Genomic DNA, 141,754 nt, shown 5'->3' on the forward strand with positions numbered 1-141,754 from the left:
TTCCGACCACGGCAATGTTTTGCCCCTTGCATAGCCACAACTACTATATATATATATATATATATATATATCTAGCTACCCATTCACTGGGCAAAATGACTATAATCCAGACCCCACGGTGGCTGTAAAGAAAACAATGTACAGGAGTCCTGAACCCACTTTGCAAAAATGTCCTCATATCCTTTTGTGGTTGAAATACAAGCCACTCAGATCCATCCGTCATCCTCTTGTAATAGGAATCTGAACAGTATATTTAAATATCATTTGGAAATGTATATATAAGGCATTCTCAAAATAAAGTTCAGTGTCGTGACGTCCATTCGTTCGTTCATGTAGACAAATATATCACAGGTAAGAGTTCATAGCATTGTGACCTTCAGTGCAACGTCCAATTAATATTATTGCCAATTAAGTCTGAACAAATCATGAAGTTGGTGTGGAAGGCAAAGCAACTCTACAGCCCGTGTTCTTAACTAAAACACCTTCAGCCGGGAACCCAGATGAACAATGTACTCTTGCAGGGGTCCAGGATGCGTCTATTTTTTTACCAAACGGTTCGTGCGTTTTGCTAATCTGATTGGCCACGCACGTTTCTGGTCATGCGACATGTGCGCCCAATCGCGTGACGAGCTGTGTCTTAGCCCATTTCCGCGTCGAACAGCCTGCAAACAACCTAACGCCTAGTTTATCACTGGTTAAGCTTAGGCGACTCTTTCGCAGTTGGTTAAGGTTAGAGTTTGGAATCAGGGCTGGTGTTCTATCGCCCTGTTCTAAGACTAACTCTAACCGTAACCAACTTCGAAAGAGCGCCTAAGCTTAACAATCGAAAAACTTGCCGTCACACGATTGGGCGCACATGTCACATGACCAGAAACGTGCGTGGCCAATCAGATTAGCAAAACGCACGAACCGTTTGGTAAAAATAAACAGGCGTCCAGGACTATTAACACTTTGAGTGCCAGCAGGGGGCGCACGATTTATGCTTGAATGGCAGCCGTTTTAAGACAGATTTTCGGATATTTCATGATTTTCGCGAAGCTATTTCTATATTCTATATTATGGCTATGTGTCTAATACGCCCGTCACTTATCAATGACTTGCTTGCAGTCAACAAGTACGAAAACGGATTGTTTTTTTCATCTGTACATTTCCGTTTTATACCGTTTTGAGAAACTGAAGTTTTTGGACATTTCTAGAAAAAAAATAAAGATTCCATGATAATAGCTCTTTAGTGGAATACACAAAACACATTTTCCGGCTGATTTATGAATCGTTTTCAAATAAATGCTAGATCGACAGTATATGTGTACTTATGCACGCTAGAGAAGCGGGCTGAAAAACCGATTATCTATTTCCTGGTCAGCGCTAGCATCATACACGCACAGACACGTTGAGATATGTGAAAAATACATCTAATTACCCCAAGACTGGTAAAATAGATTCCTTACCTCACATGTTCTGCAAAAAGATTATTCCAATTCCTGATCGCCATTCCAAATATCGATCGCGTTTATTGATCCAACGTTAGGTACTCAAAACACATATTCCACACTGTTCTGAGGCTCCACAATGAATCCGATCGTCTCCGGAATGCCTGAGAAGTAAAATGTGGAATCCGGAGTTTTTTTTTTCTCATCAATTTCCATTGAGTCCAATCCAATGGGTGCATTACCATCCGGGAGATGATAGGGGGCCGTATTTTCCCTGTTCGAGCTCATAGACAGTCCCAATGATAACGTGAGGCTAGATTGATGAAAAATGAATGGATATCGCTAATAAAAGCAATAACGATTAAATAACGAGATTTCTCGTGCCTGGCACTCAATGTGTTAAATAAAAACACATGACTTTCGAAGTGTGGGTGATCATCACTAGTTCTGGAGGGGCCCATTATGGGTCCTGATCCATTACCTCTTTCAATGGAATTGCGTTGCTAAGGGAACAGCTTTGGTTCTAGTTTATTTCCCGTCTGCCTTGAAGCGCCGCTCAGCTTAAAGCACCCTTCTGCACCGTCAGCTGTTGTATTAGCAAACACAGAAACGGGAAATAAACTCGGGACCAATTTAGAATGTTTGTTTGAAACGGAATAAGAAAAAAAGCTCTAGAAGCAGCAACTCTACAGAACTACTGGTTTTTGTGTGCACCGTGCAAAATGAGGGTACATTTAAGGTAAGCTTCAACTAGGAGCATTAAGTTCCAAATGATAATATAATTATTTTTAGTCCGAGGGGTAGCAAAAAAAGAAAAGACAAGAAAAACCAAAAAGAAAAGATTTGTCAGAGCAGTTTGCCTTTGTAGTCGTGTACTTTCGTATCTCTATTTGGGATTCAAAAGGACGTCTCCGAAAATCATGGGTTATAGGATTTGAAGAAAGAAAATCGGTTTCTCAGGCCGGCAAAGCAGGGGTTCCACCTGAAAAGAGCCACAGCGACCTCCGAGTCGACGGCTCGGCCCACAGGAGTACAGGAGGCCGTGTCCGTCTGGAGAGGGACAGGTGATGCTCTTCCTCTATATGCCTCGAGACGAGAACAACAGCAGGCATGCCGGACTAAAGGAGGAAGCAGCTGCTTTCCCATCAATATACACGCAGGGAGAAAAGCAACCACACACGGGTGGACTGAACGGAATGAGACGAACATCGACTAGTCTGATCCAAACGCGTGGTACGACGGGTGCGTTACCCTCGGTGCGTTTCCAGTCTCCACACACACACACACAGACCGCAGAGGCTTTACTATTTTGACTACATAATAGCCAAACTGAAATCGAGCACTTAATGAAGCAACTCGGTCTTCGCCCCCTTCTTCCCTGTTCACTGCAAATGACCAAACCATTAAAGCACTCTCGTCAAACAAGATACTCAGGCCGTCCAGAACCCTGTGGAATGAATGTGAGCGTTGAGAATGTGGGTCTGTGTTGTAACAGGGGGCACGGCGAGAGCGATACCAGCTGTTACCGGTCATTACCAGTCGATACCGGTCAATACCAACCTTAAGAATCTGCCAATATCGAGCACGGACCCCATTTATAACTTTTACTGAACAAGTATTGCTTGTTTGGGGTCATTGACCATATTTTCAATGCAGCCATTTTGCCCCGAGGTCCATGCTCAGGTTGGGTTCCCGGAACACGACATAAGAGCAAAATGGCCATCGTGACAGAGATCTGTTTTCTCCATTAGAGGAATCCAACTGTTTCTTATATATCAAAAAAAAATTAAATACAGAAAATCACGTCACATTGCTTTGGTTTCTGACCCGTGACACACGTGGCACTCTGTCTGTATCACATTTCAGTATTGGGGGAAACTCCCCGATACTTGTAGCGCTGGTACCCGTCCCCATGATCCACACAGCGCAGCCCTGGTTACTTGAAACCCTGCCCTAGCGTTTCCGTGGAAACACCAACCACCAGGTACCATTGGTCATTCTCCTCTTCATCAATGAAATCATAGCTCATCATTACCTCATCGCTTTCATGGAATAGTGATTACCTCTGCTCCATTCTTTCAAATCATTGATCAATTGATCACATGTTATAGAAAACAAATAAAAACTAAATCACAAGGCAACAAAAGTCATTTCAGAATGATCACAAAACCCTTTACTTGCCGAGTGGAACATTCTGATAAGAATTTGAGAGAGAGAGAGAGAGAGGAACCTGCGATGGATGGAAATGTCACGGCCCCGACCTGGGGACAAAATAAAAATAAAGCAAAAACTTAAACAACTAAAAGCAAAAAAAAAAAAAAAGAAAAAAAAAAAAATCCATAGTTTTGAGATCCTGTCAGGAGAAAGTGAGGGCGTTTCTCTTTTCTCTTCCGCTCTCCATCGCTCTCTCTCTACTTCTCTTGTTCTTCCCCTCCAGTGTCTTACGAATGAGATTACAGTAAGGAGCCGGTGGGCCCTCTGGTGGTGCCGAGCGAGGGGCCGAGAGAGGCCCAGTGTGTGATCACTTGTATGGGTGTGTGTGTGAGGCCGAGGCCGGGGAGGCGAGTCAGGAGGGGTTGGGATGATGATGGGAGTCTGGGCCGGGGGGGCTGCGGTCGTCCTCTGTCTCGGGGGCCCGCTCTGTACTGGGGCTCTGCGTGGGGGGGCTCTCCGGCACCGAGGGGCCGGCCCTGCAGTCTGTGTGTGGAGGGGAGGGGCGTGCGCTCGAAGGGACCTCCTGGGCTCCCCGGGGCCCTCCGGTGAGAGGAGCGGCCGTGGCCCAACCCTGTGAGCTACTGCCGCCACTACTGGAGGAGCCGGCTATGGTTTTGATTTCCACCGCGACTACGCTTGGACTGATATCTACGCTCCTATTCTCCCCCCCACCATCTCCACCATCTCCTCCTCCCGCTGCCCCCATCCTGATCTCAGCCACCACGCTGATAGCAGCCTGTACCCTCGCTGCCTCCGCGGCAGCCCCCCCTCTGGAGCTCTCCGCTAGTGAGCCAGAGGACGACAGCGCCTCGGTGATGATGGCAGCCGTCTCCGCTATCCAGTCCAGCTCGGAGCGCACCTCCCCGCCCCCCCCGGACAGGCTGTTGGGCTGCGAGGTCACCGGCGTCTGGTTCTGGGGTTCGCCCGGCGGCTGCCCGCTGGCCGGGGGGGCGGCGGCTCCTTGGCCCGGAGGCGGCGGGGCTGGTCCCTGGGCGGCGCTGCTGGTGGTGTTGTTGTTGAGGTTGTCCTGCAGAGCCGTCTGGTTGCCCTGGCCCGCCTGCTGGTTCTGGAGCAGCATCTCCTGGATGCGGATCTGCTGCAGGATGGCAGGGAGTTCGTAGTGGTGGAAGAAGTAGATCATGGAGTGCTGCGTGGCGGGAAGAAGGGAGAGCCATCATCATCATCATCATCATCATCATCATCACGCACTGCGCATTTAGAAACGCTTTCCCCCCCAACCTCGATGTTAACACGTTGCATGATGATCATTTGCTCGACAGACGACAGCTCATTTGGGGATTAATGTGTTTTCCCATAACTTTTCAGATCTGGAGAGACACACTGATGTCCAACTGAAGGTTGTCTAGACCTGCATAGAAACCCTGTAGTGAAGAGACACTGAAGTCCAACTGAAGGTTGTCTAGACCTGCATAGAAACCCTGTAGTGAAGAGACACTGAAGTCCAACTGAAGGTTGTCTAGACCTGCATAGAAACCCTGTAGTGAAGAGACACTGATGTCCAACTCAAGGTTGTCTAGACCTGCATAGAAACCCTGTAGTGAAGAGACACTGAAGTCCAACTGAAGGTTGTCTAGACCTGCATAGAAACCCTGTAGTGAAGAGACACTGATGTCCAACTGAAGGTTGTCTAGACCTGCATAGAAACCCTGTAGTGAAGAGACACTGATGTCCAACTGAAGGTTGTCTAGACCTGCATAGAAACCCTGTAGTGAAGAGACACTGATGTCCAACTGAAGGTTGTCTAGACCTGCATAGAAACCCTGTAGTGAAGAGACACTGATGTCAAGCTTGCGCTAATGGACTTTTGAAAGCATTTTTAGAATTTAGACATCGGCCCCAATCACATGTGAAAATATCCTCATATCCCTCTCTGCCCTGAATGGATTAAAGGCTAACGGCTGGGAAATTGTAGAGCAGAAAAATATTCAAATGCAGATTATTCAATTACTTTTGAACATCCTGCTTGGAGTACCAGGTGGGCGGGGTTGGAGTAGACATTATTTCACAGGCTTAGTTTCAATTAAGCTTTCCAGCTGGTCTCATCCTCTACTTTTAACCCTATACAATACGTTCTGCTCTATGGTGCTGGAAAGTCACACATGGTTAGTCTTTTAAAATGCTGCCACTTGGCAGTTGGAGCCGGTTTCAACTAGTCCGACACTAGGAATGGAAGATGTATTGCAGACCAGTGGTTCTCAAACCGTTTCATCTCAAGGATCCCGAAACTGATATAAATTAAGCTTTGGACCCCCATGTGGTAAGATTTAGTCTCTCAGGGCCCCCCGTCTGAGAAGATAACAGTGGAGAGAGTGACCATTATCATAATAGTCACTTTTATATTATTCTCTCACTGGGCTATTTTCCTGGGGACCCCCTGGAACTCCATTAAGGACCCCGGAGCATCCTACACCAGAGGGATGGGTACCTTTCACATTTGAACCGATACCGGTACCTGTGAATCGATACCGGTACCCAACGGTACCTTTTTTCTGTACTTTAGTCTCAAGAAATTTAATTTACCTACCTCAGTCGTAAAAAAAAAATCCAAACTTCAAATAACTACAATTTCGACAGTTTTCGGCTTGTCATTGCTCCGACTGCTTTGTTGTTGAATCAAGTAAAATCCTAGGTAAGCATATATTGTGCGTGTGAACGTTGACATGAAAAGAAAAAAGTTAAAAAAAAAAAAAAAAAAAAAGGTTTCTCACTTGATTCGATACTTGGTAGTACCGACGTGTTTCGGTTCGGTGCCTCAAAAGTACCGAATTCGGTACCCATCCCCCACTGGTTGAGAACCACCATTGTAGACTATCTAGGGCACAGGCTACCTGATGAGATTTGATTTTGATACAATTAGGTTTCAGGTGGGCGGCCAGCACCTGCTATTGTTTTATACATTTACACCTTCAGTTCAGTTTAGTTCAGAGTTTTTGACCAGCTCACCTGTATGAAGAGCCAGGAGGTAACCAGCGCCAGGCTGCTGTACTGGCCATTGAAGCGGTAGTGGTAGGCATAGAAGGCAAAGTGATACAGGTAGAAGAATCTGGAGCAAAGCAAGAGAAACATTTTGTTATCATCCTGCACACATGTCCTTCCTGTATGACACGTTGGCTAGTGTCGACGTTGACGGACTGCGATAAAAAAACAAAAACAGCCCTCGCATTTACGACGTACATCGGCTCAATTTCCAAACCCAACAGTAATGCCCATTTCTGACAAACCACACACAGCGATGACATGGGATATTCCGTGACCCACAGTGTTTTCCAGCTTATAAACAATATTTTTTGGTTATAATTTTTTTTGGATATTGCAACTAGGTACTACAGAAAAACGTGAGTACACAATTACAAGTACAACTCAAGTTCAGCCCTTATGTTACTCTATTTCACTTAGCACTAAAAATGATTTTTCTTTATTGTGTAAGAAACTTAAAAATGTTATCTTTCAAAAGAGACCAGGCTTATGCATGTGCTATAAGTATAAAGTATAAAGATACGCTTTTCAAAATAAGTATGCAGTCATCAAGTTCAAGTTTAAAAATGGCCACTTTTCTGGGTGACTGTTAAGAGGTTAAATGCTGGGGAAAGGATTGTGTGGCTCTTGAGTTCACCGTTGATGAACGCACACCGAGTTGACAAGAGCTAATCAGATGAAATGTAATGCGGGTGATATAGAAGATTACTATTTAAGATTTGGGCGTGAGGTGTGAAAAAAAACCACACAGGCACCATCTCAGCAGAGCTTACCAGTCTCTCGCTCCCCGTCTACCATGTATTTCAATAACACCGTATTTGATCTATTTGTACACATTTGCACTCACTTCGACGTTATATCTATCATATTTGAATTACTTTATTGTGAATTAATTTGATTACATTTCAAACCTTTATTTAAACCCGAAAGACAACAGGTTTCCCTCATTTACAGTCACGTTGAGTGTACATACAGAATTAAGCAAAAACAAAAGGCATATAAAATCACAGCATATAAAATCATAACAATAAGACAAATAAGGATAACAATATATATATAAATTGACTGCATTTATATAGTGCTTTTAACCAAAGCGCTTTACAATTTCTGCCTCACATTCACTCATTGACGGCGGAGGGGACCACGCAACCTGCTCATCGGGTTAAGTGTCTTGCTCAAGGAAGAGTGGGAATCAAACAGATAACCTTCCGATTACCAGACAACTGCTCTACCTCCTGAGCCCCAGTATATATATATATACAGTATATATTAGATATATCACACATCCATGGGGATCAAAGATGTACAACTGTGTGCCAAGAACTTTGAAATGCGTCGTGTAAGATATAACCATTCCAAGAGCTAAATTCAACACGACCAAAAAACATATTTTACTAGGTCAGAGCAGATATAGCATAGATGGGTTTCTTGTTTAACAACTCACTGTACGCACAGCCAGGGGGGCAATAAACAGAAATGATATGCCAAATAGAATGCAGGAACAAAATGGTGCTTCTAAATGTGACGAATTACAGAGGGTGTAAGTAAGCACAGCTCAACGTGTGCACAATGCACATACTAAATATGCATACATGTACCCATACTCACAAGCTATGTCACGCTAGGAAAATACCCATTATATGAAACGGAAGCATGCAATCAGATTAGTATTTATAGAAAACAGCCCGACAACAATTCTTCATTTAAACCTTTAGGGGCATTCAGTTAGTAAGCTATGTATCCAAACAGCGTCTCACTGTAGAAGTGCTCCGTCTCTGTCACCACCTCTCTTTAACCCTTTCACTGCCACACGACAGAAGGTTAGCCCTTTACTATCACACAACCGACGGTGATGATGCTCCATCATTAGCTCTGGGATGCTAATGATGGAGCATCGCCGTCGGTTGTGTGATAGTAAAGGGCTAACCTTCTGTCGTGTGGCAGTGAAAGGGTTAACCGGCTGTGGTGTGGCAGCGAAAGGGTTAAAGGCTGTACTGTTTCTACCTCAAGGAGCACACGTCACTACAGTACGGTGTCTGGCCACCGGGGGCTTCTCATCGTGGCTTCTGCGTTCTAACATGACCTGTATGATAAGGTGGGTTGGTCTTCTCCATCAGAGAGATGAAATAGACATCGCCGTTGGTTTATCTACCATTGATGGAAAATTGCACCATATATCACGATTCGTCACAATGATGCTAGATTGGAATTATGGACCTTATCTGACCCGCTCAAATGATTAGCTTTACACTTAAGGTCCACGAGTTCAGTCTGGACTTTTTCAGTCCGCCTTTTGTTCTGATGCACCAGCTGCCTGGAACGATCTTCAACTCACACTAAATACCAACACCCCACTATCCTCTGGAGGATTTAAAACATGATCCCAAACCTCTCTACCTCAGTGTGTAACTGTTTTTAATATAAAACATGATCACTAACCTCCCTACCTCAGTGTGTAACTGTTTTTAATTTAAAACATGATCCCAAACCTCCCTACCTCAGTGTGTAACTGTTTTTAATTTAAAACATGATCCCAAACCTCCCTACCTCAGTGTGTAACTGTTTTTAATTTAAAACATGATCCCAAACCTCCCTACCTCAGTGTGTAACTGTTTTTAATTTAAAACATGATCCCAAACCTCTCTACCTCAGTGTGTAACTGTTTTTAATTTAAAACATGATCCCAAACCTCCCTACCTCAGTGTGTAACTGATTTTAATTTAAAACATGATCACAAACCTCCCTACCTCAGTGTGTAACTGATTCTAATTTAAAACATGATCACTGTTACGAAGGATCAGATTAAACCGAATATATATATTTACTACTTGATATATATTGCATAATATTTGTATATCGTCTGATATCCCTTGTGTATTCTTTGTACATATACACGGAATATCCCTTTTACCTAGTACAGACCATAATATTTCGTTCTCCTATTGGATAGCGATCCACTAGGCGCCACAGCCATACCCCCAATGTCTAGTTCAAAGTCACCGCCAAGGCTTGCCTGGACATGCCCGGTTCTGCGCAAGAATACGAGACAGGAATAAGGCTGGTACTAGATTATTCACCGTACGTATAAATACGTCGCAGGTGGATACAGAAGCACTTAAAGTCAAGTTAACCTAGAAACGTGTTACCCTCAACCGTAAAAGCCTTCATCACGAGTCAACGACCAAGTGAAGTGAGCAACCGTGCATCTAAATAGAGCACTTATAACCGCGTGCGAATAGGATAGTAAAAGTGTCAGAGCTTAGTGGAATAACGTCAAGTTCGACCTAGTTAATGTGAAGTACCGCGCACCGGAGAATCTACACCGGTGAATGCAGAGCCCTTTTCCGGCTGAATCGTCTACACCCCACTACTGTGTGGGATTTACCCGTGAGGAACATCACTCAAGCCCGTCTCAAGGAGAGGCTGGCTGGCTTTCACCTACGCTGCACGCATACTTGGATTACAGCTGCTGATTTCGTCTGCCGATCAAGGGAGTAATGTACCGACTCCCGTAGCTGGAGCTTATTGATTCCCCGTTGATCCAGAGTTTGCATTCGAACATTTCCTCCCCCTGCTGGCCTACAACCGGAGGGGACCCTACTAGTATCTCCCGCTGCCCTACTAGTGTACCATAGATATAATTCCTATTGATACAGGTGGTATTTATTATCTCCTGCGTACTATTCTAATGGACTTACGCTCTTGACTTACTCACGCACATTCTTCGCCTTACAAGCGCAATTCATAGTTATCATTCTGTAACCTACCGTTGCTGTTAAAGGGGAACTATCTTATAAATGGCCTTTTTGAGTGTTTAGCATTGTTTCCTAGCTATGTGGACTTATATTAATATGATCTATGTCTCAAAATTCTCATATTGGCGCATTCTTCCAATTCTCCTCTCACAATATTCACCCTCACTGAACTGAGTCGTTTGAAAATGTGCCTATATGTGATGTCATATAGTCACTGCTGCATGTTAATGTTGAGATAGACGACGACGCTCCGCAGTGGTTTAGGTGGCACCTGCAGCCCAGGCTCAAAACAGCTCGAAATCTTGAGGTAGAAAAATGCTGTTTTTGAGGACTTGATTAGAAATACAAAACAATGAATAAAAAAATATATATATTACAGAGGTGTTCCATAGACTCACAGGAATTGTGTAAAAGTGCCCAAATAGTGAAAGAAATAGTAAAATAGTTCCCCTTTAATAAATATTATTCTAACCAATATTGTTGTGGAACCGTGTCATTGTGGAGGTGTTCATATCATATACCTGTGTACTGTATGGCCAGTAGTAATGTACATAAGACAGTAGTGGTTTAATGATACCATACTTATTAATACAGTCAGGGAATTGTACCCCTCAGTTACAATCACTAACCTCCCTACCTCAGTGTGTAACTGATTCTAATTTAAAACATGATCCCAAACCTCCCTACTTCAGTGTGTAACTGTTTTTAATTTAAAACATGATCACTAACCTCCCTACCTCAGTGTGTAACTGTTTTTAATTTAAAACATGATCCCAAACCTCCCTACCTCAGTGTGTAACTGTTTTTATTTTAAAACATGATCACAAACCTCCCTACCTCAGTGTGTAACTGATTTTATTTTAAAACATGATCCCAAACCTTATCCCCCGGGAGCGGGAGTCGAACCCGGGACGGCCGCGTAGGTATGCGCCCCTCCTCAGTATGTTATTAATTCGATCTTTCTTTGTTTTTGTTTTTCACCTGTGTTTTTGTCCTATTTATGCAAATGTCTTGCATCTCTTTTATATGTATTCTGAACCTCAATGTCCTGTTTCAAGAATAAATAAAGCCACTCTCTCTTTCTCTCTCTGATCTAAAGATAAACAAAGGGTTTTAAGTGTTATATTTATCTTCTCTTATAGGACCAGAGAGAAGCTGAGGAGAATCAACCAGCAACAAAAGCTAAATTTGTTTTTAAAACAAAAATATATATATATATTTTTATTTATTTTTTTGGTATCGAAATGGTATCGAAATATCGATACTTTTCAAGGTATCGTATCGAAGTCGAAATTCCAGTATCGTGACAACACTAGTTCAGATATCCTGATTTTATCTCTTTTAGTTTTACAGACATAACAAAACCCACATGGACATTTTAATAGATATGACTATGTATTCCTTTTCCATTGTAAGGTTAAGTGGTTAACAATGTGCCAATTGCTTAAATAATTTGTACTTTATGAGCAATTACTAGACCCCTCTGCAGTTCCAGACCACAAATGGAGTGGTACAATTTACTACACAACAAATCTTTTACCCCTTTGTCCTGTGTCCACCTTAGCTTCCTGGGCCCAGAGTGTGCAGATGTCTGTCTTTTGCTGGCAATTGGTGTAAGTGCGCTCAGGTCTTTATCCAAGCGATAGCCTTTTCCGACAATGGGTGTTTTGAAGCGGGATCTGGACTTACCGCAGCCAATGCCGTTTGCTGGTGTTGGTGTGGCAACAGATGGCGTCATACTGATCGGCCAACCAGACGATGAGGATGATGTAGAAGGCCGTGGTCGTGTCGTTGAAGAACTCAGACATAATGGCCTCCATGCCTGACAACACAGGGACAAATTATTTACTTCCACTTTTCTCTCTCCAAATGTCGCAGCCCCTTTCCCATTACACACCCGTGAACTCTGAGACAAGTTCAAGTTCTTTATTCATCAAATACACAACAATACAGGGGCATTGCAGGTAATTACATTTGTGTTTCGAGCCCAGACTCAACAGTGCACAATTAAGACACTTTTCAGAGTGTGTATTTCATAACCTTTAGTTCAGCTGCCACGTCACCAAGTTGCCATACTCAACCCCTCTCAAGTACCAAGAAAGCGGACTTTCCAAAGATCCTTGAACACTCACAGCGGCATTAGCCGTAAGTTAAATAAATAGGGGTTCCGATGGGGCACTTGTGTGATGGTTGGGTACCGACTGAATTACATCGGTACTACTGAGTACCAATGTGTGTGTGTTCCTGTGTGTCGCCCATCTCACATGTGTTCATCTGCATGACAATTAAAGAGTTCTTCTTCTACGCTAATAATGCTGGTAACGCTATGCTAATTACTCTATGCTGGTAACTCTATGCTTATGCTAATAACTCTATGCTGGTAACTCTATGCTAGTAACTATGCTAATAACTCTATGCTGGTAACTCTATGCTAGTAACTATGCTAATAACGCTATGCTGGTAACTCTATGCTAATAACTCTATGCTGGTAACTCTATGCTAGTAACTATGCTAATAACGCTATGCTGGTAACTATGCTGGTAACTCTATGCTAGTAACTATGCTAATAACGCTATGCTGGTAACTATGCTAGTAACTATGCTAATAACGCTATGCTGGTAACTCTATGCTAGTAACTATGCTAATAACGCTATGCTGGTAACGCTATGCTGGTAACGCTATGCTGGTAACGCTATGCTGGTAACTCTATGCTGGTAACTCTATGCTGGTAACGCTATGCTGGTAACTCTATGCTGGTAACTCTATGCTGGTAACTCTATGCTGGTAACTCTATGCTGGTAACGCTATGCTGGTAACTCTATGCTGGTAACTCTATGCTGGTAACTCTATGCTAGTAACTCTATGCTAATAACCAGGGGAGGAAATTAGGCCACTTTACTCGCCAAATGAGAGTATTTTTTACGCTTGGCGAGTGATTCATGAAGACCACTCGCCAGTCTGGCGAGTATACAAGACAAAAAAACATTCTGCAATCACTGCACTGGCAAACGGTGCGCGTCTTCTGAGTGCTCGCTTTAGTTGACAGTGCCACGAGAGCACTGCACAAGACCCGCGGACATATAATGTTTAATAAAAGTTCCCGCAGTACTGGCCAACCCGCGGACATATATAATGTTTAATAAAAGTTCGCGCCGTACTGGCCAACCCGCAGACATATAGAATGTTAAATAAAAGTCCTGCGGTACTAGCCATCAGTCATATCAAGGGAGCACTCGCAAACAGATAACGTTAAACACAGCAGAAGGAAAACAGACAGACTGACCAACGGGGAACTGCATCCAACCCTAGTACAACCCTTGAGTATAAGTTACTAAGGACACATTTAAATCAGAGGTGTAATGTCACTCTATTGGAACTGTATACAGTGATTAGCTTCTAGTTAGCGTTTTAGCTATAGCTGCTTGCTAGCTAACGTTAGCCCTGTGTGCGCGTGTGCTCAAAGCAGCCAGCCCCATGTTAGCTAGGTGTATCTGTTATGACTATAATGTTTCCAAAAAAGCACCGGACTACGACGTAAGGTTAGACATTTTATTTCATGCTCAAAAGCCCCTGGCTTGCACATCGCAGTCACGAACCAGTGCACAACAGCACACCAACCCAACTGATGTTACCACAACACTTGACGGTACTTCACAGCACTGTCGTAAGACCACCGTGCTGTCTTAAAGGCACAGTGAACACCGACCCAGATGGAGGCGCATACACAACATTGACGCGGCTTGACAACCGAGGTTCAAAGTTAACTTGATTGATTGATTGAAAACTTTATTAATTAACAGATTGCAGAATGGGTACAATACAGTACGGCTCAATACACACAATTGTTAAGGGGATGCAGACCAGAGAAAGACTTTCGTCTTGTTTACATCAGGGTGCCCCATTTTCAATTCATCATAACATATGACATACACGACATACAGATAGACAGTACTGCTACATCTATACACTTCACAACATACTTCGGTTTTTTCTTTCACTGCCCAACCCAGTCAAACCCAGCATCTTTCACTTCCCAGTTCAGCCCAACCCAGTCCAGAATAGATCCCTCTTTCATGTTAATATGTTTTATGCTAATATTGTGAAGAGTAGATACACTGATACAAGTTTCAAGTTTCAAGTTTCTTTAATAGTTGTCATACAGAAGTACAGAATACTTTTGTACAAAATGCTTCTTACTGTTGCGCTCCAGAGACTGTGCATGACAAGATAAGTATGAAATAAAAACATAGTAAAAATTAGAAGAAAAAAAAAAAAGAGGTCACAGTGTTCAGTTTAGACATATGTACAATGTTCGTAGACGTAGTTACCATACAATATACAATACTGTGCAGTGTACTAATATACAATACTATATAGTGCAAGGCATAAATGGACAAGGTGCAGTTTAGGTACAATTCACAGTAGGTGTACGAGTTGTAGTGCAAATCCTTTATCAATAAATATAAAGTGTAAGTGTGTTTGTGTGATCTAAAGTGTGGAGAGTGGGTGCTGCAGTGTGTTGTTTGTTTGAGTGAGTGTGTGTGTGCGTGTGGGTGTGTGTGCTGTGTGCATTTGATGGTTGTTGCATAGTGATTATTGTTCGTTTAGCGATTATTGTTCGTTTAGCAGCCTGATGGCCTGGGGATAGAAGCTCCTTCTGAGTCTTTCTGTGCTCGCCATAAGACTCCGGTATCGCTTGCCTGACGGCAGCAGTTCAAAGAGGCAGTTGTTCGGGTGGCTCGAGTCCTTAATAATTCTCTTAGCCTTCCCCTTGCACCGCTTGTTGTAAATGTTCTGGAGGGTGGGAAGCCCCCCTCTAATTGTGCGTTCGGCTGAACGTGTCACTCTTTGTAGTCTGCTACGGTCTTGTGCAGTGCTATTCCCAAACCAGGAGGTGATGTTGCCGGTCAGGATGCTCTCTATTGTACATGAGTAGAAGTTCCTAAGGATCTTCTGACTGACTTGGAACTTCCTTAGGCGCCTGAGGAAGTAGAGGCGTTGTCGTGCCTTCTTCACAACACTGTCAATGTGTGTGGTCCATGTCAAGTCCTCGGATATGTGGGCTCCGAGGTACTTGAAACTGTTCACTCTCTCAACTGGTGCCCCGTCGATGCTGAGGGGGCTGTAGTCCTTGACCCCCGACCTCCTGAAGTCCACAATCATCTCTTTTGTTTTGCTGACGTTCAGGGAGAGGCAGTTCTCCTGACACCACTGTGACAGGTTCTCTACCTCTTCCAGGTAGGCCCTTTCGTCGTTGGCAGAGATCAGGCCCACCACTACTGTGTCATCAGCAAATTTGATGATGGTGTTGTTGTTCCGCTGTGCTACGCAGTCATGTGTGTACAGGGAGTAGAGGAGGGGGCTCAGAACACAGCCCTGGGGGGCCCCTATGTTGAGCGTGATGGATGAGGAGGTGCAGTTGCCGGCTCTTACCACCTGGGGTCTGCCCGTCAGGAAGTCCAGGACCCACTGGCACAGGTCATAGTTCAAGCCCAGGTCCCTGAGCTTGGCTATGAGTTTGGAGGGGACTATGGTATTGAATGCTGAGCTGTAGTCGATGAACAGCATTCTCACATAGTTCCCCTTCCTCTTGTCCAGATGTGATGCTGCTGTGTGCAGCACATGGGCTATGGCGTCCTCCGTGGACCTGTTGGGGCGATATGCAAATTGCAGAGGGTCCAGGTTGATGGGGAGGGAGGAACAGATGTAGCCCTTCACTAGCTTCTCAAAGCACTTCATGGCTATGGAGGTGAGGGCTACAGGGCGGTAGTCGTTGAGGCAAGCGGGCGTAGATTTTTTGGGTACAGGGATGATGGTGGACTTCTTCAGACAGGTGGGGATGACGGCCTGTTCCAAGGACAGGTTGAAGATGTCAGTGAATACCGGGGCCAGTTGGTCGGCACAGACTTTTAGGACGCGGCCGGGGATGCCGTCCGGTCCTGCTGCCTTCCTGATATCCACTTTTTTAAAGATCCGTCTCACCTCATGCTCTGTTACCCTGAACACTGAGTCTCCATCAGCAGACCCCCCCCCCCCCATTGCCGTGGTTTGTAGGCTGGTGTTGTTATTCACAGCCTCAAACCTCGCATAGAAGGAGTTGAGATCATTTGCTAAGGAGATGTCACTGTTCAGTTTGAGGGGGGTTCCTTTGTAGTCTGTCATTGTTCTGAGGCCCTGCCACATGCCTCTAGAGTCAGCCTGTTCAAACTGAAGTTCAACTTTATCCCTGTAACGCCGTTTTGCCTCTATTACTGCTCTCCTGACGTTGTATCTTGCCATCTTGTGTTCTTCCATGTTGCCTGTCACCAGCCCGGTGTTGTATGCTGATGTGCGCACTTTCAGAGCCTCACGGACGGATTTGTCTACCCAGGGCTTTTGGTTTGGGTAGATATTAATTTTGGTGGTGGGGATTATTACTTCTACCTGAGTACAGACATAGTCAATCACCGTTTCGGTGTATTCGTTAATATTGGCTGTGTTATCACGGAGTACACTCCATTCTGTGCTTCCCAGCACTGCTTGGAGTGACTCTACTGACGTCACGGTCCAACGTTTAACCTCTCGCGAGACCACCGGCGTTCGCTTGAGACACTGTTTGTACTTAGGCAAAAGAAAAATTGCAACGTGATCGCTTTTACCGAATGGACTAAGAGCCTGTGACTTGTACCCATTCTTAAATTGCGAGTATACATGGTCTAATATGTTCTCGCCTCTGGTGGGACAGGTCACATGCTGATAGAAATTCGGCAGCACCTTTTTAAGACGCGCGCTGTTGAAATCCCCCAAGACCAAAATGGCCGCGTCAACGTTAGCTGCCTGGAGTTTGTTTACCTCGTCGTGAAGTTTTGAAAGTGCGACCTCAGTGTTCGCGTGTGGTGGAATGTACACTCCGATGAGGATGATGGACACAATGTTTTATGCTAATAAATATTTTAAAGAGTAGAGACACGGTGTGATTATTACTATGATTGAAAATCAATTTAGACGAAGACATACAAAGAAGTAATTATCACAATTAGCGATTTTTTTTTGGCTAGTAAAAAATCTGTTTGGCTGGTAAAAAAAATCAGATACTCGCCAGTTGGCTGGTAAGCCAAAAAGTTTGTTTCCTCCCCTGCTAATAACTCTATGCTGGTAACTCTATGCTGGTAACTCTATGCTAATAACTCTATGCTGGTAACTCTATGCTAGTAACTCTATGCTAATAACGCTATGCTAGTAACTCTATGCTGGTAACACTATGCTAATAACGCTATGCTAATAACTCTATGCTAGTAACTCTATGCTAATAACTCTATGCTAATAACTCTATGCTGGTAACACTATGCTAATAACGCTATGCTGGTAACTATACTGGTAACGCCATGCTGGTAACTCTATGCTAATAACTATGAAATTCAGCTCTCCCTCATTTGAATTCCCATTGACGACTGATCTCCTTGTTTTAAAAACGCGTCTCTTACCCACGAGGGCCAGGATGACGGTGAGCAGAGGGGCTGCTGGGAAGGCGATGGTCATGTTCATCTCCAGCATCTGCAGCAGGTCCACTGAGAGACGCATGGAGAAGGTTAGAGGTCAGAGGTCACGGTTCCTTCACATTTTGAAACATCATAGTCCCAAAGTCTTTTCCACGACTATTCCTGGACAAAGTGGCCACACGATTTCCATGACCGATATTTGTCAGTGTACATGTTCAAATGTTCAGTTATTGAATGTCCCTTGTTTTCGCTGGGTACAACTATCATTTGGGAATAATCTAAGTTAAGATGAATGAAATTCTCCTGAGGGTCCAGTTGACTAAAACGTTCAGTTTCATTCCCCGATTGTTATATATCACAGAAATAAAAATCAATGATCTTGTTAACACATCCACCGCCGTTCACGTTGTACAGCGTTATTGCCCGCCATGCGCTGTCTGTTTAATATTTAATTTTTTCGCCATGGCATTCATAATTCAGCCACCCAGCCTCTGGTGATACAGTGGGACTCTGCACAATATTGCAACGCCTCAATACCGCCGCCTGGTGGATGATCGGGCGAGTTACAACCGGAAGTGGCAATCGGTGCATCTGGGAAATACGTCCGGCAGTCACATATTGTTGCGGGACTCCAGACAAACACTGGCGTGCATATGGATCGCTGCCATAACTCAATAATCGATATGATTTGGGCGTTTATTGCGCCATACAAACCGGAAATGGATCTAGGAGATCGACGTCAAATAAGTGGGATCTTTTTCCTCCAGTCTCGTCTGCGAACGGTAAGAGGACGCCGACGTCATTTTCAGCCCAATTGTCTATTCATTTCACCGCAAACCGATCTGATCAATATATCACCCATACTACATAAAGCATTTACTGACGATCACAGAATTATAAACGACCCCCCCCCCTTTCATCCGCGCATGATGACGCATAAGATCATGTACAGTTGAATTTTTTAATATAGCGTGTCTAGGGAATAGACGGCAATCGATAATCTATATATATATCTATCTATATACGTCCCGCGATGATGTCTGGGAGTTCGCGACCCTCTCTGCGCCGCCCCCTATCTCCCCGTCTCCGGCTGTCCCTGAGCAATGACCGGAGTGTTGAATGTCCTGTGATTAAAACGGGGAGGACGCGACCCTCTTTGCGCCGCCCCTGTGCCTCAAATAGATTCGCTATCAGCTCTATCTTCAATCTTTCAAAATGTTCAGTTGCTATTGCATGCACTCATCTGTGTTTCACTACACACTTGAGTGCATGCTTACCAACTGTTAGTCTGCAACACTACTATCACCGACATCTAAGAAGGGAGATCCCCCCTTGAATGGCCCTTCTAAGGTTTCTCTCCTCCACACTGCCTGTGGAGCATTTTTCCCTATTGTTAGGTTTTAGTGAGTTTTTCCTTACCTTCGCGTGGGGTATGTCCTGGGAGTGCTTGCATTTTCATTTATTTGCATTTATTTTAAATTTGTTGGACCTTATGGTGTTCTTGTTCTGTTCTTGACTTATTGTTATGTTTTCTTCTTGACTTGTTTAAAGAAGACTTGTACGGCCCATGGGGACATTAACGTGTGTTGTCAGGCCTTATAAATAAATGTGATGATATGAGTTTAGGCCTATAGCTCACGTTCTAGGAATTACTGCAGAAAACGATAAAAACACTTATATTCTAGAAGGTATTTTTGTATGAATATATGAATGAAAAAGTATAACGTTCCTACATCCTGAACGATAGATAATCAATGTTGAATGGGTCATAGTAATGTCAATTTAGCAATACAATTTAAAAAGTTATAGCCCTGCAAAGAAGGTGAACATCTCCATAGGCTTAGAGTGGTGGCAGACTGGCTATATTGATGGATATAAGTCATGGCAGGGAATGTGTTAATAACGGGTAATAATAACAACCTATTTGGAACAAAGTGAACAGAGGGAGAAGCTCACCTATGAAGACGAATATCTGGTGGTGAGAATATCTCAACAGCATGGACACCGACAGAGTCTGCATGGTTAAAAACATATACATTTAGTCATTTAGCCGACACTTTTATCCAAAGCAACTTACAAGTTCTGTTCGACAGCAGGAAGGGTACAACTCTTTCAGCTAAATAACAATGTTCGTGTTGAACTTGAGCGCTACAGTCTTGAGTGCATAGTAGGGCTGGGCGATATAACGATAACGATAAATATCGCGATATATTTTAATAATCGATATCGAATATAGAAATTTAAAAAAAATCGAAAAATCAGAGACAGTGGACAGACTTGTCTTTCTTGCCTGCAACTTAAAGTAATGGCTTTGCTTGTCCAAATGACAATACTGACCAAATTCAGATTTCTTTTTCTCTTGTCCATTTATTTTGTTAGCTTTCTAATTTAAAATACAAGTAGGCTATGTGTGCTAGCAGAACTAGACTCCAGTCACGAGTCACAGTGCACATGTGCAGTGGTTTGTCCACCAAAAAAGCGCCAAAAGATCGAAAATAAACTAGCAGAGCCAGAACTGTTCAACTCCTCTGGAGCCACAGCCAGCAGAGAAGCCGGTTTACTTTAGCTTTTAAACCAGCTGCAGCCTGAGAACTGGAGTGTGAGGGGATGTAACACTAAAGATGGCTGCAATGACAAAGAATTGCTGCAAAATAAACATACATATGTTGTTAAAAAAAAAAAAATATGTATTTTTTTTTATACTTATAACAATTCGATAATTATCGATATCGAGAAATAAAATAAAATGATCATATCGTTATCGCGATATGATTTTTTTCCATATCGCCCAGCCCTAGTGCATAGTAGTATAGACATATTAGTATAGTAGGTAGTAATATAGTAGGGTTGGGCATTTAAAATGATGTACTCGAGTAGTGATCGATTACTCGCCGTCTTCTCTCCTCCTACAGCAAGTTGTTGACGCACACACACACGCTGCTCGCAGTGCTCTCATTGCCCCTCCCCCTCAGACCCGTCTTGTCAACATCCTCTCATTCGCTCCGAAGATAGCAAGAGTGCAGCTCCTCTTTCAACATCACTGAAGCATTAAACTAAATGGCCCAGTAAACTATTCACTTTAGTTTAATACACAAGGCTTTGTCTAACGTTATCTAGCTGGCTAGCTACTGATAGCTCATAATATCAACGGCTGATAACATCATTGGCGTTTGTTTTTGCAGCTGTTGGCTAGCTAGCTATCGTTCTTCCGTTGGCTAATGTTAGCTACCTAGCAACTGTAGCTAGCTAATACGGGCTGTGCTGGCTGGCTACCTTTTAATTCTCAATGGAGTGTAGCTAACTAACTGTACAAATCGATGTGATTGGCTGAGACTGTATTTTGTACGGTTGGCTGGCTGGCTGTTGTGGATTCGGGTAGCCAGCTAGCTGGCTGGCAGTTCGTAGTGCAGTAGCTGGCTAGCTGGCTGTTGTTGGCTGAAAGATCGAGTTTTCTCATAGCCGTGAGTAAATACTCACCCCCACCCCTATAATATAGGCAAGGAAGATTATTTAGTAGCAAAGTGCATGATAGTAAAAGACAGTACAATTATTATATTTTTTTCATTTCAGATATTGATTGAAGAATTGTGTTTTTATTCGACGGCGGAAAATTTGTCAGGTTTCGGCTGTCCCGACTGTGGTGGGAATGTATTTCATTGTTTATTTATTCATTATTATTATCATTTATTTATCCATGATGATAAAGACTCCATTGCGTAATAAAAGGCTACATTTACCCCTTTAAAGAAAATCACACATCAAAATGTCAGAGGTTGTTATAGGGGGAATGCCGGTTCATTTTTATGATTCAGAAGTTAAATGATATGCTATATCTTCCGCTCCGTACATTCAGACTCTGGGTCTGAGACATCGCCAGGAAGATGCACGTGGCATGCAGATCTATGTAAATAAGAGGGTGCCTTTTCCACAAATATATATATATATTACTGTCCCGTCTCTTGGGTCTTTGGAAAGACCAGACGAGGTCAGAGGAGTTTGATTATATTTACTGATGGATGGCCAGATAATGTTGATATGTAAACATTTACAAACCATAATACATGATCACATGATTTATTTTGTGTGGTGTGTTACAATAAATAATGTCATGTCTCAAATGCTCTTTTTCATCATATTTAGTCACCTTTATCTATTTTTCGTTTAGTCAAGTTTTAGTCAACTACAGGTGTGAGCATTTTCGTTTGAGTCTTTTTTGTTTAGTTTCTATTTAGTCTTTTTTGTCTAGTCTCGCCACTCAGTTACAGCCGCATAAGTTGGCGTGAGCTTTTTCTAAACAAAAAAAGCTAACGTTCGTGCTAGCTGGTTAGAATTATGTAAGCTATTTAACTGTGTTCTATTGTGGTGGATCAACATAATGTAGCGATCCGTCATGCAGTAATGTAGGGAAGAAAGAGGAGTTTCCTTTTCTGTATGGTGCTTTATTTCCAGCTCAATATGGGGCTTTACATGTTGATACTTCCCTTCTCATACACAACACAGCTACCTGCTAATACGCTAGCTTCACAACAACGTAACCGGTCCATCCTCCCATATCTCCCGGGGGGAAACAACACCCCCAGCATAACAGTGGTGCCCCTAAGACCATACAACTAGAGCGACACACAAAACCCCAGAACATTACAATAATTCACCCACGGAACGATGTGTTGGGGATAAGGGTTCAGCACGGACAATTATGTTTGTTACTTTCCTGTCGGCAAACGAGTTCTTGTTAGCTAGCAAGTAGCAAGTAAACAGTGTTGACGTTGAATAAACGTTTAGCAAGATTTTATTTTGTGTCATCGTTTTTAGTCAACGACATTGCATGAATAATTTCGTCACGTTAGTGTCACATGATCTCCATTAATGTGACATCTCGCCTCGTTTTCGTCAGGGGAAAAATCTTCGTTGACAACCATATTTAGTCATAATTTTCGTTGACTAAATTAACACTGGTCTATCAACACGTCGCTGGGTTCAAATCCAGCCTAAAGAACTGGGATTTAGAGTCTTGGCTAATTTACAAAATAAATAAATGAAATTGAGAAGTTTGGACTTTTGTTTTTATAAAAAAGATTTACAACTGAAATGTGTTACTACAGAGAGTACTAAAAAAATTACAAAGGTTCGTTTTTATTTTAAATGTTTTTCATTTTCAGATGATTGAAGAAGTATTTTTAGTCGACAGTCAGCTTTGGTTGAATTTATTTTATTATTTATTTATTATTATTGTTTATTTATCCATGACAATAAATAAATAAAATACTCCATTGTGTAATAAAAGGCTACATTTACCCCTTTTTAAGGGTAATCACAGCAAAATGTCAGAGGCTGCTACTAGGGGAGTGCCACTTAATTTGTATTCTTTATTCTTATGGCATATTCTTATGGCCACTACAATTTTAGCTACATAGTTAAAGACAGTACAAAGGTTTTCTTTAAGACCCTTTAAGATAGATAGTGTAAACTCCTCAATAAAAAAAATAAAAATAAAAGTATTTCTATCTATACCAAGGTTACATAGGCTATACTGTAAACACCTTACTCAAACTATGACCTTGATCAGAATATTAGTACATTTCCAGAGTATGAACGTGGATGTAAACGCACTCTGTGACTTTCGATCAGTATGCTGGTGAAGATGCTTACAAATATGACCATGATGACGAATGCCGCCAGGTAGGAGGTGCGGGCCATCCACATGCTGACAAATCTGTAGTGCTCTCCGGAGACCACGTTCCTCAGGAACCCTGCAAACACACGCAGCAGCCGTGTCAATATTAGCTCATATTCCATATGGGCACAGTAGGTTAACAACCCAAAGGCAAAATACTGTCCCCAAATGGCCCTGCACAACGTAAAGAACCAAGTCAAAATAGTGACACCTTTCCTCTCTCTCATACACTACTTGTATTACTATTAGGGCTGTCAATATTGGTGGTGTAGTGGTTAACACTGTCGCCTCACAGCAAAGAAGGTCCTGGGTTTGATTCCCGCTTGGGGACCAGGTTGCCGGGTTGCCAGGTACCCAGGTGGGGTATCTCCCGGGCCTTTCTGAGTGGAGTTTGCATGTTCTCTCCCCCCGTGATCGCAAGGGTTTCCCCTCCAGAGAAGAGAGATAAACCCAATGGAAAAATAATGCAGAACAGATGGCTAATGCTGCCGTGTCCCTGACGAAGACGGACAGGAGCACTTGGATTGGCGCGGCCCCCACACTGCAACCCACATGGATTAAAGCAAAAAAAAAAATCTCCTGACAGAACTTTTTTTCAGGCCAAGTCATATTCTTATTTTAACGTCCATTGTATTTTTTTTTTTTTATAGCATTCGCGTTTTAAGGGAGCCTACTTGTAGAGCCTACTGTCCTGACTGTGACTATAGACCCTACTGTTGTGGTTGTTGTGCCAGGCAGGGAGGCTGTGTGCTGGAGAGCGTGAATGGAAGTCTTGTGGCTAGCTTCTGATTGATGGCGAGCTAGCACCCTTTTCCCATTATTTTGAACCATGAACTAAAAGGCTTATAATCATACAAATAAGGGACTAAACACGTTTCGCAATTATGCCACAACAATGTGGAACGCCCTACCCACAGCTGTAAAAAAAAATGTAATCCTATTCCCTACCCACATTCAAAACCACTCTCAAAGAGCACCTACGGGAGGCTGCAATTCGAAACTGGCCACCGTAAATGTCCAACCCCCCCCCCCCCCCCCCCAATGGACAGTCTCCTCCCCACCGTATGTATATATTTTTACCACCCACCCAGCCCTTCCTAATGTACAGTTTCCTCCTCATCATATGTATATATTTACCGTTAGGATCTCTGGGTAACAGTACTGTATATTTGCATATCGTATATGTGACAAATGTAACAGTACTATATACCTGTATCTGTATGTCCCTATGTCATAAATGTCATAATGTCATGTATGTTGTGTAGGGGTGGGAATCACCAGTTTCATACGATACAATATAGATTCTTTGGACAACAATACGATATTTGCCGATATCACAAAGTCTGCCACGATACGATACGATTCGATTCAGGTGCCTGCGATCGATATGAGACGATATTATGTGCCCATTTAACACAATGAGTCACATTTAGATCAACTAAAAGAAGGCTACGGAAATATCAATTTACGTTTTTATTTTTGAGCTCTTCCAGACATTTAAATGAAAAACAATATATTGTTATTAATACTAATAATACTAATCTAATTAAATTCTCTGCGTATTATTTATTAATGCTTCAATTCATTCAGAAACGTTGCAGCAAACAATCCATATGTGCATTTGTTTACATAATGATAACGAAAATAACATAATATCATTGACGGAGGGACAAATGGAAACTTAGCCTAATGCTTCACCCTGTTAGTAAGTTGAACTCGCTCTGACTGGGGACGCCGAGGGCAGCTGAATTGACCAAAGCAGTATACACACAGACACAGACAGTGGAGCCGTTTGCAGATAGCGAGCATTTTGACTTGTTGCGTGGTGGCGATGTCTCGCAGATAATACAACTACAAGTATAATTATATAATATATATATTTTATAAAAAAATATATATATATTTATATAATTTTTTTTAATCAATCAAAAATTATCGGTATCGGATCGGTATTGGCCGATATGGCTCAAGACGATCGGTGATCGGTATCGGTGGCAAAAAACGTGATCGGGGCATCCCTAATTTGTGCACATGTGTTTTCTGACATAGCCTAATGATGTGAATGCGTTTCTGCTACTGGATATACCAGATCCAGAGAGATACACCTGTGTGATGTTGCTACGGAGTTAAGCTAATAAAGGATACTCACAACCACAGCAGAGGACTCACGTATTTGTACTGTGAAGTAACACGACAATGACTAATGTGTTGTTTCTGTTTTTCTTTTTGACATAGATGTGGCACACGGAACAAGTTAACAACTCACCACTACAGCCCCCAGTAGCCTAGCCAGTCTCTTGAAAAACCGCTATCTTCAAACTTCCATTCCTCTCGAAACTTTCTTTTGTTAGGTGGTCCCGCTCATCCTTTTCGTCTGAGAAAACCGCGGTGGGTTTTCTTTTTAGTGGCCGGCTTACTCCTTCCATTTAACGCTATTAAGCTAACGTTAGCTAATCGGTATAGCAGGCGTGCGTAACGTTACAGTGCAAGCAGGTACATAAGCAGGTGGTGGATGTCAAGTCGGTAAACAAGGAGAGATTGACGCGCGAGGCTGCAAAAAAGGCAACTGTCGTAAGACCAAAACACACGCAGTTTTAATTATTTTACATGACTATTTTGTTACCCGCCATATGGCGGACAGACCTCTCAGACCTCACAAATGTCACTCGCCAAACCTAAAACCTGCCCGCCATTGGCGCTTGGCGGGTGCCTATGTTGTTCCGTCTACAAATCATATTATACCAGGTAGCCAATTGACGGAAAATCCATCACGACTCTGAATCAAATTGACGGAAATCAGTCTCAAGACGGAGCGCTTTAATCCCTGCAGGTGGAACTACGCTGCTCACTGATCATGCTTGGTAGCAGTACTGTTAACAGAGATTGTCTGAAGGAGCCGTCTGCCAACAAAGATAGTTACATCAGATAACAAAACTATTCACAAAATGGGTCACCATTCATACAGTTGTGACCAATAAGTACTTGTGATTACTTTACCAATAAGTACTTTACCGAACCATTTGCATGAATTTCTTTGTGACTGCACTGCAGTCCATACACACACATTTAGCCATGTATTAATTAATATGCATTAACGCAAATAACACAAGAAAATTAAGCGATTAATGACCATACAATGACTAAAATTATTTCCTATCCCTCACCACATCATGTATATAACCTTAACCCAACTTAACATCCATTCTCACCATAAACTTAACCACTAACCCAAATATGTCCCCATTTTCACCTTGAAGACAAGGCTGACATGTCCCCCAAAACTCAAGTCCAGAGCTCCAAATGGTCCTCGTAAGCACAGTAATATGTGTGTGTACACACACGCACACGCACGCACACACACACACACCTTTGTTCTCCTCGTTCTCTGCCAGGGCCTTGACACTGGACATCAGGATGTCATCGTACCCCAGGAACTCGTCCAACAGGAAGCGGCTGAAGCCGTCCCCAAAGCACTGGTCCTTCATGGGGTCTGTGAACACATGAGTCAACCGTGTCACTTCTAAGGCTGATACCACTTATCGAACCAAACCTGCTGGCACTGAAAGTGTTAATATATGTATTATTGTTATATTGTAGAAATGTGTGCATTGAAATGTATGTAAAGTCTCGACGACATTGAAAATGAGGGTGACCTCAATTGTCTTTTCGAGTATAAATAAAGGTCGATGATGATTTGCTCTGAGCTCAACCTAAAACCCTAGGGTGCCGCAGAGCTGCCAGGGGTGCCTTGAGATTAAAAAATTAAAAATTTAAATTTTATTATTTTTAGATTACAGAAAAAAGGGCTATATGTTGCAGCTTCACTGTTTTCCATGAAAATACCATATTTGGATAAGTTTGACCATTTCTCAAAATCTGAAAATCATTATTTAATAAAACACAGAAAAGGATCACCAAGTTACTCTGGATAAAAAAAAACTTTACAGACAACATTGAGACAAAGCTTCCTGACACATCTCCATCCAAACTCTTGGAAGAACTCATTGAAATCTCATCTGATACCACCTGGAGAGCTCGTTTCAGTGTGTGGTGCTGAGTACCAAGTATCTCATGATGCAGCAGTTAAGGTGTTGATACCATTCAGCACCACATATCTGTGTGAAGCTGGCGTTTCATCCATGACAGCTCTGAAAACAAAATATAGGGCCAAGTTGAGCCTTGAGGATGACATGCGTGTTGCCTTGTCAAAGATCCCACGTATTGACCGTATTATTAGCCAGCAGCAGCAGACCTCGCATTGAGCTAGAAATGTCCACTGAACGAGTGCTTATTTTCTGTATTCATTTATATTTTTTGAGAAATGGTAACTTGGTGATCCTTTTCTGTATTTAAAAAAAAATACATGATTTTCTGTTTTTGAGAAATTGTCAAACTTATCCAAATATGCAATTTTTATGGAGAACAGTGCAGCTGCAACAGATAGCACTTTAGTGATCCTTTTCTGTATTTAAAAGAAAATACATGATTTTCAGTTTGAGAAATGGTCACACTTATCCAAATATGCTATTTTTATGGAAAAGTGTGCAGCTGCAACAGATAGCACTTTAGTGATAATTTTCTGTAATTTTATTTAAAGAAATACGGTATGCTATTTGATTTACTACTACAAGCAGTGTAATGTCAACAGTACTAAGCCATTTAGACCTGAAACACCTGTTAATAATGCATTATATAGGCATATACACACAAATGTGTTTCCCGGTTTCTTAAATAAACATTATTTTGAAAGCAAGCACTTTTGTCATCATTGTAGCAAAAAAGACAGGACCGGAAAAGTCTTTATCGTATGTAGGGGTGCCCTGGAATATTTTATTGAACACAGGGGTGCCTTGGGAGCAGAAAGGTTGAGAACATCTACACATCATCTCATCCCGCTGAAAATCCCCCAAAACACACTCTGTAATTGGTCAAACCTCATGTCAGTCATCTCCAAATCAGCTTTCAAGGATATAAACTAGGACCTGCATCTGCCTGCCTGCTGTGGCTGTTTGGTTTTGCTCAGTTTGTCTTAACATGTTTTAATCTTGTTCTGTTTGAACTCTGTATTTGTTTTACCTCCTGGCCCCCTATCCCTCAACAGGATGTGCCTTTTGCCAGGTCGCCATTGTAAATATGGATTTGTTCTTAATGATTTACCTGGTTAAATAAAGGTTAAATAAAATAAAATAATAAAGTACAAGCTATGTAAGCTGCAGCTGGACTACCATTATTTTGTATGCTAACACTAGCATTTTGGGAGTTCTAGCGTCAAGAATAGCAGTAGTATTAGTAGCCTACTTTTCCGTTTTTTGAATAGCATTTGTAAATCATCCATCAGGGTAAAACCTTTAGATAATGGTTTCATTACTATTTCCAAGGAAATAAGATATTGTTCCATGTTTATCACACCTTGTGTGAGAGACAGACCCTTCTCAATCTAGCACCAATTTCTCCTCACGCACTGAGTATGTTAACACTTTGAGTGCCAGCCACGAGAAATCTCATTAGTTCATGCCATGCGTTGAGTGCCAACCGACGAGAAATCTAGTTTTTAATCGTAATTTTTTTTATTATCGATTTCCATTCATTTTTCATCAATCTAGCCTCACGTTACCAGTGGGGATCTGTCTGAGCTCGAACAGGGAAAATACCGCCCTCTATCGTCTCTCCGGATGGTATTGCACCCCATTGGATTGGACTAAAGGAAATGGATGGGAAAAAAAGAGTCCGGATTCCACATTTTACTTGTCAGGCATGTAATCCGAGCCGATCCCATTCATTGCCCACCATCAGAACAGCGTGGAATATGTCTTTCGAGCACCCAGCGTTGGATCAATAAACGCAATCGATATTTGAAATGGCGATCAGGAATTGGAATAATCTTTTTGGAGAACATCCGATCTGAGGTAAGGAATCTATTTTACCAGTCTTGGGATAATCTATTTTCACATATATATCAACGTGTCCCATATGTGTGTGTGTGGCTGTGAGTGTGTGTGTGCTGATCAGGAAATAAGATAATAGATTTTTCAGCCCGCTTCTATAGCGTGCATAAGTACACATATACTATCGATAATCTAGCGTTTATAAGAAAACGATACATAAATAGGCCGAAAAATGACAACGTGTTTTGTGTATTCCAGTAAAGCGTGATTCCTGCAGAATCTCTTTTTTTTTCTGAAAGTTTAAAAAAAAAAAAAAAGTGTTTTTCAAAATGGTATAAAATGGAAATGAACAGATTAAAAAACAATCCGTTTTGACAATGTTGACTGCAAACAAGTCATTGATAAGCGACGGGCGTATTAGACACAGCCATAATTTAAGATATAGTTCATGCGTTCGCAAATATGATCGCCCGCCATTGACTACAGCGTTGGCACTCAAGCGCCTATTTCTGGCACCCCCTGCTGGCACGGAAAGTGTTAAGTTAATTTATTTTGTTTAAATAAATATAACCTATACTAGTTATGTCTCCCGTTGTATTGGTTTGCCCTCTTGTGGACATAATGGGCAATAATAGATGGTGCAAATGAATGGTTCAAGCCTATGTGTTTCTCTTTTTTTAGAAGGAATAGTCAAAAATCGTAAAAGAAATGCATATGTACCCCAGTTGCTATTGCATGTACAATTTGTACATATGTGTTTTATTACACGTATATGTTCATACATACCAACTATTTCGCCTGTTTTATTCTCCACCCATCGATTATCCATAGCAACACTACCATCACTGACATCCAAGAAGGGGGATCCCCCCCTTGAACGGCCCTTCTAAGGTTTCTCTCCTCCACATTTTTCCTATTGCTAGGTTTTTAGTGAGTTTTTCCTTACCTTCACTGGGGTATGTCTGGGAGTGTTGTTTTGGATTTCATGATGTTTTTTTTTGTTCTTGATTTATTGTGATGTTTCTTCTTGGTCTGTTTAAAGAAGACTTGTCCAGCCCATGGGGTGATTGCGTGCTTTACAAATACATTTGATTTGATTTTGAATGTTGAATGTTGTGCAATAGTTGAATGCAATAATAGAGAGTAATTTTCGGGTAAAAATTACTAGACCATCGTGGGTTCGAGTCCCTGATCATAAAACACAAAGGCTAAAGTGGGTTCAAGTCCCTGTGATCATAAATCACAAAAGCGAATGTGACGTACCATGATGATAACCCTTTTTCTGTTTTCCCTTCTCAGGTGCCACCCGCCCCTTCCTGTGGAGTGTGCTGATTACCCGATGATGATGGCAACTGAGGGCAATCACTCATTAAGGGGCGGGTGGATAAAGCCAGAGAGTCTGCACACACTTCTGCCATTGCCACTATTGAGTGGATTGACTATTGTGTTGCACCTTTTGCCATTGCCACTGACCTGTGTGGATTGTTGTGTTGGCCTTGTTGTGTGTTCATTGTGTTCACACTGCTACTGGTGTTTGGGCCAGGTAAGTTTGATTGTGTTTCGTGGCACTCTGTTAATTTGGAATAGCCTTATTGTGTTGTGTTTGTTATTGCGGGGAGTGGGGTGTTGCCAACCATGTGGCTTTTGGCTTGTGTCCTGTGACACGTTGATAACTTGTGTTTGTTTAGTGTTTACCTTTGCGTAGTGTTGTTTGTCTTCTTGTATATCCCTGTTTGTTCTCCCCTTCCCTTGTGTCATAAATATAATAATAAATATCCTTTACTTTTGAAAACGCTTTATTTCCTCCTACCGGGACCTGTGCTAAATGCACTTAGTGGACGGGTTGGCTTCACAACAACCCGGTTCAGGTACATTTATATTATTATTAACCCTTTGTACGAGACACTAAAGTTGAAAGGATACGGTGGGTTCGAGTCCCTGTGATCATAAATCACAAAAGCTAAAGTTAAAAGGATGTGTATCAGTGATAATCAAACCGTAAACGAAGAGGCCTATTAACTCATTCAGGGCCGAGGATATTCCTCATCCTGTTCTAGCTAGGCCACGCTGTTAAAGATAGTAGTGTGTCACATTGTTTGTAGAGCTATATCTATATTCTATATTATAGCTATGGATACAATACTATGGTCATTTGACAGTAACCATCGTCTGTCCAAGATGCTAAAAATTATTTACTTTTTCATGAATACGTTCGAGCGTTATGCCGTGGTGAATATAAGTATAATTTCGGAATGATCCGGGCTAATTCCTGGGAGGCTGGTTATAGGGCGCAACGTGAATTCTACTAAAAGCATTGGCGTTTAGTCCCTGGACACGCTACTATTTCCAAATCAAATGTATATAATAGGTATTATGCGGGCGCAACGTGAATTCTACTAAAAGCATTGGCGTTTCGTCCCTGGACACGCTACTATTTCGAAATCAAATGTATATAATAGGTATTATGTTTGATCATGAACGGCATTCGTTATTACCACAACACACGCCGATCAGCTGGATCTGTATGAAAACATTGTTGGATCAAGCTGAAATTGACATCAGATAGTCCTTACCTGTGGTCGGGGCTATTCCAAAAAGAATATTCCAATTGTTTGATCGCCATCTGGTCCATCTGATGTCCATCAGGTCCACGACATAATACGGCACAACACATGCATCGATTGTCCCGAAAACTATTCAATGCGATCGAGTGAAGCCCTAGGCTTCCCTGTACTAAAAAACTGTCCCCGGAGCGGTTTAAACGTAACACCCGGTCTGGAACAGGGTTTACTGCACTCTCGATACTGCCACCTGGGAGGATCTGGCCGGAACTGCACCCTCTGGGTCCCAGTATGCCTTTTAACAGCAACGTACAGGTCCGAGACATTGAATAGAATATTAAAATCGAAAAAAAGTAAAAACAATCCAAAAACGTATATATATATATATATGATGTGAAGCACTTTGAGCTGCAATTCTTGTATGAAAGGTGCTATACAAACAAAGTGTATTACTATATTATTATGATTATTTTTTGGCAAGCTTCTGACGAGCTTCTGACAAGCGTAGCAGCATCCATTATCCATGCCCGTCTGGGCCAGTCTTACCCAGTGTGACCACCATGACGGGGATGTTGAGGCGCTGCCGGGTGGTCTGGGACAGACGCAGGAAGCCGTACTCCAGAGAGTACTCCACGATGTACTCCTCCTGGGGCCACACTGTGGACAGACACACGCGTCAACATCATGTCTTTCTGATTATTATTTATTATTATTATTATGATTACATTATTGATTGGACAGCTACACCGGACTACACATGTATTATGTTTAGTTTTATAGTTTAAAATTCATAAATTAAATAAATAAATAAGTTTATTTATAGCTTATCTACTTTATAGTTATAGTGTATATGTATAGTTACAGCTTATAGTTTGTATAGATAGAATATATGTTGTGTACTATGTTTACACATCTACCGAGGTTGAGGTGCCGGGAAAAACAAGTCTCACGTTTTCCTGAATGTATGTACAATTTTTAAAACTGTGACAATAAAATAATGTGAATCGGAAGCAGACGCATCCAAACTGAAGGAGGTCCGAGGACAGAGACATGGCGAGAGTGAAGAGGTTCAGAGGGAAACATGGAACAGAGTGGAAAGCCTGGAAAAGCCGATTGAAAAGGCGTGTAACTCACTGAGGTGTAGATGCAGGAGATAGGGAGGTGAATCGAGGAGGACAATGGGGAGGAGGAAGAGGAGGAGGAGGAGGGGAGTGGGGTGTGTTGGGTTTACCTGCTCGTGTTAGCATCTCAATCTCGGAGACAGTCTCCCCCAGCGGCTGCATACCTTTAGTGGGCGCCTGGCTGAAGGAGAGGTCCTGGCTCTCGTTGAGGCCTCCTCCTCCCCCATGGCCTCTGTTGATGCCGCTCAGCGAGGGCTTCAGGCGCGGCTCGATGTCCAGCTCGAACTGGGGGGGGGGGGGGTGAAAGAGAGAGATGAGAGAGTGGAACCAAAGGGGGGAAAAAAGAAAAGTGAAAGAAAGATGACAAGCATTTTCAGAGAGAAGCAACAGCTGGGGCAGCAGAGAACCGCTGGAAGGTAAGAGACGGGCACGTCTCCAGGGATGGGCAAAACACACAAGATTGCTATTCGATAGATAGTCACTGGGAACCATTCGAATACTAATCGAAAATCGTCCCAGCCCCCCTGTGTTCCCACGGCCCCCAGAGATCTGATGAGCTTTTAAATGTTTAGCCCGTTAATCATGAATCACTTCTACATTTTGGCTTCATCAGCTCACAAGACACAGCTGATTCAGCTCCTCGTGCCTCTATATAGACCACTAGGGCCTGACAAAAATAATGGTTTGGTTCCGGTTGCCGACCGACCCTGCCGATTTAGGTGCGACCCAATTTATTTTATGAGTTTTAAAAATAAATAAAATAAAATTTGTTGTTTGTTTTTTATTTTTACAATAAAGTTTCATACAAATCTTAGTCAAACCTTTAGTATTATGGATATTAAACATGCTGTACATCCATGTTGTTGTGAACATTTTAATTAAATAAAGAAATTCTCTATCCATAGTCGCCGTGGGAAAGAATAAAATAAAAATTAAATAAATTCCCTACCTACCCATGGCCTTAACTGACAACCAACAGGAACCAAACAATATTTTTAGCTGAGAAAAATGAGAAAAATTCATCTTAAATTATTAATAATTTGTATTTCCTTAAACATATACGTAAATTAACAAAATTAAGTAAAATAATAAAAGAATATAAAAAAAAATCTTCCCCCCCCCCTTTACGAGTAATACACGATCAATCGAGTATAGCATGTGATCAATCGATCTGGATTTTTCTTAAAGATTCCCATCCCTAATATAGACTGCCCCTCGTGCCTCAACTGGTCTAGCCTCGGGACCCAACATTTCTTAGTTAAGTCGCGACCCACATTTTTTAACCACTATGATTTATTTCAATTATTTTTTTTGTGCAGTAATACACAATCTTTCATGCACTGTTAACACTATGATCGCCGATGACGAGTTAAGACGTCATTCCTAGCCATGCTCATTCTGCCGAAGACGCCGTAACTCGTCTTTGATATCAATATTTCAAAAATCTGTGATCGAAATCATATTTCCCCTCCGGAGCCCTGAGACACACTGCAAAGCTCCACTCAACTCTCTAGCGGTTCAAGAGCGCCATCTGGTGGCCGATCGGCAGATCGCAAACCGGAAATGACCCTTTGAACCGGAAGTGCTCATCCATATGTGGTCCGGGCACTAGCTATCGTTAGAGAGACTCAGTCTTGACACAGTGAACATCGATCGGTGCAAATAACTCGAAAAAACAACATGATTTGGACGTATATACTATTCTGTTCCACGCTCATCTGCCACGGTAAGATTCAGCGTTATATTCTAACGTGTTCCATATAAACTGCTATGATGAACATATGACCCACTCTGGATGAATCATCTAACGCTGCCCACGGAATTATAAACGATCCCCCGCCCATCCGGTCATCATCAGATGATACGTAGTAACTCCTAGAAGCACATCCAGTTGAAATTTTTTTATCTCGCACAGATTCCTACCAAACTGTATTTGATCATCAATATAATGCATTTAGGGCTATAAATCTGAAGAAAGCTGCAGAAAACGATAAAAACATTTATACTTTAGACCGTATTTTAGTATGAATATGTGAATGAGTATAACATTGATACACCCTGAACAATACATATAGGACCTTGAATGGGCCATGATAATGTCAATTTAGCAATACAATTTAAAAAGTTATAGCCCTGCAAAGAAGGGGAACTTCTCCATAGACAAATAGAGATGGCGAGGGATGGTAAATTATGAATTTTAACCATGGCGATCAAAGTGTTAAAAACATGAAATAAACACAAAAAAGAACAAAAGTGCAACTAGGGCTAAAAACCCAATGAAATAAAATAATAATAATAAATATTATATGCTTCTTAGCAGACTTCTTAGCTTAACACATTGGGCGCCGGGGGTTGTGCCCATCATTGTACCCAATCTGCCACCGTTGAAAGCCTATGGAGATGTTTACCTTCTTTGCAGGGCTATAACTTTTTAAATTTTATTGCTATATTGACATTACTATGGCCCATTCAACATCGCTTATCTATCGTTCAGGATGTGGGAACGTTATATTTTTTCATTCATACATTGTTGTGTTAATACCGTCTAGAACAGGGGTGGGCAATTATTTTTCCCGGGGGGGCGAATGAGCAACTGAAAATATGTTGGAGAGCCGGGCCAAAATTCCAAACTCAATTATGCATAATATAAATTTTATTTCTATATAAAAAGCAGTAAATGGCATTGTTTTGACCCCTGGTAAGAGTGTATGTTATTATTTGGCAATTAAAAGGTGAGGTTAGCTTTCAAAAATAAAATTTTATTTATTTCCAAAATGATAAACAGAATGTGAAACATTAATAACAAAGGGCATGTATGAAAAAGTGCTATACAAATAGTTATTATTTTGAGTTTCATATACTATTGAAACAAGGATTTTCTTAGCTTTCTAAAGACATCACATCATCTTATAGCCAAAATAAACAAGACATGTCACTGAACTGTGTAAAGAAAAGTGTCCCAGTTTTGTAGCCTTTTTGACTTTACATGCCTATATTAAACATTTAATGTTTTCAGAACTGTGCAAAAAAAAGAAAAAAAAATATCAAGTGTCCCATTTCACTTGTTATATTTCCACATTTTAGTGTTCTTCAGCTATTTTTGTTTTCATTCAGTGTGATAAATCCAGTCTCTGTTGAGCTTTAACAAGTCCATCAAAGTCAGGTTGCATGTCTGAGGTGGAGATGCAAAGCACAGCTGCCAGATGTTCATCAGTGAGAGGATCTGTACCTGGACTTGGTAAACGTCATGACTGAGAATGTCTGTTCACATATAGGTGGATCCAAAGAGAACCAACATCTTCTGAGCATGTCTCCTCATGTTTGGAAAGTTCTCCCCCTTGAGAGCAGAGTAGAACTCTAGCAGTGATGCTGACTTAAAGTGCTCTTTCAGTAGTGAATCAGACTGCAGGTCAATGAGTTCAAGCTGAACATCAGTGGGTGCACCATCAACACTGCAGGTAAAAGGAGAGGAAACCAGCTGCATTTCATCCTCAACCTTTTTGAAATCTTGAAAACGCCTTGAAAATTCATGGATGAGTACCTGTGCCGGTGATCAGCTGATGGTTTGACTTCTTTCAGGGTTTATGTGTTCGAGATTGTTGCTGCCTAGTTGCCTTGAAATTAATTGCAAATAAAAAAAATGTAATCTACCTACCTCAGTTGTGAAAAAAAAAAAAACACTTTCGACAGTTTTCGGCTTGCCATTGCCCCGACTGCTTTGTTGTTGAATCAAGTCAAATCCTAGGTAAGTGTATATTGTGCGTGTGAACGTTGACATGAAAAGAAAAAATGTAAAAAATAAAAATAAATAAATAAATATATATATAATAATTTTTTATTTATTTTTTAATCATCGTGTAATCTTTCGCGGGCCGTACAATGCCCAGGTCTGGTCTAGAATATAAGTATGTTTTTAAGGTTTTCTGCTGTAATTCCAAAAACTAGAGTTATAGGCCCTGATAGATCTATGATAGATTATCGATTGGCGTTTCTTTCCTATACACCATAGGTGTCAAACTCAAGGCCTACGGGCCAAATGTGGCCCGCCACGTCATTTGATGTGGCCCACAAGAGCTCTAAAAAAATAAAAACATTAATCTTGCGTTAAAAATAGTGGCGTTAAAAGAATTGTGGGTTAATGAGTTAATAAAGCTTTAACTTTGACAGCCTTAGTTATTACACATTCTTACACATACATGTATGTTGAACATCTGAGGTATTGATAAAGTAACAAAGGAAAAAAGCCAAAAGCACTTACTCCTCAGACAATTTTACAGCCCAAAATACAAAAAAGATCCAGGCGGAATAGGTAACAAAAGGTTGAAGAAATATTGTCTGAACTGTCGGATGCAAACTGGCTGTGTGACATAACCGAGCATCTCGCTCAATTGAATAAGAAGCTGTAGGGACGCAAACAAGTCCCACCCAAAACTTGACCAATATAGTTGTGAACTGACACAACCCTTATTTTGTTATTTTTGAGTACAGTTACAGTTGTGTGTTCATGCAGACACATAATAGCAATTTCATTACGAATTGAAAATGGGGGACCCTGATGTAAACAAGACGAAAGTCTTTCTCTGGTCTGCATCCCCTTAACAATTGTGTGTATTGAGCTGTACTGTACTGTACCCATTCTGCAATCTGTTAATTAAAGTTAATTAAACGATCTTCCATTAGTTGGATGTATGGCCTCTGCAAGGTTGTGTGCAGCCATTTGTTTTTGTAACATCTGCTACATCTGTCCCACGTGTTCTTTGCAGCTCAGTTGTTAGTTCTGCTCCTCTTGACTGTGACAAAAAGGTTTTGAACAAACTTAATGTCATAGCTTGTATTTGATGATATTCTTCTTTGTTATTTACTTGAATGGATTGATCATTGATTGATGGAGTAATATGGGGTTCTGATAAACAAAAAATATTTGTTAAAATAACATAAGCTAACATATTTTTACATCTATGCAAATGCATATGCAATATGTGTAACTTGAATAAGTAATAAATACAGAAACATGTTTAACAATATGTAAATGTATAGTTATGTCCCCCAGGGCTCGGTTTTAGGACCCCTTCTCTTCTCCCTCTACACTAAATCACTGGGTAACATTATCACGTCTCATGGCTTCTCCTACCATTGTTATGCCGACGATACTCAACTCTTCCTCTCCTTCCCTCCCTCAGATATCCACGTCTCTGAGCGGATCTCGGCCTGTCTGTCCGACATCTCAGCCTGGATGACGTCCAACCACCTCAAACTGAACCTAAGCAAAACAGAATTGCTCCACCTGCCGGCCAAATCCTCCCCCCTAACCGACATTTCAATCACAGTCGAGAATGCAGCTGTGACTGCGTCCCCGACCGCCAAGAACCTTGGTGTTGTCCTCGACGACCAGTTGAACTTCTCTGCTCACATCGCAGCGACGACCAGAACCTGCCGATTCCTCCTGAGCAACGTCAGAAGGATCCGCCCCTTCCTGACAAAAGAAGCCACCCAACTCCTCGTCCAATCAACAGTCATCTCCCGCCTCGACTACTGCAATGCACTGCTCGCTGGCCTCCCGGCCACTGCCACTAAGCCTCTTCAACTCATTCAGAACGCAGCGGCCCGCCTGATCTCAAACCTACCGAAGTCGGCCCATGTCACCCCACTTCTTAGGGACCTGCACTGGCTCCCCATTGCTGCACGAATCCGCTTCAAGGCCCTCGACCTAGCATACCGTGCGGCAAAGGGAACCGCTCCCGCCTACCTCTGGTCAATGGTCTCTAACTACACACCCTCAAGACCCCTACGCTCTGCATCTTCTGGCCGCCTCAGACCTACTCCTATCCAAGCTCCGGGAGGGTCATCAAAGAGAAGTCGCCTATTCTCAGTCCTTGCCCCACAATGGTGGAATGAACTACCCACCCCAGTTAGGACAGCCGAATCACGTCCAATCTTTCGCCGTCGACTAAAGACGCACTTCTTCAACCATTATCTGAATTTAAAAAAATATATATAAAAAAAAAAAAAAAATCTAACCCTAACTAACCGTACTGTCATGCACTTGTCCTAATAAACTAACCTACACTGTAGCACTCAACACTTTGATGAACATTGTTGCTCAGCTGATAGAGTTGTGCCCTTCCTGATGGCTTGTCGTACAGAACTTGTAAGTCGCTTTGGATAAAAGCGTCAGCTAAATGACTAAATGTAAATGTAAATGTAGCTACATTTATTTTACATTACATTAACATTTATACGGTCTTTGGCCCTTTGAGGGCAACCATAATGCTGATGTGGCCCTCTGTGAAAATGAGTTCGACACCCCTGCTCTATATAGACTGCTCCTCGTGGCAGTATCCACGGTGACATCCTCACCTGCACCGAGCTGTTGTCAAACATCTCCAAGGTCATCTCCTCCTCCTCCTCGTCCTCCTCCTGCAGGCTCAGCCCCGGCGCGCCCCCTCCCTCCATGTCCCCCTCCGCCTCCTTGACCAGGCCCTGGAAGCCGTCCGTCTCGTAGAACTGCAGGAAGATGGGCGCGCGGCTGGAGTTGCGCTGGATCTCCACCCGCAGGATGCCGTCTCGCGGCCACTTCTCCCGCACGTGCTCCAGACAGTTGATGGGCGAGCGGGAGAAGGCGATGTGGATGTAGGCCAGGATGAAGAGCACGAAGAGAGCCTAGAGGGGGGGGGGGGGGGAGAGAGGGAGGGGGGGGGAGAGAGACAGGGGGAGAGGGAGAGAATGAGAGAGATTACATTAACATGGTATCAACACATTTTCCACTTTTCATTACATTAACCCATTACCCGCCAATATCGCTGTTCAGCGTTATTGCCCGCCATGCGTTGTCTGCCAATATCGCTGTACAGCGTGTTTCAAGTTCATATTTCATATTTTCGTCATGGAATTCATATTTCACCCACGGAGCCTTGTCATATGCTGCGGGAGCCATCACAACTCTGCAACGCTTCAATACCGCCACCTGGTGGCCGATCGGCGAGTTGCCAAACCGGAAATGCTCGTTGGAGCTCGGTCCGTCCCCTAATTCCGTCCGGCCACTCGTTTATCGTCCCGGGACTCAATCCACACACCGTGGACATGGATCGTTGCCATAACTCAATAAACAACATGATTTGGGCGTATATTAGTATTATACAAACCGGAACTGGATCGCCGCGATCCCCACCACATAACTGGGATCCGTTTGTTCCACTCTCATCGCCCAACGGCACGAGGAGACTGACGTGAGTTTCAGCGTTTTTCTTTATCATTTTCGATACAAACTGCTCTGATCAATATATCACCCATACTACATAAATCATTTAACGTCGGTCACGGAATTATAAACAACCCCCCGCCCCCCCCCCCCCCCCCCCCACCTCCGTTCACCCGCAGATGATCAGTCATACCGTTTAGGACCATGTACAGTTGACATTTTTAATATAGCATGGATCGGTATCAAACTGCATTTGATAATCTAATATATGCATTTATGCCTATATCTCACGTTCTATGAAATACTGCAGAAAACGATAAAAACATTTATACTCTAGACGGTATTTTCGTATGAATGTGTGAATGAAAAAGTAAAACGTTCCTACATCCTGAACGATAGATAATTGATGTTGAATGGGCCATAGTAATGTCAATTTAGCAATACAATTTAAAAAGTTATAGCCATGCAAAGAAGGTGAACATCTCCATAGACAAATAGCGCTGGCAGAGGATGGTTTAGGATGATCAAAGTGGTGGCAGAGAATGGGTTAACTAGATTTTGGTCATGTGGTTCAATGTGATGATTGCCAATACTAGGGATGGGCGATTAATCAAGTTTCAATTATGATCTTGGCTTTCCACGATCTTGGAAACAAGATAATTGTGCCGCATGTCCTGTGCAAATTACAATGTGATATGAAATTTTTTTATGGCTTTATCTTTTTTTTATTTTTTTAATCTTTTCCCCCCTTCTTTTTTCTCCCATCCCACTGCTAGTCGTTATGCCAATTCCCAACCCCCTTCCTGGTTGTTGCGCACTTTCCCCTACTGTTGGTCCGAGAGGCCGGAGGCTATCACATGCTTCCTCCGACACATGTGCAGCCAGCCGGCAGCCAGCCTGGCCTCGCAGATTCTCACCGGGAGAGTGTAACGTGTGGAAGGTCGCACTACCTCTCTCCAGATCCTACGCTTGCAGAGCAGGCGCCCCGACCGAACTGTAGGGGTCGCTGTCCACAACGCCCAGGACCCACCCATGGCTCCCCTCCCCCTAACTCAGCCAAACGAGTTAGTATAGCGATCAGCCCGAGCCAAGGCAATGCTGACTCTCCGGGAGTCGAGACCGCAGCCTCTTGCATTGGTTGCCAGCATGTTTAATATCCATAATACTAAAGGTTTGACTAAGATTTCTATGAAACTGTATTGTATACAAATTTTTTATTTTATTTTTTTTTTAACTCATCAAATAAATTGGGTTGCACCTAAATCAGCAGGGTCGGTCAGCAACCGGAAACAAACCATTTTTTAGATCCTTTCCTCGCTGTGCAGGCGCCCCGACCGAACTGTAGGAGTCGCTGTTTACAACGACCAGGACCCACCCACCGGCTTTCCCACCCTCTAACACTGCCAATTGTGTTAGTACGACGGCCGGCCAAGCCGGAAGCAACGCCGAGAGCTGGGCTCGATACCAGTATCTCCTGCGTTGGGGGCGAGCGCCTTGCCCACTGCGCCACCCGGACGCCCTATGGCTTTATCTTGTAATACAATTGTTGTGCTGCTATTTCTTTCAGAATAGTCGGTTTTCTTTTACTTTATTATGCTACTGAAGGAATTTTCTTTTATTAACTTCAAGAATAGGCCTAACGGAACGTAAACCAATCCCGGTCACCCTCTTTATCTGGGAACGCCCAAACTAGGGATGGGTACCTTTCACATTTGAACCGATACCGGTACCGGTACCTGTGAATCGATACCGGTACCCAACGGTACCTTTTTTCGGTACTTTAAAAAAGAAAAAAAAAAAAAAATTGTTACTTTTTTTTTTTTTTTTTTAACTTTACTTTTTTCTTTTCATGTCAACGTTCACACGCACAATATATGCTTACCTAGGATTTGACTTGATTCAACAACAAAGCAGTCGGAGCAATGACAAGCCGAAAACTGTCGAAATTTTATTTACCTACCTCAGTCGTAAAAAAAAAATCCAAACTTCAAATAACTATAATTTCGACAGTTTTCGGCTTGTCATTGCTCCGACTGCTTTGTTGTTGAATCAAGTCAAATCCTAGGTAAGCATATATTGTGCGTGTGAACGTTGACATGAAAAAAAAAATAAAAAAAAAAGTAAAAAAAAAAATTAATAAATTTTTTTTTTTAATTTTTTTTGGTTTCTCACTTGATTCGATACTCGGTAGTACCGACGTGTTTCGGTTCGGTACCTCAAAAGTACCGAATTCGGTACCCATCCCTAGCCCAAACCCAACTTCGGTCACGCCCCATCTTGCGCGGCATTCTGGATCTTTCCTCACAGCCCCACCAGATTTTGACGTCGAAAGGTAGGTGATATGAAATCACTTATTTTAGAGTATATATATCAAATTTCATGAGTATTCATCTATATTTAGTCATCTAAAGACTACTAGATGTGAACGTTTGTACCACTGCAACGTTATAATTGTTCGAATGTGTTCGGGGCGACGCTGATTTCCAAGTAAAAGTAGCATCCTGTTCCTTAAACATGAACTCCCACTCGCCCCAAGATGAAGTCAGATTGTTTGGTTATGTTGCTAGCATATATAGCCAGTGTTTTGTCCGACGAAATGTGTTGTACATTTGTAATCTTAAGAGATCTAAGTTTGTCTGAACGAGTGATGAACTGAGGTTGCGCGAAAATAATCGAAGGGAGAACAATAATTTTCGCGGGGAAAATAATTAACTGGTTTTCTCTCTCTCTCTCTCTCTCTCTCAATCTCTGTATAAAAAAACATCTGAAGCATAGACAGACAGAGTGACAAAGTCCAGAGACAGCACAGCAGACACGGTAGGTTTGTGTGTGCTTGTTTGTTTCTCTACAGGTGAATGGAGGTGTGTGTGTGTGAGGCTGCCATGCTGAACTGGGTGAAGGTAAGGTTGTGTGTGTGTTTGCATGTCTGGTAATATTTCAGCATAATCATTTTGGTTTCATGCTCATTCATATTCAAGTTCATTAACAATAGGCAAGATGTTCTTGATACCTTCCATTGTTCTGCATCTTTTCATCAGAATTTCACTCATATCCAACAAACCATAGCAATAAACTAAATTCATCATTGAGGTCAACAACCTCCTTATCCATATTCAAAAAAACAATTCAAATCTAATTTAATTTCATCATAAATCACTCACATAAGTTCCCTCCTAGCACTGTTTTTTTTAAATAATGTGCTAAATAAATCAAATAAAATAAACTCGTCAGTCGTACAATAATAATAAAGTTCATATTATTTTACTTTCTTGTTTAAAATATTTTTGTGTTTGCAGAGCATGCCTAATATCCGGCAAATGCGGAAGAGGGAGAGGAAGGTGCGTCTGTGGACCCAGGAGGCCATGGATCAGGCCATTGCAGAGGTCAGAGCAGGCAGGTGGAGTGCGAGGCGGGCAGCCACGTTGTTCGAGGTCCCTAAGTCCAGCCTGATCGACCGACTCAGCGGAAAGGTGTCTCTGGCCTGCAACATCGGCCGGGGCACCTATCTTACCCCTGAAGATGAAAGTTCCCTGGTGGAGTACTGCTTGTACTCTGCCAGTTATGGGTTTCCGCTGACGAGGTCGCAGGTCCTGGCCCACGCCCTGGCCATCTATAACCTCCGCCACCCAGGGAACCTAAAAACATCCCTTGGCCAGGGGTGGTGGATCAATTTTAGGGAGAGGCAACACCATCGCCTCACGATCCGGATCCCGGATCGTGAAGGATGTGAGAGGTGTGTGGCGGTAGGCACAGGAGAATGACCCTCTCCCTCTGTGCCGTCCGGACCAGCTCTGGATCCAGGTGGGACTGGTGACCGTCCATCACGAGCAGCAGGGGGCGCTCCTCCGTGGCATACTTCAGGAAGTGGTTCACCGACCACTTCCTGAAGTATGCCACGGAGGAGCGCCCCCTGCTGCTCGTGATGGACGGTCACCAGTCCCACCTGGATCCAGAGCTGGTCCGGACGGCACAGAGGGAGAGGGTCATTCTCCTGTGCCTACCGCCACACACCTCTCACATCCTTCAGCTTCTGGATGTGAGTTTCTTTGCACCCTTGAAGGCAGATTTCTCCGGGCTTGTGGGAGATCTGTCGGCAGTTTTAGCCACTCCTTCATGATTTCTAAAAAGGAGTTTTAAAGGGTGTTCAGAGACACCTACCAGAGGCAGAAAGATCGGAGGGTGGTGGTGGCTGGCTTCAGGAGGTGTGGCCTCTACCCTCTGGACCCTGCAGCTAGAGCTGCCGCGGTATTGGTGTTTTCCTTACCGCACAAATTTGCAAAATATTTCCTACCGCCGCGGTTATTACACACAAAAAAAAAAAAAAGTTTGAATGCATTTTTTTTGTAGTCTACTCTTTATAGCATATAGCCTGCCTCTAGTCTAAATGTCTATCTTTAGAGGATGACTTTGCAGCATGAATATTGTTTGGGATTCGGCAAGCACGCATTCGTTATTAAAAGTGAAACACGGATTCGAAGTCTCCCCTCGGTGTCGCGAGCAGGGGTGGTAGCGGCGCGCCCGCCGGTTACCCCCCCGACCCTTTCTTCTTCTTATTATTATAACGTTACTACTTATGATTACAAAGGCATTCGATTTGTGGCATTAACGTTAGTATAGTTACACGTTCGTATTTACCGGACCATAGCAAGGCAAGCGTTACTCAATTAATATCTAAGTTCCTTTCTTTGCTCAGAGCGTGCCGAGTTGTACCCATTCTGCGGTCTGTTAATAAAGTTTTCAATCAGACAAGTGTATAGAACGAAGGGCTTTTATTATAACATTTCGTTGCAGTAAAATCATTATGCCTCGTTCCCTGAGGAGCGACGGCGTCGGTAATCCACTCGGGTCTCCGGTGGGAGCTAACGTACTATTAGCCGTGTTGTGACTGAGCTCTGATCAATGGCTCATGGCTGAGATTCAGGAAGTAAAAGCACTTCGCGTATCTCTTCTGACCAATCAGTGGTCTGCAGTGTTTCATGTGACTTTTCTGGTACCCAATAGGGTCGCTTGGAATCTCGACAGAGAAGTAGGGTATATCTGCAGAGCCGCAAGCCCAACGAGAGCGTAATAATAATATAATAAAAAACAGCGGTGATGCCGGTATTCAGCCCAACGCTGCGGTGGGCATGATGTAACAGCGATACCGCGGTAATACCGATACCGCGGCAGCTCTACCTGCAGCTATTGATTGGTCGCGGGTCATGCCGTCTGCCCCTGCCCCTCCCCCTGCATCTCCTGGTGCCAACCCTGCTGTTACCCCCCAGCCCAGCCCCCCCACCCAGCACCCGTGCTCCTAGCCCCCCACACAGCCCCTGTGCTCCTAGCCCCCCACCCAGCCCCCGTGCTCCTAGCCCCCCTCCCAGCCCCCGTGCTCTAGTCCAGGACTCACCCCCCAACCCCTACCTCAACCACCCCCTTGTAACAGCAGGGAGGATCACAGCGGACCTGGGACAACTCCTGGCCCAGATAGAGTTCACCCGAATATCTGGAAAGGTCAGGAGGAACACCACCAAGGCCCGCCTGCTCACCACCCAGGAGATGACTGATGCCATCGACAAGACAGAGGACCGCGCCGCCCGCACCGAGGCAGGAGCTCTGGCCAGGGCAGACCGACAGCGGCAGCGGGCCTCCCAGTCTGCTGCCCGCCTGTAGCCTCCACACCAGCACTCGCTTGCCTGCTTTGAGAGGGGAAGATCACCACCCCTCCACCTCTTCCTCCCCAACAGCCATAATGGATGGTATTTATTTATTTGTTTTCTTTTAACAGTTATTTGGGAGACAACATTCTCAGTTAGCAAAAAAGTATACATTTTCATATGAATAAATAATCATGTTTTATTGTTTCTTAACCATTTTCTCAGAGCCGGCAGTCCCACCGGGTGTCCCAGCCAACTTCCTCTCCCTCCCACCGTAAGCTTTTTCAAACAACTGTGAAAAAAACACGATCTACAAATGTCCATGGCCAAAAGGAACAGGAAGAAAAACTCTTATTGTACCTGCCCCTACGGCCTACACACACACAGTACACTGATAGACTGTTCATAGCGCAATATTTACCAAACCAAACAAAATAATTTTTTTGAGTAGTGCTCCCTTTTTGTGTCTGCAGCCTCCTGTATTCCTGGACCAACAGGAGCATCGACGTCCTCCTCCTCCCACGCCAGACCCACGACACCCATCGGCATGTTACTTATGTTTTTTGAGTTTGTCAGGGCAAACTTATGAATTGTTATTTATTTTGTCAAAAATGTGCTGATTTTATACAAATTGCTGTGGGGCACTTTGAACTGTGGTCCATGTGTGAAAAGTACTATATAGATAGTTATTCATATTTATTACATGGCGTTTTCACATTCGCCGAAATGCTTGCTTGCGATTGGTCAATAGCCCGCGTCAGAGGTCCGTTATCACACAATAATGACCGCTGTGGGACAATAATGACCGCTGTGTGCAGCTGTTCGCAATCAAGCCCCACTGACACACTGCCTCAGTGCAGCTCAGCATATGCACAGCTGCACTCAGTCATGCAATCAGACCACAGACCTGCCGGCTGCCGATAATAATAATCACTTTATTTGGGCTGACAGAGCCACAGAACAACTGCGTCTTCATTTGATCTAGTCTTGTCGATGAATTAGGTATATTGTTAGTAAGTTAGCCATGTAATAAGCGGGATAATGTATAGCTATACTCTATCATTGTCGCAAAATAATTGACCTTCACTGACGTTTAAAACACCTCGGCGCTGCGCCTCGGTATTTTAAACTCTGTCGGTCAATTATTTTGCGACAATGACCTCGTAGCTATACATTATCCCTTACTTATTATTGGTATATTGTAATCAAGCAGCGTCATAATAATACATTTCTTTTTAACTGCAGGTCACACCACCAAGAGGCAGAAGCTGGGGATCTGGCGGTGTGGCCGGTGTAAAAAGGCGAACCCCCCTGTGGACTCTGAGGGTTTGGTGTCGTGGGTCCAGTGTGACAACTGTCACAAATGGTTCCACACCATCTGTGTTCAGTGGGAGGAGGAGGACGAAGATGCTAGTTTCTGGTGTTTGGATGAATGAGTGAGCGAATGAAAAAATTTATAAATATGTATGGTGTGCTGTAAATACCGTAATTCCTCTAATAGTAACCCCGGCTTGTATTTGTTTCAACTGTAGCGGCTACCAGGCTTGTATTAGGAGGAGGCATGTATAAGAGAGAGGCCTATAAGACTTCCGGTTTAGCGTTAGAATGGAGTAGGTCGCATGTGACACAGCTGCTCACCCGTTATTTTTTTTCGTTTTAAAAACATATTTTTAAACCATTAATGCGTTTAAAACTTGACGCATATATCAACTGAGACTATCAACTAACTATATTGACCAAAATAATCGAGATGTCACCAAAGAAAGACACAGCGAAACCAAAACCAGTCGAAGAGGTCCCGCCGCGGGACCCAGGATTCGTACAGCGGACAGCAGGAAATATAGACTTGACAGAGGCCGCTTCAAGTTCATCCCCATCAAACACCTCCGCAGATACCGAACATATCATCCGGAAAATGGAGGAAATGGGGAAGACAATAATGAAGGAAATGATCCTCCAATCACAACTGTCGGAGAAGATAATAACTCAAAAAGTAGATGCTATTAAAGAATCTATTGAAGGCAAAATTGATGCGCTGAGAGCGGACGCCGACGCACAGAATAAACGCACCGAGGCTCTGGAGAAAGTAGTGGAAGCCCACGAAATCAATTTCACTCGCATCTACAATGAAGTAGAGGCTAACAAAGTTAACCTAACTGCTGAGATGAAGGGGAACTACAATGAAATCAAGACGGAGCTCAGCGAAATAACGTTGGAGCTTACGCGAATCAATAAAGAACAGAAAGCCAAAATATTCGAGATGGAATATCAAAAACGTAAGCTGAATATTCGTATTGTCGGTCTGGACGAATCAGTGAGATGTGCAAACCCTGAAGAGTTTGCCACAGAATTACAGAAAATCTTGGGAACAGAGATCCTTCCTAAAATACCGGAGGTGGATCAGTGCTTCAGATTGGGACCCCGCTCCAGTGACAATAACGCTAAGCCCAGAGTGATATTGGTTATCCTGCGCCAAGTCAGAATAAAAGAAATTATTATTCGTGAAACTCGCAGGATGAAAGGCAATCTGAAATACATGGAGGTACCAATACACTGCTTTGAAGATTATTGTCATGATGTAGTGGAACTGCGTGCCAAGTTCAAGACGGTGATGTCTCAACTATACCTGGAGAAATACAGACCCCTACTAATATACCCTGCAATACTTCGCATCGTCGACAAACAAGGAGCAAGGGTTCACCTCAACTCGCCTGAAGATGCAGCCAAATTCCTGTCTGAACAACACGCAGAATAGTGTATAAATGGCCTTTTAAATCTCAGTTATGCAAGGTCACCATATAGTACAACCTTTAATAACCGAGGATTTGGGACAGAGAGACCTACGTGCTCAGAGTTTTTGAATGCTTTCCCCGACGTGTTTATATTATTGCGGACATATTGGATTTAAGATTGGAACACTCCAGAACATACTGGAACATTCAGACAATGTAAAAATGACATATTGGAATAATCTAGAACATCGAAGCATTCTTTGATATATGGAGCATTCTGGAATATCAGCAATACGTGGTCATTCACTCTACCAGAAGCCCCTCGGGGGAATAATCAACAGCTATCTAGATGCAGAACCACAGAGCCATCATAGCCGGCCGGCTGAAAGATCACTCTACACAACGATCATCGCCCACCCCGGTCAGGGGAAATGCTGCATATACGTATTTAAAAACTGTTTTTTATTAATGGGAAATAATTTCACTACTTCTCCAATTTATACTTTAGATGTTTAAGCATAGCAATGCTCTTTTAAGATCTAAGTTAATGTTCTCTTCCTTTTACTTGTTTTTTTTTCTTTTTCATCCTCTCTCTCTGATTTATTGAGGCTCTCTCTTCAGTTCAATACCTTCATATTATTCATGGGTTACTATAAATTACACAAGTTCATATAAAATGTAAGTGATTAGGGCATGACAATTGAAGCTTATTTTTGGTCTTTATTTTTAGTTTTATCTCATTTAAATTTTTATTTATTTATTTTTTACGGTTAAGTGGCCAAGCCACAGTCGACATTCTACTTATGGTAGAATTTAGAGTGTTAGATCCTATGGTATACATAGGAATGTTAAGGATAATTGGATCATTCTGGGATATCCGGTGGTGCAAGGGAGGGAGTCATACGCAAAGGTTGTGTTCATGGAACACAATCCTGTACGACTCTCGGTGGGAGGGAAGGGTAGGGGATTTTTATTTGTATATATGTATGTTTTTAAGCTCGGCTCTCAACGGGACCTCACTAGTGGGATGTATATCTATTATTGCCTCGCACTCTAGAAGCATTACCAAAAATTACAATGCAACATGTATAGACTATGGCTAGTTTGAATATAATGATATGGAACACCGGGGGAATAAATAACCAACTCAAACGCAAAAGCGTGCTCACACTGATGAAAAAAGAACATGTGGACATTGCTCTGCTAAGCGAAACACACATTCTAGGGAAAGACATAGATAAATTAGCGGACAACATATACCATAATATCAGTCACTCCTCTATTGGTACGAGAACTCGGGGTGTAGCAATAGTCGTTAAACGTAAGTTGAATATTGTACTAAAGGGAGTATGGTCTGATGTAGAAGGTCGGATAACTATAGCTAAGATTGAACATAAGAACAGGAAAATAGCGTTGATAGCGGTATACGCCCCAAATTTGTACGAAGAAGATTTCTTCACTACACTAACCAATGCAATGTTAGACATTCCCGATTACTCATTTATAATAGGAGCGGATTTTAATGCCATCTGGAACCCAAGGATGGACAAATCTTACCTCGCCTTTTCCAGCGAACAAAAGAATTCATCGAAGGCATTAAAGATTGGTCAAAGATTACAGGTGTAAATGACTTATGGCGGTTACTTAATCCCACGACCCGAAAGTACTCTTGTCGATCTGCGAGACATAAGACACTATCCAGAATAGATTATGTCTTTGCATCACAGAGACTATTTGATAATTATGAAGTGGAAATGATACCCAACGCACTATCAGATCACTGTTATTTACTCCTTAAAGGTACATTTGGTATACTATCCTCCCGAGCCCCAAGATGGCGATTTAACTCGTTGCTGCTTAACAACAAGGAATTCATTACACAACTCAAAGAAGCTCTTATAGTATTCCAACGGGAGAATGCAAACTCGGTGCAAGACCCCAGAATAATATGGATGTCGGTAAAGGGAATGATCAAAGACTTCACGGATAGCTTTTCCTCCAAAATGCGCAAGAATCAAAGCACAAAACTGGATGAGCTGGAAACGCTTTACTCAACGTTATTTAATTCTCTGAAATACAACAACTCAACTCGACTAGAAAATCAAGTTAACGTACTAAAAATAGAGATCAATGCCATATACAGACAACAATCGGAAATACAAATACGCAGCACAAGACAACAGCAGTACTCCCATGGTTCCAAACCCAGCCACCTATTAGCCTATTAACCTATTAATTAATGCAACATTTGCAGATATAACTACCATTAGAGCACAACAAGTACTTGTAACAGATCCTGTAAAAATAAACGATACATTCAAAGTATTCTACTCCGACTTATATAAATCAGAAATGACCTTCGATCAAAACAAAATGGACACATTTCTTAATCAAATTATTCTCCCTAAACTTTCAGAGGATGACGCTAAACAGTTAGAAATACCGATCACACTAGAGGAACTCAAGAAGGCCATAACCGCAATGAAAAGTGGTAAGGCTCCAGGAAGAGACGGTTTCCCATCAGAAATGTACCTTTCTTGTTGGGACATAATTGGCCCCTTATTACTAAATATGATCTTATACTCAGTCAAGGAGGGGAACTTCCATAAAATTGACAATATTGCACTCATAACAGTCCTCCTTAAAAAAGACAAAGACCCCAATGAGTGCGGTAGTTATAGACCTTTAAGCCTCCTCGGAACAGATATCAAACTGTACTCTAAGGTATTAGCCATCAGATTACAAAAGCATATGACGTCTTTAGTTCACCCGGACCAAACTGGCTTCATAGGAGGCCGCCTGATCACTGAGAACATAAGACTAGAGCTGCCGCGATAACCGCATTACCGTGGTATCGCTGTTGCATCACGCTCACCGCAGAGTTAGGCTGAATACCGCGTCACCGCTGTTTTTTATCATAATAATAAAGTTGGCTTGCGGCTTGCGGCTCTGCAGATATACCCTACTCGGTTCCAAGCGACCCTATTGGTCCAGCCTGGCTCGACGCCTCTGAACGAAAACAGAACGCCGCCATCTTTACTGCCTCGCTAAGGATGAATTTCATTCAGGATTTGTTTGCGACAGAACCAAGTGCAATAAACAAAAAAGAATGGATTCACTGTGTATTCTGCCTTATTTATTGATGAAACAAAACCGACATCAACCCAATTTACCACCGAGCGGAGAGTTTAGTGTCACAACAAGATCGCTGATGTGTTAAGTTTGTTGTTGTTATCCGATATACACGAGAGGTAACGTTAAACCCGGGTTTGCTTGGTAGAATACACAATGAGAGGTAACGTTAGCTTTGGCAGAATAGACGCAACGAGAGTCTGGTTAATGTTGTTATTGATTGATTGATTGATTGAAACTGTGTTAAACTCTGGCTTGCTGCAAGCCCTCGGACATCTATGCCCACGGAGCTTTCAGTGTACACAAGCGAGCGGCGGCGGCCCCGCCTGCATCCCCATTCCCCAAACGGAGTAGTACCTGGCTGCAGTGGAAAAGGAACGAAGTACCAGGTGCCTAAAGCGGGTCGAGTCGAGTAGGTAATATGCAGTGGAAAAGCGCCATTAGACTAGAGGCAGGCTACAAAAAAAAAAAAAAATGCATTCAAACTTTTTTTTTTTTTGTGCGCACTGTGCGGTAATTACCGCGGCGGTAGGAAATATTGCGCAAATTCGTGCGGTAAGGAAAATATCAATACCGCGGCAGCTCTACATAAGACGTATACTGCACGTACTTGATGCCGACAAGGAGGACACCATACCTAAGGCGATGCTGTCCCTGGATGCTATGAAGGCCTTTGACAGGCTGGAATGGTCGTATCTGTGGGCAGTGCTAGAAAGGATGGGGTTAGGAAAAGGATTCATCGATATGATTAAAGTATTATACAAAGACCCATCGGCCATGATTACAACAGGCACAATCATCTCTGAAATATTTCCGGTATCACGCTCTGCCAGACAGGGTTGTCCTCTTAGTCCCGGACTGTTCAATCTATCATTAGAGCCTTTAGCACAATATATAAGACAATCCCAATCCATAGAACCTATCGTAATCAAGGGCACACAACAAAAAATTTGTTTATATGCGGACGATGTAATATTGTTCATGAAAAACCCCAACACCACATTGCCTCATCTGCTCAAGTTGATTGAGGACTTTGGTGATCTATCGGGATTTAAGATAAATTGGCCGAAGTCGGCTTTCCTTCCACTTAACACCCCTGCAAAAAAAGATACAACCCTCCCAGGACAGATACCGATGGTAAAACATTTCAGATGCTTGGGAGTGGAAATATTCCCTACCATAAGACAAACGGTGAAGCACAACTACACAAAAATCCAAAACAAAATCAAAGACGACCTTGATAGATGGGCAAAACTTAATAACACAGTACAAGCACGGATATCAATAGTTAAGATGGATGTACTACCTAAAATCAACTTCTTCTGTTCAATGCTACCGTTACCCCCTCCAGAGGGTTACTGGAAAAGATTACACTCCTCCACATACAAATTTATTTGGAATAACAGACCACCATGTATACAAAGATCCACCGCACAGAGAAATAAAGCAGATGGTGGCATGGCATTTCCAGATTTTTTCCTATATTTTAAGGCGTACTCATTAAGTCCATTGACAACATGGTTTGACTCCCAAGCATTAGCATCTTGGAGAAAAATAGAAGAAAACATAGTAGCCCCACATAGACTGAAGGACATAGCATACACTAAACTACCAATCAAGCACTGTGAACGAAAATTTGGCCCCATAATTACTCATGCGATCCGGATATGGCGTGAATCACAAAAAAAAAATCCTAACCCACAAGAATGGCACAATCATACTCCCTTATTCAATAACAATGCTCTCTTAATTGGAAAACGACCTATAAGATTCCCTATATGGGAAGAGCAAGGCATACACTCATTAGGGGATGTTTTTAACAAACAGGGTTTTTGTAGTGATAAAGAAATACGCAAAAAATTTTATCTCACCAAGTCCACATGGCTTTTTCACAAACAGTTAGAGCTATGTTTGAAGTCTCACGGTGTTCCATTAGACAGACCAATTGAACACCACAGATACCACAAATTCTTCTACTCAAGAGAGACATCGAGAGGTTTTGTTTCAGAATTTTATCATCAATTACTAACGTCCTCGTATGAAACCCTCCAACTTGACTCTGTCTGGAGGAGGGATATACCAGACCTGGAAAATGACTTTGATTGGCAAGGAGCCTGGGCAAATGTCCGACTTACATCAAGGAACCCGGATCATCAACAAATCAATCTTAACTATATTCACAGGACATACTTGACTCCTATAAGACTGTGCCGAATGGGGCTCAAACAAGATTCCAAATGCACCCAATGTACAAATGGGGACGAAGGGACATTTATGCACATGTATTGGGACTGCTCACCAGTTAAGGCATTCTGGAAAGATGTGACCCAACAAATATCAAAACTCGTATCTTGGAATATACCTGTACACCCCTCGGTATTGCTGTTGAATGATGTTTTTGAGTTTGCAGTGAATCCACAGCTAAAGAGATTGGTTTTCGGGTATCACAGTAGCCAAAAAGCTGATCGCATCACGCTGGTTTCAACCGGAAAAAATGTGCCGTAAAGTTTGGTTTCTTACATATCTCGATGTAATTTACCATGAAATATCTACAGCAAGAATTCTGGGTCTCAATGAATCCAAAATGTCAATGTGGTTAGAAGTGGTGGAGAGAATAAAAGCTAGCTTATAATGGTAGTGTCTGGTTAGGTGCGAGGGATAGTGGAGGTACTTCTCAAGGTGGGGTCCGGGAGGGGGGGGTTCGAGCTGAGCATGTGTGTAGGTTTTTTTTTTTAGATAACAGGTATTATGGGTATATCTTATATAAGACAACTAACTAAAAGGTGATCTCATTGGATGTGCCCTGACAATTAATGCTTGTATATCTTATCGTGTGTTGTCATGTTTGTTTATATGTTTGTTTAAAAAATAATAAAAAAAAAAAAGAGAGAGGCCTATATTTCTAATTTTCAAACAGATCATAATGAATAAATCAACATTTTGTGTCAGATTGAACCCAGTAAAATGTACTGGGTTAATTTATTGAAACCAAGTACTGTATGAAATACGGTAGTAAACAGTGCAATTACAGGTGGTCAAATAAAGTAAAATAGTGCAATCACAATACTGGTATAATAATAATAATAATAATAATAACTTTGTTTTATACCATTCTGAGGTAGGCTTACTCTCTTGGTAAACATTAACACCATACCATTATATGGTATTTACTGCACAGCCAGGCCAGCATATAACAACAATAACAAAATATATTGCCTATGGTAAATCCGTTGAGGGAAATACCGTAATTCCTCTAATATACATGAAACCCGGCTTGTATTAGGAGGCCGGCTTATAATTGCTTAGCTCAACAGCGCATCCGGTCATTAATAGAGACCCGGTTTTTAATTGAATACCGGTTACTATTAGTGGAATTACGGTAGTTATTGTTCTAAGTTATGTTTATTATATTTTTTATATATTGTTTATAAAATTTTATTAAGTGCTGGCTGTTGTGTTAAATTTGTCATATTTTTGTTGAAAACACATGTACTCACAAATGTTAATGTGACAAGTGATTGTGATTAATATTTTGTTTGTTAGACAAATAAAATGGGGATGTTGTTTGCTCCTGAGATGAGATGGTAGACAAACGCTTTATACACTACCTTCCAGTTGACAGTAGATGGCAGCATTGATTAAAAGGATGAAAACAGGTTCAAACTAAAGAACCAAGATCTTTTTTCACAGTTCACCAGATCAGTAAAAGGTGATGAAAATGCGATCTGAACATGGGAGCGTTAAACTATGAATGCGCCCTCACGTGAATGGCCACCTAATTATCATAATTAAAGTGCATCATTAGCATTGTTTGTTGTCTAAAGGGAACCAAAATGGTACAATTTAAGTTTTTAAATGATATCCGCATATATAGGACAAATAAAACAGCGTTAATTTGTAAAAAACTCCAATGAAAACGGTGCAAGGTACGTAATATTCGCTATTGTTATGCAAATGTGATAGAATCCTATAAAAAGGTGGACGCACTTGGGCACCATGACGTTACATGTTTACAACTGATTATGGAGTCTACAGCTGCCCTTGGCATGGCAGTAGACAGAGGTAGGACACCAGGGGATGTGGCTATTTTATGGAATAAGAAGCTTGTAGGGATGGGTACCGAATTCGGTACTTTTGAGGTACCGAACCGAAACACGTCGGTACTACCGAGTATCGAATCAAGTGAGAACCCGAGAGAAAAAAAAAAAAAAAAAAAAATTACTTTTTTTTTTGTTTTTACTTTTTTTTTTTCATGTCAATGTTCACACGCACAATATATGCTTACCTAGGATTTTACTTGATTCAACAACAAAGCAGTCGGAGCACGAAAACTGTCGAAATTGTAGTTATTTGAAGTTTGGATTTTTTTTTTACGACTGAGGTAGGTCAATTTAATTTCTTGAGACTAAAGTACCGAAAAAAGGTACCGTTGGGTACCGGTATCGATTCACAGGTACCGGTACCGGTATCGGTTCAAATGTGAAAGGTACCCATCCCTAGAAGCTTGACACATTTGGGAAAGTGGTTAGGTAGGTTTGATGTTGACTGGTGTGTGTTGCAATACAGTTTACTCACAATGACAAGGAATTAATTAGCCTAAATACACCGTATATGAATGCCATCAGAGTGAGGATGTATCTAAATAGGCTTGCCTTCATCAATTCATTTGTTCAAGAATCAAGATATTACCTCTAGTGTATTATGTCATTGGTAAGTGATGCATTTTATCCAAAGCGCTTTACAATTTCTTGTGCCTCACATTCACCCACACACCGACGGCGGAGGCAACCATGCGAGGTGCCAACCTGCTCATCAGGAGCAGTTAGGGGTTAAGTGTCTTGCTCAACATTCAGATTACCAGACGACCACTCTACCTCCTGAGCCACTGTCCTGCCCTCATTGGCCATATGAATGCGGCTATTTCAGACAGGAACTCATTATTTGCCAGCCACATAGCAAAGTGCTTTTGACCAATGATAGCTATGTTTACATTAGTGAGGCCTTTGCACGCCATGTCATGGCTGGACCATTGTATCAGTACAGCCGATGCACACGCCTCACTGGGGTGTATGAGCATTCTATATGGGGCAGAAACTACTGGCCATATACCTTTTGCTATGTCAATAAATGTTGAACATCAACCTGTGCTATATAGAAATTTAAATAGTGTCAACACAGACACACTGGACTGGTCAACTCTCAGAAAGAATTTAATCTTAGCCTAGTATTATGCTCATAGAGACAAATCCTTAAGTGAGATTAATCTACCTAGAGATGCAATTATGTGTAGTGAATGATGGTAACTAAGGATAGGAGAGATCTCTGCTCCATGTATAATGATAGTGTCTTATACCAGCATAAAAAAAGATAGAGAGGTAGCAAGGTAAGGTAAATCACAGTTTTTCACATTAGGATCTAGCATCCAAAAGTGCGGTTTGATTCAGTTTAAAAATAGGCAATACTAAAAATAATAAAATAGAACAGACAGAGTAAATGTGATCAAATTGTTCAATAAAAAACAACACTTACTTTGAGTTTCTTTACAAAGTTCTAACATACAACAGAGCAGTGCATCACTCTTAACACTGAGTTTCTTTACAAAGTACAGTTCTAAATGACCTTATAGAACAACAGAGCAGTGCGTCGCTCACAACTTGAACAACAGAGCAGTGCATTGCTCTCAACTTTGAGTTTCTTTACAAAGTTCATAAGATATAAGCCATTCACTGAATTTGTACAAATGAGGAAACCATGAGGGCTGGTTCTATATGGCCAAGAAGTTGCTAAGTAATAACGCTTGTGATTTTTGGAAAGAAGTGAGAATAATCAACAACTCTAAAACATCTCTTCTGTGCACTCCACGGAATCTCCAGATCAGACAACATTGCTGAGTTATGGCGACAGCATTATTGTACCTAATTCAACTGTGTCCAAAGTGATTTGTATGAGGCGGATAGCATTGAGAGTAGGGGTGGGAATCGCCAGAGACCTCACGATACGATCGCGATACCTGCGTCACGATACGATAGTATCGCGATACGCTGAGTATTGCAAAATATAAATTTTTTTGATAACATTTTATTTATTACCTTTTTTCAACTGCAAAGTAAAACTTTGTCAACATGTTTTATCTAATAAAATAAAGTTCAGTCTGTTCATCTCACTTCAATCATTTTTATTGCAGAACATGGTATTTTCTCAAGCAGACATGTAAACACTGTAATCTGTGTTGCATGAACCTGACAAACTGAACTGTTTGTATTACAGTCATATTCCAACTTAACTGAATGCACATGTTTGTGTGTGTGGACTACTGTACTATTACAGGTATTGAAATGAACAATACAATTTCCTTATAAAAAAGATTTAAATTTTTTTTATGAATAATTAAATATCAATACTTGGCGTCCCTGTATCGATACAGTATCGCCACACAAAGTATCGCGATACTACTACGTATCGATTTTCCCCCACCCCTAATTGAGAGTAGGGAGGAGTTCGAATTTTCTAATTTCTTTTATTTTTTTTATATATATTTTTTAAACATACATATAAACAAACATGACAACACACGATAAGATACACAAGCATTAATATACAGTGTATATCCAACGAAATTACCATTTATACCAATGTCTTATACAGGATATACCTAATAATAATAATAATAATAAATCAAATTTATATAGCGCCTTTCATAGAACCCAAGGTTGCTTTACAATCAGGACAAAAAATAGGGCAAGGAAAGTAGGGGGGGAGGGGGAAGAGGGGATGAGGGAAAGTAGGGGATAATGGACCTAATTTAATCTAAAACTAACTGATGGGGAAAGCCTTGGTGAAGAGGTGTGTTTTTAGAGCGGATTTGAAGGTGTCCAGGGTTGGGGCGTTGCGGATTTCGGGGGGGAGAGAGTTCCAGAGGGTAGGGGACGCCACGCTGAAGGCTCTGTCCCCAAAAGTCCGTAACCTGGTGCGAGGGATGGAGAGGAGACCTAGATCAGAGGATCGTAGGTTCCGGGATGGAGTGTACTGGTGGAGGAGATCAGACAGGTACCGGGGGGCGAGGGCATGGAGGGATTTGTAGGTGAGGAGCAGGAGTTTGAAGGTGATGCGGAACCTGACTGGAAGCCAGTGGAGATGGATGAGGGTGGGGGTGATGTGCTGCCAGGGTTTGGTGTGAGTGAGAACCCTGGCAGCTGAGTTCTGGACATACTGGAACCTAGGGATGCCCCGATCACGTTTTTTTGCCACCGATACCGATCACCGATCGTCGTGAGCCATATCGGCCGATACCGATCCGATACCGATCGTTTTGATTAAAAAGAAATTAAAAATTATTTTATATAATTTTTTTTTTAATATAAAATATATATATTATATAATTAGACTTGGACTTGTATTATCTGCGAGACATCGCCACCACGCAACAAGTCAAAATGCTCGCTATCTGCAAACCGCGCCACTGTCTGTGTACTCTAGTAGCCTCCAGCTCCAAAAAGGATTCTCCGGCGCTGCAGCTGGGCCCTATTGGTATAACGTTACTACTGTCACATTCAGCAAGCCCTCAGCTCGAATACGCATTCAATCAATGTTATAAGACATTGATATCAGGAGCTATCTGTAGCTACTGCTAGCCGGCTAGATGACGTTAAGACAACTATTTAGTTCAATCGGACATTTCGTTTTGAACTGTGAACTAACGTCAGCTAACGCAAGCTAACGCACGCTAACGGAGATATCAACATGGACTACTAGACTTCCTGGGGCATTTGTTGATATCCGGAGCTATCAGTAGCTAGCCGGCTAAATACCGTTAGACAATGCCTACTAAAAGTGAATAGTTGACTGGGTAATTTTGTTTAAACAGTAACGATAGCTAGGTAGCTAACGTTAGCTCAGGTCGAATGCACTATCTAGACTCAGCAGAGGAGGTCCGCCTCCTCTGTGTTTACAAACTCTACACGGGTACGGGCGGGGCTAGGGAGGAGGAGCAGTTTGCAGGTCCTGTGCGTCTGAGACAAGCGAGTGAGATATCCACTTGATCAGTTTCCGCGATCGGCGAATATGACTCATTATCGGAATTCCCCGATCGCATATTTATACTGATTATCGGCCGATAACGATCGGTGGCCGATCGATCGGGGCATCCCTAGATATACCCCTAATACCTGTTATCTAAAAACCTACACACATATGCTCCAGCTCGAACCCCCCCCCTCCCGGACCCCTCTTTGGATAGTACCTCCATTATCCCTCGCTCCTAACCAGACACTACCATTATAAGCTAGCTTTTATTCTCTCCACCACTTCTAACCACATTGACATTTTGGATTCATTGAGACCCAGAATTCTTGCTGTAGATATTTCTTGATAAATCACATCGAGATATGTAAGAAACCAAACTTTCCGGCACATTTTTTCCGGTTGAAACCAGCGTGATGCGATCAGCTTTTTAGCTACTGTGATACCCGATAAAACCAATCTCTTTAGCTGTGGATTTACTGCAAACTCAAAAACATCATTCAATAGTAATACAGAAGGGTGTACAGGTATATTCCAAGATACGAGTTTTGATAATTGTTGAGTCACATCTTTCCAGAATGTCTTAACTGGTGGGCAGTCCCAATACATGTGCATAAATGTCCCTTCGTCCCCGTTTGTACATTGGGAGCATTTGGAGTCTTGTTTAAGACCCATTCTGTTCAGTCTTATAGGAGTCAAGTATGTCCTGTGAATATAGTTAAGATTGATTTGTTGATGGTCCGGGTTCCTTGATGTAAGTCGGACATTTGCCCAGGCTCCTTGCCAATCAAAGTCACTTTCCAGGTCTGGTATATCCCTCCTCCAGACAGAGTCTAGTTGGAGGGTTTCATACGATGACGTTAGTAATTGATGATAAAAATCTGAAACAAAACCGCTCGATGTCTCTCTTTCATAGAAGAATTTGTGGTATCTGAGGTGTTCAATTGGTATGTCTAATGGAACACCGTGAGACTTCAAACATAGCCGTAACTGTATGTAAAAAAGCCATGTGGACATGGTGAGATTAAATTTTTTGCATATTTCTCCATAACTGCAAAAACCCTGTTTGTTAAAAACATCCCCTAATGAGTGTATGCCTTGCTCTTCCCATATAGGGAATCTTATAGGTCGTTTTTCAATTAAGAGTGCATTGCATTGTTATTGAATAAGGGAGTATGATTGTGCCATTTTTGTGGGTAATGATATTTTTTTTGTGTTTCACGCCATATCCGGATTGCATGAGTAATTATGGGGCCAAATTTCCGTTCACAGTGCTTGATTGGTAGTTTAGTGTATGCTATGTCCTTCAGTCTACAGTGGGGCTACTATGTTTTCTTCTAATTTTCTCCAGGATACTAATGCTTGGGGGTCAAACCATGTTGTCAATGGTCTTAATGTGTACGCCTTAAAATAGTGGAAAAAATCTGGAAATGCCATGCCACCGTCTGCTTTATTTCTCTGTGCGGTGGATCTTTTTATACGTGGTGGTTTGTTATTCCAAATAAATTTGTATGTGGAGGAGTGTAATCTTTTCCAGTAACCCTCTGGAGGGGGTAACGGTAGCATTGAACTGAAGAAGTTGATTCTAGGTAGTACATCCATCTTAACTATTGCTATCCGTGCCTGTACTGAGTTTTTAAGTTTTGCCCACCTATCAAGGTAGTCTTTGATTTTGTTTTGGATTTTTGTGTAATTGTGCTTCACCGTTTGTCTTATGGTGGGGAATATTTCCACTCCCAAGCATCTAAAATGTTTTACCATAGGTATCTCTCCTGGGAGGGTTATATCTTTTTTTGCAGGGGTGTTAAGTGGAAGGAAAGCCGACTTCGGCCAATTTATCTTAAATCCCGATAAATCACCAAAGTTCTCAATCAACTTTTCTAATTTTCTAATTTTTGAATAGTGGTGCCAGTCTCCACATTCGATTTTCATGTCAGTCGAAAAATATATATATAATTATTATTATTTTTTTCTTCTTTTGGATCTACTTTTTCTCCCCATTTTCTATTTTTCTTCCTTCTCCAATTTCGTATTGTCCAATTCTACCCCTCCCCTGTCTCGAACATTGTTAGGCCATGCCTCCCACTGGTCGGCTGCAATGTGGACGAAGCCTTGCATCACGTGTCCCCTCCGGTACACGAGGAGGCAGCAGTCGCATCTTTTCACCTGCACAGCGCGATCTCTCAGCGGCGAGGGTCTGCGTGGGAGGGACACGCCGCCCCCGTTGCTTCCTGATTCTGCAGCGCAGGCACACCAACCGACCTGTAGGAGTCGCTGTCCACAACGTCCGATCGCCACCCACCAGCTTCCCATCCCCTAGCTGGGCTCGAACCCAGTATCTCCTGCATTAGTGGCGAGCGCCTTGCCCAGGGGAGGAAATTAGGCCACTTTACTCGCCAAATGCGAGTATTTTTTACGTTTGGCGAGTGATTAATGAAGACCACTCGCCAGTCTGGCGAGTTGACAGTGCCACGAGAGCACTGCACAAGACCCGCGGACATATATAATGTTTAATAAACGTTCCCGCAGTACTGGCCAACCCGCGGACATATATAATGTTTAATAAAAGTTCCCGCAGTACTGGCCAACCCGCGGACATATATAATGTTTAATAAAAGTTCCTGCAGTACTGGCCAACCCGCGGACATATATAATGTTTAATAAAAGTTCCTGCAGTACTGGCCAACCCGCGGAAATATAGAATGTTGAATAAAAGTCCCGTGGTACTGGCCATCAGTCAAGGAAGCACTCGCAAACAGATAACGTTAAACACAGAAGATGGAAAACAGACAGACTGAGCAACGGGGAACTGCATCCAACCCTAGTACAACTCTCGAGTCCAAGGCAAGGACACATTTAAATTACAGAGGTGTATGTTAGTCTATTGCGCACCGGACTACGACGTAAGGTTAGACATTTTATTTCATGCTCAAAAGCCCCTGGCTTGCACATCGCAGTCACGAAAGGGGCTAGCTCAACCAGTGCACAACAGCAGACCAACCCAACTGACGTTACCACAACACTTGACAGCACTGTCGTAAGGCCACCGTGCCGTCTTAAAGGCACAGTGAACACTCGGATGCATACACAACATTGACGTGGCTTGACAACCGAGGTTCAAAGTTAACTTGATTGACTGATTGAAAACTTTATTAACAGATTGCAGAATGGGTACAATACAGTACGGCTCAATACACACAATTGTTAAGGGGATGCAGACCAGAGAAAGACTTTCGTCTTGTTTACATCAGGGTCCCCCATTTTCAATTCATCATAACATATGACATACACGACATACAGATAGACAGTACTGCTACATCTATAGATTTCACATCTATCTATCTATACACTTCACAACATACTTCGGTTTTTTTCTTTCACTGCCCAACCCAGTCCAACCCAGCATCTTTCACTGCCCAGTTCAGCCCAACCCAGTCCAGAATAGATCCCTCTTTCATGTTAATATGTGTTATGCTAATATTGTGAAGAGTAGAGACTGTTATTAATGTTTTATGCTAATAAATATTTAGAGTAGAGACACGGTGTGATTATTACTATGATTGAAAATCAATTTAGACGAAGACATACAAAGAAGTAATTATCACAATTAGCGATTTTTTTTGGCTGGTAAAAAATTAGTTTGTCTGGTAAAAAAAATCAGATACTCGCCAGTTGGCTGGTAAGCCAAAAAGTTAGTTTCCTCCCCTGGCCTTGCCCACTGCACCACTTAGCCGCCCCATTATTATTATGTTTTATTATTAAAAAAAAAAGAATGAATTAGCTGTCAGCTGAGCCGATCAACATTCTGAAGGATTATCTGAAGTGCCTATTTATGTGCAATACCCTTTGATTTTAATTATCGATTCTATTGAAAAGAATAACTGAATGGGGGGGGGGGGATTTTCGGTCTTAACTCATTCAGCGCCAATCAAGGAAAAGTCGGGTTAACTCGGCATGCGTTGAGCGCCAATCGCGAGAAATCTCAGGTTTTAATCGTTATTTCTTTTATTAGCTATATCCATTAATTTTTCATCCATTCAGCCTGATGTTATCATTGGGAAATATACTCATATTCAAAACGGTATAAAACGGAAATGTACGGGGCGTCAGGTGGCGTAGCGGAGATTGCGTTCGTCACCAACCCCGGAGACGCTAGGATTCGCCTGTTCGAATCCAGCTCACAGCTCCGGGGTTGTCACCAGCTTGGCTGGCCGTTCACACTAATACAATTGGCAGTATTAGAGGGTGGGAGAAGCTGGCGGGGTGGGTCCGGGTTGTTGTAAACCGCGACTCCTACAGTTCGGTCAGGGCGCCTGCTAAGCGCGGATAGGATCTAAGTGGGATAGTGTGATCCTTCCACACGCTACGCCCTCTGTGAAGGTCCGCGCTGCCAGGTGAAAAGAAGCGGTTGATTCAAGTTCAAGTTCTTTAATAGTTGTCATACAGAAGTACAGAATACTTTCATACAAAATGCTTCTTACTGTTACGCTCCAGAGACTGTGCTAGACAAGATAGTATCAAATAACATAATAACATAATATAGCATGAATTTAGAAGAAGAAAATGAGGTCACAGTGTTCGGTATAGACATATGTACAATGTTCTGAGTTACCATATAATATACAATACACAATACTATGCAGTGTACTAATGTACAGTACTATCTAGTGCAAAGCAGAAATGGGATGAGGTACAATTTTAGGTACAATTTACAGTAAGGTGTACGAGTTGTAGTGCAATCCTTCATCCATAAATATAAAGTGTGGGGAGTGGGTGCTACAGTGTGTTTGTTTAAAGTGGGTGTGTGCTATAAAGTGTGTGGAGTGGGTGCTACAGTGTGTTTGTTTAAAGTGGGTGTGTGCGTGTGGATGTGTGTGCTATGTGCGTTTGGTGGTTGTTGTTGTGTAGTGTTCATTCATTGTTCGTTTAGCAGCCTGATGGCCTGGGGATAGAAGCTACTTCTGAGTCTTTCTGTGCTCGCCTTGAGACTCCTGTATCGCTTGCCTGACCGCAGCAGTTCGAAGAGGCAGTTGTTCGGGTGACTGGAGTCTTTAATGATTCTCTTAGCCTTGCCCTTGCAACGCTTGTAGTAAATGTTCTGGAGGGTGGGGAGCCCCCCTCCAATTGTGCGTTCGGCTGAACGTGTCACTCTTTGTAGTCTGCTTTGGTCTTTTGCAGTGCTATTCCCAAACCAGGAGGTGATGTTGCCGGTCAAGATGCTCTCTATTGTACATGAGTAGAAGTTCTTAAGGATCTTCTGGCTGACTTGGAACTTCCTTAGGCGCCTGAGGAAGTAGAGGCGTTGTCGTGCCTTCTTCACCACACTGTTAATGTGTGTGGTCCATGTCAAGTCCTCGGATATGTAGGCTCCGAGGTACTTGAAGCTGTTGACTCTCTCAACCGGTGCCCCGTCGATGCTGAGGGGGCTGTAGTCCTTGACCCCCGACCTCCTGAAGTCCACAATCATCTCCTTTGTTTTGCTGACGTTCAGGGAGAGGCTGTTTTCCTGGCACCATCCCGCCAGGACCTTGACCTCTTCCAGGTAGGCCCTCTCGTCGTTGGCAGAGATCAGGCCCACCACCACTGTGTCGTCAGCAAATTTGACGATTGTATTGCTACTCCGCTGAGCCACACAGTCGTGTGTGTACAGGGAGTAGAGGAGGGGACTCAGAACACAGCCCTGGGGGGCCCCTATGTTGAGGGTGATGGATGAGGAGGTGCAGTTGCCTGCTCTCACCACCTGGGGTCTGCCAGTCAGGAAGTCCAAGACCCACTGGCAGAGGTCATAGCCCAAGCCCAGGTCCCTGAGCTTGGCTATGAGTATGGAGGGGACTATGGTATTGAATGCCGAGCTGTAGTCGATGAATAGCATTCTCACATAGTTCCCCTGCCTCTTGTCCAGGTGTGATGCTGCTGTGTGCAGCACATGGGATATGGCGTCCTCCGTGGACCTGTTGGGGCGGTATGCAAATTGCAGGGGGTCCATGTTGATGGGGAGGGAGGAGCAGATGTAGCCCTTTACTAGCTTCTCAAAGCACTTCATGGCTATGGAGGTGAGAGCTACAGGGCGGTAGTCGTTGAGGCAAGCAGGCTTGGATTTTTTGGGTACAGGGATAATAGTGGACTTCTTCAGGCAGGTGGGGATGACAGCCTGTTCTAAGGACAGGTTAAATATGTCAGTGAATACTGGGGCCAGTTGGTCGGCACAGACTTTTAGGACGCGGCCGGGGATGCCGTCCGGACCTGCTGCCTTCCTGATATTCACTTTTTTAAAGGTCCGCCTCACCTCATGCTCTGTTACCCTGAACACTGCGCCTCCATCAGCAGCCGACCCCCCCCCCCCATTGCCGAGGCTTGTGAGCTGGTGTTGTTATTACCAGCATCAAACCTCGCATAGAAGGTATTGAGGTCGTTTGCTAAGGAGATGTCACTGTTCAGTTTGAGGGAGGCGCCTTTGTAGTCTGTCATCGTTTTGAGCCCCTGCCACATAGCTCTAGAGTCAGCTTGTTCAAACTGGAGTTCAATTTTATCCCTGTAGCGCCGTTTGGCCTCTGACACTGTCCTCCTTACGTTGTGTCGCGCCACCTTGTGGTCGTTCATGTTGCCTGCCACTAGGCCGTCATTGTATGCTTTGGTGCGCTCTCTCAGCAAACGTCTAGCAAATTGGCTAGACGTGTGTCGGAGGAAGCACGTGATACCCCCCACAGTCGGTCTGGGAGAGTGGAGGCTAAGTGCACAGCGACCAGGAAGGAGATTGGGAATTGGCATAACAACTAACATTGGGATGGGAGAAAAATCTGAGGAAAAAGGAGGGGGAAAATGATTACAAATAAAAACGGAAATGTACGGATGAAAAAAAACACTATTTTTTGCATGTTGACCAGAAGCAACTCACTGACAATCAACGGTGTTATTGCTATAATATTTCATATATTTTAAGCACTCGCAAGTTTGGCTTTCTCCCCATTGAACAAAGCGCTCTAGCATTCTACCCAGAAGGTAAACAACGACCCCTAGCGCTGAATGAGTTAAGAACAGAAGACTATTCTAAAATGATTTTAGTCAGTCATGCACATCCCTAATTGAGAGTAGTGACTCAGTGATGATTACGTCACATGAGGTTTACCAACCGATAAACAAGCCGTCTGATAACAAACAAGTGGTCTAGATCGTATTACTGCTGAGGCCTAACAAAATAAATTGTTTGGTTCCTGTTGGTTGGCAGTTAAGGCCATGGGTAGGTAGCAGTGTTGGGCAAGTTACTTTTAAAAAGTAACTAGTTAGTTACTTCTGCCAAAAAGTAACTAAATTACTTACTCAGTTACAAATTATAAAAGTAACTAGTTACTTCAGAAAGTAACTATTGCGTTACTTTCAAGATTTCTTTTTACATAAACATACACAAATTAAACTATTTTAATGTTGCTGTGGGACAAAGTGAGACTAGCCTCCAATCAAATGCCATGTATGTAGATATTATAATTACTATATGTTTATATAGTGGATCATACAAATACAAACACAATAGATGTTTTGGAACTTTTGATATGTATTGCCCCTCAACAGGCCACAACTGGGCAACATAAAATTATGCTTGTTAACACTTTGATCGCCGGGGTTAAATTCATAATTTACCATCCCTCGCCAGCTCTATTTGTCTATGGAGAAGTTCCCCTTCTTTGCAGGGCTATAACTTTTTAAATTGTATTGCTAAATTGACATTATTATTAGGATGCACGATATTGATTTTTTGACACCGATACCGATAACTTTATGCTCCTCAAGCCGATATTTATTGTATTATAATATTTTTTTTAACTGTGTATATATATATATATATATATATATATATATATATTTTTTTTAGTATTTATAAACTCCGACGTCATCGGTACTGCTATCGGTACTCGAGAAATTATGGAGGTTTTTTTTGAGGAATTTAAACGTCGCAAACTAATCTCTATTAGCTCTCCTGCGCAGGGAGCGGGCTGCCTGCTCTCTCCTCTCCTCTCCTCTCTTCCCCTCCCACACACACACACACACACTCACTCACACACACACACACTCACTCACACACTCACTCACACGGGTGCTGCGCTGCAGCTCTGCTCTCATAATGGCGGACAAAACGAAATGTTCAAAAGTCTGGGTCTATTTTACTAAAGTCGATGCTGACAACGCTCGTTGCCACAAGTGCAACAAGACATTTGCCAGTAATGTATAAGCGCTGGTACTTGTCAATGTGGCTGGCGGGGAGATAACGTTAGCTCCGAGTAGAGTAATGGCTGACAATCCGGAGGTAAATAAACGAACGAGAGCTTCTGATTGGTGGTAAGAAGAAGAGGTGGGTGCAAGCCGTGGGACGTAATTGGCAGATCGACTGTCTGTCTCCGAATGTAACGTGACTACGTCACAGCCAAGAAAGGGAGCGCTGGATTTGTGAAAAACTCCCTGTTCCTAAACCACACGCTATCAGTTTTACCACAGTACTGGCAAAACGGGAGGAGGCTATAATAAAAACAAGCGCCCTTCATCCAAATCCACCCACACCGGATTTCTTTTAACCAAAAAATGTATTATATGTTATTGGAGCTATCAATAACGTTATCGAGTTTATCGGGATGACGTCATAATTGCTGATATCGGCCCGATAATTATCGGCCCGATAATTATCGTGCATCCCTAATTATTATGGCGCATTCAACATCCTATATCTATTGTTCAGGGTGTAGCAACGTTATACTTTTTCATTCACAATTATTCATACTAAAATACGGTCTAAAGTATAAGTGTTTTTATCGTTTTCTGCAGCTTTCTCCAGAACTTGATTTATAGCCCTAAATGCATTATATTGATGATCAAATACAGTTTGGTAGGAATCTGTGCGAGATAAAAAATGTCAACTGGACGTGCTTCTAGGAGTTACTACGTATGATCTGATGTTGACCGGATGGGCGGGGGGTCGTTTATAATTCCGTGGGCAACGTTATATCATTCATCTAGTGTGGGTGATATGATCATCAGAGCAGTTTATATGGAACATGTTAAAAAAAAACGCTGAATCTTACCGTAGCTTCCTCATAGCGTTGGGCGATGAGCGTGGAGCAGAGATATTCCTATTATGGGATGTAGAAATACCCGATCCATTTCCAGGTTGTATAATAGTATATACGTCCAAATCATGTTGTTTATCGAGTTATTTGCAACCGATCGACATCCATTGTGTCAAGATGGAGTCCTGCTAATGATAGCGAGTGCCCGGACGAAATATGGGCGAGTACCACTTCATCCGCATCACTTCCTGTTTGGGCGAGCGGCCGATCGGCCACCAGATGGCGCTCTTGAACCGTTGGAGAATTGAGAGGGGCTCACCAGTACATATAATGTCTCCGGGGGAGAAATATGATTTCGATCACAGATTTTTGAAATATTGATATCAAAGACGTGTTACGGCGTCTTCGGCAGAATGAGCATGGCGGGGAATGACGAGTTCCGGCGTCTCCGGCGATTAAAGTGTTAAGCACTATACCAAAAATAAATAACAAATATATACTGATTGATTGAACATTTTAATGAACAGATTGCAGAATGGGTACAGTACAGTACGGCTCAATACACACAATTGTTAACCCTTTAATCGCCAAGGACGACTTTAGACGTCATTGCTCGCCATGCTTAATCTGCCAATGACGTCGTACAGCGTCTTTGAGATCAATATTTCAAAAATCTGTCATGGCAATCATATTTCACCCACGGAGACTTGAGACTTGCTGTTGATCTCCTCTCAAATCTCCAACGGTTCAAGACCGCCATCACAGACTTATAACCCCCCCCCCCCCCCCCCCCCCTCCAGTCACCAGCAGATGATGAGGCATGACGTGTAGGACCTTGTACAATTGAAATTTTTTATCTGACGTCAATCGGTATCAAACTACATTTGATGATCTAATATATGTATTTAGGGCTATAACTCACGTTCTGCAGAATGCTACAGAAAACGATAAAAACATATTTAAACTTTAGACCGTATTTTAGTATGAATATGTGAATGAAAAAGTAGAACGTTGCTACATCCTAAACGATAGATACTCGACGTTGAATGGGCCATAGTAATGTCAATTTAGCAATACAATTTAAAAAGTTATAGCCCTGCAAAGAAGGGGAACATCTCCATAGACAAATATAGCTGGCAGAGGATGGTATAAGGATGGATATAAGCATGGCAGAGAAAGGGTTAAGGGGATGCAGACCAGAGAAACACTTTAGTCTTGTTTACATCAGGGTCCCCCATTTTCAATTCATGACATTTATGACATACAGATATAAGAATTTAATCTAATCATCTAAACTAATCTAATCATGACATTTAAGACATGCATGACATACAGATATATATATATCTCTGAGCACCAGACTGTGCTATTAAACCAGGAAGTGCAGCACTATGTTGATAAGGCTTGCCCTGCGCTGCAACACAACAAGAGTGAACAAAAAACGCTCATGGACCTGTCGTTGACTGCTCGCTTGTGTTGTTCGTTGGATTTGTTTTGGATTATTTGGGCTCGCCAAACAAACTATCAAAACGTACACAGACCCGCGGTCTCATGCTGACTGAGTCGCTTGTGTTGTCGCGCTGTGTGTCAGACTCTGGATGCTTTAGACACCCGCCCACCTCTACCTGTGATTGGCTTACCATGACATTTTACTCAACCTCAGCCAATCGCGCACTGCCCACTAACCAGGAAGAACAGTATGCCTCTCGGCGCAGAGATCTGTCTGATGAAAGAAACAGGTTCAATCATAGTAACGCGCCGCATTTTTTGGCAGTAATGGTAACGGCGTTATTAATATTGGAGGAGTAATCCGCGTTACTGAAAAAACTAACGCCGTTCCCATCACTGGTAGGTAGGGAATTTATTTAATTTTTTATTACATTTTTTCTATGTTTTTTGACTATGGATAGGAATTTCTTTATTTAATTAAAATGTTCACGACAACATGGATGCATGTACTCTGCCAGCATGTTTAATATCCATAACTAAGATTTTTATGAAACTTTATTGTATTAAAAAAATAAAATAAACGGCAGGGTCGGTCGGCAACCGGAACCAAACCATTTATTTTGATAAGCCTGATCACCTTAAATATGCCAGTCTGAGAAATCTCCTCTCCTTGTCATTTGCTTTACTGGCTTCATGATTCATGGATTGTTTTACCAGACTCAACATTGTCTGTTATGTTAGTGGCAGTTATTAATAAGGACAAAGCTGGTAAAGTTGTCAGCCTAGAGAACTACAGGCCCATAGCTCTAGCCAGCATGCTGTCAACAGTTCTAGAAAGAATCCTGCTGGATAGATTCAATGAGTTTATTAACTCCACAGATAACCAGTTTGTTTTTAAAGCTAAGCCTGGAACTGCCTTGGGTATATATGCCTTAAAAGAAATGATATACAAATATAGAGGACAAAACTCATCAGTTCTTGAACTTCTTACATGTTTATTGATGCTTCCAAAGCCTGTCGTGTTAATGATAGAAAGTTGTTTGTTAAATTGAGTCAAAGAGGAGAGAAAACACATTGTGAGAATTCTGTCTTTCAGATGTATGTATGTACAGAGTTGTAGTATCAATATGTACTGTGATACAGGTGTAAATACACTATGGCTGCGCCGTTGCTGAATTAGGACCGCCTCTGCTATTAACTAGACTATTACATTTTTTATTAATTGATTAATTAAATGACAATTAATTGTATCATTTCATTTGGGCTGTGGGGGTGCTTAATGTAAAAGACTGACCTGAGGAACAGGCTGCAGGGAGCCCATCTGGCCGCTTTGTATGCGTCTCAGCATCTATGGGCCGCCTCCCTACCAGTGAATTCCCCTGTACATCTATCAGGGTTCCCACACATTGCAAAATGAAATTCAAGGACTTTCAACTTTCAAGTACTTTTCCAAGCACTATTTTTTCATTTAACACTTTGGTCGCCAAAACGCCTTACCACGTCATTCCCCGCCATGCTCATTCTGCCAATGACGCCGTAACACGTCTTTGAGATCAATATTTCAAAAATCTGTGATCGCAATCATATTTCTCCCCCGGAGACTTGAAATCTACTGTTGATCCTAGGGCTGGGCGATGTGGCCAAAAACGTTATTGCGATAAAATTATAAAATTATTTTCATATAACTCGATATCGATAATTATCGTCGATATAATGTCTGTCAAGTTTAATTGACTTTTTATGCCCGGCGCCGATGGACGGGCTATTAATAGACTTGTTTTTCTGCTGCGAATGTCTCGAGTTGATGTCGTCATCAGTCCGCGCAGGCGCGCACGTTAGCAGTTAGCCAGAGCGAGCAGTGTATCCCATGACAATGTACTAAATAAATATCCCTAAAATACTCTGTTCTGCCCCAATACATTGCAACGACGTCCACCGTATACCACACACTACTATAACCGTGGCATCAGAATTCACGCCACATACATACTCGGCACGTAAATATATAAAATAGCGCTGTGCAAGCTAGTTATCCTAGCCAGCCTCGTTTCCAAGCGATGTATTCCATGACAATGTACTAAATATGACCATAAAATACTCTGTTCCGCCCCAATACATTGCAACAACGTCCACCGTATACCACACACTACTATAACCGTGGCATCAGAATTCACGCCACACACATACTCGGCACGTAAATATATAAAATAGCGCCGTGCAAGCTAATTAATATCCTAGCGAGCCTCGAGTCCGACTCCTAAACCAAAACAGTAGCACATCTGGAGCTGTGGTACGTAAGCACGTCATCACGTAACGTTGGTTGTTGTTAGTGAGTGTGCTGAGCCGAGGCTGAACGGAGCCAAACTTGGAAAATCGATATATCGAAACGTTGCGACCACGTTTCATGTTTATTTCGAGGAAATAATTTATCGCGACATTTATCGTTATCGTTTTATCGCCCAGCCCTAGTTGATCCCCTCTCAACTCTCCAACGGTTCAAGAGCGCCATCTGGTGGCCGATCGGCGGATCGCTCAAACCGGAAACAGGAAACGGAAGCTGGTGCTCATTCCAATTCGGTCCGATCACTCGCTAATAGTCCCAGGACTCGAGCTACACACAATGGATAGCAATCCGTTACCAATAACTCGATAAACAACATGATTTGGACGTATATACTATTATACAACCTGGAGATGGATCGCATATTTCTACATCCCATAATAGGAATATTTCTGCTCCATGCTCATCGCCCAACGGCCCGAGGAAGCTACGGTTAGTTTCAGCGTAATTTTTTAACGTGTTCGATATAAACTGCTCTGATGATCATATCACCCACACTAGATGAATCATCTAACGTTGGCCACGTAATTATAAACGACCCCCCCCATCCGGTCAACATCAGATGATAAGTAGTAACTTCTAGAAGCACGTCCATTTGAATTTTTTTTATCTCGCGCAGATTGCTATCAAACTGTATACAATCATCAATATAATGCATTTAGGGCTATAAATCACGTTCTGGAGAAGCTGCAGAAAATGATAAAAACATACTTATACTTTAGACCGTATTTTAGTATGAATATGTGAATGAAAAAGTATAACGTTGCTACAAATGGGCCATAGTGTCAATTTAGCAATACAATTTAAAAGGTTATAGCCCTGCAAAGAAGGGGAACTTCTCCATAGACAAATAGAGCTGGCGTGGGATGGTTTATTAAGAAGATAAGCCTGGCGATCAAAGTGTTAAAAGGGCATTTAAATTCACTTTTAAATGCAGTTTTTTTATAGACAAAATTGGATCCAATAGTTATGGCTTAAAACCAATTTCTGACAATTAGTTACATTTTAAATAAAAAAATTCTATTTCTTGATTCAGAACAATTTTATCATGGATGAACAAAACTTTCAATGCGAATGGTTGATTTGAATTTCAATGAGTTTTTAAGCACCTTGTTAAAAAATTGTTGGACCTTATGCTAACCCTGATCTATGGTTTCAATTGAGAATCGTTAAACCCCTACTAGAGTCGGTCAACAACAGCACAAGGTGGCTGTTTGAGTGCGTGTGGCGTCAAAAGAGCCAAGTCAGAGGGTTCCTGCTCGCCTAGTACTGTCTTGTATCATACAGAAATACAGGATACTTTTGTATGAAATGCTTCTTTCTGTTTTGCTCCTGTGTGCTAGGTAAAAAAAAGATTATAAAAAGGATAAAATAGAAAGTAAAGTACTTAAACGAGTGTAAACAAGACTCTGTTCTATGTACAATATACAATGCAGAGTAGTTACAGTACAATATAAATGGGATGAGGACGGTAGCTTGTGGTGCAATATACAATGCAGGTTACAATACAGTATAAAAGGGATGAGGTAAAGCACTCTCAACTCCGACAGCATCAGCGTATCACTCCTCTGTCATAATACAGGCCTGCTCCTTTAATGCCTTCTGCCATACAGTGAGAACTCCGCCTCCAGCAGCCGTTAGTGCAGATGCTCAACCACAGTACGCACAGCGTGCACGCACTTACACACAGACACACACACTTACACTTGTGTTTGTGAACCACAAACAAACAAAATGAGTAATAACTACTAGCCTTTGGTTTCCTGTGCTAGTGCTGATGGGTGCACATTTCTATTTCGGTCTATCCTCAGAAATCCTTTTATTCTCCTCTGTGTTGCACGGCAGACCGTTTCCCCAGATTTCTCTCTAATCACAGTTGGGAAAGGCTCGCCAAACCGTGATGATGGATCTGACCCTGAAAAACAAGAGCTTTGTTGATGAGGGTAATGATGATGGGCAGCAGCCAGGGACACAGCCGACCAGTCAGCCACTAGGCTAGTAGGGTAGAGCCGAACATTGAATCCTTCAAACCAGTCAGCCACTAGACTAGTAGGGTAGAGCAGAACATTGAATCCTTCAAACCAGTCACCCACTAGGCTAGTAGGGTAGAGCAGAAAATGTAGGTTAATCCTTCGGATGAACACCAAGAGATGTCCATTTTAAAAACCGATCAATTTGAAACTTGAGAAAAAAATTATAATAATCTATGGTATTCTACTGTACCATCTAGGGCAGTGGTCACCAACCTTTTTAAGCCAAGATCACTTTTTTTTATTTTTTGGTGATGGCAAGATCTACCTATTGAAGCGTTGAGAAAAAGACAGCCAAGATTGTACTTTAAACTAAATTACTTTTATTTGCCTGTATTCTAATTACATGCAATGCTTTGGTCCAACATTAAAACGTCAAAGTAGAACTGTATTATGTACTTTCTCAGTCAGTGCTAAGTGCAGTCATCTTATGCAGCATCACTTTTCACATCAAAACAAAAGTAGAACTGTAATGTGGACTCTCATATTATTAACATTGACAAACATATTTACAATTAGCATTTTATAAAGTAGAACTGTAATATGTACTTTCTCAGTCAGCGCTAAGTGCAGTCCTCTTATGGAGCATCACTTTTCACATCAAAACAAAAGTAGAACTGTAATGTGGACTCTCATATTATTAACATTAGAAAATGCTAATTATAAATATGTTTGTCAAAGTAGAACTGTAATATGTACTTTCTCAGTCAGTGCTAAGTGCAGTAATCTTATGCAGAATCACTTTTCACATCAAAACAAAAGTAGAACTGTAATGTGGACTCTCAGGGAAAGATCTATAAAAAAAAGAAAAAAAAATCCTGGTTAAGATCTACAGGGAAGGTCTCAAAGATCGACCAGTCGATTGCGATCGACGGGTTGGTGACCACTGATCTAGGGCTATCGCTCTGTTAATTTTTTTTTAAATTTATTTATAATGATTCAGATTATTTTATTGTCACTGCTTTTTTAAATGTACATACATTCAGAAATGTACGTGAGATGCTTGTTTTTCCTGGCTCCTCAACCGTAATTTGTAGACGACAATATACAACGATCTATTAAAAAAATAAATATATATATTTCTACAGTGTAAATAGCAGCAGTGTGCGCGTGTACCAAGTGTGCTTGTGTGGTGTGTAAGTCACTTCAGGTGTTTTTGTGTGTATGGTCATGTGATAATTCAGTCTGTCCGTCAGCCCGGTGGAAGTAGCTGTTCAGTGTTCTCTTGGAGGTGGACCCGAGAGGTTTGGGTGACTACACTAGTGATGACTAGGCTAGATGACTAGTATGATTGAGTAATAATTCCAACTGATGTAAACAAATCCCTGGCCAATTCCCCTGAAACTGCATAGTGCAGTGGTTCTCAAACTGTGGTACGCGTACCACTAGTGGTACTTGGTGGTACTGCTGGTGGTACTTGAAAACATTTCCAAAAAAGCTAAAAAAAAAAAAAAGAAAAAAAAATTGCAGTCAGGCCACTGAACTTAGAAGCAGGCCAGGCCAGTGTTTCTGGTTGCGGCAGGGCGATAGTTAGATAATCTAAGTGGGGAACAACCAGGAGATCACTGTGACAGAGAGTAATGCAGTCTAAACAGTCATACATCTTTAATTCAACTTCAGCCCTGATCATAACCATTTATTTTTAGATTTCTTGTAATGTCATAAAAAATGAAATACTCCCACTTTTCTGAAAAGAGTTGGTGTTAAATCTACCATTACAAAAAAATCCATCAAAATATGTGTTGCTGCTAATCATTGACACATGCCTAGCCTGTAATAATCCCCCCCAGAAAAATGTACTTTGCATTTGATATATTGTAAATATTTTACTTTGTGTTTTTTTTAACAATAATTTGTGATGCCATCACACAAACTGGCATTTAAAGGGTAAAAATTCCTGCACCAGAATGCAGGAAATTAAGTTTTTGTAACCAAATAATTGTGTGTGTGTGTGAGTGTGAGAGAGAATGACGGACAATTGCTTGCTGTGTGAGAGAGAGAGAGAGAGAGAGAGAGAGAGAGAGAGAGAGAGAGAGAGAGAGAGAGAGAGAGAGAGAGAGAGAGAGAGAGAGAGAGAGAGAGAGAGAGGAGAGGAGAGGAGAGGAGAGAGAGAGAGTGAGAGAGAGATAGAGAGAGAATTAAGTACATTTGCTGAAATACAGTTGTTCTTAATTTTCTCACTTGCTATGTGAGAATGTTAGTTATTATGTTCTCAATGCCCCTTGCATTGTATGAGTTGTGTGGAAGCGTTTGCTAGTTCTAGTGCTATCCCTTTGTACATTGTGGCTGTGTCTGACAAAAGTTAACAATAAATAATGGTATTAGGAATACATTTGCCTCCTGCGTGAACTGTGCATAGCTGAATAGACTGTATTTTAACGCCGGTCATATGGTGGTACTTGGAGAGCCAGCTACGTTCTCAGGTGGTACTTGGTGTAAAAAGTTTGAGAACCACTGGCATAGTGAGTATGCCAAAACAAAATACATGTATAGTTTGTTATTAGTTAGTATAGTTGCATATAGCATAATAACTGTATATTGTATAGCATATTGTATAGTAGTGTATATAAGACTCATTACCTTTCATTTGTAAGCTTAGCATTGTATAGTATTTTATCTTAGTACCTTTTATCATGTCTATCTATTATCTATTCTATTGTATTCTATTATTTGTATTTTTTGCACTATCAAGGCGGGCATGGCCACTACATGTCTAATTTATTTTATTTATCCTTTATTAAGGCGGGCATGGCCACTACATGTCTAATTTATTTTATTTATCCTTTATTTATCCAGGAATGTCCCATTGAGATACAAGATCTCTTCTTCCAGGGAGTCCTGACCAGCACGGCACACAACAAGTTTCAACATAAAACAGGGCATTAAAAAAAAAATAAACATACAATTCAAATATAAATACAGAAGGCCATTTGTGCAGTGGCAAGGAACATAATCACATCAGCAATAGCATCAGGTAAAACAGTTGCATGTTTCATGAAGGGCTAATCGTAGCATACCTTTAAAAGCATTTACAGTAGGAAGTGCCTCTAGACAAAATTTTACTTGCAGCGTATTCCATAAAAAGGGAGCATGTATGTATGTGACTAATAAATCTCTTGAATCTTGAGTAGTGTTTTAAAATGTCACTATTAACACATTCCGGGAAGTGACCACTTCTGTGCCGCCCATTAAACCCATGTAAACGTAGTTGTAGTTTGTAGAACTAAACCTATATTTTATAGTATCGCTATGGGTCTAATAACGCTGTCGAGTCTCATTGAGCTACTTCTGGTCAACGTGCAAAAAACAGATAATTTTTTCATCCATACATTTCCGTTTGATACCGTTTTGAATATGAACATAGTCCGGCCGCTTCTGAGCAATTCCAGGGAAAAGAAACGAAAACAGCGTTTTTGTGTAATTCAATAAACACGTTGTCGTTTTTCACCTGATTATTGGATCTTCCTGAAATGAACGCTAGATCATCACTATTATCCTTTGTGGTGCACGCATGCAATGTGGTTTAGACCGGCGCGCCGCTGCATCCCAACGGCAGAACAGCCAGCCACATAAACACATATAGCTTCAATCGCAGTAGAAATAAATATCAGATCAACGCAAGCTTTCATATATAGTGTCCTTACCTGGTCTCTGAAGTAATGCAAAAAAAAGAATCCAATAATCTCATCGCCATTCCAGTTATCCACAGCGATCGTCCCTCCGATGTTATTGGGCATTGCTCTTCAACGGGCGGGCGGGGTCAGTTGTCCAAGCCATCCCTATAAGCGTGTGTTTTGCCGGAGTGTTTAGGACCCACCCCCACGCCGCAGCTCGGTATAGAAAATAAACGAACCCATTTCTATTATGGGATGTTGATATATGCGATCCATTTCCAGGTTGTATAATCCTATATACGTCCAAATCTAGTTGTTTATCGAGTTATTGGCAACGGATCGCTATCCAGTGTATTAAGCTGGAGTCCCGCTAGTGATAGCAAGTGGCCGGACGAAATATGGGTGAGCACCACTTCGGGCGCGTCACTTCCGGTTTTGACGATTCGCCGATCGGCCACCAGATGGCGGTCTTGAACCGTTGGAGTTGAAAGGAGATCAACAGCAAGTCTCAAGTCTCCGTGGGTGAAATATGATTGCCATGACAGATTTTTGAAATATTGATCTCAAAGACGCTGTACGACGTCATTGACAGATTACGCATGGCGAGGAATGACGTCTAAAGTCGTCCTTGGCGATTAAAGGGTTAAATTGAATTACTGAAACTATAATCGAATCTGCTGGTTGATGCGAGATATCCGGTGCTTAGTTTGGGTTATTTGTGGCAAACTGTGGCAGGTAAAGGGATACAGAGCAAAATAAAGTGATGAGTCTAATGCAACGCAAGAAGCACCGTCATTGTGTAACGTTACTCTGCTATTGCGGCAAGACAGTTTGAGTAAAGCCATTTGCGGAGGGGCCTGTCTGGAATTACGTCTGTGTATGGAAGACACTGGGATCAGTGGAGTTGTTTTATGTATCATTGGGTGACCTGGCCTACAGGAGAATGGTCTAGGAAACCCAGCACCACACAGCGGTCGTCAGGGCACACAATGGTGCAGTCAATCAATGAACATTTTCATTCCATGTTACAGGGATTTAAATTTTTTTCTGTCGATGGCGATGCTTTAGGTTATGCTTGCCCTTCCAGAGTTCTATCATACACATGCAGGCAGACCAGCTCAGTGCAAATTATGCAGTTGATGCGGATCCTATTGCCAAACTGGAATGCGTTTGAATGATTTATTGATCATCCTTTATTTATAGAAAATAAATGAGGAAATATAGGCCACTAATAGTGTCAGGATTAAATTGCAATGGCCTATAGATAAATGGTATTACATTGCCGCTCATTCTAAATCCTCATGGTGGAGTTGAAAACCGTTAGGAATCCATGCAGATGAAGGGCTAAACCAGGAGGGTTCAAGTGTCCAGGAGTACAGTCAGAACCACTAGAATCCATGTAGATGAAGGGCTAAACCAGGAGGGTTCAAGTGTCCAGGAGTACAGTCAGAACCACTAGAATCCATGCAGATGAAGGGCTAAACCAGTAGGGTTCAAGTGTCCAGGAGTACAGTCAGAACCACTAGAATCCATGCAGATGAAGGGCTAAACCAGGAGGGTTCAAGTGTCCAGGAGTACAGTCAGAACCACTAGAATCCATGCAGATGAAGGGCTAAACCAGGAGGGTTCAAGTGTCCAGGAGTACAGTCAGAACCACTAGAATCCATGCAGATGAAGGGCTAAACCAGGAGGGTTCAAGTGTCCAGGAGTACAGTCAGAACCACTAGAATCCATGTAGATGAAGGGCTAAACCAGGAGGGTTCAAGTGTCCTGGAGGCGTGTAGCCTTTTTACAACGCATCTGCGTTTCTGGCGCTCTGATTGGCCAGGTCATGTGACATGTGCGCCCAATAGCGTGTTTGCCCATTTCCGCGTCGACCCACCATGCTCTAAGACAAACTCTAACCTTAACCAACTTCGAAGAGTGCCTACGCTTAACCAGTGTAGAAACTTGCCGTCCCACGATTGGCGCTCATGTCACATGACCTGGCCAATCAGAGCGCAAAACGGGAACCCGGAAACGGCGATGCGTTGTAAAAATGCTTCAAGCGTCCTGGAGTACAGAAGAACCACTAGAATCCATGCAGATGAAGGGCTAAACCAACCAAATCATCCTCACTGTCTTGCTCTTAATTGTCAGCTGTATTTACAATGCAGTGCACTTTTCCATCAGTGGGTTTTCTTTTGCTTTTTTGACACACTTTTGCAAAGTGATTCTGTGATCCACATGATTTGCACTGTTTCCGAAATGCTGGGCAATGTTCTCTGCCCCTTGGATGAGAGTTGCCACAGTATTTGCATGTATAATCTGTGTCTCCAGTTCTGGGTGAATAGCTCCGTCTCCCTTGGTTATGCCTGACTTGTTGACTAGCAACGGCGTGAACAGCGTCGGCGCATGGGCTCGTTATCTCCACCGCTCTCACTCCCATATCAGCCTGTTCTGCTGCTCGGCACATTTCAATAGCGGTGATTAACGTGAGCCCTTTCTCTCTCAACAGTCTGCGTCTTATGCTCTCGTTTGCAACACCTAGTACAATTTTGTCACAAATCATTTCATCCCTTAGCTGCCCGTACACATGTTGCTGCCTTTTCTCTCTGTCTGGTCACAAAACTGTCTATGGATTCGCCTTCCTCTTGTTTGCTGCTCCCGAACCCGTACCTTTCATATATGACGCTCTTCGCCAGTTTGAAGTACTTTTCCAGATTCAGGTTGTGGCGGTAAATGTGCCTGCATTCGCTTCCCATCACGCTCCTCAGAGTTGCAGCCTGAATTTTCATGTCCTTCTCGGTTATACCCGTAGCGAGTGCATAGTCCTCGTATTCGGCACGGAATATGTCCCAGCTGACGCTCCAGTCGCCTGTGAAGCTCATCAGGGAGGGGGGTGGAATATTAGCCGCCATGCTAGCTGACAATAGCCCAACGTTAGTAGTCTCGGTCTCCATAATGTTGTCTTCAGAACCGGAGTCCGACTGTGACATAGTCAGCTAATATGTACATACATGGACGTAAGTTCAACTACTTCTGACACCATGTTTGTGTGGATGTTTCTACGGCATGAATAACGACAGACACAAGTATCAAGTTCAGCGTCTGTAATCAAAGTGCTTCACATTCCTCTACATCCGGGGTATTCATGAAAACAACAAAAGCAAGCGATTACCGATCGCCTCGATCTAACCCGTAACAATGATTTTCCAAAATAATCTCGCGGCCTACTTGAAACCAGCCCGCGATCTACCGGTCGGTCGCGGTCGACTGGTTGGGCACCACTGGCCTACATGTTAGGTGGGGCTTAAGTGTAGGGGTGTTAAGTGTAGGGTTTAATAAACCTTTAAAAAATGTTGGTGGAATAAACCTTTAAAACTGTTTTGGTGGAATAAACCTTTAAAACTGTTGGGTGGAATACACCTTTAAAACTGTTTGGGTGGAATACACCTTTAAAACTGTTTGGGTGGAATAAACCTTTAACACATTCAGTGCCAAAAACGAAGTCGTTTCTGGGCCCCGACCATTGAGTGCCAAAATCGTTTCTGGGTAGTTTTTCCTTTTTTTCCGATATTTGTATTCATTATCCGCCCAGGGAGCCTGTTGTTACCATAGGGCAGGGCTGTACAGTGCAACAAGGTTATCGCAAATTGCCCCTATATATGGCCTGTGCGAGTGGAGAAAAATATTTGGGTGAGAGTAGTGATTTCAACCCTTGCATTCGCATTTCACTCCTAAATTAATCCAAAGCGCGTGATGACGTCACTCTGCCAGGTATGAATAGGGATGGGAATGGATTTTATCGATACGATTCCATTATCGATTCTGCTTATCGATTCCTGCTCGATTTATAATTTAAATAGGAAATGCAACAGAACTAAGCTGGTTAGAATAACATGCAACTTGACATTTCTGATTGTCATTTATTGTTAAACCCCCATGTCAGAAAAATACAAAAACTGTAAAAAAAACATTAACTATAGCCTACACTTAAATAAAATAATGTATTTGAGATTCTCTTAAAATGTATTTATTTCTTTATTCTTAAACTAATTTAATCTATTGAATAACGACCTGTTGAATGTAACTACAGTTCAATATCTTAAACTAATTTAATCTATTGAACCGTAGTTGCATTCAACAGGTCGTTATTCCTCTAACTTCTCCATCTCTTTCAGAGAGCGCGAGCCACACACACCGTGTCACACACACACACCACACACCGTGTCTCTCTCACACACACACACACACACCTCCCCGGGCCCCTGTCCTGTAAAGGTATTGGCTTGTGTTGCTACACGGACATGTTTGTATGTTGCACGGTACTTCCTGGCTTACAGACTAGTAAACAACAGTCAACGTGATCATCACACGCTCTCCGTCTCTTATTATATGTGAACTAAAGAGTACAAGGTTTACACAACAGCCCCCACCCCCTTTTTTATTGTATTTGTACCTGTACTACCTGCTGTCTGCTGTTTATCTCTCTCCGTGAGCGTGATTAGCTAGCGTTAGCTCGCGTTAGCTCCGCGGCTAATCTTAGCTTACCCTGAACTAAATCAATGACTAGGTTCTAAAGCATTGGAGTCGTTTTCACTGCACATAGAAGCAGCCAAACAGCGGGAGCATTTCGGGAGCATATGACCAAAACCCAGGCAATTTCGAGCCCTTAAGGAATCAAATAGTCTGCCATGGCTACATGCGTGGCGCTAACGTTATGTGCAACTTGTAGGAAAAACCTGGCAGCGATAAGGGAATCGATAGTCACGGAGGCATGCGATTCCAGGAATCGGATAATTAGGAACCGGCTCCCAACGGAAACCGGTTTTCGATTTCCATCCCTAGGTATGAACAGCGGGAAAAATCGACTGAGCACTCACTGTGATTGTGCACGCAGCTTGTAGATGCCAGTCTGATTAGCTACTAGGCTAAAAATGAAGAAAACCACGAGTAACGTTAGTATTGCATCAGCGTCCGCGCATCCAGCTAGACGGTGGTATCGAGCACCCTTTGAAACCTTGTATCTTGGCCTGTGCGTCGATCTAATGGGTCCGGGTCGTTTTTTTTTGTTGCTCAGGCTGAGCGGTAATAACGGTCGGATTGAGAAGATTCAAATGCCGGGACTGGGAAGCGAACCCGGGACGACCGCTTCGCAACTCAGCGCGTTATGTGGTGGATTATGTTGGCGTTAGGGCTGGGCGATATGACCAAAAACGTTATCGCGATAAAATTATAAAATTATTTTCATATAATTCGATATCGATAATTATCGTCGATATAATGTCCGTCAAGTTTAATTAACTTCTTATGCTGCTGCGAATGTCTCAAGTCGAGTTGATGTCGTCATCAGTCTGCGCACGTTAGCCGACAAGCGGAGTATCTCATGACAATAAATATGACACTAAAATACTCTCTTCCGCCACAATATATTGAAATGACGTCCACTGTATATCCCACACTACCATAAACGTGGCCTCAGAATTCAAAACACACACATACTCTGCACGTAAATATATAAAACAGTGCCGTGCAAGCTAGTTATCCTAGCCAGCCGGTTGGTTCCAAGCGATGTATTCCATGACAATGTGCTAAATATGACACTAAAATACTCTCTTCCGCCACAATATATTGAAACGGCGTCCACTGTATATCCCACACTACCATAAACGTGGCCTCAGAATTCAAAACACACACATACTCGGCACGTAAATATATAAAACGCCGCCGTGCAAGCTAATTAGCCTAGCAAGCCTTGTTGTTGAGTGAGTCCTACCTCCTTCCGGGTCTCGGCCATCTCCTTCACTGATTGGTTGTTAGCTGTTGTGCGTAAGTACGTCATCACGTAACGCTGGTTGTTGTTAGTGAGTGTGCTGAGCCGAGGCTGAACGGAGCCAAGCTTGGAAAATCGATATATCGAAACTTTGCGACCACGTTTCATGTTTATTTCGAGGAAATAATTTATCGCGATAGTTATCGTTATCGTTTTATCGCCCAGCCCTAGTTGGCGTCACGATGGACATCAATACTTGGAATCGCGATCAGATAGTTGGAATATTCTTTTTGGGATACATCCTAGGGGTGTGGACGGTATAAACGGTATACACGGTATGGATTTTAAATATACCTTGTGACCGGTAGAGCAACTCTAAAGTAGCAATGACGTAACCACAGTGTGGAGGGAGGGGGCTGCTAAGTGGAGCTAACGTTAGCTTGCTGAGGCAGGGCTCTACAGTGTGACTATTTCACTCGCAAAATAGATATGTGCGAACTGGAAGAATTATTTAGGAGCACAGAGGCTTTGCGTAGTGGGCGTGTCAACGCGCAATTGTCATTTCATAATAGACACGAACAGAGCGGACCTTCAATTCTAGAAGCGAACTAGCTCTTCAGCCCTGCGTTGTACACAGCTGTGTGACAACTTCTCTCACGAGTGGCGCAGTTTCTATGTGTAAAACTCTGCGACGGGTCCAATCGTCTAACATGCTTTGCATCCTCGCCATTCGGGAATGCCCACATCGTGCTAAAACCTTATGTAATGTTAACTGTTGATGTAGACTCAGAAAACTAACGTTAGCTCTAGAGCTGCCGCGATTACCGCATTACCGCGGTATCGCTGTTACATCACGGCCACCGCAGAGTAGGCTGAATACCGCGTCACCGCTGTTTTTTATAATAATAATAATAAATTACCCTCCTCTCGTTGGGCTTGCGGCTCTGCAGATATACCCTACTTCTCTATCGAGGTTCCAAGCGACCCTATTGGGTACCAGAAAAGTCACGTGAAACATTGCAGACCACTGGTCAGAAGAGAGACGCGTCACACGTTTTTTACGTCCTGAATGTCAGCTCATCACAACACGGCTAATAACGTTAGCTTTAACTCTCCGCCGGAGTGGACTACCATCGCTCTTCAGGAGTACTAAACGAGACATAATGATTTTACTGTCTGCAACGAATGTTATAATAAAAGCCCTTCGTTCTATACACTTGTCTGATTGAAAACTTTATTAACAGACCGCAGAATGGGACAACTCAGCACGCTCTGAGCAAAGAAAGGAACTGAGATATGAATAGAGTATTGCTTGTCTTGCTATGGTCCGGTAAATACGCTGATGTTATTGAACGTATAACTATATAATGTTAATGCCACAAAACGAATGCCTTTATTATAAAGTAGTAACTTTATAGTAATAATAATAAGAAAGGGTCGGGGGGGTAACCACCCCTGCCCGCGACACCGAGTGAACGGCGCACGACCATAGGGGAAACTTCGAATCCGTGTTTCACTTTCAATAACTAATGCGTGCTTGCCGAATCCCAAACAATATTCATGCTGCAAAGTCATCCTCTAAAGATAGACATTTAGACTAGAGGCAGGCTATATGCTATAAAGAGTAGACTACTACTAAAAAAAAAATGCATTCAAACTTTTTTTTTTTAATTTTTTTGTGTGCGGCAGTAGGAAATATTTTGCAAATTAGTGCGGTAAGGAAAACATCAATACCGCGGCAGCTCTAGTTAGCTCCACTCCTAGCAGCCTGTGTTGATGTAGCCTCAGCAAGCCAACGTTAGCTCCACTCTAGCAGCAGCAGCCCACTCCCTCCCTCCCTTTCTCTCTCTGTCTCCCCCATCCCTCTCTCTCTCTGCTAACAATCCTGATTCGATTCTTAAACCTATTTCATTAAAAAGGAAGATATTGATGGACATTAGCTATAGTATAGCTCAGCAGCTGTTAAAGAATAATTTTATTATTTTTGATTATTTACGTTTTAAGTTAAGTTAGACAAAAAAAGCCAGCGGTGGACCGACATAACAAACGCTGTCACCGTTTACTTGTGTAATGACATGGTTGTTCCTTTTCAAACTGTCGATCGAAAGGGCTTGAAAGACATGGTCAAAGCACTGGATCCAAGATACGCGTTACGTTACCTGCCTGCAGACACTTGAGAAAAGGTTTTGCATTTTTCTATTGCAGTTTTGCACAATAAATGTTCTTAAAATACCTCTGTACTATGTGAAATATGTCCTAGTAATACAAGAGTATAGTAATAGCTGCCATACCAGTGTTTACCCCTTCAGAAGCATTTATATAGACATTTTAAGATAAGTTAATATACCGTGATATATACCGTTACCGTTTATGCTTCAAATTATACCGTGATAGAAATTTTAGACCATACCGTCCAGCCCTAGTACAGGTAAGGGCTATATAATAGGGGTGGACGGTATGGTCTAAAATTTATATCACGGTATAATTTGAAGCATAGACGGTAACGGTATATATCACGGCATCATCGTTTTTGATAAAAAAAAAAAATTTATTTTATATAATTTTTTTTTTTTTATAAAATATATATATTATATAATTAGACTTGTACTGGTATTATCTGCGAGACATCGCCACCACGCAACAAGCTCCACTGTCTGTGTGTACTCTAGTAGCCTCCAGCTACGGCCAGAATTCTCCGGAGCTGCACCTGGACCTATACTCGAGTAGCCTCGAGCAGAGCTACGGCCAGGATTCTCCGGCGCTGCACCTGGACCCTATTGTATTGGTATTATAACGTTAGCAAGCCCTCAGCTCGAATACGCATCGAATCAGTGTTATAAGACATTGATATCATGAGCTATCTGTAGCTACTGCATATATAACGTTAATACAACGCCTCAGTGAATTATTTAGTTCAATGGGACATTCCGTTTTGAACGGTGAACTAACTTGTGTTAACGTGAGCTAACAGGTAGCATACACGTCTCTAGTACTAGACTTTGTGGAGCGTTTGTTGATGTCAGGAGCTATCGGTAGCTGGCCGACTAGATACCGTTCGGTTAGACAATGCCCCATCATGTATTAAACTAAAAGTGAATAGTTGACTGGGTCATTTTGTAACGGTAGCTAAGCTAACGTTAGCTCAGGGAGACGCCGACAGCTCCCGTGTCCCGTCCCACTAGACTACTAGACCCGTGTTTACATGCGTGCGGTAGGGGCTGGCACGCCCACTGCGCGAAGCCTCCTAAATAACTTTTTCCAGTTCGCACATATCTATTATCTATGACTAATTCTATCTATTTTTAGGGGCAAATGCCAGTGAAATAGTCGCGCTGTGGTTACATGACGTCATTGCTATTTTAGAGCTGCACTACCGGTTACACGGTATACTCAAAATCCATACCGTAGAGCAAATTCATACCGTTTATACCGTATACCGTTTATACCGTCCACCCCTACTATATAATATCAATATTGAGTTGATCCAAGCATGTCTTCACCTCGATCCGAATGTGTGTGTGTGTGTAACGTTTAGGGATGCCCCCCGGACCCCGGTTTTAAACGGGAACCGGTACTATATTAGAAAATACCGGAGTATTTATAAGCTCCGACGTCCTCGGTACTGCTATCGATACTCTAGAGAAATTATTATTATTATTATTATTTAAAAGTTGCGAACGATCTCTCCTCTCTCTGTCTCTGCACGAGAAGCGAGTCGCAGCGAGTCATTATTACACACACTCCTCGCGAGTCGCGCTACACATACATACGGGTACTCCTTAATGAAAGCGCTGTCAATAGTATGCAGCTGCAGCACGTCAGACCGCAGCGCTTACAAGCCCCGCACATACAAGCCCCGCACACCTGATGTGCTGCAGCTGGAAGCATCTCAGCGCTGTCTCCGTGCTGACGCGCGCTGCACACAGACACAGACAGCTCTGCATGGACTGAGTCGTGATGGTGGATAGAGCGAAGCGTTCACAAGTGCAACAAAACATTTGCCAGTAAGGGTGGCAATACGAGCAATCTATCAAAACATTTGTTTGCAAAACACTATATTAGTTTGCAGAAATGCGCCGTATTCGACTGCCTTGCGCGCAATGGTCCATCTGCATCCACGTCCACTGCAGCCGGTAAGCCAAGATACGGAGTTTCCTAGGCTAATAACGAATTATTACAAATAGGCTAATAAACAAAATAATTGTTTAGCTACAAATACTACAATCTAAAAACTTTTTATAGATCGTCAAGCTGAGGTCAGCCACCAATGTGTCCCAGTGAGCCCACCACACATCCTCCCTCTACCTCCCTCCACCACCCAAAGTCCTTTCTCCCTAGCAGCTAGAGGAAAGATGACAGAGGATAGGGTGAACGAGTGTCACAGGGCTGTGACAAAGTTTGTTGTCAAAGGCCTGCACCCGTTCTCTACAGTGGAGTCCAAGGACTTTAGGTAACAACTAATCATTCAGTGTATATCGTTTTTTTTGTATACATAGTTGTCTAACTTGTCTGTTGTTGTTATAAGTTATTATTGAAGCAGCTATTCCCACCACTCCACACAAATTTACAATAATTCAATCATTTCTAATCTTTACTGTAGGGAGATGACCAATGCTCTCAACTGCAAATATAAAAATCATAAAAAAATTATCAAAAAGAACCGATAAGAGTATCGATAAAGTACCGAACCGTTAAGCAGTATCGATAGGAGTAGTAGTATCGATAAAATCCTAACGATACCCATCCCTAGTAACGTTAGTCCATAACGTATGCAGTTGGTGGCGATCAAAGCATCAAAAAACGCCACGCCCCCCCCCCCCCCCCCTTTCATGCATTCATGATGAAACATAATACCTATGATATAGATTTGATTTGAGAATAATAGCAGGTCCAGGCAAGAAACGGCAACGATTATAGTATAATACAGGAATAAGGCTATTCCTCAGCATTTCAGGAATTACCACAGACCGATCTAAAAAACACTTATATTCACCATGGTACAACGCTCAAATGTATGCATGGAAAAATTATCTCTTACCGGAAGAAAGTCACTGTCAAATGACCATAGTATTGTATCCATAGCTATAATATAGAATAGTTATAGCTCTACAAACAAGGTGACGGACTCCTATCTTTTAAAGCGTGGCATTGAATAGATGAGGCCCGAAAACAGTGCAGCACTCAAAGTGTTACGTCATTGGTTAACAAATATTTTTCTTTATATTTATATTGATATGCCTTCAAATTCCCATCCCTAGTTTCCTTGATCCGGTAATTAGCTCTAGGTGAGCCAGAGACTCTCGCTCTTCCAAATGACCAAATAACCAAGAGTGAAACACAGTTCAGAATGTCAGTATACGTATTGAAAGTTAGGAATCTGTGAGGGCACCACTGATAGCCTCGTAACTATCTGGGCGTTCCTTCAGTGCTGGTTACCAATTGCTCATCAGAGGGTTCCCACAGACATTGCAAAATTTAATTCAAGGACTTTCAATTACTTTCCTAAGCACAATTTTTCATTTGAAAATGGCATCTAAATGGATACAATTAACTTTTAAATGCTGTTTTTTATAGAAAGATCTGATCAAATATTTATGGCTTAAAACAAATTTCCGACAATTCGTTACACTTTCAATTAACACTTTGAGTGCCAGCCACGAGAAATCTCGTTAGTTCATGGCATGCCATGCGTTCATGAGTGCCAATGACGTTATTTAATCGTTATTTCTTTTATTAGCGATTTCCATTCATTTTTCATCAATCTAGCCTCACGTTAACATTGGGACTGTATCTGGCCTCGAACAGGGAAAATACCGCCCCCCATCGTCTCCCGGATGGTAATGCACGCATTGGAATGGACTCAATGAAAATGGATGAGAAAAGAAAAATCCGGAATCCACATTTGACTTCTCAGGCATGTAACCCGAGTGGACTCATTGTGGTCCCTCAGAACAGCGTGGATTATGTGTTTCAAGTACCCAGCGTTGGATCAATAAACGCGATCGATATTTGGAATGGCGATCAGGAATTGGAATAATCTTTTTGGAGAACATCTGATCTGAGGTAAGGAATCTATTTTACCAGTCTTGGGGTAATCAAGAGTTTTTTTTCCCCACATATATCTCAACGTGTCCCCTATATGTGTATGTGTGTGCTGATTAGGGCTGTCTTAAATACTTCGAAGCTTCGTTCGATGGCACAAGCTTCGAACATTAAAAGAAAATCGAAGTTTAAAAAAAGAAAAATTACTTTTTTTTAATAATTATTATTATTATTGTTTTTTTTTGCCTCCAAAATCTTGCGCCTCCATTCCAATGAAACGAAAGTAAGCGGCGCCTTCCCGCCTGCATTCCAATGAAACAAAAGTAACCGGCGCCTCGACTCCACCTCTCTACAACAAGCACGTGGAGATTATCTGTGTTGAAAACAACAAGGACATGTGCAGCAGACATGTCGACGAAGAAGCGAAGCAATGCCGTTTGTTATTTAAGACTATGTCGGACAGATGTGTTCATTGTGCTGCTTTTTTAAAGTGTCCCGACCCATATAAAAATATGTCTTAATAAAACGTGCTTAATTAAGTCGAATTCTGCCTTTGTCTCTATCAACTACATATAAATATTTATATAATTGTTTGCTTGATAGACGAAGGTTGCAACATAATTATGTAATGTCATGTCGTTGGCTGTGAGAGCAGCCCCACTGCACCCAGGCAGCGCAGCCGAGTGAAACCTTGTTGGCTGGGTCACAGTCACGAAAGGGGCTACTTAATTAATTAATCCAATCCACTTTATTTATAGAACACATTTAAAAACAACAAAGTTTACCAAAGTGCTGTACAATTCCCACAACATAAGATAGGAAAAAAAAAGAAATATTAAAAAAAAAAAAAAAAATCTGTCGGACTCGGCACTGTTTGAGGAAGTAATCCACTTGCTCTGTTGAGCGAATTGTGGGCGCCATGGTGACTACAACCACAGAGCCAATCAGATCACAATCAGCTCAATCTGTGCCATATTCACATCAGCAAAACAGTCAAATCAGAACGGCTTAGTTGAGTGAGGGAAGATCTCGTGAACTCGAGACTAGACTGATGAGTCAATATGATAATTAACGACACAGACCACATTGATATAATCCCCCATTGCTAGGAAACAATGCTAAACACTGGAAAAGGCCATTTATAATGCATGGGACCTTTCTAAGTCTAAAGAAAAGCCCTAAGGTATGGCTTCTGCTAATCTGGATCTGGAAGGGCTCCAGTGGAACTTGGCCGTGGGCAAAGGATCTAGTGCTTGCGGGGGCTTTGCGCCTTGCTTCACGCCTAATCCGCCAAACAGCGGTGCTCCTTCCGCAGGGGAAGTCAAATTAGTTTCCACACAATATTAACTTCTGTGGCTGCTGAGAACAAGTTATGGCCTATCCGTGGTTCCTGTGATGTTTTCAAAGTGAAAACTCAGTAGTGGCGACTCTGGCGAGCCAGTCCAACGCCGTCACCACTCACCAGACAGGAATACGGATATGCCATATTAGGGCTGCACGATTTTGGGAAATAATATAATTGCGATTTTTCTGACAGATATTGCGATTGCGATTACATTTGCGATTATAATATTTATTTTTTAAGCAGCCCCACAGAGGTTTATTGTAAAATGCGGCTTGCATCTAGCCTACGCAGTGAGTCTTTTCAGGACACAGAGCCTGAACATTTTCCTTTTTACCTGGGAATCGATACCGGTACCGAACGGTAAATTTTTTTCTGTACTTTACTCTCCCTCTCTGAAGTCTAAACTTCACAACACACAATCTAAAACCCCTTACCTCCCTCTCCCAAACCGATCTTGTATCTCAATGGGACTTCCTGGTTGATAATTGCATCATTCCAAATCGATTTAAAATCGATTAATCGTGCAGCCCTATGCCATATGGGCCTGGTTATGCCAATGGGCCTGGTCTACAAGATACACTATACGACCGGGGTGCCCATGTACATGTCAAAATACTTCCCAAAGGTCAGTGAATACCACAACCACTACACCAGAGGAAGCTCAACAAATCATGTTAAACCCAGATTCGGCACAAACAAGGGACTAAACACGTTTCGCAATTATGCCACAACAATGTGGAACGCCCTACCCAAAGCTGTAAAGGAATGTGAATCCCTGCCCACATTCAAAACCGCTCTTAAAGAGCACCTACGGGAGGCTGCAATTCGAAACTGGCCACCGTAAATGCCCAAAACCCCCACCACCTCCTAATAGACAGTCTCCTCCCCACCGCATGTATATATTCCCTCCCCGCCGTATGTATATTTCTCTCCCACCCACCCACCCCCTCCTAATGTACAGTCCCCTCCCCATCATATGTATATACTCTGTCAGGATCTAGGGGTAACAGTACTGTATATTTGAATACCGTTTATGTCACAAATGTATCAGTACTAAATACCTATATGTCCCTATGCCATAAATGTCATGTATGTTGTGTATGTCATAAATGTCTATATGAATTGAAAATGGGGGACCCTGATGGAAACAAGACAAACGTCTTTCTCAGGTCTGCATCCCCTTAACAATTGTATGTATTGAGCCGTACTGTATTGTACCCATTCTGCAATCTGTTAAATAAAGTTTTTCATTCATTCATATCTCGTTCTCAGTAACTGTCAGAAGTTAATATTGTGCGAAGACTAGACCATTACATCGAAAAATGTGCTTACGCCACAATAAAAATATAGTAGTAATTTAATTGCAAGGTAATCGACCATGGATACACCCTATTGAACACCAGACCGGACGGCCCCCGATGGAGAAGACCAGGTGAGCAAACAACCCTACAGTGGAACTGGAATAAGTGCGGTCTGAAATATCACTGCCACTGCTGGAATATCACTGACACTGCTGGAATATCACTGACACTGCTGGAATTAAAACAAGCCTCTCCCCTGGTAAACTCCCTAAGTTGTAATGCTTTGCAAACATGTCATGGTGTGCTTTCATGCAAAAGTTGCCATTTCAAATGCTATTGTGTCCAAACTTTCTAAGCAAAGCTCCTTCAGCAACGTCATGTATGGCCATCAAATGCTCCGTTTTATCCCTTTGTATTTTGTGCTAGTATGGACGCTTCATTTGATGTAAAGCATAGAGTATGAACAAGAAACACAAGCACCAGCCCGGGTAAGTAAGACGTCAACAACAGCAGGGCTGTACGTTAACTTTTTTTGCACATAGCACTGGTGCTACAGAGGTTGATAGTTTTGTAGCACAGGCCAAAATCTTGTAGCACAAGTATAAAACTTGTTATATTTGTAACAGTCACAAATGTGCCTATTGTATTTGTGTTATTTAGTTGCAGTGCCATGTTTGGCTGTCATTTAGTATATCGCCATGTGTTATTATTACTATGATACTCATATGCTATTTTCAATTAATATCATAAACAACATAAGGAATATTAGCATAATTTTGAGTGGACTGAAGGAATGAGTCAGCGTTAATAGTTTTAAATGCAAATAATTTATTGAAACATAGAAGTGGGGTCGGTTGGGACACACACACACACACACACAATGGGGGACCCTGATGTAAACAAGACAAACGTCTTTCTCAGGTCTGCATCCCCTTAACAATTGTGTGTATTGAGCCATACTGTACTGTACCCATTCTGCAATCTGTTAAATAAAGTTCTCATTCATTCATTCACACACACTGTTTCAACTCACCACCCCCGCATCATATTGTAGTCTAGTCTGTCTTCAAACTTCCACTCCTCTCGAAACTTGTTTATTTGAATATCAACATTATCTGTCCATCCTCAGTTTACTATAATATACTCCTGTCCTGACTAGTGACTTCATCATCTTTCCAAACGCACGCACGCACACACACACAGGGAAGGGGGGAGAGAGTGCCCCCCCATTTTCCTTTCCACACTGTGTCTGCTGGCTCTGCCTGTGATCAGGATTAGCTTGTTAGCTTGCTAACGTTGTAGTGATTGTAATGGTACATAAACGTTAATTTCGGGCGATGTGCGCATAAAGGAATGGCGACGGTGCAAAGCATGTAGATGCATTTGACCCGTTGCGAGAAGAAAAAAACACCACGGACTTATTTCGGGACGTGTAGGCGCACTGCTGTGTTAACGCAGCAACCGACCAACGCGCTGCTCTGCTTGCAGAAGGCGCACGGATAGGGCGGATATGACTCGTCGAGTTGTCACAAGAGTTTTTTCAAAATAAGATTATCATATGCACCTGAACGTTGCTAGCTTTCGGAGCCTAGCTGGAGCTGCGCGTGGGCAGAAATGAGACCCGCTACAGGATTTTCAAAATAAGAGTATCTATATGAACCGAATCCCTATCGCACCAGTGCTACTGAAGTAAATCCATCCATCGCACAGACCGCTGTTGCTGTAGCACGTGCGAGATATATGTCGCACTGTACAGGCCTGAACAACAGGCAAGCAATGTTGATCACAGATTCAGGATTATCATTCACAGAAGGGAAAACAGTCCCGCTACTTCACGTGAGTAGTATCGCACAGTAACATTACAACAAATGCAATCATTTGATAGGAATACGCCAACATTTGGAAGAGCCATCCTGATGTGTTTAATTCTGGTAAAGGTATACTCCACATCTCAAAGTATTCCCATACCGCCATGTATTCCACATGCAGAGAGGATGTTTATCTTCTCTTCCTGGAGGCGGACCTTATTATAAGCGATTCTATAGGTTGTGTCCCAAGGGCCGCCATGACGCAAGAAAGCTGTCAATTTCAAAGACAACTACAGATCCCCCTCACAGAGATATTAACGTTACATAATAATTTGGATTCCCTTAAAAACGCCATAAATTTAAGTTATTTTATCATTGGAAATGGCATTAAATTCAAGTAAATGAACACTGTTTGATAATAAACAGTACTGTGTGGTGATGTTAATTCTGGAGTTAAAAAGGACAGTTTATAATTGGAATAATATGTAAGCAGTAAGCTAATCAGACATTCCCCTGCTCATTACTGTGGACAAATATGTACAGTATGTAAAGACTGAGCCTGAGACGATATGCCATTTGGAAGAATCGATAAATCGGGACAATTATCGATAAAATATAAAAAAAAATCAAATGATCAGGTAAATTGGTAGTGTTACCTGAAAACGGTAGTTTCACTTTACATACGTTACAAACACCACGTGTATTGCCCTCCAACTTCTCTAAATGTTGCCACACTTCAGACAACATCTTCCTGATCGCTACTGGCAGAGAGCTCAGCACGACTTGCTGTCGTGGGCCAACTACAGCATCGCAACAACTACAGTGAGTGCACGTGACACACACACACACACACTAACTTTAAATTATATATTTTTTTCATTTTTACACATGCAAACAAATCGATAAGTGACACCACTTATCGATTTCACGCAGTTATGGATAAATATCAATAAATCGATAAGTGGTTTCAACCTCAACAGTATGAGAGTCCTTCTGGTGCTGGCGGACACATAGACACCTCCTGGCAAGATGTGCTTTGTGGGCACAAAGAAAATGTTTTGGTACTATGCATGAGTGGAGACAGAAACGTCTTTCACCACCACCGATTCATCTCTATCCTAGGGGGGAAACTATTTATACTGCTTTCACCGTCTACCATACTCTGTATGATAGCATGTACAACATCACTGTGTATACCGCATATTATATTTCCTGCATTATATACCCATACGTTTAAGTAATTTATTTATTCGTTCATTTATTTTGAATATAGTCCCTGCCTACCATGCATGTCTTTATGGTGTGGAAGGAAACCAGAGTACCTGGAGGAAACCCACACGAACACAGGGAGAACATGCAAACTCCACACAGAAAGGCCCCCTGATGGGGTTCGAACCCAGGACCTCCTTGCTGTGAGGCAGCAGAGCTAACCACTGTGCCGCCGTGCCGACATGCGTGTCTGAATATACCATAACAACCCCTCTATATACTTCATGTACACCTGCACATATTATAGCTATGTATGATAGCATGTACTACAATAATGCTGTATATGTAACGGTTGTGAGACAGTCACCTTAAACGTCGATGCCCCGCGGGAGTTTCGAACCCGGGTCTCCCACACCGCGGCCAACAGCACAGACCACTATACCAAGAAGTGAACTCACTGCTTTGTAACGCATCTATGTGTGTTTTGAGGATGAGAGTGAGTTTAACCCACAGCACCGCTACTCGCCCCAGTCACTTCACTTCACGACATCTGAAGTCCTTTGTGACTGCGCTTCGCGGGAATATTTTGTACCCAGTTTAACCACCTGTACATTGTATATTGCACTTTACTGCTACATTTGAACTCTGGTTGGATGCCAAACTTATTTCCGTTGTACTGTACTTGTGCTGTATGATAATAATAACAATACATTTTAATCTAATCTAAACACTACATTCAGTCTCAGGGTGTATACTAAATACTACATGATTTATTATTGCCAATTTCTTTACTAATTACTAAGCACCACATCTGAAAAGGATGCGAGAGAAGAGGTATGACTGAGTGATGACAAGTTTTTCAACCTTTTATGGATATTCTTTATTCTTGTTGTTCAGGACTCAGGAGACCAGACCCACGGCCCCCTGGGAGAAATTACATGAACTGTTGCCCAAAAAAATTAACCCATCATTTAACTTTAAGTGGGACAACCCAATTGGGGTTTAAAATAGATTTCTGACCCAGGCAATGTTATACCATAAAACTGTTCTGGCTGAACATCATGTATCAACATATTTAGCAGTAACTTTATCATTGTTTTTGCTAAAAACAGACTGCCGTCACTTCTCTATCGCTCTCTCTTGTATCCCAATAGTGTAAAAACTGGGGATACAATGACCGACTAATTCACTCTTGATCTTGCATCAATTACAATGAACCGAGCACAGGTCTTCTGGGGGTATGTAGGGCTAATGATTGATTCATAGATATAGAATCTGCAGATATCATGCTGGATTGGCAGTGTGCATGCATGCATCATTTCTACCATCACTCCCAAACTTGTCTTGAACCCATTTATGAAGCATGCATATGAAGCGTGATGTATGACAATTGACATGTGCATCTCCTTACCTTCAGTAGGACAAAGAACTCGAAGATTCTCCGGAAAGACGGTGGAAACAACCTGGCGTACGTCACTGCCATCTTGAAGAACAGAGCGTGGAACAGTCGGTCCCGGACGTTGATGAGCGGGTTTTGGTTTATATTGGGGTTCCGCATCCTGTTCGCCCCCATGTTGTTGTTGTTAAGTGGGACATTGTTGTTCCCGTTGCCCTGATTTTCTGACATGTTATCACTTGATTCGACTGTCGACAGAGAAGAAGTACCTTGTTCTATAGCAACCAGTCCGGGACAACCGTGCAGGGGCAGAATGTGCAGGCACTGATATTATAGTGCAATGTTGCGTGTGATTGTGCCGAATGCCACCTAGTTCTTCTAGGACACCTTGTATAAAACAACACAACGAGGACTAAACAGCCATCAGGATTCCTCACAGCATTAAATTTAAACAGAGACGTCAACTTGGAAGGTTGATGACACTCGAGGAGGCCAGTTGAACCTGCTTCAGGGATACAGTGATGATCCCTCTGCTTTGAGGCCTGAGAAGAACGGTGGCACTGGGACGTCAGCAGCAGCAGAAAGTCCACAATCATCCACACCCACCTACAAAGCAGCTTTGTACATCACCACAGCATATATAACCATGTTAGTAGTTGGCCCAGCTAACTGGCTAGTATTAATCCAACATGTCTGACTATGTTTCCAAGTTTGATTGTGCTAGCACTTGGACGTAATTAAGCAACACAAGACAAGAGCCAACGATAATAATAATAATGACACTATTACCAAATGGCTGGCTTATTAATAAAGTAACGTTACGTTAGAAGAATAGCTAACAGTAGTCTGTGGGGGAGATGCACAAACAAACCAGCTAGTTAGCTCTGCTGTCTTGCAGAGTACTCCAGTGCCATAGTACAATGTTGTAACAGTTCGTTATTTGAAGCACACTTGCCTGATAAACAACACAACTCGTTAGCAATGCGAACCAACCTGCCTAGCCTTAATAACGTTACTTGTTTTAATATGTATATATATATATACCGCCCTATAGCCAGAGGAGGTACCGTAGCTAACGTTAAGCTAGCTCCGCCAGTTAGCTGTTAGCTGCTAATGTGACGGCAGCTATTGTGTTACTCGGCTTCGTGAATTCATCGTCTCTTCTTGAACTTGTCGTCAGTCATTATCCAGTACTTGTCAGGGAAAACGAGGCGGTTGTGTTTCGTTGTTATTATTCCGCAGGTTGTTTATATTTTTTTACTCACACGACGCTACTGTAAATGAATCTAACTAACTAGCCAGCTGACGGCTGATGCTGTTTATAAAATTACGTTACGACACTTGGCTGTCGGTCGGCCTGGGAGTGGACAGCAGTGACGTCACAGCAACCAACGACGACGATTCAAGAGACAACCCTCTTGGTTCCCGAAAAGGACCTCGGTGTCCGACGGCGCCATCTGTAGGTTCGACTGTTCACGTTAGTTTGGTTTATTCGGATCCCCCATTACCACAGGCATAGGCTACTATTACTGGGGTCCACACACACACAAATGAATGAATGAATGAATGAAAACTTTATTTAACAGATTGCAGAATGGGTACAATACAGTACGGCTCAATACATACAATTGTTAAGGGGATGCAGACCTGAGAAAGACGTTTGTCTTGTTTCCATCAGGGTCCCCCATTTTCAATTCATATAGACATATATGACATACATGACATACAGATAGTCAGTACTGCTACATCTATACATTTATGACATACCAGATTTGCAAATACAGTACTGTTTGTGATACAGAAGGAGTCAAGAAAAGGGAGTATATACATTTGACGTAGAAACTGTACATTGGAGGTTGGGTGGGGGGGGTTGGGTACATTGGGATATTGACAACCATACTGGGTAATTTACATTGGAGGTGGTTGGGGGGGGGGGGGGGGGGGCGGGGGGCACACTGTATAAACAAGTAACACTGTACATTGAGGGGGGGGGGGGAGGAGACACTGTACAAACAAACACAATTGTACATTGAACTATTGACAAAACCATACTAGGTAAATGACTGTACATTGGAGGGGGTTGGAATGATTGGGTTAGGATATTTACAGGGGCCAGTGTTGAATTGCAGTCTCCCGTAGGTGTCCCTTGAGAGAGGTTTTGAAAGTGGGTAGTGATCCACATTCCTTTACAGCTTTGGGTAGGGCGTTCCACATTGATGTGGCATAATTGCGAAACGTGTTTAGTCCCTTATTTGAGCCGAATCTGGGTTTGACATGATTTGTGGAGCTCCCTCTGGTGTTGTGATCGTGGTATTCACTGACCTTTGGGAAGTATTTTGACATGTACATGTACAATCAATACAATAAAATCAATACAATACAATACAATACACCTCAATATGACTGTATTACTGTGTAATATAACACATACAAATATTATTATAATAAAATATCTAAGTTCACCAATTGATTGATTGAAAATTGTATTAACAGATTGCAGAATGGGTACAATACACAGTACAGCTCAATACATACAATTGTTAAGGGGATGCAGACCAGAGAAAGAGTATCGTCTTGTTTACATCAGGGTCCCCCATTTTCAATTCATCATAACATAATATGACATACTACATGCAGTGGTGCAGTCGTGGTCACACCCGGTTACACGCCGTGTTACCAGATCACTGAGGCAGAAGTACGCGCGATCGCGCACGGATGTGTACTCGCGTGTACGCGCACACAAAAATGCGCTGTATCCATTCGTTGTGACTAAGTACCCGGCCACCGTTTTACATAACAAAAAGCGCAGGTAGATTAAGTGTCTGGGTGTTGGCTATCTGAATGCATCTCCCCCTTCATTCTGTGTGACACAGGCAGTGGAGGTGAATACTAATGTGGCTCGGAATTCGTGATGGGGGTCTACCTGCTTATGATATTGAATCAAGCGTCTGTGCTGCGCGCCAGCTTTCCACGCGCACATTCACACAAATAGAGAGCAAGAAGAGCTTGTATGATAGAAAGATTGCACTTGCGTATATGCGCTTGTGTGTGTGTGTGTGTGTGCGTGTGTGTGTGTATAAATCAGTTCTGTGCGCATGCACGTACCCGCGCACGCGTGCACGTGGCGTGGCGTGTTACCAGTTCCCATATTACGACTGCACCACTGACTACATGACATACAGATAGACAGTACTGCTACATCTATACATTTATGACATACCAGATTTACAAATACAGTACTGTTTGTGATACAAAAAGAGTTAAAAAAAAGAGATTATATACATTTGACGAAGAAACTGTACATTGGAGGAGGTGAGGTAGGTGGGTGGGGGGGGGGGTTGGGTAGGTGGGGTGGGGTGGGGGGACTGTACATTGGAGGTGGTTGGGTGGGTGGGGTGGGGCCGGGGATAACTGTACATTGGATTATCGACGAAACCTTACTTGGTCCCAAGAAGAGGGTCTCGTGTATTACTGGGTTAGGACATTTACTGTACATTGGAGGGGGTTGGGTTTGGACATTTATAGGGGCCAGTTTTGAATTGCAGTCTCCCGTAGGTGCTCCTTGAGAGTGGTTTTAAAAGTGGGTAGTGATTCACATTCCTTTACGGCTGTGGGTAGGGCGTTCCACATTGATGTGGCATAATTGCGAAACGTGTTTAGTCCCTTGTTTGAGCCGAATCTGGATTTAACATTTGTGGAGCTCCCTCTGGTGTTGTGATCGTGATATTCACTGACCTTTGGGAAGTAATTTGACATGTACATGGGTACCTTGGTCGTGTAGTGTATCTTGTAGACCAGGCCCATTGCAAATTGCTGTACTCTGTCGTCTACTCTAAGCCATCCTAGGTTGTCAAAATGGGCAGGGGTGAGGTGGGTTCTAGGAGTAAGGTCAAGCAGTAGTCTGACCAGTTTGTTTTGTGATGTTTGTAATTTTGTTTTTAGCGCCTTTGAGGTGCTTTGGTACCATGAGGTGCAAGCATAGTCGTAGTACCCTTGAATGAGTGCTCCTGCCAGAGTCTTCAGGGTCTTGTTTACCAGAGAGGAGATCCGGTACAAGAATCTAGTTTGTTGGTTGACTTTTTTTTATTACATTAGATGCCATTTTGTCACAGGAAATATTTGCCTCTAGGATGGAACCTAGGTAATTTCATCTTTCCTTGTGACAATATTGTCACCCACTGTAACTGAGAAGCCGTCGGCCTTGCTGAGTTTGTTATTTGATCCGAAGAGAATGGACTCTGTTTTACCCAGGTGTAATTATAGTTTGTTGTCAGCAAGCCAGGTGCAGATTTTGCCTAGTTCCGAGCTGAGGGTTTTTTCAACCTGTAACTTGTTCTTGTCAGAGACCAGCAGGGCTGAGTCGTCCGCGAACAGGAACAAGTTGCAGTCACAAGCTTCAAGTCATTTGCATAAATTTGAAACAGTAACGGTCCTAGTATGCTTCCTTGTGGAACACCACAGCTCACATGGGAGGGGGGAGATAGGGTACCGTTTACCTCCACCATCTGTTCTCTCCCCTCCAGGTAGGATTCCATCCAGCTCACTGATAGACTATCAAAACCAATTGCTTTTAGCTTGTCAATCAGAATGGAGTGATTGACAGTGTCGAAGGCCTTTTGTTGCCCTGTAGGTCGACTGTTCACGTTATTTCTTTATTTCTTTATTTCATATCCCCATTAGTCACTGCCTCAGCAGCGACTATTCTTCCTGGGGTCTGGATACAAACATATAAAAATTAAACAAGAATAATCAATAAAACAACATAAAAACAAAACAAATATTGGGCGGCTAAGTGGCACAGTGGGCAAGGCGCTCGCCACTAACGCAGGATATGCTTGGTTCGAGCCCAGCTCTCGGCGTTGCTACCGGCTTGGCTGGTCGTTCATACTAACACAATTGGCAGTGTTAGGGGTGGGAAAGTCGGTGGGTGGGGATTGGACGTTGTGGACAGCGACTCCTACAGGTCGGTTGGTCCGCCTGTACAGCAGAATCAGGAAGTATCGGGGGCAGTGTGAGCCTCCCACGTGTTACTCCTCGCCACTGAGAGATTGCGCTGTTCAGGTGAAAAGATGCGACAGCTGCCTCCTTTTTTTTTATCCACTTTTTCTCCCATTTTTCTATTTTTCTCCCATCCCAATTTTCATATTGTCCAATTCAACCCTCCCCTGTCTTTGAACGCTGTTTCTTGCCTCCCACAAGCCGGCTGCAATGTGGACTAAGTCATACATAGCACGAGTCCCCTCAGATACTCGAGGTAACAGCAGTCGCATCTTTCCACCTGCGTGGCTCGATCTTTCAGCGTCAGGGGTCTGGGCTTTGGAGGGGCCCCGCCCCCGTCGCTTCCTGATTCTACTGCGCAGGCGCACCAACCAACCTGTAGGAGTCGCTGTCCACAACGCCCGATCCCCACCCTTCAGTTTCCCTCCCCCTAATACGGCCAATGTGTATTAGTGTGGACGACCAGCTAAATTGAAAGCAATGTGGAGAGCTGGGCTCGAACAGGGAGGCTTACCGGTTCGAGCCCAGTCTCCAGTATTCGTGGCGAGCGCATTGCCCACTGCGCCACGTAGCCGCCCTCGACAGCTGCCTCCTTGTGTACCGGAGGGGACACGTGATGCAAGGCTTGGTCCTGACTGCAGCCGACCAGTGGGAGGCATAGTCTAGCAACGTTCGAGACAGGGGAGGGGAGAATTGAAGGGAGAATTGGCTATGCGAAATTGGGATGGGAGAAAAATAGAAAAATAAGGAGAAAAAGTGGATCAAAACACATAACCCATATATTAGACACAGATTAGACCCAACCAAAATCAATCTCTTTCTGCATTACAGCCCCTCTTAGTCTCCTCTTGAATCCCACCTTACTGGTAATTGAAACCAAATACTGTGGAAATCTATTCCAGTAGGACATTGCCCTGTACAATACAGTTTTCTTTGTTATGGCTTCAGCCGAGTCGATGCGTCAACCCAATATTTTAATAATAGTATTTGCTTCTAACACCACACAAGTGACATTAGCTAAACTAAAATGGGCTATTGTATCTTATATAATACCAGCAAATTTTTTCAACAACATATTTCTCTCCCACCCACCCACCCCCTCCTATAGTACAGTCTCCTCCCCATCATATGTATATATTCTCTGTCAGGATCTATGGGTAACAGTACTGTATATTTGCATATCGTATATGTCACAAATGTAACAGTACTATATACCTGTATGTCATGTATGTCCCTATGCCATAAATGTCATGATGTCATGTATGTTGTGTATTATTTAAAATGTTTATTAGCAACGCCAAGCTTTCAAACCACCCCGCTTTTGTGTGTGAAACCCTTGTGCAACTGTGAGTACCTTTGAAATTTCTCTGTGATAAATTTAGAACGAACCGTTCGTAAATAACCAGTGTGAACCAGGGTGAATGTTCCCATGGCTATATGTGGAGCAAGTGACTGCTGTATTCAAAGCAAGGAGTGCATCTGCATCAGCAGTCACGAAAGGGGCTAATCGCCAGCGCTTCAGGACGTGGAAAGAGGGGGTTCATCAAACGCATATGGAGTTTGCGAGAGCTCATTTTAATTGTTGGTGTATGCAGTGGCGATTCTAGAAAATTTTAAACAAGGGGGCACGGGGGGGGGGGGGGGGGGGGGGGGCAAGAGCTAGTATGGGGGGGGGGGGGGGGACAAGAAAAAAAAAGACGGAAGTAAGACTTTTTTCTTTCTTTTTACATGAAATATATATATTTTTTATTTTATATAGCTAAGTATGACCAGTAAGTATAAAGGAAGTTGGGTTTATCTAGACAGGTACCCTAAGTGTAGCAGGTAAGGTCATAGCTGTCAACATTGGGATTTTAAAATAAGGGAGATTTCCCAGCGAGGGAGGGTGGGGTTCCCCCCCTTGGTGGATTCTTTTGTCAAATCAGTTGTGCAATAGTCACTTTTGGTGAGTTGTTTCTATACAATTCACTTACATGACATTTAGGTATGACACAGTGACAGGACTACAAAAGCATTTAGTATAGAAATGCGTCAACAGACTAAAGCAGGGAACCACAATATTTTGCATACAAATTATGCTGAGCAGAATGTAATATCATAACTGTCTATTATTTTTCAGCATTGCACGTGTCCAGTTAATTATATTGATTTGTTAAATTGTTTACACTGCTTTTTTATTCTATTTTATTTTTACTTCTCCACTGTACTATAATTATGTCACCTGTACCATGTTTTATACTACCTGTACCCCCCCTCCTGCTATGATGCCTGCATTTCCCCAAGGGGACCAATAAAAGAATATCTTATCTTATTCATCATAGCTTAAAATGACAAGAGCATATGCACAAGTCACCAACAGTGTTTGAGCTTTTGAAAAGCAAAGTGCATATTTTTCACAAGACGATTGCATGTTAGTGTGAAAAACATGATAATTGATAATTGAGTGTCCCTGTCCTTTACAGTTAGCTAGCTAGGATAAGTGAAAATAACGTGAAACATAGCTAGATAGCTAATGTTAGCTGGAGAGTTTTAACTATCTCACCCATTAATTAAGGCTATACCATTACTAAACAGTGGCTCTTATGCTCTACTTACCACTGTATTTCTTTATTTTATCCTCCTTGTCTTTTTTCTGCTCCAGATGGATAAATCCTCTTCATTTTGCTTGTTTATTATACTAATCTTAGCTAGCAAAGTCTGCGAAAGCCACAAGGGACACGTATTAAAAATTAAAAATACCAATTGCGGACTTCCGGTATGCCAGCAGAGAGCACAGACGTATAAAAAGCAGAGCTCCCGGGCAAAGTGAATTTCAGACACTCAAGAACTCAAAGTAAACATTCAAACAAGACAGAAAGGTAGATGAGTGGGAGAAAGAAAGAGAAGAACAGAAAAAAAAGGAAAAAAACATTCAATAACTCGGAAAACGAGCCGACGAAAGGACCCGACACCGAAGCTAACGCTCCTGCTAGCATAAACAGCCAGCAGCAGGCCGCCAGTGTGCAGTCGGGACACGAGCCAAACATGGACCAGGTGGGCATAGTAGAAGCGATAAAAGAACTGAGAACTGACTTAAAAGAAGAGCTCAGGAGAGTTAGCGAAAACATAAAGGCAAAGCTCGATACTATCGCCTTTGAGATACAGAGCCGAAATCAAAGAGTGGACGAGGTGGAGAGCCGAGTGGACAAAATGGAGGACTGGATGGTGGAGATGTCGGATGCACTCAGAGCGAGTCTAGAGGAACACCGAGTCGCACAGTACAGGTTGGTGAACCTGAAATCCAGGGCGAGGAAGAACAACATCTGCATATTCGGCATGGAGGAGGGAAGGGAGGGGGACTCGGTTCCAAAGTTTATCGAACAGTTTCTCAAAAACGAGCTATCGCTCCCACCGGACATAGAATTCAAGCTGCAAGGGGCCCACCGTGCACAGGCCACGAGACCGCCAGAAGGCGCTGCGCCAAGGCACATTATTGTTATCTTCCAGGAATACCTGACCAAGGAGCTGGTGCTGAGAGAAGCGTGGAAGAAGGGAAAGATACAAATGGGCAACACGACAATCTATATAGACCATGACTATGCACCTGAAGTCAAGTTCAAGTTTCTTTAATAGTTGTCATACAGAAGTACAGAATACTTTCATACAAAATGCTTCTTACTGTTACGCTCCAGAGACTGTGCTAGACAAGATAGTATCAAATAACATAGTATAGCATGTAAGAAGTAGAAAATGAGGTCACAGTGTTCAGTAGACATATGTACAATGTTCGATGCAGAAGAAACGAAGGGAGTACAACTGTATAAAAAAAGCACTAAAGATAAAAGGAATCCGCTTCCAGACTCCATACTACTGTCATGGTTTTTGCCTTATTTCACCTTTCTGTGAGGGACAGCTGTCTATTTTTGCTTTATTTCACATAGCTGTCAATTCCTGTTCCCTGTGGTTAATTGCCTCATGGGTCGGCAGGTGTGTGGGCTTGATTGCACCTGATGCAGTGCAGCTGTGCCTATGGCCATGTGGAGTCTATTTAAGTTTGGAGATCGCAGTGTCAACTGCTTTTTCATTTTCCTAGTGTTGGCTGTCCTTTTGGTCACGCTCATTATATTGAAGTGTAGTCTGATCTCTGATTCAGAATTGAGCTTTATGGTAGTCATTCTTATTTTAGGCTACTCACGTGATTCTACACAAAACTCCCTTAGTGGAGGTTTATTGTTTAACTTTTTCCAATATAAACTCCTTTATTAGGAGGTGTCCTTGTGGCTTATTTACTTTTATACTATACCTCTTTATTGGGAGTAGTCCTGTTTTTTGGGACTTGATTTATTTTCTTAATTACTCACTTTGAGATTTCCACCTGTAAAGGTTGTTTTCTGTTGTTTAATTTTTCCCCTCTCCTAAAATATCTGCGTAAGCAGTCTAGTGGTTGTCCATTTCATGGATAACTTTAAGAGTCCCTGTTATCTGCTCATGACCCACACACACACACAGCCCTCATAACTACAGCATGAGGATCCACTGGGACACCGGAGTCAAGACCTACACAAGCGCAACCGAGGCGCACAGCGAGCTGAAGAGGGCGAGGCATCACGGTGGAAGAAATGGAAGTGTTATGGTTTGTAACCGACCTCAAACGCAACGGCACAGACAGGAAGTTCAGAGTTAGCCAAATGCTAGGGCGTATTTATTTACAGAGTCAAAAGATGGAATAGGTACAGTAATCAAACAAACGGGGAGACTGCCTCCGGCAGAGTCATCAGCCGCTCTGCAGAATCCTCCTGGCGACAGTGGTGGGAATTTGGCATATGATGTTGTAGCGGCTCTGCAGATACTACCAACTCTTCCTCGAGGTGGGAAACGGAGAAAGAGAGAGGTATCAGTGTTTTCCCCAACACACAATTAGCAGAGTCAGTGCAAACAAAAGATGTCTTCAGTGCTTCTTCTATAACACAATCCGGCTGAGTCCAGTGCAAACAAAATTATATCTTCAGTGCTTCTTCAATAACACACAATCAGAATTATCCAGAGCAAACAAAATGATCTCTTCAGTGTTTCTTCAATAACACACAATCAGAACTATCCAGAGCAAACAAAATGATATCTTCTGTGTTTCTTCAATAACACACAATCCAAATGATCCAGAGGGGTTTTGTTCCACTCACCCAAGTGCAACGCGTAACGGGTAACAAGGCGCAGCTCCAAACAGTTCTCCACAGAAAGGTCCTGGAGAGAATATAGACCAGGAAACAGCAACGGGAAAAAAGCAGGCAAAGCAGTTGTATTCCAGAACGACCCGACAACGATAGCAAGAAGGTCTGTGTATATAAAGCCTTCAGGGGCGCTAATTACAAACTGTGACAGCTGCGTGATGAGATCGATACTTGCTCCAAAAGCGTGTGGCGGGGAATGCACCAATCAACACGGCACCTTAAAGGAACGGAGCGCGTGGCGGGGAATGCATCAATCAACATAGTACCTTAAAGGAACGGAGCGTGTGGCGGGGAACGGACCAAACCTCACAGTACCCCCCCCTCCACGGGAGCCACCCGGCGACCAGCCCAACCCGGCTCGCCCGGATGGGCACGATGGAAGTCGGTGATCAGGCCGGGATCCACGATGAGCTGGCGGGAGACCCAGCTCCGTTCCTCCGGGCCGTACCCCTCCCAGTCCACCAGGTACTGGAACCCCCGACCCCGCCGTCGAACGCCCATCAACCGGCGGACCTGCCACTGGGGGTGACCGTCCACCATCTCAGGAGGAGGTGGTTCCGGAGCAGGGGGCATCAGGGGACTGAGAGAGACAGGCTTAACCCGGGACACATGGAAAACGGGGTGAATGTGCATGGACGCAGGAAGCTTAAGACTCACCGCCGCCGGACTGAGTACCTTCAGAACCTCAAAAGGACCGACGAACCGGGGGTTAAGCTTCTTGGCCGAGGACCGAAGTGGAAGGTCCCTTGCGGAAAGCCACACCCTCTGCCCAGGGTGGTACGTCGGCGCAGGGACCCGGCGCCGGTCAGCCCCACGACTGCCACGCTCCGATGACCGGAGCAGCGCAGTCCTGGTGATCTCCCAGACCCGACGGCACCGGTTGAGGTGGTCCTGTACGGAGGGAACTGCCACCTCCGACTCCTGTGCAGGGAAAAGAGGGGGTTGGTAGCCCAGGGATACCTCAAAGGGTGAGAGGCCGGTGGCGGAACTGACCATGGAGTTGATGGAGTACTCGACCCAGGGAAGGAAACGGCTCCAAGAAGCGGGTTTCTCGGCAGCCACACACCGAAGAGCAGACTCCACACTCTGGTTCATCCTCTCCGTTTGTCCGTTAGTCTGGGGATGATAACCAGAGGAAAGACTGACCGTTGCCCCCAATCCCTTGCAAAAAGCCCGCCATACCTGGGAAGTGAACTGGGGCCCCCGGTCCGAGACGACGTCCTGGGGAAAACCATGGAGGCGAAACACGTGGCGTGTCAGGAGGTCCGCCGTCTCGGCCGCCGAGGGAAGCTTGGGAAGGGCCACGAGGTGAACCCCCTTGCTGAACCGATCCACCACGGTCAGTAGGCACGTGTTCCCCTGGGAAGAAGGAAGACCCGTGACAAAGTCCAACGCCACATGGGACCAAGGACGGCTCGGAATGGGAAGCGGCTGCAATAGCCCGGAAGGTGCCTGGTGGGAGGCCTTGCTGCGGGCGCAGACTGTGCAGGCCAGTACGAACTCCTTGACGTCGTTCCTCATGGTGGGCCACCAGAATCGACGAGCCAGGAAGGAGAACGTGCGATGAACGCCCGGGTGGCAGGCGAACCGGCTGGTATGGCCCCACTGGAGGACCCGGGACCGGACCGAGTCGGGGACAAAGAGACGATGAACCGGTACATTGCCTGGAGCGTGATGGAAGCGTAGGGCACGCCTTACCACCCCCTCGATGCCCAAGGTGACTACTCCTACCACCCTGGCCTCTGGGAGGATGGGAGTCGGGTCCTCAGTGGTTGGAGCCCCCTTGGAGTGTAACCGGGACAGGGAGTCGGCCTTCGTGTTGCGGGAACCAGGGCGAAATGTCAGCGAGAAGTCGAACCGACAGAGGAAGCTGGCCCATCTTGCCTGCCGGCCATTGAGGCGCTTGGAAGCACGGATGTACGTCAGGTTCTTGTGGTCCGTCCAAATGGTAAATGGCTCCTCGGCCCCTTCTAGCCAATGACGCCACTCCTCCAAGGCAGCCACAACCGCCAGCAGCTCCCGATTGCCGATGTCATAGTTCCTCTCGGCAGGGAGGAAACGACGCGAGTAGAAGGCGCACGGATGTACCTTCTGGTCCGTTGCCGACCGCTGGGATAAGATAGCTCCTAGTCCAGTATCCGAGGCGTCCACCTCTACGATGAACTGTCTCTTGTGGTCTGGATGGAGCAAGATCGGGGTGGAAGTGAACCTCTTCTTGAGGGAGCGGAACACGGCACACGCTGCTGGGGACCAGTCGAACGGCAGGGCGGGAGAGGTCAGCCTGGTAAGCGGTTCCGCCACTTGACTGTAGTTCCGGATGAATCTTCGGTAGAAGTTGGCGAACCCGAGGAAGCTCTGTAACTCCTTCCGAGAGGTGGGTTCCGGCCACTCCTCCACGGCCCGGATCTTGCGAGGGTCAGCTCGGGTCAAGCCTCTCTCCACGATGAAGCCCAGGTAATCGACGGAGTCGGAGTGGAATCGGCACTTCTCTGCCTTGACGAAGAGCCGATTGTGGAGGAGGCGCTCCAGCACACGGCGGACATGCTGGATGTGTTCCTCGAGGGTCTTGGAGAAAATGAGGATGTCGTCTAGGTATACTACCACAAACTCCTCCAGCATGTCACGAAGGACGTCGTTCATGAGCGCCTGGAATACCGCCGGAGCGTTGGTGAGGCCGAACGGTATTACCAGGTACTCGTAGTGGCCCGTGGGAGTCTTGAAGGCGGTCTTCCACTCATCGCCCTCTCGGATACGGACTAGATGGTAGACACTCCAGAGGTCCAGCTTGGTAAAGACGGTAGCCTGGGTGAGAGGCTCGAAGGTGGAGTTTATGAGAGGAAGAGGGTATTGTTCTTAATGGTGATCTCGTTGAGCTGACGATAGTCGATGCAGGGTCGAAGGTCTCCGTCCTTCTTCCCAACAAAGAAGAAACCGGCCGCCACAGGAGAGGAGGAAGGCCGAATGAGTCCTGCTTCCAAGGACTCAGAGATATATTGATCCATCGCTGCCTTCTCAGGGATGGTCAGACTGTAGAGGCGGCTGCCGGGAAGGGGGGCCCCTGAGCGGAGGTCGATGGCACAGTCGTAAGGCCGGTGAGGCGGAAGGGCCTGAGCCCTGGACTTACTGAAAACCTCCTTGAGGTCGTGGTACTTGGGGGGTATGGTCGAGAGGTCCGGAGGCGGCTCACAAACGGATCTCCGGGGCGAGGGACAGGACGCCGCCTGAAGACACTGGGCATGACAGGAGGAGCTCCACCCCCTGATGGTACCGGAGCACCAGGCGATGTGGGGCTCATGCAGCGCGAGCCAGGGCCGGCCCAGGACTACTGGGACAAGGATCTGGTGATCTGGAGTCTCTCAACGTGGTTACCAGCAATGGTGAGCAGGACAGGACAGGTGCGTTGAGTGATGTCAGCCAGGCGGTGTTGGTCCAATGCGAACACCTCCAATGGCCTCACGAGGTCCTCTAGTGGAATGTTGGCCCGGGTAGCAAACTCGAAGTCTAGGAAACTCTCGTCAGCACCCGCCACGGGGAACGGACCAAACCTCACAGGAAGGGGAAAAGGAGAGGGATGAAAAAGCCCTCACAGAATGAAAAAGCCATGACTGGGTCAGCAGATAACACAGGTCTCGAACAAGCACTAGCTGCGCAGCGTCAAGGATTGCTTTCACATGAGGAAGCTATCGTACAATTACAACAACAACAAGCTCTCATGGTGCAACAGCATGGGGAGATGTATGAAGGATTGCGCAAGATGGATAGTGCCATGCGTGATTTGGCTGACCGCATAGCCAATGCACAATTACCTCCCCCTCACCAGAGCCCACCTAATGTCTCTCAAGCACTACTCACAGGCCCCCGGTCATTACCTTGTGAGGCTAAAGTCCAGCTCCCCTCACGCTTTAATGGGGAGTCAGGTAAATGCCGTGGTTTTCTGGCACAATGCCAAATAGTGTACAGAGCCCAGCCTTCTCGTTTTCAGTCTGAGGATTCACGTGTTGCCCTAATTCTATCCCTGTTGGAGGGACCTGCCCTTGATTGGGCTGTTCCACTCATACGGGCTCAGGCCCCAGTTTTAAATGACTCACAGGGACTCATGAATGAGATGGAGATAGTTTTTGATCATGAACTATACGATAAAGAGGTCGCCATGAAGCTGACGGGCATGCGCCAGGGCGCCAGTAGTGTAGCTGAGTTTTCCATCGCTTTCAGGACACTGGCTGGGGCTACAGGCTGGCCTGAGGGACCACTCATCACTTTGTTCACCAATGCGTTATCTAATCAGGTTAAAGATGCTTTGGCGGTTGTGGGATCTCCAGACAATTTTGACACACTGGTCACTACCGCCATACGCGTTGATAACCGGATCAGAGACCGTGAGCGTGAGAGGTGGGGCCAACGTTTTCGTGTCCCGCTGGAGGAAGTTTTGTCCTTTCCTCCACAACCTTCAGTGGCCAGCTCGTCTGAACCTATGCAGGTGGACAGCACTTCTGTGCGTGACTCCAGGCAGACTGGTTCTCATGTGGACTGGTGCCGGTACTGCAGGAGAAAAGGTCACACGAGGGTGGAGTGTCCAAAACTGAAGGGAAACGGTCAGTCTCGCTAGTGGGCCGAGAGACACTAGTGAGACATTACATCACCCCCTTTCGAACCTTTTTGCCTGTGGTTTTAGGCTGGAATAGGCAGTCTGTTAAGGTTAACGTCTTTTTAGACTCAGGGGCAGTGGACAGTTTCATCAATTCCAGATGGGCTGAGAACTCTAAAATACCTGTACATTCCCTCCATAAGCCCTGTAGTGTCATGGCGCTTGATGGACGGCCATTGGGTACAGGCAGTGTCACCAAAAGAACCAATTATTTATCTATGCGGGTTGCTTATGGGAACCATTCTGAGCGCATTCGATTCTTTTTGGTGGATTCCCCCACGTATCCCATTGTACTGGGTCATTCTTGGCTTAGTAAACACAAGCCACAGATAAATTGGGGTGAGGAGAGGAACACTGTCATGCAGTGGGGCTCCCAATGCTGTCACCGTTGTTTCCAAATTCCTCCGTCACCCACGAGTTATGATCAGTTTAGTGAGAGCGGTTGTGATCCTGTTGAAGCAGTGGGCGGTCTTGGTTTCCAGAGCCCACTCTCTCAACCATTGCACTCCGAGCCATCTGTCGATCAGGATGGGAGTTTGGAATGGGATCCACAGTTTGATTGGGACTCCCTCAGTGAGGAGGTTCTGGCGGAGGACAGTTTAGACAGTTTAGAGGCTCTGTGTGAGGACTTCTCCTCGCTTACTTGTACAGTAATCTTTCTTTTCAGACAGGTATTTTTCCAGACAGGATGAAGGTAGCAAAAGTGATCCCACTTTACAAAGTAGGAGATAAGCACAGCTTCACTAACTATAGACCAGTGTCATTGCTCTCACAGTTCTCGAAAGTGCTTGAGAAACTGTTTTCGCATAAGTTAGATGGTTTTGTGGAAAAGAATAAACTGCTGAGCGAAAGCCAATATGGCTTTAGGCAAAACAGATCAACAGCGACTGCCTTAATGAATATTATTGAAGAAATAACAACAGCAACAGATAAAAGGAAATTAACAATAGGGGTGTTTATTGATTTAAAAAAGGCATTTGATACCTTAGATCATAATATTCTAATTTCTAAATTACGTTCATATGGTGTGAGAGGAATGGTTCTTGAATGGTTGAGTAGTTATCTCCACAATAGGCAACAATATGTGCAGTTGGCAGATGTCAAATCTGAGCTCATGAAGATTGAATGTGGGGTACCGCAAGGTTCGGTTTTGGGGCCCAAACTCTTTCTTTTATATATTAATGATATTTGTGATGTTTCAAAACTATTACAGTTTGTCTTGTTTGCTGATGATACAAAAATGTTTTGTTCTGGAAATAATTTAAAGGAACTAGCTGAATATATTGTGTATGAAATGACAAAGCTAAAGAAATGGTTTGATGTAAATAAGCCATCACTGAATCTGAAAAAAACTAAATTTATGATTTTTGGCAATCGAAAACTAGATGAAAATATAGTACTGACCATAGATGGAGCTGATATAGAGAGAGTTAATGAATTTCGTTTTCTTGGTGTGATTATGGATGATAAATTAACATGGAAATCGCACATAGCACACGTTAAAAAAAAGATGTCCAAGAGTATTTTTGTTATGAATAAAGTAAAGGATGTGTTAGAGTATGAGGCAATGAGAACACTCTACTGCTCACTCATCTCACCTTATATCAGTTATTGTGTTGAAGTATGGGGGAATACTTATGGGACAAATATAAAACCATTATATATACTACAGAAGAGGGCTGTACGAATCACACATAAAGTGAGTTATCGAGAACACACAAATATATTATTTATTAAATCTAGAATAATTAAACTTGAAGACATGGTTAAGTTTCAAATAATGTTAATTATGTTTAGGGCAAGAAATAATACACTGCCAGAAAAACTACAAAATCTTTTTCATTTAGAAAGTGAGTTTAGTAGGAGAAAATACAATTTTAAACATCAGTTTGCACGTACCACACTTAAACAGATGTGTCCTTCAGTTATTGGTGTAAAGTTATGGAATTCTCTCCATAGCGAGCTTAAGGGATGTAACAGTGTTTATCAATTCAAAAAAATATATAAAAAAATAATATTTAGTCAGTATGAAAATCAAAATGTGATCTGAATAGTGAGATATTTTTTTTTCTCTTCTCTTTCTTTTCTTTTTTATTCTTTATCATTATTATTATTATTTAAATTTGTCTTGTTTAACTGTGGATTGTGTTTCTTTTATAATGGTATAAATGATTATTTGTGTAAATAAGGTTATACGCCGACCATTAAGAAAATACATGTTAGTTTAGGAATAAGGGGCAGGTAATTATAAGATTTATTCTTCTTCCTGCTCCTTTTGTCCATGGAATGGCTATTTATGATTTTTTAATGAAGAAACTATGATTGTATTATTCCATGTGGCAAATAAAAACTCTGAACTGAACTGAACTGAACAGCTGACCCCCTCATGGAGAGCACCAACATCATGAGCGTGGAGTCACACCCATTACCAGAGGGAGTTCCCACTGTCTATGCTGACCTCAGTGAGGTGTTTAGCAAACAAAGGGTCACCATCCTGCCACCGCACCGACCTTATGATTGCGCCATCGAATTGCAGCCAGGCTCTATTCCCCCTCGTGGTTCCTTGTCGGTCCCCGAAAGCGCAGCTATGAACACCTACATCAAGGAGGCTGTGGCTACCGGTTTTATTAGACCTTCCACTTCACCACCTGGGTGCTGGATTCTTTTTTGTGGGAAAAAAGGATGGAGGACTGAGACCCTGCATCGACTACAGAGGTCTGAACAGCATTACAGTAAAAAACCGGTATCCCCTTCCCCTGATGAACTTGGCGTTCGAACGCCTCCAGGGGGCATCCATTTTTACCAAACTTGATCTCCGCAATGCCTACAATGTGGTGCGCATACGCCAAGGGGATGAGTGGAAGACCACGTTCAACACTCATAATGGTCACTACGAATACCTGGTGATGCCATTTGGTCTTACTAATGCCCCTTCAGTTTTTCAGGCGTTAATCAATGACGTGCTCAGGGAGATGTTGGAAAAGTTTGTTTTCGTCTACTTAGATGACATTCTGATATTCTCCAAGTCCATTTCTGACCATGTCAAACATGTCAGGCAGGTCTTGAGGTGCCTTTTAGATGCACGTTGTTTGTGAAGGCTGAGAAGTGTGCCTTCCATGTCCGCTCTGTGTCCTTTCTGGGATTCATTGTATCTGAGGGGAGGATTCAAATGGACCCCAAAAAGGTGTCAGCAGTGACAGACTGGCCTACACCCGTCTCGGTCAAGCAGGTGCAACGATTCCTAGGATTTGCAAACTTCTACAGTCGTTTTATTCGTAATTTCAGTTCAGTGGTAGCGCCTATCACTGCACTCACCAGGAAGACAGCACCTTCCCATTTCCAGTGGACTCCCAAGGCTGAGGCAGCGTTCATTGAGCTTAGGAGAAGGTTCAGTTCTGAGCCTATCCTTATTACTCCTAACCCATCCCTGACATTTATCGTCGAGGTGGATGCTTCTGAGCTTGGAGTCGGAGCTATTCTGTCTCAACGCTCATCGTCCGACGGTAAGGTACACCCATGTGCATACTATTCACGTGGGCTCTCGCCGGCTGAAAGAAACTATGATGTTGGGGACAGAGAGCTGTTGGCGGTCAAGTTGGCATTGGAGGAGTGGCGCCATTGGCTAGAGGGAGCTGAACACCCATTCACAGTCTGGACAGACCATAAAAATTTGGAATATATCCAGGGTGCTCAGAGGAGAAACTCGCGACAGGCTCGCTGGTCACTGTTTTTCTCTTGGTTTAATTTCCTCATGACGTACCGTCCCGGGTCTAAAAATATCAAGCCGGATGCTCTTTCCCGGTTATATGATGGATCAGAAGAGGACCGTCCTCCTGAGCCCATTGTTCCTGCAGGACAGATCCTAGCTCCTGTGACATGGAGCATTGACTCTGCTGTGCGGAGGGCACAACGTTTGGAACCAGATCCGGGTGGGGTGCCCCCGGGTCGGTTATTTGTACCAAACAGCATTCGTTCTCGGGTGTTGAAGTGGGGCCACTCCTCTCGGCTGACAGGACATCCCGGAGTGCACAGAACTTGTGACTTCTTGGCCAGAAGGTTCTGGTGGCCTGGTATGATGAAGGACATTCGGGAATTTGTGGCAGCCTGCCCCGTTTGTGCACGGAACAAAGTTTCTCAACAGTCACCACCAGGGCTGCTTCATCCTTTGCCCATTCCTAGTCGTCCGTGGAGCCACATCGCCATGGATTTTGTGACTGGTCTGCCTCCTTCTAATGGTCACAGCGTCATCATGGTGGTGGTGGATAGGTTCTCCAAAGCAGCTCACTTCATTCCGCTGGTCAAGCTGCCATCTGCTCAGGAGACCGCTCAACTGGTGGTTGACCATGTCTTCCGAATTCATGGCATCTGCCAGGATGTGGTGTCGGACCGTGGACCCCAGTTTACTGCTCGGTTTTGGAAGGCATTCTGTGCTATACTGGGTGCGACGGTTAGCCTGTCATCAGGGTTCCACCCGGAGAGCAATGGGCAAACAGAGCGCACCAACCAGTCTATGGAGAGTACGCTTCGCTGCTTGGCCTCCTCCAATCTGACCACTTGGAGTCACCAACTGGCATGGGCAGAATATGCGCATAATTCATTGTGCAATGCATCCACTGGTCTCTCCCCATTTGAGGTTCAGTTTGGGTATCAGCCTCCACTGTTTCCTGAACAGGAGAGGGATGTGGGGGTGCCATCTGCCGAGGCGTTTATCCGTCGGTCTCGGGCGACATGGAAGAGGGTGCGTTCGGCTCTTGTGCATGCTGCGGCCCGGCACAAGCGGTCAGCGGATGTACACCATCGCCCTGCGCCTTCCTACCGTGTGGGCCAACAGGTGTGGCTTTACACACGCAACCTTCCATTACGGGTGGAGTCGCGCAAACTCGCTCCCCGTTTTGTGGGCCCTTTCACTATTGTTTGCAAGATAAACCCAGTCACGATGCGTCTTCGGTTACCCTCGTCGATGAGGGTATCCCGCCTTAAGCCGGTTCGGAGGAGCAGGTTGGTTCCTGCAGAGAGACCTCCACCTCCCCCTCGATTCGTTGATGGCCAACCTGTGTATACTGTACGGCGTATCCTGTCCAGTAGGCGTGTTGGTAGGGGTATACAGTACCTGGTGGACTGGCAGGGTTATGGGCCAGAGGAGCGCACGTGGGTTCCGGCCAGGGACATCTTGGACCCTGAGCTTGTTCGGGAGTTTCGGAGACGTGTCTCAGAGGGTCCGTATGGAGCCGCCCCCTAGAGGGGGGCTCCTGTCATGGTTTTTGCCTTATTTCACCTTTCTGTGAGGGACAGCTGTCTATTTTTGCTTTATTTCACCTCTCTGTGAGGGATAGCTGTCAATTCCTGTTCCCTGTGGTTAATTGCCTCATGGGTCGGCAGGTGTGTGGGCTTGATTGCACCTGATGCAGTGCAGCTGTGCCTATGGCCATGTGGAGTCTATTTAAGTTTGGAGATCGCAGTGTCAACTGCTTTTTCATTTTCCTAGTGTCGGCTGTCCTTTTGGTCACGCTCATTATATTGAAGTGTAGTCTGATCTCTGATTCAGAATTGAGCTTTATGGTAGTCATTCTTATTTTAGGCTACTCACGTGATTCTACACATAAACTCCCTTAGTGGAGGTTTATTGTTTTACTTTTTCCAATATAAACTCCTTTATTAGGAGGTGTCCTTGTGGCTTATTTACTTTTATACTATACCTCTTTATTGGGAGTAGTCCTGTTTTTTGGGACTTGATTTATTTTCTTAATTACTCACGTTGAGATTTCCACCTGTAAAGGTTGTTTTCTGTTGTTTAATTTTTCCCCTCTCCTAAAATATCTGTGAGTATAACTTTAAGAGTCCCTGTTATCTGCTCATGACCCACACACACACAGCCCTCACAACTACAGCATGAGGATCCACTGGGACACCGGAGTCAAGACCTACACAAGCGCAACCGAGGCGCACAGCGAGCTGAAGAGGCGAGGAATCACGGTGGAAGAAATGGAAGGGGAAAAGGAGAGGGATGGAGGAGAGGGAGAGCGGAGGCGAGGAAAGCGGGACCAGGCACCGGCACCAACACCAGGCAGGCAGACGGGTCGAGTAGCAGCACTGAGAGCGAGAGAGAAACTCAGCGAATACATATTGTAAATAACAATGAGTGGAATCCTTCTGACCGGTCATGACGGCCGTGATAATGTTCAAATAAGCGCCCGGGAGGAGCAAGGTAATTTTTATTAGCGTAGGTTTTCTTTATTGGTTAACGTTGGATTAAGGGATGGGGGGGTTTCAGTTTGTCACCTCGTCTTACACCCTTAGCGAAGGGCCCTCTCCCTACGAGGGGGTTTCCCTCGCACATACCAACAGGATAGATACCGAAGAGGAGTGGGTGTTCCCCCCTCATTTGGAAGTCACTATGTGTGCTAAATGTTACAGGTTTAATGTCGGGAGAAAATGTATGGTAAGGGGAGCCGCTAATGTATGCAAGAACTGGAAAAGGAATGTCAGGAAATAACTTGAAAATGGCGTCTTTGAACGTCAACGGTCTTAGCAACCCAGTTAAGAGAAGTAGAATTGGGGTGCTCCAGTAGCACACCATGTTACCGCGCTGCGTCGCGGGACTCCGTGCTGCGTCACGGATCTGATTGACTCCGAGTTCGATTCCCGGACTCGCCGTCATTTGCCGAATGTCTCCCCCTGCTCTCTCTCCCGTTTCACCCTGCAACTGTCGGTCATGCTTGACCAGAAAAGCGATAAACGCTAAAAAATAAAGTAAAAAAAAAAAAGAAAAAAAAAGAGAAGTAGAATTATGACAAAAAGCAGAAGAGAGAAGACACAAGTGATCTTCCTGCAAGAAACACACGTCAAAAATAGAGCATGAAAAGTTGAAAAAGTTTGGATGAAGGGGATAAAATCACAACTTGAGGAGATGGGAAAGGGAGAGCTAGAGAAGAATTTAAGATACACAAAACAAGCCTTCTATGAATCAGGCCCGAGGGCAACCAAGATCTTAGCAAAACGACTCAGGGCCCAGCAGAGTAGACACTTTATTCACAAGATCAGGGAACCCCAAACAGGAGAAGCGATTTATGAACCTGAAGAAATTCAACGTATATTCAAGGAATACTATGAAAAGTTGTACTCGCAACCCGAGATGGAAGACGAGGAGAAAATTGTACCGTTTTTAGCATCCCTGGACCTCCCGAGTATAGGGAAAATAGAGAATAAAGCCTTGATCTCCCCCATCACAAAGGAAGAACTAGATATAGCCATAGGAAGACTGAAAGCAAACAAAACACCAGGGAGCGACGGATTTCCAAACGAGTGGTACAAAATCTTTAAAGAAGACCTGGCCCCAGTAATGCTAGATTTCTTTTAACTGGACACTTGAAAAGGCAGAAGCTCCCCTGTAACTGAGGGGTACAATTCCCTGACTGTATTGAGAGTATGGTATATTAAACCACTACTTAGTTATGTACTTTAATTACTGGCCATACAGTACATGAATATATATGGTGAACACCCACACAAGAATACGGCAATGACACATAAAGTTCTATTTGGAGGGTATTTATTATTATCAGAGCAAGCAACGTTAGGTTACAGATTGAGAATTATACTCGCGCTTGTAAGGCGAAGAACACACGTAAAGTAGGTCAAGAGCGTAAGTCAATGAGAATAGTAAGATGGGTCTAAACTGACGCCACCTGTAGCATAGCAATTACATAAGGCACACTAGTACCAGCTGGAGACACTGGGGGGTTCCCTCCGGGTGTAAGGCCGGCAGGGTAGAGGAATGTTCGGGTGCAAAGTCTGGGTCAACGAGGAATAACGAGGTTCCAGATACAGGAACCAGTGCAGTACTCCCTTGATCGGTAGACAAAGCAACAGCTATAATCCAGTATGCTCGACAGCATGGATGAAAGCTAGCCAGCCTCTTCCTAGAGGCGGGCTCGAGGGATGCTCCTCACGGGGGGTAGATCCCACACGATAGTGGGGTAGACGGTTCTCTGCTCCAGCAGTCACGGTACCAAAGCAATATAATCCAACCAGAAAAGGTTCTGCAGTCGCCGGTGTAGGTTCTCCGGTGTACATATCCAACGGCTCTCGTCTAAGACTCCTCGGGTGGGGGCACGAGTCTAGGCCGCCCAGCCTGGACAAGTGCACTAGCTATATACACGACGAACCGGTGGCAATGCTGGTCACTGAAGAACGGTAGCCGCACGATACACTATAAATGATAGACTTCACATTAGAATAAGTCGAACTCAACGGTACTGCGTTAAACTCTGACACTTTAGCAATATATTCGCACGCGGTTCTCAAGGCTCTATTCAGAGGCAAAGTTGCCCACTTCACTACACGTTGTCTCGTGGTGAAGGCATCAACGTTTTTAGTGCTAAGTGCTGCTGTATCCACCTGCGCCGTATTTATACGTAAAGGTGAATTATCTAGTGCCAACCTCAGTTCTGTCTCGTATTACTGCGCAAACCTGGACATGTTGAGACATGCCTTGGCGTTGCCTTTGAACTTGCCATTGGGGGTATGGTCGTTGGCGCCTAGGGGTCGCTGTCCAATAGGAGAGCGAATATTATGGTCTGGTTTGTACCCAGGTAAAGGGATATTCCGTGTATATATACAAAGAATATACAAGGGATATCAAACGATATACAAATATTATACAAGGGATCTCAAGCAATAAATAAATATATTTGGTTTAATCTGACCCTTTGTAACACCCCCCGTCCTGGAAAGAGGCGGTGCTAGCAGTTATACCAAAAGAAGGGAAGAATAAGGAGCATTGCGAATCATATCGTCCCATATCGATGTTAAATGGGGATTACAAGCTGTTCACATCTATACTGACTAGGAGAATGGAGGACATCCTCCCTGACCTGATTCACGAGGACCAGACAGGGTTCATAATAGGCAGACAGACACAGGACAATGTTAGGCGCACTTTACATGTGATAGAACAGGTGGAAAAACAACAACTCCCGGCAGCCCTAGTGAGCTTAGATGCGGAAAAGGCCTTCGACAGGGTCAGGTGGTCCTTCCTGTTTAGGGTTTTGGAAAGATTTGGATTCGACGAACAATTCATCAGCTGTATAAGAGCTCTATACGACAATCCAAATGCCAGAGTAAAGATTAACGGTAGCTTGTCGGACAGATTCAAACTGTTCAGGGATTTTGTGCAAGCCCCGCCCTCTTCGCGATTTTCGTAGAACCATTAGCCCAAGCCATTAGAGAAAGTAAAGAAATTAAGGGTGTTAGAATAGCAGAGGGGGAACACAGGATAGGCCTTTTCACGGATGATATTATAATATACCTCCAGAACCCAAATTCGACCTTCCACAAGTTAATGACCATACTAAATGATTATGGCTGGATGTCAGGATACAAGCTGAATGTCGCGAAGACCCATATTCTCACTTACAACTTCTCACCCAGTAGTGGAATGAGGAATGATTACAAACTGAACTGGGAAGCTGAATCAATGACCTACCTGGGAGTGATTATCACCAAGGATATGCGCAAATTAGAAGCGGCTAACTACAATAAGATTAATGATAAATTACAGAAGGACTGGTCGAGATGGGCTACACACATGATGGATTTCAGTACCAGAATAGAAGTGATCAAAATGAATATTCTGCCAAGGCTGTTGTATCTCTTCCTCTCACTACCAGTCAAGGTCCCCGACTCCCAATTCATAACATGGGACAGACAGATCTCTTGGTTCATATGGGCGGGGGGCAGACCTAGGGTGAAATTCAAAACATTGCAAATTGAAAAAGAGGGAGGAGGCCTGACACTACCTAATCTAAAGGAATACTACTATGCAGCCCAGCTGAGGTATGCAGTTTACTGGTGCTCAAGAGCATACAGGGCCAGGTGGAAGGACATAGAGACCCACCTAGGACGTGTCCAACCTCAGGTCAGATTGGGTGGGAAAGAACACACAACAAAAAAGGGAAATAATTGAATAGTGGACCACACACTGATGGTTTGGAATGAGGTGGTCAGGAAATACAAATCAAAAGAAGACAGTAGACTTCTGATTTGGCCTTCCCAGACCCCAGGCTTCAGCCCGGGAGCACTGGACGCCACTTTTGACAGGTGGAGGGATAGAGGTATAACAGCCATATGTACACTCTTAGAGAACCATAACGTCATGTCTTTTGAGCAATTTAAGAGAAAATTTGACTTGGGAAATGACCATTTGTTTAGATATCTACAGCTGCGACACTTCTATGATACAGAAGTCAAGAATGGGATATCAGTAGGTGGTAACGGGGTGGTGGCAATGATGGAAATGGCGTATACGCAAACTCCAGTGAAAATAGTATCGGAAATGTACAAAAGTTTACAAGCTCGTAACAACTGTGATTCATATAATGTGAAGAAGAAATGGTTAAGTGAACTGAGTATAATCTTGACGGAGGATGATTGGCATTCTATATGTGAGACACAACACTCATCCACTAGCTCTAGAGGATGGAGAGAATTCGGTTGGAAAAATGTGATGAGATTTTTTATCACACCGCAAATTAAGAGTAAACAATTAAAAGGGCAACAACCCTGCTGAAGACAGTGTGGACAGATGAATGCCAACCACTCTCACATATTCTGGTTATGTGATATAAAGTGCAACCATTTTGGAAGAGTGTTACACAGGAAATGTACAGAATTCTTAACTATGAATTCCCCATGGAACCCCAGCTGATATACCTGGGTTTGATCACAGAGGAGACCATACACAATGAAGACTTGTACCTGTTCAAAATCATGACAATAGCTGGTAAGAAGGCCATCACAAGGAGCTGGCTCAAAGAAGCCGCTCCAGACAAAGAGACATGGAGGGGCATAGTGGAGGAGATAAGCGTTATGGAAAAAATGACATTCCTGCTGAGAATGAAGGTCGAGACATACGACAGACGCTGGTCGAAATGGACAACATATGAGCCGTCAGACGGTTAAAGACTGCCATGACACAATCAAAACAGACCTGACATATCAAGAGCAAATACAGCTCGCTCCCCCCCCCCACCATACAACACTGTCTTGTCCTGTTTGTCCTGTATGTCCTATTATTGTGAACTGGGTCAACTCGTCCGAGCAAGACCTTAAAGTGAGGAAGGCGCTTGCGTGGAGGGCTCTGAACGGCATGACGTGTGTGGAAATCCAACCTCCCCCGTCAAATCAAGCTCAACTTCTTTCATGCAACAGTTGAGTCTGTCCTTTTGTATGGCAGTGAATGCTGGACCTAGAAGCCCACCCTGCAGAAGTCCTTGGATGGGTGCTACACCAGAATGATGCGCGTGGTGCTCAACATCAACAGGGATGAGCATGTCACTAATGCAATCTTGTATGGGGGGGTGCTAAAGGTGAGCGATAAAGTGGCAGTCAGGAGAATGAGGCTGGCAGGTCACTGCCAGAGACACCATGAGATGCCAACCAGCAAACTTGTGCTGTGGGAACCAACACACAGGCATCGATCACGAGGACGTCCCACGTTAACCTACGTGGACGTACTCAGGAGAGATGCGGGAACAGAAAGCACCGGCGAGCTAGCCAGATGCATGGAGGATCGGGATGACTGGAAGCACCGATGGAGGGCCCGTCCGAGGACAACCTAGATAGTGTATGCTTATGTGAAAATTGAAAAATAAAGAGTTGTAAAAAAAAAAATACCAATTGCACAAACATTTCAATATCAGGATTCAAGTGTGTCAGAGCATTGTTCAACTTACCATACAACTTAAAAGCAGTGACTCCAGTTAACTAAATTTGTCTTCTGCAGTCTGACTGAGTCTAGTGCACACCCTTCTCAGACTGTCTGTCATTGCACTTGCTATTTTAACTGAAGCAGTTAAAATGAGCTGCTTGGCTACAATGGTTGTCAATCATTTCGCCATCAGCTGTGACTGGTCGGTTCAGAAGAACCCACATTGAACTTGAGAGGTTATGTATCCTTCCGTTATCGTTAGTCCCCTGTGTAACTAACCAGCATTATTTATTATTAATTTGAGGTATATATACATATCTTCTGTATATTGCTATACAGGCATGTATAGCAACCTATAATTGACTCTTTGATGTCCGGCTCTGACCTTTTTTGATTGATTGATTGAAAACTGTATTAACAGATTGCAGAATGAGTACAATACAGTACAGCTCAATACACACAATTGTTAAGGGGATGCAGACCAGAGAAAGACTTTTGTCTTGTTTACATCAGGGTCCCCCATTTTCAATTCATAATGACATTTATGACATACACGACAACATACAGATATATATATATCATGGCATTTATGACATACAGATATACAGTAGTTACATTTGTGACATACACAATATGCAAATATACAGTACTGTTAAACAGAGATCCTAACAGAAAATATATACATGAGAGGGAGGAAACTGTGAATGTGTGAGTGAATGGGTGAATGTGAGGTACAAAATTGTAAAGCGTTTTGGATAAGAGATATAATACATAAATGCACCATTTACCATTTTATTTCTAGTATTACTGTGATGACAAATATGTGCAGATAATTTTCCAGTTATGACTTGTGACTAAGAGGAGTCAGTCAGCCCCATGTTAAACAGTTTGTGCCAAAGTTATCACTCCAGGTGTACAAGTTACAATAATCACCATATTATTTTAATTTTAATAACAATCTTTTACTTCATAAATAAGTGATACTGAGGTTAACACTGTATACACACACACATATATAACACACAACCCATATTTTCTTTCAAAGATAATAATCATTGACTCAGGAACAATTCAATATAGCAGGTTTTCACTTGTTTATTATCAGTGCATTCATTTTCCTTTACACTACAAAGAGTTTAATTCACATTTGTATTCCTTTACTACTACTACTATTATGTTATGTCATATACATAGAACAGTGGCCTCCCTAAAATCGATTAAGCCAAGGCATGACATCAAAATGATTTAAGTGAGAAAGAACAACATGGTCTTTATAACTGAAACCACACAAAAATCTTAAAGGCCCAATCTGTAATCCAAATATATACAGTGATAGCCCCTCCACCAAAAAAAAAAAAAGAAAAATGGAATGAACACAGGTTTTAATTCCCTAGTTGATTGGCTGAGCTGGCTGAGATAACGAACACTAAATAAACATATGTTTAATTGTATTTGTTAATTGGCAGAGATAACTAACACTACACAAGCATATGTTTAATTGTATTTGTTGTATTTTCTGTCTGTAAAAGTTGTATTGGTAGGGTTAGGAGTAAAACACACCTATTTGTCATTTACAATGGGTTAAGACGAATCCAAAAAGCTCATGTTCCATCTACGGTACACACCAAACTCTTCAAGATTATATGGTAATATATAACCCACACCAACACGTATGGTTGAAAAGAAAAAACATATCGGGTCTTTAGTGCACTGGCACATGTATAATACAAAACTTAAGGAACTTAAGGAACATACAAATTAATTTAAATAATAATTACAAAAGGTTGAATAACACCCCAACACAGTAATGGGGTATGTTGTTCTGCAGTTTGTTCCCATTCTATAAATGAGTATCTGGGTGACAAACCTCCCTGAAAGAAAAATAATAAATGAAAAAGATTTACAGCATCAAAGGGAACTAACGTGGGCTGTCAGTAGAACGTTCAGTCCACAAACTCAACTCCAGTTGAAAGAAATGACCCATGTCCTTCAAATCCCCATGTCTTGAACCATTCTGTAACATAAAATGTAAAGAAAATACCTCCTTATTTAGAAATATGAGCGTATATATTCTAATCATTACACATTGTGTACCTTAGAAATCCATCATACCTCAAACCACATCATTCTATCCTCAATTATTAAAAGAGGACTTTCTCTTCCATTAAAGTATTAACTACCTCCTAACTACTGTAACTGCCCAAAACATTGGTTAGAGAAATACCAACACATTTATTTAAATACAACAGCAAGGCCACAACAAGGCCAAGCATGTTCCAAAACACAAGCCCAACATCCACTAGACCAGGGGTCGGCAACCGTTACTATTAAAAGAGCCATTTTGCCCCCTCCTGCACAAAATAACATTCACCTGGAGCCACAAAACCTATTTACCCATAACCCCTTAACACATTTCCCGACAAAGACGAGTTAACTCGTTATAGCCCGCCAATCGAATAACGCGAATAGCGAATAACTCGTTGTTATGATTGTTATTTATTTTATTCGCTATTTCCATTCATAATTCATCCAGCAAGGCTGTGTGAAAATCTGGCACTCTGTCTGAGATTGCAACGGCCCGATACCGCCACCTGGTGGTATTCGGCCGGTGTTGCACTTACTTTCTGCAGGAAGCTTGGCTCTGTGCGTCAGTGAATGTCGTCCGGGCGGAGTTATTTTGTAACATGGATCCAGATACACAGTCAAGTGCATTGAATCGCCTTCGAGACGCAAGAATCATTATGCTTTTGGAGCTTATGGCGTCGGCCAAACGGAAATATGATCTAGCAGATGGCAATCAAATTATTGGAATATTCTTTCTGCAGTCTCATCGGCCAGAGGTAAGAGCAATCTAACGTTAATTCCAGCTTTATTGTCCATTTCTATCAGTGCAATCGATCTGATCAACGTACAGTATGCTGTTGTACTGACGAATGCCGTTATTGACAATCAATTAATCATAAACGACCCCCCCCCCCCCCCATTTCCTGCATGCATGATGGAACATAATATATACCGATCATATGCATTTGAATTTTTTATTGTAGCGTGTATAGGGACAAAATGCCAATGGATTAAGTATAATATGCATCGCGGCCTATTACTAGCGTTATAGGAATTATCCTAGACCACTCTAAAACTATACTTATATTCACCACAGTATAAAACGACAATGTATGTGGAAAAAATATTACTTTCCCACATCTTGAACGATAGATACCTGATGTCGAATGGACAATACTATTGCATAGCTATAATATTTAAATAGTTATAGCCCTGCAAACAAGGTGAGCGACTCCCACAGTCTACAGCGCTGGCGGTAGCTACTACAGGATGCTTATATTGCGTGGCAGCTATTGTGTTAAGCTCGAGCGGTCCGGTACCGGACCAACAATAATTTCATGCCATAAATAGATCAACACAGGCCATATTCATTAATGTAGCGTTTTTTTTCTCTCTCGAATGTAGCCAAGAGTAAAGACCCTAATCAAAACAGCAGTCAAAGTGTATATTTTCTGCACTACGTTTGTTTACCAATGATTTTAGGTGTTATATGAATACATATGAGTTTATAGAAATCTCAGCTCATTGAGTCAGAAACCGGTGGATATTGACGGAAAGGAAATGGGACAGCCAAAAGTGAGTGTAGACTTTTGAAAGAAGAGACCCAGGGCTTTCAAATTTCATAAAACTACACTACCCAGCTCACGTCAGCCCCCGTCAAACTTGGAGCCATTCTTTTTCATGATTATGTCTCATGGGTCGAACAAACCTGAACGTTATTGTAATACAAATAGAATGAAGTTTGTTTCTTTGCCGTTCTGTGAACATCTAGGAAAAACGTGTCTCAATTGGATGAAAATGGCGGAGCATTTTGCATTATAAAAAAGTTAATTTACTTAGAGTAGATTTCATTCAGGATTTCATAAATCCAGATTGAACTCTGCCATTGGAAAGAGGAGGTTTGGCCCGATCCATAGATGTATGACTTGGCTTAATAAGGTAATTTATAGGCCTGATATTCTATATTCATATTTCAAATGGCATGTGTCCGGATGGCAAAATGCAGTACTGTATCTACAAAAAACCCTGTAAATCATCTGCCCTTTATTCATTTGCTTAGATTTTCTGTACACTTGATCTCAAGAAGGTGCTGAATGAGCTCAGTGGCAATCACGTCTGGTAAATTTTAGCATGGTGTTATTCACCATCAAAGATGAAAAAAAAAGAGAAAGATTTATAATATCCTTTGGTTCATTACAATTTACTCAAGCATAGTAACAGACACAATGTTTCTGACACTGGGAATACATTCCCTGAGGTCATAGATGTCCCTAGACTAGAGGAACATGCAAATGGACCTTGTAAAAGTGGAGCAATCTTCCATTTACTTGGGTATGTACTTTTAGGAGAATTTTCAGAAAATATGGCTAGGGCTTAAGAGGTTAAAATGAAGATAACAGTGTATAGCGTTTTATATACATATGGAATTTATTCAAAAGCTTATTTCTAGTATGTACCTATTGTTAAATTGTTGTTAAAGTTGCCCTGACGACAGACAGCTGGACTGCGCTGACGACCGAAAGCTATGTTTCCGTCACTTGCGGGGGGATTCCCCAGGCTGGCAGAGCTGGCACGCCGGTACCTCTGTATACCCGCGACATCTGTACCATCCGAGAGTGTTTTTGGACTGATTGTGACCAGGCTGCATGCGCTCCCGTCAGACACCCCGGGACCATGTGAGTCAGTCTGAGACAGGCTATTTATGTTCTATGTAGGCTATCTTGTTGCTAAATAATAATAATAATAATAATAATAATAATAATAATAATAATAATAATAATAATAATAATAATAATAATAATAATAATAATAATAATAGCCTCATTGAAAATACTCTTGTTGCTTCGTTAGTATGTTAGTAGTAGTAGATTTTACGTTTTTATTTATTTATTAAGTTATTATAAAACCGTGTTTAGAAAATGTTTAAGTTTGTTAACCTCGTCTACCGGGTCGGGCTGTATTTTTCGAGGATCATCCAATGCACCATTCGAAAGTTGAATTTGCCGTCTTTCGATCGCCACTACACTCAACACCAGTTGCGTGCTTCAGGTCTCGAGTTACATGACGATATGTCCGGCGAGCGTCATTTGACAGGCCGCTCCGTCAAATGACCACTTCCGGTTCGGAACGGTCTAGAACTGACCAATCACTGCTGAATCACTGATATTGAAAATGATTGATCACCATTGTAGCCAACGAGCGTCCGCTCCGAAAGAGACGGCAGCCGAGCGGGTGAGAGTGAGAGAGGGAAGGTGGTGAAAGTTGACGAAGAAGTCTATTGTTGTGACTCAAGCGTCAGAATGAATTGAAGTGGATGGCCATCTTGGATAATCAGTTTTTTTTTTTGTTTTTTTTACCGGTACACACTTTACCAAAAGCTTTCTCAAGCACTCATTTTAGACTTTTTATAAAATTTGGATTTTATTAAATACATGCTTTTGATTTTTCTGAGTGGCGAGTTATGTTTTTTATTGTTGTTTGCCAATTTCTCGCTACATATCAAGCATACAGGTAAGATGCGGATCATTAGTAGTGAAAGCAAATTAATCTGTCCACCCTGAATTAAACCATCTATTTGGATCTTTTGGGATTTATCCAGGGTTAGCTTATTGGGGGGGTCGGAAACTCAAGATTAGCCACCTGCGGACAGCAGGGAGAGGCATGGGGTGCGACGTATTTTAGTAGATGAAAAACACTTTTTAATTTCAGTTCACAGTATCACCTCGATCTCCATAATAAAAATAGCCGTTATTTAAGGGGCGCAGCGGACATTGCGCTCGTCACCAACACAAGAGACACTGGGCTCTAATGCGGCTGTCGGCGTTGCCTCCGGCTTGGGCCGGCCGTCATACTAACTCAATTGGCAGAGCCAGCGGGTGGAAGTCGATGGGTGGTAACCTGGACGTTGTGGACAGCGACTCCTACAGGTCAGTTGGGGGACGCCTGCACAGCAGAGACAGGAAATAGCGGGGGTAGTGTGAGCCTCCCACACGTTACACCTCGCCAATGAGAGTCCGCGCTGGCAGGTGAAAATATGTGACAGGCTACCTCCTTGTGTACCGGAGGGGACACGTGATGCAAGGCTTCTATCCTCCCTACAGCCGACCAGTGGGGGGGCATATGCGAGCAACGTTCAAGACAGGGGAGAATTGGAAACACGAAATTGGGATGGGAGAAAAATAGAAAATAAGGAGAAAAAGTGGATAAAAAAAAAGAAATGTGCCGTTATTTATTTCGATATTATTCTTTTTTCCCCCAAACCTACAGGGAGCCACTGCAGAGTGTGCGTTGCCGACCCCTGCACTAGACTAACAAACCATACTGTAAGTAACTGTATCTTATTCACTGGAACTTGTAGGGCCTTTGGAAGGTGCTTTTGACTGTTGAATAGAACCCTAGAAACAAAAGACGCATTAACACATGAATTCACAAGCAACCATACAAAGTTATTCTGTTATTATTGTAAAAATAAATGCAATAAACGACACTGTAAAGAAAACAATGAGCATTATTTTTCAAGTAATAAGCAGAACAAATTTCAATTAGAAGATTTTGGCATGCATGTTTTACACAATATAATAAATAACATTTGGCCAAGCATTTCAGAATCTTTCAATGTTTTATGACATACAACAATGAAGAGAAATGAGGTCCATTAAACAAACATTAAAGGTCTACTAAGTAATGGGCAAAGCAGCAGCCATCCCCATGTAATGGTTGAATTCATAAAGAATTAAATCACCATTCATTCTCTCATAGACCTTTTGATTAGGGATTAAAGAAATCTGTCAAAGTCTGAACTTTCACAAATCAGAAATGTTTGCAACAGTATAACCATATTATGCTGTGGATAAGATAGAAAAGTAGAATATTTTGCAGAATACAACTTCAGAGATGCTCTTAAAATACAATGCCAAATTAAGAGCAGCACTGCCAACTGTTCTGCTTCTCCATCTTATCTTATACATAGCATGTTGCTAAATGTCCCATTCATGCAAGTTCAAAACTTTAATCCCTAATCAAAAAGTCTGAGAAAACAAGTGGTGATTGGAATCTTTATGAACGCAAACACTAAAAAGGTGACAGTCACCATTTTCTCTCCTTATTGACCATATTCAAACAGCGGCTCTTATGTCACGCTCAGCTCAGGTTGGGATTCCCTTTTTTTTTTTTTTTAAGTTCAAGTTTCTTTAATAGTTGTCATACAGAAGTACAGAATACTTTTATACAAAATGCTTCTTACTGTTACGCTCCAGAGACTGTGCAAGACAAGATAAGTATGAAATAAAATAACATAGTATAGCATGTAAATTAGAAGTAAAAAAAAATGAGGTCACAGTGTTCAGTATAGACATATGTACAATGTTCGATGCAGAATAGACGTAACTGAGTTACCATATAATATACAGTACTATATAGTGCAAGGCAGAAATGGGATGAGGTGCAATTTAGGTACAATTTACAGTAGGTGTACGAGTTGTAGTGCAAATCCTTTACCAATAAATATAAAGTGTGTTTGTGTGATCTAAAGTGTGGAGAGTGGGTGCTGCAGTGTGTTGTTTGTTTAAGTGAGTGTGTGCGTGTGGGTGTGTGTGCTGTGTGCATTTGATGGTTGTTGCATAGTGTTTATTGTTCGTTTAGCAGCCTGATGGCCTGGGGATAGAAGCTTCTTCTGAGTCTTTCTGTGCTCGCCTTAAGACTCCGGTATCGCTTGCCTGACCGCAGCAGTTCAAAGAGGCAGTTGTTCGGGTGGCTGGAGTCCTTGATGATTCTCTTAGCCTTCCCCCTGCATCGCTTGTTGTAAATGTTCTGGAGGGTGGGAAGCCCCCCTTCAATTGTGCGTTCGGCTGAACGTGTCACTCTTTGTAGTCTGCTACGGTCTTGTGCAGTGCTATTCCCAAACCAAGAGGTGATGTTGCCGGTCAGGATGCTCTCTATTGTACATGAGTAGAAGTTCCTAAGGATCTTCTGACTGACTTGGAACTTCCTTAGGCGCCTGAGGAAGTAGAGGCGTTGTCGTGCCTTCTTCACAACACTGTCAATGTGTGTGGTCCATGTCAAGTCCTCGGATATGTGGGCTCCGAGGTACTTGAAACTGTTCACTCTCTCAACCGGTGCCCCGTCGATGCTGAGGGGGCTGTAGTCCTTGACCCCCGACCTCCTGAAGTCCACAACCTAACCTAACCTAAGCATGACATAAGACCAAATGGTAAGTTTACATAGCGCTTTTTTTTATCCAAAGCGCTTTATAATTTGTTCCTCACATTTTGCTCATTCACTCACACATTCACACACCGACGGCGGAGGCGACCATGCAAGGTGCCAACCTGCTCATCTGGAGTAGTTAGGGGTTAAGTGACTTGCTCAAGGACACTCCGACATGCTGCCCGGGAGAAGCGGGAATCAAACCAGGAACCTCCGGATTACCAAACGACTGCTCTATCTCCCGAGCACCGTCACAAAATGGCCGCCGTAATATGGTCAATTGGCACGTACAGAATCTGATATATATAGACAGATGTTTGCTAACCACATAGCAGCCGGTATGGTATCCACACAGGTACCAGGAGAGCAGCAGGCTGGACAAGCCCGCCGCATCCAGGTCTAAACCGGCCCCGGCTTCCTGTCCCTCGGCTCTGGGGGGCCACATGTACATGAGAGGGGGGGGAGGTGTCAAAAACGGCAAAGAAATATCCTAGACGGGAACATTTATATTATTAGTACACCAGAACGAGATGGTGGATTCCATTTACAGACTAGTCAAATCAGGTCCTAATTACATCGCAGACGTGATTTTCTGAAACGTGTTCATGACGATCTAGTTGCCTTAAGTGTAGAATTTACGTGATACAGGCCATGAGGCAAAGACACACACACACACACACACACACACCCACTTACCCCTTGGCCGCTGAATGGGGGAGGTGGCATTGGAGGGAAGATGGAGAACGGGTTACAACTTGGTCCTTCTGGCGCTTCCTTCTGGAAGCTTCCTCTCGTTCTGTCTCCTTGATCCTTTTCAGCCTTGTTTCTGCTCCATTCCTTTCCCTGAGACCAAGAAAGAAAGCAAAACTATTTAAGAACTGTGTCAGAGTGAGATTCAGTCACATACTGTATGAATCCTGGCTACATTACATTCTATAACATCTCTTTCCTCTGTTTCTAAATATATATTTATTTTTTATTAAAATAAAAGGAATCTACCATGCCTATATTACTACCTACTATGCTATGCACTCAAGTGTGACAGTGTTTGACAAACATTGTTACTTAGCTGCCAGAGTTGTACCCTTCCTGCTGGCCTGTTGTACAGAACATGCAAGTCGCTTTGGGTAAAAGCTAAATGACTAAATGTAAATATAATGTAAATGTAAACCATCAACTCTCCTCAAAGCTGGAACAAGAGATGTAGTTCAGCTGCTCCCCCTGGTGGTCAACTCATGGTCAACTTATGGACTCACTGAAGTCAAGTGTGAGGAGGGCTGCTCCTCCTGCTGTGATGTCCTCCTCTCGCTTACTCTCTCTCCGCCAGTCCTCTCCCTTTCTCTCTCTCCGCCAGTCCTCTCCCTTTCTCTCTCTCCGCCAGTCCTCTCCCTCTCTCCGCCAGTCCTCTCCCTTTCTCTCTCTCCGCCAGTCCTCTCTCCAGAGTTCTCCTCCCACTACATGCGGCACGGTGGTGTAGTGGTTAACACTGTCGCCTCACAGCAAGAAGGTCCAGGGTTCGAATCCCGCTTGGGGACCAGGTTTCCATGATGCCAGTTACCCAGGTGGGGTATCTCCCAGGCCTTTCTGTGTGGAGTTTGCATGTTCTCCCCGTGCTCGCAAGGGTTTCCCCCCCCGATAAGATAAACCCAATGGAAAAACATGCACAACAACAAGATCGCTAACGCTGTGGCGTCCTTGACGAAGACGGACAGGAGCACTTGGATTGGTCCCCTGGCGCGGCTCACGTGGCGCCTGTCTGCTCCCGGCTGCCCTTGGGGGGGAAGGACGACGGGATGGGTTAATCGCAGATACGCATTGTATGCATGGTTCGCATGTGTGCCAAATGGTGACCTCGGAGCAGGTCCTAAATTACTTCCTCCTCCAAGTGGAGCTGCTGTTGTAGGTGGATCTCTCTCCGCTGGTTACCTGTTGGGGGGGGGGCTGTTCATTGATCTAGATTCCATCTTAAACATTTAAAAACGAGGCTGGGGTGGGAATACCAGGAAGTGTTCAAGACCTGCATTGACTCCCATGTTCTGACTAGGGCTGACCTTCGAAGCTTTTTTTGGCAATCGAAGCTTCGGGGCCGAGCTTCGGTTTTAATTCTAAGCTTTTTTTTTTTTTTTTTTTTTTTACTTTGACCAGTCAGCTGGTTCTTTTCGCGTTTATCGCTTTTTCTGGTCAAGTATGAACGACAGAAACAGGTTGAATGGGGTATAGATGGGGGGAAAGACACTCTGAGAAAGTACGGCGAGTCCGGGAGTCGAACTCGTGTACCCCAGATCCGTGACGCGCACGGTTGTCCCCGACGCCGAAATAGCGTTCGAGGTACGCGGTGAGCTACTGGAGCTCCCCTTTAATTCGAAGCTTAAAAAAAATATATATATATATATTATATATATTTTTTTTTTATAATTTTAATTTTTTTTTTGTCTGGGACTTGTACAGCACTTTGGTAAACTTTGTTGTTTTTAAATGTGCTCTATAAATAAAGTGGATTGGATTAATGAATTAAGTAGCCCCTTTCGTGACTGTGACGCAGCCAACAAGGTTTCACTCGGCTGTGTGATTTAATTCAAGGTGGATCGCTGTTGTCGTTTGAACAACTTCAGATTTCATGGGAACTACCAATCCCCCAAATCAAGAATGTTTACGATTAGGGATGCTCGATATTGGCTTTTTTACCGATACCGATATACCAATATTGTCCAACTCTTAATTTCCAATACCGATATCAACCGATATCACATTTTAATGCCGATATCGGCCGATAATATCGGTAGGCCGATAATATCGGACATCATTTCTATAGAAATGTAAAAAAAAAAAATAATAATAATTAAAAACCGATACCGATATTTTCCGATAGCACATTTTAATGCCGATATCGGCCGATAATATCGGTAGGCCGATAATATCGGACATCCCTATTTAAGATGAATGAAGTAAGATTTTGATTATTTGAAATATGGCCTGTGTAGACTAAACTACAGTATGCACAGAATTATGTCAGTCTACAAGGTCCGGATTCTACATGGTCCGGCAATGTAGACCTTGTAGACTCCACTACAGACCAATTATCAGTGAATGTTCATGCATTTTTAAGAAGGGCTACTTCTTTAAAAAAACAAAGAACTCACCAAAACATCTCAGTAGCACCTTATCTAAATGTACTATTTCATATATGGAGATTCATATTTATTTATGTATTGCATGCATTTCTACATTTTATTTCCTATTTTGTTTATTCATCCCAGTATCTTTCTTTCTTATGTGTCGAATTCTACAAGGCATGTAGGTGTATATGTGTTTGAGGATGATATCCTTCAAACAGGCAATAGTGATGATATAATTTTGGCAGTGCTGAGCTGGGTTACTTTCCTCCAGTGTATTTGTCCCCCGGCCCCACCCAATGGCCCCACGCACACACACACACACACACAATGATATAATTTGGGCAGTGCTGAGCTGGGTTACTTTCCTCGAGTGTATTTGTCCCCCGGCCCCACCCAATGGCCCCATGCACACACACACACCAGGGTTTCCGTTAGAAAAAATTGTTGCCGGCCTCAGTGTCCGGTAGATTTCAATCTACCGGTCAAATGAGAGACATTCCGGTCAGAGTTTATTGAGCTTAAAAACAATTGATAGGCAAAAGAATGACAACAAAACAAAAGAATGACATCATCAAGGCATGTAGATTTATAATATTTTTACTTAAAACTAGGCTACTTTTGCGTATAAAGTCATTATATTCCAAATAAAATAAGTCCCGAGACTCGTGCTGCTGCCGACTTTAAATCAAATAGGTGTCTGTGGGCAGTCGCCCGACATTAATAAACAACAGTCTGTTATAATCACATTTTTATGAGCTAACGAATTCCGTTATATTGGACATTTGTATTAATTATATCAAGCGAAGAACTGAGAAATTTGGCAGAGAGAGACGGCAACATTATCGTGGGTCTGCGTGACGACTCTCTCTCTCTCCACCTCCCAATGACTTATTTGCGAGAGTATGGCGCTGCAGAGCAGCAGATTCAGCTGTTATTGGCTCTTTTCTGGGAACCGCACAACAGCGCCCCCCACCCAACATTGAATTGAAAATGGCTGAATTGGAGTACTGCTGGAGTACTGCATTGTGCTGCTGTTGCTCCGGCTCTGCAGCTTCACAAAAGTTCGCACACCCAGCACTAAGCTCTCGCTGACAACGTCGTTGTCATTATTAGAAGCAACGATGAAACAAATCATGTAATGATTGTTTCGTTCATCGCATAGGCTATTTAATTTTAGCCTATTTTAATACAATTCAAATAATCAAATTGTGCTTAGACTCAGGGAATTATTTTCACCGGACATTAAGACCGGAGAGATTAAATATGTCGGACTTCAACAGATTTTGCCGGTCAAATACCGGTAATTACCGGCTAACGGAAACGCTGACACACACACACACACACACACAAATCGAAGTAAAAAAAATAATAATAATAATTTTAAACTTCGATTTTTTTTTAATGTTCGAAGCTTGTGCCATCGAACGAAGCTTTGAAGCTTCGAAGTATTTAAGACAGCCCTAGTTCTGACTGTTGATTTCAGTCATAAACATTAATTCTGTCAATATTATAATAATGATTATCTGTTATCACATGATTTGTCTGACTGAAAAACTTTCTGGCACCATTATCTTCTTAGATTACCATGAATTCAATAAGAATAATTGAGTACCTCAGAATAACCATATTTAGTTTTCAAAGGAACTATGTTTTCAAACTGTATTATCTAAAGATGGTAAATTAACCTCTTAAGCCCTAGCCATACAGTATTTTCAGAAAATGTGCCTAAAAGTACATACCCATGTAAATGGAAGATTGCTCCACTTCTACAAGTCCATTTGCATGTTCTTGGTATTTAGGGACATCTATGGACCTCAGGGAATGACCCAGTGTCAGAAATATTGTGTCTGTTACTATGCTTAAGTAAATTGTAATGACCCCCCCCCCCCCCCCTCCATCTTTGATGGTGAATAACACCATGCTAACATTGACCAGACATGAAAAGTTGCCACTGAGCTCATTCAGCACCTTCTTGAGATCAAGTGTACAAATTATCTAAGCAAATTAATAGGCAGATGATTTACAGTGTTTTTTGTAGATACAGTACTGAATTTTGCCATCCGGACACATGCCATTTGAAATATGAATATAGAATATCAGGCCTATAAATTACCTTATTATGGCCAAGTCGCACATCTATTGATTGGGCCAAATCTCCCCTTTCCAATGGCAGAGTTCAATCTGGATTTAGTATCACCAGGCGTGATTCACAAACTGTGAATGAAATCTACTGTAAGTAGAGTTACTTTTTTATAATGTAAATACCGTACTTTTCGCACTATAAGCCGCACCTGACTATAAGCCGCAGCACCTAAATTGAATGATGTGTACATATATAAGCCGCACTGGACTATAAGCCGCAGGTGTTTTAATGTTTAATTACCATATGTAATTAGCATTGGGACACAATACTGTCGGACAAATAACAAGAATTAACTCATTTACAAGTTGTATTAGCAAATAAGGGAACAGATAAATAACATTTCAATGCAGTCAAAAAAGCAATATTTTGATTTTTACATTTTCGGGTTTGGTCACGTCGACGTGACCAAACCCGAAAATGTAAAAATCAAAATATTGCTTTTTTGACTGCATTGAAATGTTATTTATCTGTTCCCTTATTTGCTAATACAACTTGTAAATGAGTTAATTCTTGTCTTGTCTTGTCACTTAATATGTGACTCGACGTGACCAAACCCGAAAATGTAAAAATCAAAATATCGCACCGTTATATAAGCCGCAGGGTCGAAAAATGGGGGAAAAAGCCGCGGCTTATAGTCCAAAAAGTACGGTATCTCTGCCATTTTTCATCAGACTGGAATGCCGTTTTTAACTAGACGTTCACAGAAGGGTAGAGAAACTAACTGCGTTCTGTTTTATGGCAATAACGTTCAGGTTTGTGGCAGATAATCCCGAAAAATAAGAGAAAGTCAATCTAGAAGTCAGATGATTGACGGGCTGGCGTGAGCTGGGAAGTGTAGTTTTTTTTATTTTACCTCTGTAGAGATGGACAGAGTGTGATCCACAGCAGGCCCTGTCCTTACCCTGGTTGAGGCTGCTCTACAGGGACCGTTCAGCTCATTGTGGGTCAGCAAGGCGGTCAGGTCCAGCTCTTACCCTGGTTGAGGCTGCTCTACAGGGACCGTTCAGCTCATCGTGGGTCAGCAAGGCGGTCAGGTCCAGCTCTTACCCTGGTTGAGGCTGCTCTACAGGGACCGTTCAGCTCATTGTGGGTCAGCAAGGTGGTCAGGTCCAGCTCTTACCCTGGTTGAGGCTGCTCTACAGGGACCGTTCAGCTCATCGTGGGTCAGCAAGGCGGTCAGGTCCAGCTCTTACCCTGGTTGAGGCTGCTCTACAGGGACCGTTCAGCTCATTGTGGGTCAGCAAGGTGGTCAGGTCCAGCTCTTACCCTGGTTGAGGCTGCTCTACAGGGACCGTTCAGCTCATTGTGGGTCAGCAAGGCGGTCAGGTCCAGCTCTTACCCTGGTTGAGGCTGCTCTACAGGGACCGTTCAGCTCATCATGGGTCAGCAAGGTGGTCAGGTCCAGCTCTTACCCTGGTTGAGGCTGCTCTACAGGGACCGTTCAGCTCATCGTGGTTCAGCAAGGCGGTCAGGTCCAGCTCTTACCCTGGTTGAGGCTGCTCTACAGGGACCGTTCAGCTCATCGTGGTTCAGCAAGGTGGTCAGGTCCAGCTCTTACCCTGGTTGAGGCTGCTCTACAGGGACCGTTCAGCTCATTGTGGGTCAGCAAGGTGGTCAGGTCCAGCTCTTACCCTGGTTGAGGCTGCTCTACAGGGACCGTTCAGCTCATTGTGGGTCAGCAAGGTGGTCAGGTCCAGCTCTTACCCTGGTTGAGGCTGCTCTACAGGGACCGTTCAGCTCATCGTGGTTCAGCAAGGCGGTCAGGTCCAGCTCCTCCTCGTTGCCGTAGCCGTCAAACTGGACCCGGCAGCGTTCACCTTGGATCCAGGAGACAACCGCCGGGTAGGTCAAGCCGTCATGCGAATAGAGAGCACGACAGCGGGAGCCCACCCTCCACGCCTGTCAGAAAGGACATATGATGATTATATATGCTGACTGATATATACGCAGTTACCGGTATAAGATAATATCGTCAACCTTTATTTATTCTCGAAAATACAATTGAGGTCACCCTCATTTTCAATGTCGTCGAGACTTTGCAGACATTTCAATGAAATATTTCTACAATATAACAATAATAAATACCAATAACTATCTATATAGTACTCTTCACACATGGACCAGTGCACCACAGCAATTAGTATAAAATTAACAGGTATAAAATCAGCATGCAAATTGACAAAAGCAATGCATAAATTGCAGACATAAGGATATGTATAAAAGACAATTAAACGAGTGCGATGTAAACGTGCAGACTTAAGAATAGGCATAAAATAAGTACAATGTTGCTCGAAGGCATGTGAACCCCCCCCCCCCCCCCCGGAACAGTCAGTCCCCCAAACATCCCACACATCAATCCCTACCACATCCCCATCCAAGACCCCCCCCCCCCCCCCCGATAAAGCACGCCATGACCGAAGGAAAACACAAACAGCCCGCGCCCCACTCACACCACCATGCGCGGCGATGGGACTGCCACCCCTGCGGGCCGCTCCATCTCCCCATCATAAAGATATTCCTTTATTGAGCCCCTTGGGGGAAATTCAGGCATCATAGCAGCATGGAGGAGGGGGGAGGGGAGGTACAGGTAGTAGAAGACATGGTACAGGTCATAGAATTATAGTACAGTGGAGAAGTAAATATAAAAATACAATAAAAAGGTAGTGTAAACAATATAACAAATTAACTCTGGACATGTGCATATGGGCAACAAGGTGCAAGATGAGCGTATGTATGCCCTCTCAATTATATTTGCCATACAATAAATATAGTTACAATATATAATCTAATAATCTGAATCTAATATATAATCTAAAAATGCTAAAAATATGCTCTGATGAAGTATACAGTATACACATAAGGTGCGGTATGCACAAGGCAAGTATATATTGTCCTCTTAGGTGGGAGTCAGCTACTAGGTTCCTGGCAGCAGTCCCTGCCCACTGTTGTGGAGCCTGATGGCCGCTGGTATGAAGGACTGGCCGAGGCGGTTAGTTGAGTGTTGGGGGGGTATGAATCTGTGGCTGAACCAGCGTTTCCGTTAGCCGGTAATTACCGGTATTTGACTGGCAAAATATGTTGAAGTCCGAATATTTAAATATCTCCGGTCATATTGTCCGGTGGAAATAATTCCTCTAAGCACAATTTTATTATTTGAATTGTATTAAAATAGGCTAAAATTAAATAGCCTATGCGATGAACGAAACAATCATTACATTTGTTTCATTGTGCTTCGCTCTAATAAAGCGCGGATGGCGCCGCTCGGATGTGAATCTTTTTTTTTTCTTTTTTTGAGCCTGTCTGGCCACCATAATAACGACAAACAGCTATACGAGCGAGAGAGAGAGATGGCCAAACAAGCTAAACCTAACAAATATTTCATGAAACCAAGCACAAGCAGGTCTAATAATAATGACATTGACAACGAAGATGAGTCTTCTGAAGTCACAGAGACCGCCGATGCTCCCGCGGAAAATAAACAAATGTCGAGCGTTCAGGCGGCGGCCCGAGTGGAAAGTTAAATTCTCCTGGCTGAGGTACGACATTATAGTCTAGTAGTCTAGCGTCTATGATGTACGAGAGATAACATTGATTGAACGTACACAAAGTACACTTTATTGATTGAACCACAAAGAGCATCCCCAGTCTGCTGCTACCGTTGCGAGCCTCGCAGAAGTCCACCTGTTCCAATGCAATGGGGATCTAGTCGCAGGTACAAAACGGATAGGCAGAACGAGACGGGGTGAGTAAGTGTTGACATTTTTTAATCATAATGCAACTGTTGGTTGACTGCCGTGTCACATAGTAATGCATATAATTGATTATAACTAAATGTAGGCTATAATGAAATCAACAAACGCATTACGAGCATGTGGCTCGTCCTCTCGCTCTCTGCATGCAAACGAGGCAATGTGATGATCAACTACAGTTTGCTGTGTGTGAAGTTGAACATTATGATATGTGTGACGTGTCTGATACAACGAGGTGAAGCGATGTCGACTCGAGATTCATTTGGGGGTGCGTGTGACAGCTGCTGCAGTGCGAGCCAGCGTATCGCACTAACTTGGGAGGCGAGAGATAGTAATTTGATTCTGCAAATCAATTTCTCATTCTTCGCTTGATGTAATTAATACAAATGTCCAATATAACGGAATTCGTTAGCTCATAAAAATGTGATTATAACAGACTGCTGTTTAAAACTCTGACCGGAATTTCAGGAATATGTCCGGGGATAGAAATCTTGCAGGACACTCAGACCGGCACGAATATGTTCTAACGGAAACGCTGGGCTGAACGTGCTTCTCATCTTGACTAGCTCATCGTAGAGGGGGTGGGAGGGGTTCTCCAGGATAGCAGCCAGCTTCCTTCTCATCCCCCTCGCTGCCACCACCTCTAGTCTGACCAGCTCGACTCCCACCACGGAGCTAGCCTTCCTCACCAGCTTGTTCAGTTTGTTGGTGTCCCTCGAGTTGATGTAGCCACCCCAGCATGCCAC

At 43.1% G+C, this 141,754-nt stretch overlaps 1 protein-coding gene across 1 annotated transcript; it reads right to left on the minus strand.

Moving 5' to 3' along the window:
• Positions 1–3,996: 3,996 nt before the first annotated feature.
• Positions 3,997–98,465, minus strand: tmem259 (transmembrane protein 259; the record flags this gene model as incomplete). Its single annotated transcript, XM_084311505.1, has 11 exons — positions 97,191–98,465; positions 39,473–39,775; positions 33,226–33,400; positions 32,541–32,651; positions 26,916–27,038; positions 23,524–23,624; positions 19,831–19,888; positions 17,860–17,943; positions 12,086–12,218; positions 6,609–6,708; positions 3,997–4,791 (listed from the first exon to the last, which is right to left on the minus strand). The coding sequence occupies exons 1-11, from the start codon at positions 97,404–97,406 to the stop codon at positions 3,997–3,999; spliced, it is 2,199 nt and encodes a 732-aa protein (XP_084167631.1). The 5' UTR covers positions 97,407–98,465.
• Positions 98,466–141,754: the final 43,289 nt, after the last annotated feature.

The sequence above is a fragment of the Notolepis coatsorum genome (genome assembly GCF_963971535.1).
Source record: "Notolepis coatsorum genome assembly, chromosome: 3".
Classification (NCBI taxonomy): Eukaryota; Metazoa; Chordata; class Actinopteri; order Aulopiformes; family Paralepididae; genus Notolepis; species Notolepis coatsorum.